At 35.7% G+C, this 144179-nt stretch overlaps 1 protein-coding gene across 1 annotated transcript; it reads right to left on the reverse strand.

The window, feature by feature from the left end:
• Positions 1-3118: 3118 nt before the first annotated feature.
• On the reverse strand, positions 3119-111005 carry LOC131876233 (L-type lectin-domain containing receptor kinase VIII.1-like). Its single transcript, XM_059221112.1, has 4 exons — positions 110942-111005; positions 110057-110450; positions 108851-109091; positions 3119-3433 (listed from the first exon to the last, which is right to left on the reverse strand). Exons 1-4 carry the CDS (start codon positions 111003-111005, stop codon positions 3119-3121), a joined length of 1014 nt encoding a protein of 337 aa, XP_059077095.1.
• Positions 111006-144179: the final 33174 nt, after the last annotated feature.

Raw genomic sequence — 144179 nt, forward strand, 5'->3', positions numbered from 1 at the left:
GTAAGAATGTGCTATGCTACTTTGCTCCCTTGTACCGCTTGAGTTCTACGAACCACTTGGGGTCGATATGCCACTTCAGACCGGGAAACACATTCTGCAAAATCACCAATAGTCTAAAGACTAGAGTACAACATACTGGTTGGAACAAATACCGGTTGAGCTCTAGCTCATACATATAAAGGAGATCTCAATAAAAGTGTGTGTCCATCAATGACAATCACAACATAAACATCAAAAATGCCAACAATAGATTTTCACTTTCAGATGACAAAAACATCGTTTGCAAGTTAAGGAAAGCTTTATATGTATTGAAACAAGCTCTTAGAGCTTGGTATGCAAGATTGGATAAATATCTTTTCAAGATTGATTTCAGTAAAGGTAATGTTGATAGTAATTTATATTATAAGAACATGGATGATGACATATTGATTATTGAGGTCTTTGTTGATGATATCATTTTTGGAGGTAAAGATAAGTTGTGTATAATATTATCTAACAATATGAAGAATGAATTTGAGATGTCTATGATTCGGGAGATGAGATTTTTCTTAGGTTTGTAGACTACTCAAACTGATAAAGGTATTTTCATCTATCAAATTATGTATACTAGAGAGCTATTGAAGAAATTTGGTATGCAAAATTGTAAACTGGTTAGTACTTGTATGGTTACAAGTGAGAAATTGACGAATAAAGATGCATCTACATTGGTAAATCTTACTAGGTACAAAAATATGATTGGTGGTTTGTTATATCTGACTCAGACTAGACCAGATATAATGAATGCAATTTGTATTATATCTAGATATCATAGTGATCCTAGAGAAAATCATGAGAGTGCAGTGAAATGGATTTTCAAGTATTTGTTGGGAACAATTGAATATGGTTTGTGGTATCCTAAAAATGATGACTTTACATTATGTGCATATACAGATGTAGATTGGGATGGATATGTTGGTGACCAGAAGAGCACATCCAGTGGAGCTTTCTTTCTTGGAAAGAAACTTGTTTCATGGATCACCAAGAAGCAGTCATGCACTTCTTTATCTATTGTTGAAGTTGAGTATGTTGTTGTTGCTACTAAGTGTACACAAGTTCTATGGATGAAGCAAATGTTGAAGGATATAAAGGTAGATTGTAATGAACCCATAGTTATTCATTGTGATAACTCTGCTGCTATTGATATATCAAAGAATCTAGTATTTCATTCTAAGACAAAGCACATATCTATCAAGTATAACTTTTTGAAGGAGAAGGTGGAAGAAAATGAAGTCAGATTGGTTTATGTGAACACTAAAGAGAAGATTGCAGACATTTTCACTAATACTTTGCCTAAATAATAATTTGAGTACTTCGTAGATAGGTTGGGGGTTTCTACTCCTCTGGTAGAGACCTGAGTGATGTTGATTAACATCAATCCAGTATGCATTATTAGATTTATCTCATTCCAAATTGATGTGATGGTGCTACTACTCAAGGGGAGTAGTCAGCTATATTATTCAAAGGATTTATGATTTTTATTTGATGTTTTATTCTAGATCTTGGGCATTGATGTCAAAGGGGGAGTGATATATGTGAAAAATAGAGCTTAATAGAATATCAGTCAAAAGCGAGTTTGGTTAAGAACTTAATTGCTATATAATTTTGTGGGAAGATCTTTTGATGCACATGATAAGTGGTGTTGGTGCGGCTTCTAGATGGCTTTCAAGATGCTGTTGGTTATCTTGTTCATGTTCTAGTTCATCAATAGTGTTGGATTTGGTTTATGGCAACCTATTTTGGGTCCGATTTCTTTAACGTGTTGGAGGATGTTCCTAATGCATTATTGATGGCATTTAATGATTGGGTTACATTGTTTTTAGCCTAAGCCAACTTGGTTGATCATTGGATTATGGGTTTATGTTATGAATTTATTGTATAATCTTTTAGGTGGCGGACCTAACTATTTAGGTCTCGATTTGGTATAAATATGATGTAAGATCTCTTTGTAGATCATGGGTTGATAGGTCAAGGTTATGGGATGATCCGTGTGCGAATAATGTTGTAATCATATGCAAAAGGTTTGGCCAACCATAGGTGATTGAATTGGGTTTGTAAGAGAGGTTTAAGGCCTCTGGTATTGAGCTTAAGCAGAATGGTACTCAGGCATACGAGATGTTATACTTGCAGTTCACTCTTCTTTCCAGATTGTAGTCCGATGTTTATGTAGTCAGTGAGGATCCTTTTTGTGATGAGAAGTGTGCTCTAGGATGTTGGCCTTCCTACATGTGGAAGCACCTCATATTGTAGTCACATACTTACTACATAAGTATTATATGACTGTGGGTAGGCTTCCCACTATGGGTTTTCCCTTTACCTAGTTTTCCATGTACAAATCTTGGTGTCATGCGTTATGGATGGATGCTAACTGTTTTGTGATTTATGTTTATGTTTAAATGCTTTATTAGTTATTCTGGTATTTGGTTTATGCATTCCGGTATTAATTTTATGTGTTACGGTAATAAGGATTTAAATGCTTAAAGTTCTATAATCTGGTGACAACTGATTCACCCCCGTCACCCCTGCCCCCTCTCAGTTGTCCTCTAGTTATCTAAGTTGTCTAACAAGAGTGTCACCATACACAGTTACACACATATTCAGGGGAATGTACGACAATAGAGAGGCAAATATTGAGATCTTTAAGACCTCTCTCATGGTGGGTCTCACTTTTGGTTCCAGATGAGAACACAACAATCCCACCAACAACAACAACTTCATTTCCTCACTATTTCAATAACCTAGGCCACCACTCTGAATTATTATTCATGCAAGGTAGTCAATGGGTTGCCTTTCACAAGAAATTTCCAAAACCATAGCTCCAAAGTTATGCATGTTTGATTTTGAGTTCACCTTTCCAAAACAATATAGTTTGAGTTGGTCTAGTCGTAGAGAATTTGTAATCTTGAAATAGTGATCACAAATTTAAATTTTATTAGAGGATAAGATATATATACCTCATTTCTAGTACAATTAAGTGCACGCCAAGAACAATGGAGTAGTCCCATAAAACTAAAAGTTGTCGATAGACTCATATACCAAATACTATGGAATAGTATCATATTGCTATGAATTATCTGCAGACCTATATACAAATCTCCTGACACCATAGACTATAAAAAAATATTTCTTCCTGTTCCACATACTCTTGTGCCATATATCCACTTGTCCGCGCAACCATGGTTGTGTGGGAGGCTGTGCGATCAGGTTCTACTCTTGCTAAACGAAATCCCTCCAGCTTTGCATTGAAATTGGAGTCCAACAAGACATTACTGGCCTTCATGTCTCTATGAACAACGCGTTGATCCCACTGTCCGTCTCCTTCTTCACCTTGATTATTCAGCCTTGTTTCTTTCCGTTTAAAATGCCACCACCTAGCAAAAACAGATACAACAGTTGCCTAGGAAGCAGACCAAGACGGATATCAAGATAATTTTCATGCAAGTCTTTTGAGTTCTTGATGCCGAGGAAACTGTATCTGACAAAGCAGAAGAGATAATATTTTCTTTGAGGGAGAGAAAATATATCCCACGAGTACACACAGGAAAAATTCCAAGCCTTCACTACGAGGATTTTAATTCCCGCTAAATTTAACCCTGACCTTCTCCGGAATATAGTAACGCAAATCTATTTGATGAGTCAAAATCGGGCTTATGGGTTTAGAAATAATAGTGAGATCAGAAGAAGAGCCATTATGTAAAAGAGATACCTGTAACTTCTTTGTGTCCCATTTTAATCTACCCTCGTGTCCCAAGCTATCCAATTTTTGAGAGTATTGTTTAGGAATTCACCTTCAGAGCTGAGCAAAATGTTTGCTACGGAAACAACTGAATTGACATCTATTTCCACATGGTTATATTATAGTTTTTACACACATAAAGGACAAGTTTGAATTAAGAAGTGCCAAAATTCCCCATTGTTCTTATGGATGACGAGGAGGCTTACCAGGAAAACAAGCCAGCAGCAATCGGAGTTTTGAAATTCTTAAAAGAATATCAATTATGGAAAAAAAATGTGAACACGAAATGGATAACATTATTTATGCAACAGGAAGGTCTTGAAGAGGAAATTCAAGTTGATGAACGAGCTCAGATGACGAAGCCATGGAGGAACCACTTTGAGGTTAGGGAGTTTTGTTTGTAGGTTTAAGTCATATATTTTAGATAGTTTTTCTGTAATAGAAAATGCCTCAGGATGGTTATTATAGATATGGAGTAGTTCTTTGGTTTTTGTACTAAAAGTTATAACAAATAGTTGAACTTTTCAGTATACATAGAAGTTTATACATGTTGTATTTGAAGGGATAGGGTCTCAGGCTTTGAAGATATGGTCTTTTTTTTTACATATGTAGACAATTTTAATTATCTTTAATCAAAATGGGTACTGGTCCTCCCAGCAATTTAATTATATATATAAAAAAGTTTTCATTGATTTAAACTAGAAGGGAGGGACTAGTAGTTGTATAGGGTTTAATAGTCGTGATAGCAATTGTGCTTATAGTATCCAGTCTTACCATAAACTTATACTATCTATTATAAATAAATAGTCCACATGTAAATAAAAAAACAACGAAATGTTTGTCAAAATAAAACCTATACTTGAACACATAAGAACCTGTAAATTTTAAATAAAAAGTACATATATAGGCTCAATAACAAGTGAAACAAATAATTTTTGTTTGAAATAAAATATCATAATTATCCACTCTAAGTGTGTCATTTATAAAACAAGATGCTCATTTAATAAAATAAGATACTTATTTAAACAAGTATTCTTATCATAGTGAAAAAATAGTATTCCTATATCTACAACTATTGGGGTAGAAATTTATATTCATTGGAGTATTTTATCTAAATAATTTGTCCCATCACAAATATAAAACGTAAGCACAAAAAGTGCGTTGTATTTTTCCATGAAATGTTGAAGATTTTCAACAAGTTTTAGTGTTCAACTATCGGTTTATTTGTGTTTGATATATGTTGTATTCTATATAATAATGTGTTTTGATTAGAGGGGAAAACAGGTTTTGAGGCAACCAGAAACTCCATACAATAGGTTTTGAAGGGACTTGAAACCCTCAGATCAAACAAGGATCTGTTGCCCAAAATAAACAGTTGCTAAAAGATAAAACAATGAAAACTAGCAGCCCAAACTAAGCCTAGCAGCAAAGAAAAAATAGTGAGACCAAGTTGTTATGGAAGAAGGCCAAATCCTTACACAACAAGGGTTTTAATAGGGCACCCTTAACCTTAACATAGAGAAAACATAGGTTTTTCAGAGCTCCCATAACTTGACCATAGATCTCCAAGTAACAATCACCAGAATCTTCTGATAAGCATACAAAAATAATCTAGGACTAGAGGGTTTTGAAAGGCTCCTTAAACCTTTGAGAGTGGGTTTTATAAGACTCTCACAACCTATCTAGAAGAAGATAGCAACACTGCCATCAATAGAACCTTTGTAAGAAAGCACTTGAGAATCATCAGACCCCACTAGCATATCTAGGCAACAAATAAAGCATCCACCTCCACCTCAATAGGAGACATATCAACTCCAGCCACCTCCATCTCCCCCTCCATAGAAGATAGGACCACCTCAATAAGAACAACTAGAGTAACCCCAAGATGTAGAAAATGAATCATATCACACAACACCAAGAAACCAAGCCATGGGGGAAAGAGAAACCCTTAACGAGAAGAGACCTAGGAGTCAAATGATATGGATAAGAAAGACCAGTACCCAATAATCTAGTAAAAAAAAGGGTTTTACAAAGGCTCCCTTAACCTTCCTCAGAAAACCAGGAATAGGGGTAATCATGAAGATCCCAAAAGAAATACTAACAACTCCAAGGGGTTTGGCCAGGATTCCCAAATCAAATACACTAGATTTTAGCATGGCTCCTAGAACCATACCAAGAAAGAAATAGTGCATCCTCCAAAGCAACACAAGAGGGCATAGGATGAGAAAAAACTGGTAGATCACAACAACACCCCAAGCAACATGGGAAGAGAACTCCAACACCAAAGGAAAACAACCACACTTAGGAACTCCCTGAAACAAATCAAAGGTAAATACGCCAAACAACACTCCACCTCTATAGGAGATGTAGTCACCTCAAGAGACATAGCCATGAAAAACCCCTGAAATGTAAATTAGGGAGGGAACCCAGAAAAATAGAAGAAGAAAAAGGATAGGTGTTGAAACCCTCTGAAAATGCTGACCACAAAAAATAGAGCCACCCTCAACCATCTACCCCCACAACTGCACACACCAGCCGTAGGAAAAATATGAGGCCACAACAAAGAGGGTGACCATTGCATAGATAGGCCACCTACAGGCTACCCACCATTCTGGTCGCCAAAAACACCAACCCCAATGAAAGCTCCCACAACCCAGACCAAAAGAGACATAACAACAATCTTCAATCCCAAAATGCCACCAAAAAAGAACACCTAGGAGTCAAGGATGTCAGTCTACAACCAATCATAGACAATAGGGAAATAGGAACGAGTGACTAGTAGAGAATAGTCAGCCCTCGCCAACCACCAATCACTGTGCATAAAGACAACAGAACTCCTGTGCAGAACACACCAACAGGGGATCAAAATATTCACCAAAGACCCAAAGGAAGAAGCAATGTAGACTCCCCATCATCTTCTCCATATTCATTCGCCTCTAGAGATTTGCCTCAAACCCTAGCACCACCCTTCCTCCCACTCCCGCTCCCACCCCTAGTTCCGCTCCTGCTTAATTTTATATAATAATATGTTTTTCTATAACAATAAATATTTTTTTGCGTTTAACCATTGATTCATTTATGTCAGATTTAAAAGTTAGAGATAACAAAATTTATGGTTACCAATATGTTATGTTGCATATAAGTTATATTTTAAATAAAAATGTGATATTTTACTAACAACAAATGATATTTTTTTGTTTAGATACTAGCCATTTTTAGATTAAGTTTTGGTCGAATCTTTAAAAAGTCATTTTTTAGGACACTTTGCACTAGACTTCCTATTTCAATGAGTTTCACAAAGAGTCACACCTCCAAACCTTAGTTGTACCTAGATAAGTGTCCAATTTACATTTCTAAATTTTTGTTGAGGTCTTACGATATTTCATTTAATGGATACTTGTTGACAAAGTTACCCCTCACAACTATTGGTCCCTCTCCCCTACATCCCATCTATATTATAGCATGCTTTTGTTACCAATTATGTAGTTGAGCTAATAAAATCACTAGAATGTTTATGTGCCATGTTTTCTAGAATGTAAGCAATTTTACAAAAAGAAATATAAATATTTTCACTTTTTAGATCCCCATACTTGTGCATAGTTTAATCATTGGTTAATAATTCTTTTTTTTTTTTTGATCGGTAATTGGCCGAAGCCTGAATAGCTTTTGACTGGAGCTATGAACTAGTGGGGACATAGTAGGGGGCCCCATCCCCATTACATATCTTTGAATTATTATTATTATTATTATTATTATTATTATTATTATTATTATTTTTATTATTATTATTATGTTTGATTAGATTGACCCCAAGACCTTCCCCATCCTATGGAAGGCCAAGAGTCACAGCTTAGAATTCCACTTCAGATGTCCCTATTGGAAATTGAACTTGGGTCTCCACAGTGAGAACCCAAAGTTTTAACCAGTTAGGCTCAACCCTTTGGACATTGGTTAATAATTCTTAACCATTGGGTTATATTTGGTTTATAATAAAAAGAGGATTGTTATCTTAAGTTACATATTCCTTAAATGTGATATAATTAATGATACTATCGGTCACAAACATATTGATATAAGAATCTATCATATTCGATCTGAACTATATTTTTTAATTAGTGATTCATATTATTAATTAATTTTTATTCTACTATTAAAATAATCTATTATATTTATTTTAATAAAAATATGTTTGTACATTCTTTTTGATTCATAACAAGAGAGTTTGTAGTCTACACCAAATTAAGTGAAGCCACAAATGAAGGTCCTCATTCTTGGTTTGTGTGCATTGCATCAATACAAGTAGTTAAAACCCATCAGATCAATAGTCTAGTCAAGGCGCAACACATGCAAGTTCACTAGCCCAATTAAGGTTTACAACATGAAATTACTAACACAAAATCCAATAGCTTGAATGTAAAGATTAAAATTTGCTAGTACAATAAATCAACAAGCACATAATGATCATCACCATAATGATGTAATAAGGGTTTGAACATTAATTACTACAAGAACAATACTATTATTTAACACTCGCAATATAAGTTCTTGAATAACATATTCCTTCACAAGATCACTAGAACCTCTTTGTCAGGTTAGGTAGAGGATCACTAGCACCTTTTTGTCTCCCTAAGTCTATCTGCAATGTCGTAAGATGGCCTCTAGTGGTAAGAATTTATCCATATGACATGGAGCTAATGAAAATAATGTAATAATAGAATTTTCAAGGATCAAAAGTCTCATTGGTTGGTCCTAATCAATATGATCATTTATAAGTTTAAGAAGAACATAAAGTTCTTAAGTAAGAATAGGCATTCACATCCCAACTTGCATCTAGATTGGTGTGTCACCAAAAATATGGAGTTGTCAAATGTCATATTTAATTTTAATAATGCTCTTGTTAGGATTAGAAATAGCATTAAATAGTCCACCCCCCCCCTCCTGATTCTAGTTGCTTGAGGTTGAACTTCAATGGGTCCTCTAAAGGGAATGCGGGCCTAGTAGGAGGGGTGACATAATTAAAATAATGAAAGAAAAAGTGGTGTCACCTACATGAAAAATATTTGTATCCAAACCTCCAACATGGCTAACATCCTATTAGCATTTCATGGTATTTGAATCACCAAAAATAATGGACAAAAATTGATCATCGAAGGTGATTCCAATAATGTTATATAATGATGTTTCAAGGCATAGCTAAACCAGGTTGGCAGGTGGCTCATATAATTTATAGGTGCCATGGTGTCAATTTTGCATTGGACCATGTGATATATAAATTTATCCTCAAAGAAGGCAACACGACTTTGGATAGGTTAGCCAACTTGGGTCCTTTCTCTAAGGGGATTAAGATTTGGATGGATCAATACTGATTTCCTACAAATATATGTACCATGATTAATGGGGATATAAACATCAATGAGTTTTGAATATATAGAAATTGCATTTTTTCTTTGTATGTTGTCCATGACATACATCAATCATTTCATAAAGTAGACTTGCCTTTTTAAAGGAAGCAAAATTGACATTTCTAATATTTCCCTTAATTGTGTTTTCCCTAATCCTAGTTTCTATAATCTAGTTTCAACCCTTAGCTTTGGTTTTGTTGTGTTGACTATATGAGGTGATTTAATTCAAATGGAGCTTGATAGTTGTAATAAATTCAAAGAGAACGAGGCTCTCTAGGAGAAAGTGGTAGAGGGTAATCTAGATAACTATGTACAAGACATAAAGGTCTTTGATCCCTTGTTATCAAAATATTTTTCCCAATCTTAGGAGGAAAAAGAAGTCCAAGTGGGGAGGTACAGTTCATAGTGTCAATGGAGGCTATAGTGGCCACCACCTAGTTGGTTGTGGAAGGAATTTCATTCCAAAAAAAGCCTAAGGGTAAGTATAAGGAGGACTTCAAATGATTTCTAGGCCCATGTAACAATGTTGTTTGTCTCTACAGAGGGTTTGAAAGGGATAATATATTGGGAATCTAAAAAGAGGCAACATTGTTCTTGATGCAATTTGACACCCCAGACAAGTGGTTTAAGCGCTTCCACTCCCAACTGTTTCCCATTTTTAATCATTTAATGTATGACATAAAAATTAACTTTTTCTTTTGTATTTTCTCATCCATTTCCCAATCTATTGTGGAGGCAAAATCTAAAGGTAGGTACCTTCCCTTGAACCAACGTGTCATTATATGCCTTTATAATTTTCACCTGGGTTTAACCCCTACTTGTTGCCCTACCATTAATCCTTCTAGCTCAGACCTATGTGTTGAGTTATCAATCAACCTAATTGATAGTAAAGCTATCCCAAATGACTAGAAGAATCCTATTTGAATTAACCCTTCTAGGACTACTAAATTAAAAAAGTTGCTCGACCCCTTGTTGGTGAATGGTTTGTTTAAAAGATGGAAACTATTGAACAAGATTAAGAGGAAATGACTCCTTCTTGGTCCACTGGGTTTGAATGGACTCTTGCTAACTCTTTGAGCTATGTTTCTACCCTTCCCATCCTCTCACCCTCCTACCCTATATCTCCCTTCATTCTTCACCTGTGAATTTTTTATTAAGGAGGAATTTCTTCTCTTCGCAACCAACGTGAATGAACTCTATGAGGGGTTCAATAAGAATTAACCTACCATTTGATTGGCTTATATGAGAGTTTGAGGTGACAAAGAAGGAAATTAACAAACTTGAATCCCTCATTGAAGTGGATGCTAGATCCTTGAGTTGGGATATGAACGATAATGATTAGGGTGCTTGAATGGTAGTGGGTAAATTCATTGAAATGGTTGAAAAGTGGGAATTTTTGAAGGACATAATGAAGGAGCTTATGTTGGTCATGGTTGGTCATTGCTGCTGCTAGGATATGTTGTTTTCATTGATGTCAACATATTCCTGTGATTTATTCTAGTGTGATTGTGAAGATTTTCTGATTTGGTTTGTAGTATTGTTTTGTGGATCACTATTTTATAGAGGTTGATATTTCCTCTGGTATATTAAGGTGTGATCAGATCTGGTGCTAAAATTTTGGGATATCTTTTTAGGATGGTCTTTTATATCTTCATTCCAAATGGATTGTGATTTGGTGCTTTGCAAGCTATCTTTCTTCATCACAGTTGTTGACTGGTTGTGTTCTTGAGCTTTCAGATGTTGATCAATGAAGATTTGATAAGTGGTGTTTGTGTAGCTATTTCAGATGGTTCTAACATGATTTCTGGTATTTTCTAATCATGTCCTATTTTTTTTGGTGATCGACATTAATTGTTGTGCGAGTTTTTGGTTGTTTCTATGAACTAGTGATCATTTGTGTGTTATGCGGTATTTTTTGTGGTGTAGCGTGTTGCAATTGATCTTGGCATGATTTTCGATGCATGTAATCATTTGGGAATTTGATTTAGGACCATGCTATGCTATGTAAAGTATTATATTGGTCCAATGGTCGATCTTTGTATCGTGTGTTTTAATATTGTAATTGAGGGTTGAGGATTTATCTGACCTTATTATCAAGGTTGATGAATTGTATATATAGGTGATACAGTCATGTAGTTTTCAAGTTGATGTTGTTTCTGTTGTGATAAATGGTAAACAACTAAGAGGAGGGTGGTTGAATCATTTTTTAACATATTATATCAATTAATCTATTTTACAACCTTAAATCGGAGCATATAAACATTAAGTACCAAAATAGCAGAAATATATATTGATAAGCAATAAAAGTTAACAATGAAACAAATAATCAACACAATGAAACCATACCACATAACACCATGATTTGTACATGGAAAACCCCAAAAGGAAAAAACCATGGTGGGAAGCCTACCCACAGTCAGATTATACTTTTGTAGAAAGTATGTGATACAATGAGGGACCTGCACATGTAGAAAGGCACACTACCTAGACCGTACTTTTCATTACAAAAGAGTCTCACTGATTATAGAGAGGTAATAACCATCTCAAGATAAATGGACAACAATCCAGTAGAGTGAACTGCTAGAGATAGCATCTACCATGCCTGATTACAGTCCTGGTTAAGCTCAATATCGGAGGCCTTTAACCTCTTCCTTAATCCCAATTTGATCACCTATTGTTGACCAAATCTCCATCGCATATCATATTGCATTTCAAGACCATGACACATATTCCCTATGATCTACAATGAGATCTTACATCATTTATACCAACCCTAAGTCCTAAACCAATTAGGTCGACCACCTAAAAGATATTACAATAAGATCATTACATAAATTCATATAACATTGATATGCCATGTCGGCTTCAGACCAAAAAAACAATAACCAATCCATAGAACATCCCGAAACATCTTGGTAATGTTTAGAGTTCACGTTAACATGATACCGGTCCATAACTCCTAACCTATCTCTCAAATAAATCAATTGAAATTCCTTTCCTTCTACCTTGTCCTTCAGAAAGTTATACTTTCTTGATATATGATTACTCTTAGAGTGAAATCCCAGATTCTTAGACATGTCAATAGATGCAGAGTTAGCATACTAGATAATGTCAATTCACTATAATTTACCTTGATATCCTTCAATCATTTCTTCATCCACAAGACTTGAGTGCAATTAGTTGTTGCTGCTGCAACATATTCAGCTTCAGTAGTAGATAAAGAAATGTATGACTATTTTTTTCTGATCCATGAAACTGGTTTCTTTTCATGAAAGAAATCTCCACTAGAAGTGCTCTTCCTATCATCATTATCTCATGCCCAATCTGAACTAGTATATGCACATAAAATGAAATCATCATCTCTGGAATACCATAAGCCATATTCTCTTGTTCCCTACAAGTACCAAAATATCCTCTTTACTACACATTCATGATTTTCTTTAGGATTACTTTGATATCTTGAAATAATACTTACTGCATTCATAATATCTGGTCTAGTCCAAGTTAAATATAATAGACCACCTATCAAAGACTTATACCTTGCCGGATTTACCATTGTATAAGTATCCTTGATAGATAATTTCTCACTTCTCACCATAGGAGTACTTACTGTTATGACTCGGAGGCAAATTAGAGGGGCGGGGGGGGGGAGGAGGGGGGGTGAATCAGTTGTCTATTAATTTCAACCCAATTATAACTTAATCAAACTTGATACTTAATACCAGTAAACCAAACTTAATGTCCGTTAAGAGATTAACAGTTAATATTAATACCCGTGAAACATAATGCATGAAACGGAAAGAGAAACAACATCCACAACACATAGCACATAGATTTGTATATGGAAACCCTATAAGGGGAAAAACCACATTGGGAAACCTTACCCACAATCAAATGATACTACTGCAGATAGTATGTGTGTACAAATGGGGTCTGCACATGTAGAAAGGCCAATTGCCTAAATCTCACTGCTTAATCACAAGATAGGAGTCTCACTAATTACAATTGGATGATTAAATCTAATGATAATGTACTGCTAAAAGTAGCATCTCCAATGTTGGATTCAGTATCAGTTAAGCTCTGATAATGTTCTTCAAACCTTCCTTGAACCTTCAAATGATGTCTGCATGAGTAGATCTGCTTATATTCTAGTATACTGAATATCACAACCTTACCATACCATATTCCATACCATATCTTAATCTCAAAATTGAGATCTTACATATATAACAAAACCTAAGACTAAATGTGTAGGTCGGCTCACTAAGAATATTACAATTAAATCAATTACAAATAACTCAAGATGTGATGCATCATGTCGGCTCAATGTAATTATAACAATAACCAATCAATTAATCCTCTCCATAATGTGTTGTGTTGTTCTGGAATAGATAATGCATGCCAGTCCATAACCTAGACCAATTTGCCAGTAACAACAAATATGTCAGGTCGATTAGACCAATAACCAAAATACCAAAACCAAGTGTCCAAACCATATCTTTGACATAACCAAGTGATCTTCAGATGATAACAAGTCATCCTCAGTGCCGGTGAACAATATAACCTTCCGTTGAACCAAATACAGTGACTATGCATAAGTCACTGAACTTGCCAGTGAACATAACCAAAGATCTTCATAAGAATAAGTGCTGATAAGTGTTGACATCAATGACAAAACCAATGCAACACATCCATAATACCAATAATCTCCCCCTTTGGCATTGAAGGCAACACAAGATGGAAAAACCATCTAAGTGCCAAAGTAGAAATGCCAAAAACCAAAAACCAACAATCTCCAAAATAGATCAATACCAGAAATCAAAATACAAATGTAGAGAGTAAAAATTTCTCCCCCAATGAATAATCTCTCCCCAAAAGATAATGTGTTTTTCCATAGATATCTCTCCCCCTTTGACATAAAATTCCAAAGAAATACAAATACCAGATACAACCAATCACAGTAACCAATTGTTCTAACCAACTACTCCCCCTAAGAAGTAGCTCTCCTCCATCAAAGCCAGAAAAAGGTTTCTCTGTTATTTTTGCCAGTTTGATGCCAAACATCAACTGTCTAAGTCTCTACCGGTGAGGGTATAACCCCAAGCTACTCTCTGAGATATTCAAAAGTTTTCTTAAGCAAAGGCTTAGTAAAGATATTTGCAATCTGCTCTTTAGTATTCATATAAACCAATCTCACTTCTTTTGCTTCAACATTCTCTTTCAGAAAATTATATTTGATGGAAACATGTTTAGTTTTAGAGTGAAATACTGGATTCTTAGATATATCAATTGCTATTGAATTGTTACAATAAATAATTATAGGTTCTTTGCATTTTACCTTTATGTCCTTCAAAATTTGCTTAATCTATAATACCTAAGTACAATTAGTTGCTATTGCAACATATTCTGATTCTACCATTGATAATGATGTACAACTTTGTTTCTTGCTCAACCATGAAATCAATTTGCTACCAAGAAAGAATGCCCTGCTAGTGGTGCTCTCTCTATCATCTACATCTCCTACCCAATTAGCATCAATGTATGCACATAAATTTAAATTTTCATCTTTAGGATACCATAAACCAAGATTTGTTGTGCCTTGTAAATACTGGAAAATCCTTTTCACTGTTGATTCATGATTTTCTCTACGATTACTCTAAAATCTTGAAACAATACACACTGCATTCATTATAACAGGTCTTGTTTGTGTCAAATACAGTAAACCTCCAATCATAGATTTGTATCTTGTTGAATTAGCATGAGTTGAATCATACTTCAATGATAGTTTATTAGTTGTAGTCAAAGGAGTACTTACCGGTTTAGAGTTTTCCATAGCAAATTTCTTCAATAGTTCCTTCAAGTACTTTCTCTGACATATGAATATACCTTTATCAGTCTGTGAAATCTGCAATCCTAAAAACAATTTTATCTCCCCAATCATAGACATTTCAAATTCTTCCCGCATCTTATTAAAAAAGTCTTTACACAATCCATCTTCTCCTCCAAAAATGATGTCATCAACAAAAACTTCAATAAGCAAGATGTCTTCATTAGTCACTTTGAAATATAAGTTGTTGTCAACCTTACCTTTAGTGTAACCAATCTTCAAAAGATATTTGTCCAATCTAGCATACCAAGCTCTAGGAGCTTGCTTCAATCCATATAAGGCTTTCCTTAATCTAGAAACCATATCTTTATTTTTTGTCAATGAAAATCCATTAGGCTATTCAATGTAAACTTCTTCTTCAAGATCACCACTGAGAAATGCACATTTAACATCCATTTGATATACTTTATAGTTTTTGTGTGCTACAATTGCAAGAAATAATATGTCTGCCTAAATTATTGCTACCAGTACAAAGGTTTCATTGTAATCAATTCCCTCTTTCTGTGAATATCCTTTACACACTAATCTTGCTTTGTTTCTGATTGCCTTACCATCTTCATTAAGTTTATTTCTGAATACCCATTTAGTTCCAATTACACTTTTATCTTTAGGCCAGGGAACCAATGTCCATGTATTGTTCTTTTCAATTTGGTCTAATTCATCTTCCAAAGCTTTAATCCATTGTTTAGCTTCACATGCCTCAGTAATAGATGATGGTTCAATTTGAGAAAATAAATATACCTCTTCATTTGCCAATCTTCCTCTTTTCATAACTCCTTGATACTTATTCCCAATTATCTAACTTTCAGAGTGATTCAGTCTTACATACCTAAGTTTGTTCACTTGCTTCTATTCTTAAGTCACTGTGGAGTTTTTTGATGATGCCGGTGTGACTGGATCTATATTTTGTGTCGTTGTATTCTGTATAGGTTCATTTATGATCATCTCAACGTCTAGTTCAGAATCCATAGACCTTGAATTTCCTCTAAAGTGTTCATCTATCTTCACATTTGCACTCTCAATGATTTTCTACAATCTTTTATTAAAACATCTATATGCTTTGCTCTTAGATGAATAACCAAGAAATATACCTTCATCACTTCTAGGATCAAATTTTCCAACATACTCATCTCTCCTAATGTAACATTTTCTTCCAAATATTTTGAAGTACTTAAGAGTACGAATATTACCAAACCATAATTCATAAGGTGTCTTACTAGTTTCTCCTTTGATATGAACTCTGTTAACAGTGTAAACCTCGGTATTCACTGCTTCTCTCCAATAAACATGAGGTAGATTTTCTTCTAGTATCATGGTTTTAGCTCAATCCAGAATAGTTATGTTCCTCCTTTCCACAACTCCATTTTGTTGAGGTGTCTGGGATGCTAATAGTTGTCTTCTAATCCCATTCACTTCACAAAATGTATTGAACTCCTTAGATGTAAATTCTACTCCTCGATCTGATCTTAAACATTTGATTCTCTTACTAGTTTCATTCTCTACAAGTACTTTGAAAAATTTATATTTTCCAAAAGCTTTTGATTTCTCCTGAAGAAAATTAACCCAACACATTCTATAATAATCATCAATAATTAGCATGAAATATCTATCTCCCTGTAGACTTCTTGTTCTTTCCGAACCACACAAGTTAGTATGAATTAAATCAAAAACATTATTGGATTTATCACCAATAGTCTTAAGAGTTCTAATTTTCTTTCCCAATTGACATTCCTTACATACCAGATTCGAAGGTTTTACAATCTTAGGTAAATCCCCTACTACCTTAGAGGAACTAATCTTTGTAATGCAATCAAATTTCACATGACAGAGTCTTTTATGCCATAACCAACTTGAATCAATATGTGCAATTAAGCATGTCTTTTCATTGTTATTCAAATGAAAGATATTACCTCTAGTTTGATTACTAGTTGCAATTTCCAAACCAATTCTATTCATGATTTTTCATTTACCATTCTTGAATTGTAACTGAAATCCCTTTTCAACTAGTTGACCAACACTCAAAAGATTATGTTTTGAACCTTCAACATAATAAACATTCTCAGTATTGTGCCTACCATAAAAATATATAGTTGCTTTTCCTCTGATCAAACAAGCTTTGTCATCTCCAAATCTTACTAGACCTCCATTGTATTCCTAAAAAGATAAGAATTTACTTTTATCACCAGTCATATGATGTGAACATCCAGAATCTATAATCCATTCATCCTTTTCTTCAATTTTAGTTGCCAAGGCCTGCTCTGCTGGTGGACCAATAGGTGTTGGTTGATCTTCTATTATTGAAACAAAAGCCCATCCATTGTCTATCATATCTATTACTACTTATCAACTTGCCATTAGTTTCATGTCAAATTTATTCTATATACTCTAGTCGGTTACTACTACCAAATTATTCAGTCGGTATGAACAATCCAGTCAGTTATTGTAGAAAGTAGTCTCATAGCGTAATATACACCGAACTGTCTACCGAGTATCATTTCATGTCTACTGACCAGCAAAGATGACACACCGAGTTGTTATACACCGAGTGAAACGTGTTACCAAATTCATTGAACCTGGACATACATATGAAAATGTGTTACAAGATCGAGGAACATCTAACCGTTATCACATTGGAAATTGCACTTAAAGATTGTGTATGATTTTGAGGTCATCTAACCAAGGAAATATTTTGCATGGTTATTCATTCGATAAAACATGTTTGTAAGATCAAAGCAATGAAAGAATCACTATCATAAGAGATCTATTTATACAACATGGATTAAGATCAGAAATATACATGTAGCATGACAGAAAGGAAGATATAGAGATATATGAAGCAAGACATGTAAAAGCACTAAGTGTTATGACTGTTATAGAGACACAGAGGTCACTGAGAAGGATTTCAGAGAACAATCAAAGAATAGAGTAAACAAAAGGGTTTACTGAGTTACTATATGGGTTACTGAGGTATGCTATAAGAAAGGTAATCTTATTTGAGCATATAGAATCTGCTATAACATTCCAGATGTAAAGTTGCAGATATTTGTAATGATTTTATTGTAATATTTTGAAGTTGTAAGAGAAACCTTTAACAGGGTAAAAGACTCTAGTCAAGTCTATAAATTGTAAAGCCTCTAATCAGGTGCAACATTTAGTTTAAGTGTTGTAAAATCCTTTAGCAAGGTAGATCTAATAGATCTTGTTACTTCTAATAGGGTAAGCTATCAGAAATAGCTAAACATGTAGCTCTAACAGAGCACTCTTTATTATTGCAGTAGTGAAGTTGTGGGTGCCATCCCCACCATAGTTTTTCTCTCTAACCAAGAGTTTCTATGTAACCAAAATATATGTGTTATGGAGTGAATCGTGTATGATTGTTATCTATTTGTTTTAGCTTTATATTATGTTACTGCACTATTCAGTTTATGCATAACAGTAAAGTTATTATTGAAGAAAATTTTTGGAGTACTGATTCACCCCTGCCCTCTCAATACATTAGCTTTCCATATTGGGCCTAACAATTGGTATCAGAGCTTCAATCTTGGAAAAGGGTTTAATTGCCTAAAGAGAAATATCTTATCAATAGAAGTCTATAAACAATCTTGGAGGATTGTGTATCTACAAGAAGAGCTGGATTATGCTAATCAAGTGATTGCAGACATGCAAAAGCAAATGCAAAAATCTCTGAAAGTAAGAAGAAGATTATCTGATGATTTGCAGGACTCTCAAGAGTTATTGGAACAAATTGAGACATCATCTGAGAATAATATATCTGAAGAAACTAAAGAAATGATTAGAGTATTGAGAGAAAAGAACAAAGCACTAGCTGATCAACTAAAAGCAATGAAAAGAGAACATGAACATTTTAGCACACAGATGACTGAAAATCTTGATGCATTAAGGACAGTCGAGGATAAAGTAAGAGATCTACAAAGAGAGAAACAACAACTTGAAGTCTTAGTATCTTATAATAATGATGAAATCACAAGGTTGACTGGAATTCAACAAAATTTGTTAGATCAACTAGGTTATGCACATCATGGAGCAATTCTGAAGGATGATGAGAATCAAGCATTGAAACTTGAAGTATCAAGGTTGACTGATGAACTTGAAATAGAGAACAAATCCAAAGAAACACTGAAAAAGAGTTATGAAGCATCAAAGATGTTGGATGAGCAACTGAATACAAGAAGACCCAACAAAGATGCAGGACTCGGTTACAAAGAAAAAAAATCTACCGAAAAGGGAATTCATACTACCAAGAGAGGAGAATCATCAAAGTAAGCTGGAAACAAGAACAACATCAAAAGAAAGAAGCTTATTTACAACTACTATGGAAATCAAGGTCACACTACCAACTTGTGCCAAATCAGAAAAGGTAAGCAACCGAATATCACTAAGTCCAATGGTTATTGTTGCAATTGCAATAAATATGGTCACACATCTAATCAATGTAGGACAAAATCTGTAAACAATTATCAAAAGGCAAAATTCAAAGGGTTTTGTAAAAACTGCAATAGATATGGACATAGTATCGAGAAGTGTTGGTTTAAGGAAAAGAACTATATGTGGTATGCACACCAAGCAAATGCTAGAGGATACCGAACTCACACAAATCCTTACCGACAATATTCTACAGTACCATGGGATTACAATACAAGGATATGGTGTGAATGTTGTGGAAGATATGGACATATAAGTGCCAACTATTTTATAAGGTTTGGAATGTACAACCGAAGATCATGGAGAAATCCTGGTATGGCATGTTTTCATTGTCACAAAGTTGGACACTTAGTTGGAGATTGCAGAGATCAACCTAGAAAAGACACTGAGGAATTAAAAGACAAATTAAAGATGATTTGGAAAAAGAAGGAAATTGTGTCAAACGAAGAAAGCACCTTACCTATCGAGTTAGGTGCACCTATTCCAAATTAATCGGTATAGGTCTGAAGGGACTGCATTCTATCAAGGTTAAATCTTAACAGTTCCTATTTTATTATGTACTTAATTCAAATCTGCATAATTAAGATGTAATAGTAAGTTTGAAATTCCATCAAAGTCTTTTGAAGCACTTTACAGGAAACCTGTCAAGTCGGTAAATACAGGAAGCCTGTCAAGTCAGTGAATGAAGGAAGTTTGGTTACTTGGTTAAAGAGAAAAAAGGAAAGAAGGTTTAGTGGAACTGAGTGCATTTAATGTTTTTGACCTAACCTGTACGGAGCCCGATAAGGCATATTGTGTACTTAAAAGCATTTTCACGGTCATTTTTACTCACCAAGTTTTCGAGAGAGCAAAGCAAAGCAAATCTAAGGTGATCAAACCTCCTACAAAGAAAATTCAAGGTATTTACATCAATCTCAACGCATTGTTAATCTGGTTTACCGATCTTATCAAGTTTCTATTATTTTCTAAGTGTGAAGCGTTTGTCGTTTGAAATCCTGAAACCCTAAGGATTCTTTGTTAGCTTTTATCTGAAATCTAAAATGGTGCCTAAAATCCAAGTTCCCATTGTTATCAAGAATGTAGAGAAGCCCTCACTAAAATACTCTTTGACTCCCAAAGTTGCATTTGAATCGGATGACAAAACCGCTTTTTCACTCATCCCAAATAGAGTGTTGTTAGTCGAGGATGTGAGATTCTTCACCAAATGTCGTGTTGAAGAACTCGGTCATGTTGAAATTAAAGACACCTATGATGAATTATGCACAGATGGTAAATTCAATAGCAAGTATGAGCACATTAAGATCAAGGGATTAATTGAAGCCCTAACCTATCCCCGTGTGTTCAAACCCCAGTGGGTCAAGTTTGTTCTGAGTAGAGTTCACGATGATTTCATGTGGCTATTAGAGAAACCATTTAAGATTACTAAGGAAATCATTCATCTGATTACTGATTACCCTATTTATGATCATGCCCGAGCCCAAAAGATGATATCACAGAAGAAATTGATCAGTTTAACTGGAGTGGAATCAGATTGCAGAGGATTGAAATTGAACAATGTCATAGATGAAGAACTAAAATTTGCCATAAGAGTAATAGGTTACTGTTTCTTCCAATTAGCAAGAGAAAACAATGTACCCTATGCAACAATAGACCTAGCATACAAAATTGTGAAAAAGGGAATGATAATTGATCTATGTGAGGTGTTGCTGAAGAACCTATTTTGAGAATCTGAACACCATTAGGAAGCCAAAGAAAAACAACTCGGCTAATATACTAAAGTTTGGATCATTACTTGTATGCATGTTTTTCTATTTTGAAATTTTTTTCCATCAGTCTGTAATGTTGTTTGGGAACTACACCGACCAATCACCCATTAGATCAATGACTTCATTAAGAAGTTAGGTGATAATTTCAATGATATTATGGATGATTACTTTAGTAAGTTCCAAGAAAAAATGCATGACAGGTACCAGATTCCACCCCAGATAGTGGAGAAATACAAAAATGACATATGTTTTGAAGTTGACACTGATTACTATTATGTGAATGTTGTGGAACCAAGAACTCAAACTTTGTCAGCAATTGGTTATGAGATTGATTTTGACATCACACAATAGCAAATTGATGTATTTCTTACATTGCCAAGACATGCTACCGAGCTGAGGTATGGAACCTATGAGGAAGTAAAGGAAAAGTAAAGATGAGCATTGTAGTACCCAAAGCTACAAGAAAGGCAACAAAGATGATAAAGGTATTATCAGAGAAGTTCGGAGAAGATTCTTCCTCCACACCTGTCAAAGGCACCATTGCCATTACCGAAGAGGAATCTGAAGCCCAAGAGCCAGCTATAACATTGAGCACCAAATTGCCTAAGGGAAAAGTGTTGAAGAGAAAGAAACGGGACACATCAAAGGCCTCACCCACTCCACCTCCAAAGTGACCTAACACTAGAGCATCTGCGGCTTCACTGAGTAAGAAAACAAAAAGTGTTACTATTCCCAAGGTAACAAAGACCTACAAGAAATCTACTCGGAGACTCATTTTGGAAAAAGAGTCTAGTGATACCGAATCAGAGGATGCAAGCAAATTATAGATTGTCAAAAGCAAGAAGGTAAATGTACATAGTGTTGAAAACTCCTGTGCTAATCTGAAAGAATATGGAGGATTTGGATCATTCGGATATGTCAAGTATGAAACCATAAATAATGATGAGAAGAGACAAATTGAAGAAGCTGTCATCTACACACTTCTAAAATTTTGGTTGGCTACATTGGAACTAGCTAAGTCACTTCCGAATGAAATTTATTTGCATATTGATAATAGGTGGAAGTATGCAATGGAGTCGAAGAAATAGATCAGAGAAAGAAGTTTAGGTCATCTCTTTCCTGATGTGTCAGTAGCTGAAATAAAAGAACATCTGACAACCTACAACTCAAAGTTTCTTGTCAAATAGAGAGCCTTAAAACTAATGAATGGGCTGTATATTGAAGTTGAAAATGAGACAAAAGCAAAGTGGTAGGAAATCTTTAAAATCAAGGATGCTGGTGAGCAAGGTACAGTTGAAATTGTTGATGTCACCGAGCAAGATCCTGATGTTACCAAGCAAGACCCTACTAACACCAATCAAAAAGATGAAGATGTCATGGATACAGAGGCACCAGAACAGGAAATGATAGAAGGCAATGCATATGCAAAACTTGTATCTAGTGAATCAGTCTTGGAACAAGTTCAGCCTTATCCACCGGTCAAACAACCTGTCTCAATCGAAACCCCTCAGGATATGGGTCAAGGCACTAAGGCCACAAGTCTATAACAGAAGAAGGTACTACTCAAGAACAGACATCTCAAGCACCTTCTAGCATTGAGAATGTTGCAACTGAGACACCAAGTACCGAGACACCAAAGGACTCTACAGAGGCTAAAGAAACTGATCAAAGTGTTGTGTCTACTGAGCAACCTACCAAGGGTCATCAAGCCTCACAAGCCATTGTCTTAGTTCCGTCGGTAAAAGGTAAAGAAAAGAAGATGAAATAGCATAGTTTTAAAGTTGATTTGTCAAAACCAATAGTGTTGCCCAATATAGATATATCAAAATTAAAGGGGCAAGCACTCATTGATTTCGGTGAACTATGCAAAGCAAAGGCAGAACAAGAAAAACAAATGGCCATTCAAAAGAAAAATAAGGTACTTTAGAAGGTGAAAGCACTCTTAATAGATATGCTACCTGAAGCTACAGTGTCAATAGATGTAGCCATCCACATTCAACTGGATGAAATCCTAACAGAGATAGAGACATCCGGAGTAGATGCATCAGAATATCTGAGCAAGCTAAAAGACAAAGAGATCATTGCAAAAATGATATAAGAGGTACAGAAAGCTATAGCTATTGGCAAAGATAAACTTGTCAAATTTATTGCTGAGTTGACTCCTCAACTCAAGCACATTCTTTATTTATTTCAGAAACTCTGCACATTTTCTTTATTCATTAAAGACATTAAGAATAAAACAGAGGCAATTGAGAAAGAGATCACTAATCTCTCAAATAAGTTGACCATAGAGCCAAATTCAGTTCATAATTTCTATACAAGGTTACAACAGCTCATGGCTCAACAATTGGACCTAAGAAATGAAGAACACAAGATCAGGATGGACATAATGACACTTCAGACATTATTCCTTCCTCATCTTTCATCCATCCAAGAACAATTCAACCGAGCCACCTCCTTATCTACTACACAAGAGGAAAGCACTCTAGATGGCTTAATATCATTATTGGTTGATATTCAAACACATAATTCTTTAATGGACAGTGTAAAGATTGCACTCTCTATCACTCTCACCGAAGCACAGACCAAGTACAAATCCATTTTTGACCAATTACCACCCCCGAATGGTAATTAAGTTTTGATGTTTGTCAAAAAGGGGGAGTGATATAGTATTGGGGGAGTGTAGTATTCAAAGTATCAAACAAAAGGAGTATAGTATACAGGGGGAGTATACCAAGCATAGCAAGCAGAGTGAACTGAGCAGTGAATAGGACAGTAAGCAAAGATCAAGAGCAACACACAAAACATTGATCACCAAGCATGCAAAATCAGAGTTTTGTACAAGTATATCGATAAGGGGAGTATATCTGGAATTACTATTTCATTGACTATTATATATACTATTAGTATAGTCAAATTTTGCAAGTATATAGATTATTGAGTTATAACTTTGAAAGTAGTTTTTGTCAAACATCTCAACTAATGTCAAAAGGGGAGATTGTTACTACTTATCAAGTTGCCATTAGTTTCATGTCAAATTTATTCTATATACTCTATTCGGTTACTACTACCGAAATATTCAGTCGGTATGAATAGTCCAGTCCGTTATTGTAGAAAGTAGTCTCATAGCGTAGTATACACCGAGTTGTCTACCGAGCAGCAAAGATGACACACCGAGTGAAATGTGTTACCAGATTTATTGAACCTGGACATACATATGAAAACATGTTACAAGATCGAGGAACATCTAACCATTATCACATTGGAAATTGCACTTAAAGATTGTGTATGATTTTGAGGTCATCTAACCAATGAAATATTTTGCATGGTTATTCATTCGATAAAACATGTTTATAAGATTCAAGCAATGAAAGAATCACCATCATAAGAGATCTATTTATACAACATAGATTGAGATAAAAAATATACATGTAGCATGACAGAAAGGAAGATATAGAGATATATGAAGCAAGACATGTAAAAGCACTAAGTGTTATGACTATTACAGAGACATAGAGGTCACCGAGAAGGATTTCAGAGAACAGTCAAAGAACAAAGTAAATAGAAGGGTTTACCGAGTTACTATATGGGTTACCGAGGCATGCTATAAGCAAGGTAATCTTATTATTGCAGTAGTGAAATTGTGGGTGCCATCCCTACTGCAGTTTTTCTCTCTAACCAAGAGTTTCTGCATGACCAAAATATATGTGTTATGGAGTGAATCATGCATGATTGTTATCTATTTTTTTTAGCTCTATATTATGTTACTGCACTATTCAGTTTATGCATAACAGTAAAGTTATTATTAAAGAAAAATTTTTAAGTACCGATTCACCCCTCCCCTCTCAGTACACTAGCTTTCCATATTGGGCCTAACAGGATCTTCATCTGTATCATCAATAACGTGTTATGGAGTGAATCATGCATGATTGTTATCTATTTTTTTAGCTCTATATTATGTTACTGCACTATTCAGTTTATGCATAACAGTAAAGTTATTATTAAAGAAAAATTTTTAAGTACCGATTCACCCCTCCCCTCTCAGTACACTAGCTTTCCATATTGGGCCTAACAGGATCTTCATCTGTATCATCAATAACTCCTTCATCAACATAGTAACATGATTTGTCTTTATCCTTCTTGAATCTGTATCTCTGATATTCAAGGTTAGGCTTGTATGTTCTTCTATCTTCTTCTCTTAATCTTGCATGTCTATTAGGACATCTAGATGCCATGTGACCAACTTTATTGCAATTAAAACATTTAAATGGTGCTTTACCTTCATACTTACTTCCAATAGGACCTTTAGGCATTTTCCTTGCAAATAGTGCTTCAAGCTCTGCCATTTCTTCATTTTCCCTTCTCATCTCTTCAAGTTCTCTTGCATAAAGTGATTTCCAATCAGTTTTATCAAATGATGATGATGATGTTGCTGATGATGATGCTTTGAAGGCTAAATCTGTCTTAATTGTAGCAACAAGACCAAATTCCTCAAGCTCAAATGCATTGTTTTAGCATTGTTTTCAATTCATTAATAGCAGTTACTTTCGTTTTGCATGCCAGTGGAAATGCTCTTAAAACTTTAGAAACAATTTCATCTTTACTTAAGGAACCTCCACAACATTGTATTCCCAAAACAATTTCATTAACCCTTTCCATAAAAGCAAAAATTATTTCATCTTCTTCTAGTTTCAGATTTTAATGCCTGACCTAGAAGCATTCCAGTTTTGCAATTTTTACAGTGGTATCTCCTTCAGTCAATTTCTGCAATTTATCTCAAATAGCTTTAGTAGTAGATCGGTCTGATAATCCCATGATTTGCTGATCTGACAAGGCGCTCAAAAGTGTGTCTTTTGCTTTGCAATCATTCTCTTGATCCTTACCCAATATAGATGGATTAGGTTGACCTAGTGTAGGACCAACATAGCCATTCTATGTAACATCCCATATGTCTTTTCCAATGCAATTCAAATGTGTCTCCATTTTGATCTTCCATATACCATAATTAGTTCCATCAAGTTTCAGACTATTCTTCCTGAAAAAAAGTTAGTTTCCATAGAATCTCCTCAAGTTGTTAAACTTCTACAAAAGGAGGACTTAGCTCTGATACCAATTGTTAGGACCTAGAGGCAACTGAGAGGGGGAGGGGGTGAATCCATTTTCTATTAATTTGAATCCAATTATAACTTAATAAAACTTGATACTTAATACCAGTAAACCAAACTTAATGTAAACATATTAATAGTTAATACTAATACCTTTTATACCTAATAAATGAAACAAAAATAGAAACAAAATCCACAACACATAACACATAAACTTGTATGTGGAAACCCTATAAGGGAAAAAACCATGGTGGGAAACCTTACCCACAATCAGATGATACTACTACAGATAGTATGTGTGTACAAATGGGGTCTGGACATGTAGAAAGGCCAACTGCCTAAAGGTAACTGCTTAATCACAAGGTGGGAGTCTCACTGACTACAATTGGATGATTAAATCCAATGATAATGTACTCATCAAAGTAGCATCTCCAATGATGGATTCAGTATCGGTTAAGCTCTGATAATCTTCTTCAAACCTTCCTTGAGCCTTCAAATGATGTCTACATGAGTATCTCTATTTATATTCGCATATACCGAATATCACAACCTTACCATACCATATTCCATACCATATCTTAATCTCACAAATGAGATCTTACATATACACAAAAACCTAAGACCAAATGTGTAGGTCGGCTCACTAAGAATATTACAATTAAATCAATTACAAATAAGTCAAGATGCGATGCATCATGTCGGCTCAATGTAATTACAAAAATAACCAATCAATTAATCATCTCCATAAAGTGTTGTGTTGATCTATAATAGATAATGCATGTTGGTCCATAACCTAGACCAATTTTTCGGTAACAACAAATATGTCAGGCTGATTAGATCAATAACCAAAATACCAAAACCAAGTGATCTCCAGATGATAACAAGTCATCCTCAGTGCCGGTGAACAATATAACCTGTTGGTGAACTAAATATCGGAGGCTGTGCATAAGTCACTCAACTTGTCGATGAACATAACCAAAGATCTCTAGAAGGATAAGTGTTGACATCAATGACAAAATCAATGCAACACATCCATAATACAAACACTTACCGGTTTGGAAACATCGATACCAAACTTCTTCAAAAATTCCCTCAGATACTTAATTTGACTGATAAAGATGCCTTTTCTAGTTTGAGTAATCTGCAAACCTAATAAAAATCCCATCTCACCAATGATGGACATTTCAAATTCATTTATCATATTATTAGAAAATTCCATGCACAATTTATATTCTCCTCCAAAAATAATGCCATCAACAAATACTTCAATAATCAGAATATCATCATCAGTGATATTATAATATAAATTTCTATCAGCACTACCTTTAGTAAAATCAAACTTCAAAAGATATTTATCCAACCTTGCATACCAAGCTCTAGGAGCTTGTTTCAATCCATATAAATCTTTCTTCAATCTACGAACCATATCTTTATCATCTATTAGTGAAAATCCATCAGGTTGCTAATGTAAACTTCTTCCTCAAGTTCACCATTCAAAAATGCACATTTAACATCCATTTGATAAACCTTATAGTTCTTATAAGCTATATAGGCAAGAAATAGTCTAACAACTTCAATTCTAGCTACAGGTGCAAATGTTTCACCATAATCAATTCCTTTCATTTGAGAATATCCTTCACAAATCAATCTAGCCTTGTTTCTTACAATTTGACCATCCTCATTCAGTTTAATCCTAAAAACCCATTTAGTTCCAATAACATTCTTATTTTTAGGCTAGGGAACTAAAGTCCAAGTTTCATATTTCTCTATCTAATCTAATTCATCTTCCATAGCCTTTACCCAATGTTCATCTTTACAAGCTTCAATAACAAATGTCGGTTCAATTTGAGAAATAAGACACACCTCTTCATTTGCTAGTCTTCTTCTTGTCATAACTTGCTTATTCCTATCTCCAATGATTTGATATTCAAAATGATTTAATCTTACATACCTTGGTGTCTTTTGAACTTCAAGTTCACTCCTCTGATCATTAGTCATAGTTGGATTTTCTGATTGTACTAGTGTAACTATCTCAGTTTCTTGTACTATTTGAGGCATTGTTGGTTCAGTTATGATCATTTCCACTGTCATCTCCTTTTCATATGATATAGACCGACTTATGTATTTCTCATCCACTTTCACATTATCACTCTCCACAATTTTTTGGAATCTTTTGTTATAACATCTATATGGTTTGCTTTGAATTGAATAACTAAGAAATATTCCTTCATCACATCTAGGATCAAACTTCCCAATTGAATCATCTCTTTTGATATAGCATTTACTTCCAAAAATTATGAAATATTTAACAGTAGGTGTATGTCCAGACCATAATTCATAAGGGGTCTTACTGGTTTCACCTTTGATGTAAACTTTGTTGAATGTGTAGATTGTTGTACTCACTGCTTCTCTCTCGTAGATGTGAGGCAATTTGGATTCCATCATCATAGATCTTGCTACATCCAAAATGGTTCTATTCTTTCTTTCGACTACTTTATTCTGCTCAGGAGTCCATGGTGCAGATAATTGTCTCCTAAATCCATTTGTCTCAATAAATATTAAATTCATGAGAAGTGAACTCACCGCCTTGATATGATCTTAGACATTTAATTTTCAATCCATTTTTTGTTTCAACCTTTGCTTTAAAGATCTTGAATTTCTCAAAGGCTTCAGACTTCTCCCTAAGAAAAGTCACCCACATCATCCTAGAATAGTCATAAATAATCAGCATGAAATACCTATCACCTTTAAAGCTTCTAGTCCTTGCAGTATCACATAATTTAGTGTGAACCAAATCAAGTACATCATTATATTTATCATGTATGATCTTAAAAGAATTTCTAACTTTCTTTCCCAATTGACATTCTTTACATACCAGATTATGAGGCTTCATAATCTTAGGTATATCTCTAATTGCCTTAGTTGAACTGATCTTAACAATACAATCAAAATTAACATGACACAACCTCTTATGCTATAACGTGTTCAAGTGAAAGATATTAACTCCAGTTTGAATATCGGTTGCAATCTCCAAACTAATTTTGTTAATGATTTTGCAATTTCTATCTTTAAATTGAAGTTGGAAACTCTTGTCCACCAATTGACCAACACTCAAAAGATTATTCTTTAAACCTTCTACATAATAGACATTATCAATATTATGCTTGCCATCCAAAGAAATAATACCTCAACCTTTGATCATACATGCTTTGTCATCTCCAAATCTAACTCGACCACCATTTGTATTATTGCAGAGACATAAATTTTCTTTTATTTCTAGGCATATTATGTGAGCATCAACTATCAATTACCCATTCACCCTTATCTTCAACTTTTGTTGCCAGGGCCTTTTCTTCATTCATGATAGCTAGTTTTGGTTCATCTCCCTTTCAAGCATAGAACACCCATTTCTTTCCATTGTCGGATCCACTAGCAGAGTCTTTTGCCAGCTCATCTCCACAGTTATCACTTACTCCTTCCTCATCCTCTATGTACCACTATTTACTTTTCTTGAATCTATATCTGTTTCAGTTAGGCTTAAATGATTTCTTAACTCTTTCCTCAAATCTTGCATTCCTTCTAGGACAACTAGAAGCAAAATGACCAATCTTATTATATGAAAAACATTTAAAAGGTTCTTTTCCTTCATACTTACTTCATGTCGATCCTATAGGTACTCTTATAGAAAATATGGCTTCAAGTTGCTCAAATTATTCATCTTCTTTCCTCATATCTTCCAATTCTTTTGCATATAAGGCTTTCCAATCACTTTTACCGGTAGATGATGATGAATGAAAAGCAAGTTCAGATTTTGTAGCTCCAGAAGATCCAAATTCTTCAAGCTCAAAAGCAGATAATTTCCCAATCAGAATGTCTCTATTAATTGAAGTGTTTGCCATTGTTCTCAACTCATTAATTGCAGTTGCCTTCATCTTGTAAGACAGTGGAAGGGCTCTTAAGACTTTGGAAAGTATTTCATCTTAACCCATAGATCCTCCACAACATTGAATTCCCATGACAATTTCATTTACTCTTTCCATTGTCCATCTTCAAGTTTTCATATCTTGCCTGATAACCATCAAGTTTAGAAATTTTGATAGTAGGATCACCTCCATTCAGAGTTTGGAATTTATCCCACATATTCTTTGCCGATGATTTATCAGTCAAATCCATGATTTGCTGATTAGTAAGTGCACACAAGAGGGCTTCTCTAGCTCTGCAACCATTTTCAATATTCTTGTCTAGGTCTATAGGAGTAGGATTATAGGATGCAGGATCATAAGGTGTGTATTCTTTCTAAGTGATCTCCCAAATATCCTTGAAAGGACATCTAAGATGAGTCTCCATTTGAATTTTCCATATCCCATAATTTGTTTCATCAATATTAGGGATTTCTCTTCTGAAAATAGTTGCCGATGGATTTGAAGTGTTAGTTGCCATAGGATCTACCTCAAGTGATTAAGCTTCTGCAAAAGAGGACCAATTATTTGATACCAATTGTTAGGATAACCGGTGAACAACTAAGAGGGGGGATGAATCAGTTGTTAATAGATTATATCAATTAATCCACTTTACAACCTTAAACTAGAGCATATAAACATTAAGTACCAAAATAGAAGAAATAGGTACTGGTAAGAAATATAACTTAACAATGAAACACATAATCAACACAATGCAGCCATACCATATAACACCATTATTTGTACGTGGGAAACCCAAAAAGGGAAAAACCATAGTGGGAAGCCTACCCATAGTTGGATGATACTTCTGCAGAAAGTATGTTATACAATGAGGGGACTGCACATGCAAGAAGGAACACTGCCTAGACTGTACTGCTCATTACAAAAGAGTCTCACTGACTACAAAGAGGTAATAACCATCTCAAGATAAATGGACAACAATCCAATAGAGTGAACTACCAAAGATAGCATCTACCATGCTTGATTATAGTCCCAGTTAAGCTCAATACAAGAGGCCTATAACCTCTTCCTTAATCCCAATTTGATCAACTATGATTGACCAAAACTCCTTCGCATATTATATTGTATTTCAAGACCATGAAACATATTTACCATGATCTACAATCAGATCTTACATCTTTTATACCAACCCTAAGGCCTAAACCAATTAGGTCAGCCACCTAAAAGATATTACAATAAGATCATTACATAAATTCATATTACAATGATATGCCATGTTGTCTTAAGACAAAAACAACAATAACCAATCCACAGAAGATCCTGAAACATCCCGATAACATGTAGAGAACATGTTAACATGATATTGGTCCATAACCTAGATAGGTACCAGACCTACTTTGGGTCCACCATGCCAAAGAAATGTCTTCAAGCAGTTGAAGCATGATCAAAGAACATCCTCAATATCTTGAAATCCATCTAGAAGCCACACCAACACCACTTATGCATCCTACCAAGATTCCTCAGTGAAAGCTCTTTCGGTTAAACCTTAAACCAATTCCGATATGGGTTTACAAGAGTGTATGATAGAATTCGATTACCAAGTCAATACCAACTAACCAAAACATGCTCCAGGAACATGTAACACATAAAATCAAACATACTCCATAGATCCAAATATGTCGAAAGTGTCTAATAGATAGTCTCTTCTATCGGTAACACTAGATCTTCTACTGGTAACCAAAACCTGTATGTCGGTAAACAACCATAATAGCTAGTGTTGACATCAATGACAAAACATGAATGCAACACATAATCAATTCATCCATAATGCTAATAGTTTCTGCATTATCAAATAGAGGTTTATGTGTGACCAAGTGATTTATCCTTTGGTGTTGAGTTTGTGGTGAGATTTGTGTTGTGGAGGAGACATCTATGCTTCATCAAAACAATAATCAGCCATTTGGAGATGTTATTATTTCAGTTAATATCTTCAAGATTGTCATCTGAATCTTATTATAAGTCAGTGAGACTTCCTTGAGGGTTGTAGCCTTCCGCACAAATATTATTTCAGCAATGAGCTCTTTGCAATGTGCCTGAATGCATGCTCATTCCCCATTGTAATATTTTCACATACTACTACAGAGTATCATCTTACTATGGGTAGGATCCCACTGGGGTTTTTCCCTTAATCAGGTTTTCCACATCAAAATCTTGGTGTTGTGTGTTGTGTTATTAATTTGATTATTTATCTATTTTTGTAATTTGGTAGATCTATTATTGTGCTTAAATTTTTATATTCTGGTGAAGACTGATTCAGCCCCCCCCCTCTTAGTCTTCCTTCTTGGATGCTGCTAACAATTGGTATCAGATCCAGATCCTTCAGTAGAAGCTTAACCGCTTGAGGAGATCTGGGATGGCAGCTTAAGGTATTCTTTTCAAGAAGGATAGTTTGAGGTTTAATGAAAGCAACTATACTATATGTAAGAACCAAATGGAGGTGCACTTGAAATGTCTCAGAGAACATTACTGGAAGATCACAAATAATTCCTATGTTGCTCCTTAGAATGAACCATCTACTTCGAATGAGGTTAAGGAATTAGAATATAACATCAGATAGAAGGAAGCATTGGTTAGTGCCCTGACTAATTTAGAAATGACAAATATTATGGGACTTCAGCCCACACATGAGATTTGGAAGAATCTTGAGATTTCATATGAAGGTGACAAACAAGTGAAAGTTACCAAGTTGCAGAGTTTGAAAGGAAAATATGAGACATTGAAGATGGGAGATGATGAGAAAATACATTCTTTTATGGCTAAGGTGAATGACCTTATCCTAGGTATCAAATGTGTCGAAGAAAGAATTGAGGAAGATGAAATTATTTCCAAGGTGCTGATATCTTTTCCTTCTTTTTATAAACACAAGGTTGCTACTATTGATAAGATCTAAAGTGTGAGTACAGTGACAAGAGATGTGTCAGTTGGAAAGCTTTATGTATTTCAGCTGACTAATTTTAGAGAATCACATGGAATTTCTGAGACAACATTTATGACATTTGCATCTATATCCGGTAAGCATAAATATGATCCTGATGAGTGTAGAATATCTAGATATGAAAGAGAGAGAAGAGAGATGGAAGATCAAGAAAGAGAGCTTCATGAGCTTGAAGCACTGATTGCCCGAAGATTTCCTAAAGGTGTCAGTAAGTATGATGGAAATTTTCCCTTGAAATGTTTCTCTTGTAATAAGATAGGACATTTTGCTTCTAGATGCTCAGAGAGAATGGCTAAGTATGATAGGCATGATAAGTTTGATAAGCATGATAGGAATGATACATATGAGAAGTATGAGAAGTATGAGAAACCTTATAAGTCTAACTGGAAGTTTAGGAACAAGAAGAACTATTATTATGCTGCAAATGAAGGTGTTATAGATGATGAATCAAAAGGAGATGAAGTTGTGTTTATTGCCATTAAAGAAGATAGACTTGTACCTATTGATTCCACTACTTGTTCCGTTGAGGAGAAAGATTTGGCTGCTAAGGTAGAAGAAACGAATGAAGGGGTGATTGACAGTGGTTATTCACATCATATGACTTGCGATAAAAGAAAATTTGTAATCATGAAAAGTTATGATGGTGGAATAGTTAAATTTGGAGATGACAAAGCCTGTGGAATCCGTGGGAGAGGTTCTATTTCTTTTGATGGTAGGCATAACACTGATGACGTCTTGTATGTTGAATGTTTGAAGCATAATGTTTTGAGTGTTGGACAAATTGTTGATAAGGGTTATGATCTACAATTAAAGGATGTTAAATGCAAGATCTTTAATGCCTCCGATATAAAGATTGCATCTGGGACTAAGACTAAAGGTAACATTTTTCATTTCAATACCGGTGAGAAAAGTTGTTTGATTCTAATATATATGAGAGTTGGTTGTGGCATAAGAGGATGTGTCATGTGAACTTTCATTCAGTGATTAAGATATTTCCTACACATGATGTTAGAGATCTGCCTAAGATTGTTAAGCCAATTAATCCGATATGTAAGGAAGGTTAGCTGGGTAAGCAAACAAGAATTTATTTCAAGAGAAAATAGTATATATCTGATGGACTGCTAAATCTTGTGCATATTGACCTATGTGGACCTACAAATGTTAGAAGTGTGCAGGTTAATAGATATTTTATGCTGCTAATTGATGATTATTCCAGGATGATGTGGGTTGTCTTTTTGAAGGAGAAATCAAAAGCATTGGATAAATTCAAAATATTCAAAGCTAAGGTGAAAAGTGAATCTGGATTGAAGGTGAGATGTGTAAGATCTGATAGAGGTGGAGAATTATGTTCTAGTGAGTTCAATTCATTCTGTGAGATGCATGGAATTAGAAGACAATTATCTACTCCTAGAACCCCTCAGCAAAATAGAGTTGTTGAGAGGAAGAACATAAGTGTTTTGGATGTTTCTAGAACTATGTTGATTGAAGGAAATGTTTCAAAGATTTACTAGAGAGAATCCATTAGCACTGTTGTTTATACATTCAACAAAGTTCACATCAAAGGTGATATTGGTAAGACTCCTTATGAGATTTGGTTTGGTCATGTTCGTACTATGAGATATTTTAGAGTATTTGGTAGAAACTTTTATATTAAGAGAGATGAGGACATAGGTAAGTTTGATGCTAGAAGTGACGAAGGTATTTTCTTGGGATATTTAACAAAGAGAAAGGCTTATTGATGCTATAAAAAGAGACTGTGAAAGATAGTTGAGAGTACAAATGTGAAAGTGGATGAGAACCTTGGGAAGAATATCAGAGCATGTGGTTATGATGGCGGTCATCATGTTGTTCTAGCCCCTGTTTAGCCTAAAGAACCAAAGTAGAATGATCTAGTAGAGACTGTTAATCTAGATGTTATTGTTGACCTTGAAGATGTTTAGGAACCTGAGAATCAGAACAATCAGAAGACTCCAAGGTATGTAACTCTGAATCATTCTAAAAATCATATTATTGGTGATAAGAGTAAAGGTGTGATGACAAGAAGAAGGTTAGTTGTTGAAGAAGTATGTTTTATTTTAAAGTTGAACCTAAAGATGTTGTTGAAGCCCTTTATGAAAGTTGGATGAGAGCTATGGAAGAAGAACTAGATCAAATTGAAAAGAATAACACTGGGAACTTGTGCCTAGACCTAAGGATAAGAATATTATTGGTACTAAATGGGTATTCAGAAACAAACTGAATGAAGTCGGTGAAGTTGTCAAAAATAAAGCTAGACTAGTTTACAAAGGTTACTCACAACAAGAAGGAATTGATTATGAGGAGAATTTTTCTTCAGTTCCTAGACTTGAAGTTGTTAGATTTCTACTTGCTTATGTTGTTTATAAAGATTTAAAGGTTTATCAGATGGATGTCAAATCAGCCTTTTTGAATGGTGATCTAGAAGAAGAGGCTTACATTGATTAACTTGATGGATTTTTACTATCAGATAATGGAGACATGGTATGTAAGTTGAAGAAAGCCCTTTATGGATTAAAACAAGCTCGTAGATCTTGGTATGCTAGATTAGACAAATACTTGTTGAAATTGGGATTTACTAAAGGTGATGCTAACAATAATCTGTATTTCAAGATTGAAAATGATAACATTCTGATTGATGAACTCTTTGTTGATGATATTATCTTTGGTGGTGATGATGACTTGAGCATGAAGTTTTCTAGTGATATGGAGACAAAATTTGAAATGTCTATGATTGGTGACATGAAATTCTTCTTAGGTTTGCAAATTGTATAGATAGAAAAAGGTATATTCATATCTCAAACTAAGTATGGGAAGGAATTGCTAAAGAATTTTGGATTAGATGACTCCAAACAAGTTGAAACTCCTATGGTGACTGGTTGTAAATTATCTAAGAATGATGAATCTCCGAAAGATAATCAAAGTTTGTGGAGATCTATGGTTGGTGGATTTATATATCTTACTCAGCCTAGACCTGACATTATCATTGATGTGTGTATGACTGCTAGATATCAAGCAGATCTGAAGGAGAGTACTGTCACTTATGGTAAGAGGATATTTAGATATCTGAAGTAAAATGTGGATTATGGTTTATGGTACCCAAGGAATGATGATTTCATGTTGTTCTCCTAAATGGATGCTGATTAGGCTAGTGATGTAGCTGACCGGAAGAGAACAACTAGTGGGACATTATTATTAGGTAAGAAGTTATTTTCATGGGCTAGCAAGAAACAAGATCTAGTGTCCTTATCTACTGCTGAAGCTGAGTATGTTGTCATTGCTAGTAATAGCACTAAGGTTGTTTGGATGAAGCAAATATTGAAAGATATCAGAGTTATTCATGATGAGCCTACTATTATATACTTTGATTATTCCAGTGCTATCAACATGTCAAAGAATTTGGTACAACATTCGAAGACTAAGAATATATCAATCAAATATCATTACTTGAGAGAGCAAGTCAATGAGGAGAAGGTGAAGATGGAGTATGTATCTGTATACACCCAAATCTGTCTACTTAATTAAATAAATATTTAGTATTTATTTGATTATTTAACCATCGATTAGCAATTAATTAAATTAATATTTAGTTAATTCATCTTAAACTGTTCTCCAATTAATTAAATAAATTACTCAATTTATTTAATTTAATTCATTAAACCATATTCTCACAATTAATTAAATGAATAAAGCATATTTGTTTAAATAACCCCTCCCAACATTTAATTAAATCAACATTTATATAAAATCCCTAAAACCCTCCCACTTGCATTCTCCTACAAATGCAAGTTGCATGATTTTAGTTGAAATAAATGAATTTTATTTTAATTGAAACCCCCTTTTATCGTCACCCATTTTCTCACTAAACCCCTTCTAGATTCTTCTAAACCCCTTCTAGATTCTTCTAACCCCTTCTAATTAGCCTAATCCCCCTCTCTAATCATTTGTGCATCCCTTAAGAAAGGTCACTTCTCAAAAGAACCTCCAAAGTCTTCAATAACCATTAAAAGCTTTGTGTCTCCAACAAGCTAACATCAGAAGTCTTCGTTAACCATTAAAGGCTCTTACATGACCATAAATGGTTAACTCAAACTTAACCTTTGGTTAGAGACTTTCTCTCTAACTCAACCATGTTTTAACTCATGGGTCTCTTCAAGAATTCATTGTTGTGACCATGGTTATCCCTTCTACTCTTAAACAAGAGTTTATCCCTTGGATAATAGATTTATCAAATAATCCAACCCACATGAGGTTACCCTCATGTCTCCTTAGACATTAAATGCTCCTTCTCTCTCCTCTCAAGCCATCACATGTTGACACTTGTCATCATGGAATTGGGTTGAAAGCCATCACATGGATCCTAAACCTATCAATCTTGACCCTTCACAAGCCCACTCAATCTTAGCCATTCAATCAACATTTTCCCTATAAAAGGACCTCATTCCCCAAGCAAAAAAAGAAAAATTAGAGAGCATTTTAGACTATTTTTATTATAGTAAAATTCACATAGACATTAGGAGATTTCGCATAGAAAATATTTTAAACTTTCATAAGAATTTGTTTTTCATTTACAACCATGTTGAATCTTCACATGGCATCTATGGATAGTGCTTAAATACGAGAGCTACGCTCATTTGGGAATTGGAGAGGAGAGGAACAAGGAAGAGCCAACATCATCCATCATAGGGGGGAGTATTAGAGTTGTCTAGTTCTTTATTTTCCTATTTTATTTTTTACTAATCTTTCTTGATATATTTTTGAAATGGACTCATTTTCATGTTATGATTATGGTTGAAAGTTTGCTAACATGATTTCTTTGTTGTCCACTAATCCAGTTTTTATAGCATCAATATCTATAAAGGAACATATAAATGATATTTTCACAAATCCTTTGCATGCAGATACATTTGTCTATTTGAGAGACAAGTTAGGGGTATCCACCTCTCTTGATTAAAACTAGATGCATTGAGTGGCATCGATCCAGTGGATTTCAGAGCCTTATTATTTTATCCAGATTGATGATTTGGTGTTGCTCCTCTACTGGAGTAGTCTGTGTTTTGGGGAGAGAAATGTGTGTTTCATATTCAAAGGGGGAGAATAAGTTTGGCTATCTAATTTGAGATCTTTGGCATTGTTGTCAAAGGGGAAGAAGATCATGTGAAAAACTGCTTTATCTATCTAGATCTTAGTGGGCGTTTTCTAGTGATATCTTATTTCTTTGTATTGACTTTTTTCACATTCATATGTTTCCATCAATGCCAAAGAGGGAGATTGTTGGTCATGGTTAGTCATTTTTGTGTCTAGGATATGTTGTTGTCATTGATGTCAACATGTTCCCGTGATTTTTTCTGGTGTGATTGGGAAGATTTTTTATTTGGTTTGTAGTATTGGTTTGTTGATCACTGTTTCATAGAGGTTGATATATCCTCTAGTATATTATGGTATGTTCTGGTGCTGGGTGTTTAGGATATTGTTTTGGATGGTCTTGTGTATCTTCATTTCTGATGGATCATGACTTAGTTCTCTGCAAGATATCTTTCTTCGTGATAGTTGTTGATTGGTTGTGTTCTTGAGCTTTCAGATGTTGATCGATGAAGATTTGATAAGTGCTCTTTATGAAGCTATTCTCGATGGTTATAATGTTCTTGTTGGTGTTTTCTAATCATGTCTTATTTATTTTGGTGATGCGCATTTAATGTCGTGCTATTTTTTGGTGGTTTCTATCAATCGATGATGATTTACGTGTTATGCATTATTTCTGGTGTAGCGTGTTGCGGTTGATCTTGGAGTGATTTTAGGGTGATGTAATCATTTGGGAATTTTATTCAGGACCATACTATGCTATGTAAATATTTATATTGGGATAGTAGTCGATCTTTTTATCGTGTGATGTAATATTTTAATCGATGGTTGAGGGTTTAGCCGACCTTGTTATCAAGGTTGATGAAATATATACATAGGTGATATAGTCATGTAGTTTTGGTGTCGATGTTATGTCTGCATTATTGGAGAGAGGTTTATATGAGGTGATTTATCCTTTGGTGTTGAGTTTGTGGTGAGATTGGTGTTGCAGAGTAGACATATGTGCTTAATCGGAACTATAATCTAGCGTTTGGATATATGTTATTCTTTCAATTCATTTCTTCCAGATTGTAGTCTGAATCTTATTGTAAGTTAGTGAGACTTCCCTGAGGGTTGTAGCATTCTAGGAAAATATTATTTGAGCAAGAGCTCTAGGCAATGTTCCTGAATGCATGTGCATTCCCCATTGTCATATATTCACATACTACTTTAGAGTATCATCTTACTGTGCGTAGGATCCCACCATGATTTTTCCCTTAACTAGGTTTTCTGCATCAAAATCTTGGTGTTGTGTGTTGTGATATTAATCTGATTATCTATCTATTTTTGTAATTTTGTAGATATATTATTGTGCTTAAAGTTTTATATTCCAATGATTACTAATTCATCCCCCCCCCCCCTTTTAGTCTTCCTTCTTGGTTGTTGCAATAAAAACAACCTCACATCTACCTCTTTGCTAAAAAGGATACACGATTTTATTTGTGTTGACTAGGTTTTTGCTTTCAAATTTTTTTTCAAGTGTCAAAATAGTTTGTATCTTGGTTTAAAATAATACCATATCTATTGGAGGAATATCTCCAAGTAGAAAATAGATCGCATAGTGATATTGGTTAAAAAGAACAAGTGTCTTTTGTGTTTGGCATGCTTGTGAAAATTTGTAGAGTAGTCCTAGTTATAACACACACTATCCTCTCCTTTGGCTCTCCTAGTCCTAGGTGCAAGAGAAAAGTGTTAGTAATGCTCTAAATTTTATAATTTTAAAAGAGAGGCCTACCAAGAGACACATCACTCTTTGGACGACCTTGCGCTACTATAGAAATCTGGTGAGAGCAAAAGTTGTAGCCTTGGATGTAGTTGTTCCTACAATGTAACTTGCGGAAAGGATATATGGGCCCCACCATGAGTTACAAGGCTCTTAAGTGAGTCACCGCAAAATGAACTTATGTCCAAAGACATCGAACATTACTAGACTCCTCTTATTTTAGATGCCTACCCATTCTATTGATTGAGGATATTTCTAAAAAATTTAGTGCAAGAGCATAGATGGTTTTTCTCCCAAGATACTCACCATACATATTTCCTTGAGTATAAGCAGGGATTTTTGAAAGGCTACTTGTATCTTGATGAAAGTGGTGACTCCCCCATCATAGGGACCACCTATGTGTTATTCACATGCAAGACTTAGTATATCACATCCTTACCCGCTACAACGGGATACATAATGTATGTAGTACCGAAGTCAAAGAAATATCAAGTTGTGGCATGAAAATATCATAACTGGCCATTACCTTAGGGATAAAAAGTGTTTGAATTGTCTTCATCTTGTTTCATACCAATGAAAATTTGGGCCGAATTTAGGCCTATGAACATACATACATTTATGATGGTCAAAATATTTATGATTGGGTTGATTTAGACGCACACCTTTTGTGCCATTATTGAAAAGGGCAAGAATATGTGCTTGCGAACTTGACGTATTTCTTGTCAAAGGATTCAAACAATTGAAACAAGTTACACCCCAACAACAAATATCAACAAAAACAACTTCGCACATTCTTGCAAAAAGCTACCCATGCTTCGTGTTTGGAAATCTCTCAAATACGTCAAAAAGTCAATTTATAGAAAAACCAAAAAAGAAGCAAAGTGAAAAGAAAACCCCAAAAAGGATAATTTTCTTATACCAAAATCGTAAGTTGTTGTTGAGACATCACACTTTCATCCATCGATATCACAATTTAAGTCATGGTTTTACTGACGACTTTGAATTAGAACCACTTACACCACAAGATTTCTTTCAAAGAAGGGCTCTATCATATCATCACATTCATAGTCAATGCATTCCTCCATCATACATTCCACAACCCGCAATCACTTACTAGAGAATCCGAAGTTCACATAATCCTCCTACATTTTCATCCATATTTCTCACTTCAAAATCATTTCCAAAATAAATTCAGAGTCCCTTAGTAAAAAATTCCAAATTTCATACTCATTCCAAAACACATCACAAATTCACTCAACTCTCAACACAAAGAGGTCTTGTCCTTAGTCCTTTTAGATATTGCTTATCATACAAATAAAATTACTTTCTAGTTTGTCTCTGCATCTAGGATCAAACATCCTAAAAGGGCATTACTAAACATCTAGATAGGTTAAAACTAGTCCATGAGTGCATCCTCTCATTACTAGGTAGCTTATGTTTGTAATAACGCAAACCTTTCTACACCTCATCTCACAATTATTAAGACATCAAAACAAGCAATTTTAAAGAGGGCTTTGTTGATACCCAACCTTTAGTGTAGGAGATCAAACATCCACAAACACTTCAACTCATTATCATCATCATAAAAATCTTGGAACTATAAGAGGGGATCACCCATACACTTTTCCATTCATCTCATTCTCAGCCACACACTTTTTCACCCACAAAGATGTACTTGAAATATAGCTAGGACTCGGTCTTAGACTAATCAAAAAAATCAAAATAAAATTTGGGAATAAGAAGAAGTTACCATTAACCCCTTTTCCACAAGAGGAGACCCAAAGACCCCTACACAAGCACAAATATAAGATGCACTTAGCAATCCCAAATTTTATAGTCTTTTTGAAGAAATTATCAAAGGAAGTGTTGATGCCCATTTTATGAAACTTGCTCAAGAAGGATCCAAACTTCCCACTGAGTTTGACGTATCACAACTTAAAGATATACCAAAATAAGCTCAACATAGCCATTGGCAAAAACCAAATCATGGTGAAAGGGAGGCAAGGAATCCACATAACTATGATGATAACTATCAACATGGAAACATCCCCCCTCCTCTTACAGAAATGGATATGTTAAGACAATAGATGCAAGATCTCGCCCAACAAATGCACTTAGGAAAGACACACAAGCAATATGCTCTTGAAGATATTTTCCCATATTCGTTTGATATAATTATATACATGCCTCTTTTCCCACTCACCTTCGAAACTCCAAAGTTTGATAAATACAAAGGAAAGGGAGACCCTAGAGATCATGTGCAATAATTTTTCTCTGTTTTCTTATAGGTTTCATACGAGGACACACATTTAATGTACCTCTTTCCCCAAAGTTTGGGAGGCTCAAGTATGCAATGGTTCTTATGCCTACCTAGTGGGATCAGGACCTTTGAGGACTTTGTTCAAAAATTTATCACTCATCATGTGCATAACATAGAACAAGATGTCTCCATGGTTGATCTATGCAATACCCAAAAAAAGAATGGTGAGTTATTCTCAACATTCTTACAAAGATGGAGGCACATTTCTAGTAAAAGTTGTTTTCCCATTCCCAAAAAGCAATTAGTTGAAATTTTTATTTCAAACTTAAATGAGGAAACGGAATTTTACTTAGACATAAAATGTGCTGAAAATTTCAAAGACGTCATAGCTCAAGGACTTAAAATAGAGAAAGCCCTTATCAAACCAAAGTTTTGGGCTAAAAACAAAAACATTGTTAATGATGGTGTTGTGGACACATGAACTGTCAAAATCACCCAACCGATAGTCAAAATAATAAGGGTTGTAGATAATCACAACAACCCCACTACCAATCAAGGTAATCCTCAAACCAATCCAAGAAATCAACCTTTAAACATATAGGAAGAGGAACGTAAAAATAGATACCTGACTTACAAGTCCAGTCTCACCTACACACCCTTGGTAAAATCTCAGGAAAATATTTTACGCCATCTCATCTCTTTTGATCTTATCACATTACCTAAAACCTCACACTATGAATCACAAGTCAAACCTGCCTGGTGGAGAGAAAATGATTATTGTGAATTTCATAAAGGAAGAGGGCACAAAACAAACAACTGTTGCTGATTAAAGGATACTGGTCAAGACCTCATTGATCAAGGTCACTTAGAAGTGGATGGTCACAATGCAAAAACTTCCAATATTGATCATAATATGTTAAAAAATCCACTCCCATCATATGAAAAAGGAGCTCCCTCTTATCAAGGTAAGAATCAAGATAAAATGACAGATTATACACACATGGCCTATACACATGTAGCGTATACCTATATTGTCAATAATATTTATGATGCCAATGAACAAGTTTCTACCCTTACCATCCAAGGCAAGGATCCTGCATGCAATGTTGTTACCCGTCGTAGCAAGATTGTCTTACCAGGTGCTCAATAAAAAGCAGCATATGTGCCCAAACATTATAACCTTATGAACCAATTAGATAAGGCGTCAACACTTATCTACATACTAGAGCTTTTTCATATATCCCCCTCATATAAAACCATCTTAGATCAATCTCTCCAAGAAGCATTAGTTCCACTCAACCTTAATAAAGATCGATTTCAAGCCATGGTTGGGAGTCACAAATCATCACCATGTCTCAATCTTGTAGAGAATGGTGATATGGTTGTCTTGATGATGATTGTAATGTATTAATCACTTTTTGTCATTGATGAAACACTCTCACACACACATATGATTACATTGACTACCGATGTAACTTCAATTGGTTTACACTATCAATCGGTATGTTTAAGGTTTATCTCTAACCGGTACTTTGTGTCAACTGGTATGTGCATAAGAGACAACCTGTGGCTACACTAAGTAGGCATAAAAATGAAGATGAAGACGAAGATGGAGATCTACTTGAAGATTCCAGGACAACGGTTCACATGTTTTGTTCCAACTAGTATTGACTGTTCTAACCGGTATGTGATTTTGTGATGAGTTACCAGCACCGACTTCTTGGCAGTCATTTTTGTGATGAGTTTTGATCACTTGTCTAGATGCACTACACCTAGGAAATTGTGTTTTGATTTCCTTAGACCGACATAATATTTGAATGTCTATTTTAAGAGATCTCAGTGAATCATTTGAAATATATAGAGAATGAGTATGGTTATGATGTTATGCAAATACTGATATGCATCAAGAGTGAAATCTTTTGTTGAAGAGTGATAAGTGTTAAGATGAAGAGTAGTGTTGAATGTACGTAGAAGGATCTAATCAAGAAACTATTGTGCTACTCAGAATAGATCAAACCATTCTTGTTGTTTTCTAATCATTACAACAGAATCAAATCCCTAACCGGGTAAGCTCTAATAAGCTTCATTGTACAAATCCTCTAACATGGTGATCCATTAGTTTGGATTCTCAAATCCTCTAAGAAGGTTACTCCTAACAGGGTAGTACTCTTAACAAGGTATAAGCTTCTAATCAAGATTTGGGATCTCTAACAAGATTTGCTCCTAGCACAACACTTTATAGACCTTAACTGGTTAGTTATCTATTACTACAGATAGTTAACTTGTGAGTTCCATCTCACCGTGGTTTTTACCTATTTGGGTTTTCCACATATAAACACTTGTGTTATGGTGGATGCTTTACTTTTTGTGGACATTGTTATATCATTTTGGATAGCATGTATTTTGTTTAAATGCTTGGTTAAGTTCATCTATCGGTTAGTGTTTGAAGTAGTGTTTTATTTGGTGTCACTGATTCACCCCCCCCTCTCAGTGCTTTTCAAGTCCATCAGATACATCCTTTCAACAACCACAAAAAGGCCCTCTCCAAATTGAGGGATTCATATATAAACACAAAATCAAGCGAGTATTGATTGACAATAGAGCTGGCCTTAACACTTGACAATTATAGTTAATTATAGCATTGGGATATGCAAAAGATGTAGTAGATGCCAGAAAGAGGATCACCATCAAGGCCTATGATGAGGTGGAATGTACCTCTAAAGGTTCTGTCAATCTACTAGTCAAGGTAGGACCCATTGTGAAGAATGTGGTTTGTCAAGTCCTAGATATCCCTCTTCCATACAATCTCCTATTAGGTAGACCATGTATTCACACCATGCAAGAAGTACCCTCTCCTTACCATCAATGCATCAAGTTCCCATATAACAAAGTAGAGATGACTATCCTTGGTGATGCCAACCCATTCACTTTTTCCAATCATATAAGGCATCAACTTGATATCAACATTCCCAGCAATAGATAAACCACTGCCTTATCATCTTGCATTCACATAGAAAACCTCACCAATCCACTGATCTCTACACCCAAACAAGAAAATCTGAAAATGAAAGTACAAGATGAAGGTCAAGAAGAGTATAATATTAGTCAGCTTTTCTATGTAGGCCAACTACCCCTCTCACCTACGACTTATAAAAAACTAGAACAATCACTCGAACCAGTTGTTGTAGCCCATACTACTACACTTGATGGCTTCATCCCAAGTAGATCACAAGAAAAAGAAACTCTTGATGAAGATTTGGAAGAGTGGATCTATAAAGACCCTTTCGACATAGGTAGACAAGAAGTTAGGATCACAACAGAAAGGTATGGTGAAGGTTTTACCCTAATGTAAAATATGGGCTATGATGGCCATAGTGCATTGGGATTCCACAAGAAAGGTGTACAAGATCCATTGCAACCATTGTTACAACCATGGGATATAACTGGTCTTGGATGCAACCCTAGTTTAGGTAGCTCTTCTAAGCTCAAGATTCCAAGGAAACATAAGAATACCACTTAAAAGATCACCCCTTATAGAAGAAGGACAATATCTATTGCCAATCAACCTCCCAGGTCTAAATTTTCAAGTTATGAAGATACTCCTCAATTTACTGCAAGTAAGAAAAGGAGTTATATTGCCCGCCAAAATTTTAGTCTTAGGATAGGAATCTTGTCTACCTTAGACACCCAAGCAACATCAACAACCCTATCCGATAAAACTCCTACAACAACTAGTGACAAACCTTTCACATCAGCATACATCCCTATAACACATAGTGACAAAATTCTATAAAGTGATTTCAAGATGGATTCGCATGAATATGAGTGGGATTCTTCATTTTTACAATCATTTGATGGGGACACTTTTGAGGTTAAGAATGTTAGAATCAATGACAGTCCCAAAGACACTGAGAGGGGGGTGAATCAACATCTAGCTAGTTAACAAAATATTGAAACTTATTAAGAACTTTGTAGCCGAAAATACTGTACCAGTAAATAAGAATTAATGCAGCAAATAAGAATAACAGAGACAACGTAGAGAACACAACATAACATAAGATATTTAACGAGGAAACCTTGTGTGAGAAAAGCATCGGTGGGATTTGTGACCCACAATATTCACTCACTGGCCAATGAGTAATAATTACTTACAATAAGGGGCCTGCACATGCAGGGAGGCCAACTGCCTAAAGCTCACTTCTTAATCACAAGATAGAAGTTTCACTGACTTACAAAATGGATTATCAAAATCCAATACATTGTACTGCTTCAAATTATGATCAACTTGTTAGGATTCTGAAAGATACAAAGAGGGGGGGGGTGAATCAATATCTAACTAGTTAATGGATTTTATAAACTTATTAAATGAATTGCATTCCAAAACAGTGTACTAGGAAACCAAAAATAATGCAGTAAATAAGATTAGTAAACACAACATAGAAAGCACACCATAACACAATATTTTTAATGAGGAAACCCAGTGTGGGAAAAACCTTGGTGGGATTTTTGACCCACAATATTCACTCACTGGCCAATAAGTGAATATTACTAATACAATAGGGGACTACACATGCAGGAAGGCCAGCTACCTAAAGCTCACTGCTTAAATACAAAAAGGAAGTCTCACTGACTTACAAAAGTGGATTATATAAATCCAATGTCATGTACTGCTTCAGATCAGCATCTGTTATGCCAGGTTTAGTATTGGTTTAAGCTCTTGCAATAATCATAAACCTTATTCTACAATCTGTCTTAATATTCGCACATAATATCTAGCTCTACATATTCCTTATTACAAATGTTCTACAAGATCTCATACTTATATGTGAGCCTTATTACAATTCTCTTTGTCGGCTTACAAAAAGATTTTACAAATAAATACAAAATACAATAAACAAAATCTTGTTGGCCAAGGTGTCGGTGAACATCTTTGCCGATGTCAGTGCCATAGGATTGTAAGGTTGCCATCAGTGACAATACCTTCAATCACCTAAAATGTCTCATAGGAGTGTGAATTTGCCAACAATCTCCCCCTTTGGCATTAATGGCAACACTCATGAGAAAAAGCCAAAAGTGTATCCAAAAATGTTGTCCAAAACTGTCTTACCAAAACTGTCAAAACTGTGTGCTCCCCCTGAGCAGATGATCTCTTGTGTCATACATTTTTTCTCATCCTCTACTACTCCCCCTTTGGCATCAATGACAAAGGTTGTCATTCAATGTCAATTGAGTGTAGTTCTTGTCTTGATCCTTGTAACTAGTTGGGTAGAATCTGATATAAATCTGCTAAAGCAACATTCAGACTATTGTAGACTCTTTCACTATCTTTCAGTGCTCCTTTAGTTCTCAGGATTGTACCAGTGAGAAAGTGCATTTTCTCTTCTAGTGACTTAAGTCCTGGAACAAGAGCCTCAAAGATCTCTTTTCTCAAATAGATGAGGATATCCAATTTAGGACCTAGTCTACACTTTAGTTCCTTTTCCTTAAATTTTAACCTTTCCTTATCTTTTTCAAATTTTTCTAATTTCTCTTCAAATCCTGCAATTTCTTGTTCTACTACCGATATTGAATCTGATGAACCTTTTAAATTGTCAACAATATCATTGATTTACTTTTGAGCTATGTCGATCTCTTTGTCTATATCTTCTATCAAAATGTTTGTTTTACATGTATCTTTGTACAGTTTATTGAAGTCCAAAATTGTCTTGCCTAATACTGGTAATAATGTATCCATATGTTCTTTATTCTTTTTTACTGTCTCCTCAAATAATTTTTCCTTCTCTTTTTTCATTTTCTCTCTGAAATTCTCCTCTTTGATTTGATCAATTGTTAGAAGATTGTTGGTTATGTGTTTAAACAATGTGTCTAATTGGCCTAAAGAATCTTTATTCTCTATGTTACACTTAGGTGAAATCATATTCAAAATTGGTATGGTGTCATCAATAGCCTTATATGCTAGTGCATTGCAATCTGTTATTTTCTTAATTGAATTAGCAATACCTCTGTCACATTAGTAGGTCAAAATTTAGTCATGGAGTCTTTGGATGACTGTCCAACTATATTCACAATTTGTAATCTGGTGGTGGTAGTAATAGCATTTCTTTCCTCTTTCTTTGGAGGGTTAGCTTGTGTCTACATTTCAACTACCAAAGGTTTAGGTTTTTCAGTTGTAGCTAGTGGCACTGTCTGTGAATGTACCTGTGAGTGATCTTGTTGCTCTGCCTATTTCTCTGTATGTGTCTCTACCTATTTGCCTGTGCTCTCTACTGATGGTTTCTCTGATGGTGCCTCTGATGATTTTTCAGTGGTATCCACTGCCGGTTTTTTTTTTTGTGATTTTGTGTTTTCTATCAGTTTCTCTATGTTAACTTCTAAAATGTCTACAGTCGGTATCTCAATAGATTTTTCATTGCTATCAATTGTCAGTTTCTTAGTAGATACATCATTATGTACACCAGTGCTATCTGCTTTTCCTGTATCCGTAGTCTGATTAGTTTCTTGCTCACTCTCAATTTCAATGTCTCCAACTATATCTTCAACATTTGTCTCAACTATTGTGTCTTCTACTGGTGGCTCAGTTGCCACATCTCTTTTCTCACTTGATTCCTTATCAACCACAATTTTGACTTCTTGTGTGTCGATATTAATTGTGTACAACACCTCAGAATCAGGATTTGTGTCCTCATGTGTTGTCTCCATACTCTTTGTTGCTGGTGGAGTATCTAAAGGAGGTGGGGGTAAGTTGTCTATTATCTTTATGCTCAAAGGTCTACCTACCTTACCTTTACCCTTAGCCTTTTCCTTTTGATAGAATTTAAAAGTCTTTGGTCTCTTAAGCTCTTCTTGTTTCTCCTTTTCAACAAAGAATATATCCCACTTGTTTGCAGTTTTCTATACTTTCTTTTTCATCATCTAAAAGTGTATTATACAACTTGTTGATATTTGACAATTTGCCATGTTCAATTATCTCATTCAAAATCTTGTCCAAAGGAGGGAAAACTTGGTTTTCTTTCCTTTTCTTTGGTGTCAACTTCTTTGTCGGAGGCCTAACTACCTGTTGTTTGTATCTTGTTCTCTTAGGTGTAGGAGCGGGTACCGGTGAGGTTCTCCTTTTCCTTACTACCCTTTTAAATTCTCTTGGTATTTCACTGTCAGAGGAGGTAGCAACTAGTGAAAGATGTGTTTATGGTTGTAGTCCTTCCAAGTCACTCTCCCTAATACCAGTTTTATTCAATACATCTTCCTTGATTTCTTTTGCCTACCTTGTTCCTTTTCTTACTATCTATTCAGTTTTGTTAATTCTTTTTTGAGATTGAATTTTGCTTTCAATTATTTCACTACCAAATATTTCTTCAGTTGGTTCTTTAGGGGCTTCTAGAAACTTGCTTTTGCATAAGTTTCAATTATGTTCTCATCAGCTTCATATCCCATTTTTGTAACCCAAATAGTCCTCGGAACCACTGCCTCCATCCAAATTTCATCTTTCTTTATCACAAAGCATATCTCCTTTTGATATTTATCTACTATAGATTGAGATAACATTTCTCTAATTTTTATTCTAGCCTTCAGTATTTGAAAATGCTCATTTATGTTCTTTTCTCTGTCATCTCCCATGTTGTTTAGAATGTCCAGTAGTTGTTTTCTTACCGGTATGTCAAAACCAAAATCCTTTCTACCAATATCGGGTACTTCTTTGGTTATATACAACATTAAACATACAATGAAATTGCCAAATCTGAAAGTCCCTTTCTTATCCCCTTTGATTTTCTTTAGGTTGTCTATTAGTTCATCCTTCAACCATTCACATATGTCAATTTTTGCATTGTTGTTTACCAAGTCATAAGCACTTTTGATACATATTCTAGAAATAGAGTTTAATCTGTTGGCATGTGTAACTTTGTATCCAAGAATCATGCTAATGAACCTTACATTGATATCCTTTACATCATTTACTCTCAAGGATCTCTTGTCAAAGGTTGCACTGGTTAGGGTCATTGCAGTGTCATTTGGAACCTTTTTAGTCTTGTCAGACTTGCTACCAGTGGAAGGTAAGCCTATCATTGCCCTAACTGCCTCTTTGGTTATCTTATGAATTGAATCCAACCAAAAGAACTCTCCATGAACTCTTCTTAACACTATCCTTATAACATCCTTAGGAAAATCAGGGATTCTAAGAATCTCCACAAAATCTATCGTTTTGACTATCTTATGTTTTGGTTTAACATTTCCATTTTCATCACATATAACAGTCCTATACATGTTCTTAATTTCATCATCTCCTAGTTCTTCTATATGAAAATGTATGTAGATTCTAGGATCCTCAGCATAAGCAACTCCTTTAGGTATTTTGGACAATGCTCCTAGGGTATCATCTGTGTTTACAATTTTGGAAATAATCTTAAATACGGGTCTAGGGTGCTTAAAAACTTCAATTACTGTAGGGTTTGCAATGAATTAAGGTGCAGAGGAGGAATCCATTGTTATAAATACCTTAATCTTTCTTTAGGTACGAGTTCTTGAATTATTTGCTTCACTTCTCGCTATGGATGCCTTCGCTCAGAATTTTTGTGCTCTAAGGAAGTTTGAATGCTCGGTGAATGAAAAGAGAGATTTTCTGGTACTTGCAAGGCACTATAAATATTGGATTATGGTACCCCAGAGATGAAAACTTTGAATTATGTGCATACACATATGCAAATTGGGCAGGAGACGTGGATGATAGAAAAAGCACCACCGACAGAGTATTCTTTCTTGGAAACAGATTAGTTTCTTGGTTGAGTAAGAAACAAAGTTGTACATCTTTATCAACAGCAGAATCAGAATATGTTGCAGCAACAACTAACTGTACATAGGTACTATGGCTTAAGCAAATGTTGAAAGACATAAAGGTAAAATGCAAGGAACCTATTACTATCTATTGTGATAACACTATAGCAATTGATATATCTAAGAATCCGATATTACATTCTAAAACCAAACATGTTTCTATCAAACTAAATTTTCTAAGGGAAAATGTTGAAGCAAAGGAGATAAAATTGATTTATGTGAATACTAAAGAGCAGATTGTAGATATTTTCACTAAACCTTTGCCTAAGGAGACTTTTGAATATCTCAGAGATCAGCTTGGAGTCATACCACCACCGGTAGAGACTTAGACAGTTGATGATTGTCATCAACTAGCAGAATTAACAGAGAAATCTTTTTTTTGGCTTTGATGGGAAGCTACTTCTTAGGGGGAGTAGTTGGTATATTGAATTGATTGGTATTTTGTATATGAACTTGGTTTTTATTGTAACTTTGGCATTTGATGTCAAAGGGGGAGAGATTGGTATGGAAAAACTTTGAAAAACACAAGGAAAACAGATGTTGCTCCCAGGGGGAAAGATTGTTGTTTGGAAGAGATTATTACTCTTTGTATCTGTATTTTGAATTATTTTGGTTTTTGGTATTTGACATTTCTATTTTGGCACTTTGATGGTTTTTCCATCTTGTGTTGCCATCAATGCCAAAAGGGGAGATTGTTGGTATTTTGGTATGGTTTTATCATTGATGTCAACACCTACTAAAACTCTAGCACATTGGAGAATCAACAGCATTCACTGGCAAGCAAGTGACTCATGCATAGTCACCAATATCTGGTACACCGATAAGATATAATGATCACCGACACTTGGAATGATATGGAAAACACTTGGTAATGTCGAAGACATCATTTGGACATCTTGTCCTGTAGTTTTTTTTATTGGTATATTCATATTTGCATATTTGCTGTTACCAGCAAATAGGTCCAGGGTTACACCGGTAGGTTTATCTTTTCCAAATCAGCATGGCATGCTATGGAGATGATAAATTATTGTTGTAAATGCATTAAGCCAACATGTTCAATCGGTTATTGCATCGGATATTGTATTGTTTGTAAAATGTTTTTATTGTAATATCTTGTAGAGCCGACCTACTAAAATTGGTCTTAGGTTATGGTATAAATGTAAGATCTTATTTGTAAGATCAGATGTGTAATGCAAAAAAGGACTGTGTGAAGGTATATGCGAGAATAAGAAGAGCTATACACGCAGACATCATTTGAAGATTGAAGGAGGGTTTTTGTGAAGATAATCAGAACTACACCGGTACTGAATCCAACATATGAAGATGCTATTTTTTGCAATACATTCTTATTGGATTTAACCATCCAACTATAGTCAGTGTGACTCCCATTTTATGATTGAGTAGTGAGCTCTAGGCGCTTGGCCTTTCTGCATGTGCAGACCCAATTTATGTACACTTACCATCTGAAGTAGTATCATCTGATTGTGTGTAAGGTTTCCCACTATGGTTTTTCCCCTTACAGGGTTTCCATGTACAAATATTGGTGTTATATGTTGTGGATGACTTTCTCTTTATGTTTCATGCACTAATCCTAACCGGTATAGCAATTAACTATTAAAACTGATTAGCGACATATTAAACTAGTTTACCGGTATTAAGCATTAAGTTGGTTAAAAAAATTTTGGTTTGAATTTATTAGACAACTGATTCACCCCCCTCCCCCCCCTCAGTTGTCTTTGGGACCTAACATTATAATGTCATTTCCTTCAACTACCACATTTAATGCCTATCGGTTAAGTCAAACTTAACACATTTGCTAGTAAAGAAGTATTTCAACTTCTCACCATCAACCGAGGGTAAATTAGCATGTTTTTCAATTTGTTGCCATACCCCCAAAAGGATTCTTTTCAGTTAGATGAAGAATCTCCTATCGGTGGAGTGATACTCTGTTCTACTGGTGAAGGAATAGCTTCATTAACATTCATATCTGACTTTCTGATCCATTGTTTTGAAAATTCTTGATTTACTTCTTCAACCTTTTCTTTACCTTTCAAACTGAGTCCTTTGTTATATTTCGGTGATGCCTTACTTCTACAAAATTTTACAATATATCCAGTCTTGTTACAAGAATAACAAGTCACATTGTTTTTCTGAATAGCTTTTCCATATCCTATGCCAGTATGTGTTCTGCATTGATTAGATAAGTGTCCAAATCTTCCACAAACATAACACCTTACATTCATTCTGCAATTTTCTGAGTTGTGACCAACTTTGTTGGATTTAGAACATTGACCGGTGGGTGCATTAGTGTTCTGATAGTTTCTAGATCTACACTGATTTACTCTATGACCATACTTGTTACAATTAAAGCATTTTCCATGAAATTTGTAGGCATTAGGTTGTCTTATCGACTTACTGTGATCATGATTGTTTGCAATATCGGAGCTTTCACCAACTTCAATGCCCATACCATTAGTATCTCTATAAGGTTTCTGATTTTTCAGCATGTCATCAAGTTCTTCTGAACATTTCTTGAATTTCTCCTTGTGTTGATTTGCAGTAGCCAGCTCATTTTCCAAGAAATCTTTCTATCTCATGAGTTCAGTTTTATCATGTTCCAAGTGAATTATATATGTCTTCAACATATCATTTTCATGATGGATCCTTTGATTTTCATTTCCAGCATCATTGATTCTCCTAGCCAAGTCATCTTCATTCTTCTTTCGGTCTTCAATGTCTTTACAAAACCTCATAGTCATATCTTGCATTTAATTCTTCAAGGCCATGCTATCTCGCTTCAACTTGCTTACAAGATCATTAAGAGTTTCTTTTTCATCATCATCACTTTGTATCTTCTCATGAAGTTCTCTTCTTTTATTCCTATCAATAGTGAGATTTTCCTGAATTCCTTGAATGATTTTCTGTGTAGCCTTTAGATCATCTTCAAGTTTCATATTCTTCAACTTTTATGCATCATAGTCTAAAAGAGGTGTTTCCAATTGCTTTCTCAAATTTTCCATCTCTACCAATGTCAGAATATTCCTCAAGTTGTTAGGCTTTTGAAAATAGAGGACTAGGCTCTAATACCAATTGTTAGGATTCCCAAAGATACTGAGAGGGGGGGGGGGGGTGAATCAGTATCTAACTGGTTAATGGATTTTCTGAACTTATTAAATGAAATGCATTCCAAAATAGTGTACCGGTAAATCAAAAATAATGCAGTAAATAAGATTGGTAAACACAACATAGAAATCACACTATAACACAATATTTTTAATGAGGAAACCCGGTGTGGGAAAAACCTCGGTGGGATTTGTGACCCACAATATTCGCTCACTGGCCAATAAGTGAATATTACTGATACAATAGAGGCCTACACATGCAGGAAAGCCAACTACCTAAAGCTCGCTGCTTAAATACAAAAAGGAAGTCTCACTGACTTAAAAAAGTGAATTATATAAATCCAATGTCATGTACTGCTTCGAATCAGCATCTACTATGCTAGGTCCAGTACCGGTTTAAGCTCTTGCAATAATCGAAAACCTTATTCCACAATCTTCCTTAATATTCGCACATAATATCTATCTCTTCATATTCCTTATTACATATGTTCTACAAGATCTCATACTTATATATATATTCCTTGTTACAATTCACCTTGTCGGCTTACAAAAAGATTTTACAAATAAATACAAAATACAATAAACAAAATCTTGTCAGGTAGGGTGCTAGTGAACATCTTGGTTGTTGTCAATGCCATAGGATTGTAAGGTTGTCATCAATAACAATACCTTAAATCACCTACAATTTGTCATTGGAGTGTGCATTTTCCAACACAACTATGGTAGGTTAAGTACCGGTTTAAGCTCATTCTATAACCAAAACCTTCGCTGTCAACTATATCACCTTATACAAAATATCATCTATATTCCTCTCTCACTCATTCTCTCTCTTAAAAATGGCCTATAAGATCTTATACATATATGAGTGTTTTAAGATATGCCATGTCGGCTTTTACAAGAGATAATTACATTATAGAATAAAAATTTATTCCATGTTGGCTTGAGTGTTGGTATGCTTTGTTGCCGCTATCGGTGAAGTGTTTGCCAGTGAATGTAGAAGTCTATTGTCAGCCCTGGTAACTACCAGTTGGTTGGCCGATGATTTCTAGTTGGTTTCCATCAATTACAACATCAACTATTCTCATAAAATTGTATAATGCCAACAATCTCCCCCTTTGGCATTGATGAAAACACTCATGAGAAAAATCCAAAATCTGTTCAAAAAATGGAAGTCCAAAAAGTTTCCAAAAAGATGTGTTCCCCCTGAGCAAATGATCTCCTCTAAATAAGCATTTTTCTCTCCACTACTCCCCCTTTGACATCAATGACAAAAGTTGTCAAAAATAGTCAAATGAGTGCAAAAATTTCACCTCAAAGACTGTAACCGGTTGATTAAAATATTAAAAATATTTGCCAAAACTAGATTTAGACTCTGCATAAACCTTTTGCTTTCATTCAAGGTTGCCTCAATCTATTGGATCATGCCAGTGAGATAGTGCATGTTTTCTTTTGGTGATCATTGTCCTTGAAGTAATGCCTTAGATATTTTAATTCTCAGAGAAATAAGATTGTCCAACTTGGGACCAAGTTTATTTTTAAGTTCTCAGGCATTAGGCCTTATCCTTGCCTTTTCTTTCTCAAGCTTCTCTAATTTCTCTTCAAAACTTGCCATTTCCTACTCAATAACTGATATGGGTTCAGATGAACCAATTATGTTATAAGCTATGTCATCAATTTCTTTCTATGTTCTATTGATCTCCTTATCTATATCCTCTATCAAAAGGTGAGGTTTGCATGCTTCCTTATACAGCTCTTTGTACTCCAAAATTGTATTGTTAAGTGTTGGTAATAATGTATTCAAGTGGTTTGTACACTTCTTTATGGTGTCTTCTATTAGGATTCTTAAAGATACTGAGAGGGGGGTAAATCGGTATCTTTCCAGTTAATGGATTTTCTTAACTTATTAAATGAATTGCATCTCAAAGCACTGTATTGATAAACCAGAATCAATGCAGTAAATAAGGACAATAAACACAACATAGAAAGCACACCATAGCAAAATATTTTAACGAGGACACCTGGTGTGGGAAAAAACTTGGTGGGATTTGTGACCCAAAATATTCTCTCACTCGCCAATAAGTGAATATTAGTGATACAATAGGGGCCTACACATGCAGGAAGGCCAGCTGCCTAAAGTTCAATACTTGAGTACAAAAAGGGAAGTCTCACTAACTTACAAAAGTGGATTATGAAAATCCAATGTCATGCATTGCTTCAAATCAGCATATGCTATGCTAGGTTCAATATCGGTTTAAGCTCATACAACTTCCAAACCTTATTCGAAACTCTTCCATAATATTTGCATCTTAGTTCTGCAATAATATAACCATATCTGCATATCCTAAATGATTTACAAGAACTCATTCTTATATGAGTCATATTACAACTCTCCTTGTCGTCTTACAAAAATATTTTACAATTAATTACAAAATAGAATAAATAAAAATCTTGTCGGCCAAGGTGATGGTGAACATCTTTGCCGGTGCCGATGCTGATGTTTGTGCCTGTGTCGATATCTTTTGGTTCCAGTGCCGTAGGATTGTAAGGTTTCCATCAATGACAATACCTTCAATCACCTACAATTTCTCATTGGAGTGTGCATTTTCTAAAAATCTCCTCCTTTGGCATTGATGGCAACACTCATGAGAAAAAAAACCAAAAGTGTATCCAAATCTGTTGTCCAAAATTGTCTTACCAAAGCTCTCAAAATTGTGTGCTCCCCCTGAGAAGATGATCTCTTCTCATCCTTATTCCTTTTTCACATTCTTTACTACTCCCCCTTTGGCATCAATGACAAAGGTTGTCATTCAATGTCAATTGAGTGTAGTTCTTGTCTCGATCCCTATAACCGTTTGGTTACAATCTAATAAATTTCTGCTAAGGCAACATTCAAACTATTGTAGAATCTTTTGCTGTCCTTCAGTGTTGCTTCAGTTCTCTGAATTGAACCGGTGATAAAGTGCATTTTCTATTCCGGTGTCTTAAGTCCTGGAACAAGAGCGTCAGAAATCTCTTTTCTCAAAGAGATGAGGATATCTACTTTAGGACATAGTCTACACTTTAGTTCTTTTGCCTTAAACTTTATCCTTTCCTTGTCTTTCTCAAGTTTTTCTATTTTCTCTTCAAATCTTACAATTTCTTGTTCTACTACCGATATTGAATCCTATGAACCTATCAGGTTATCAGCAATATCTTTTATTTCCTTTTGGGCTATGTCAATTTCTTTATCTATATCTTTTGTCAAAATGTTCATTTTGCATGTATCTCTGTATAGTTTCTTGAAGTCCAAAATTGTTTTGCCTAGTACCTCTAATAAGGTATCCATATGTTCCTTTTTCTTCTTGACTGTCTCCTCCAATAATTTTTCCTTCTCTTTATTCATTTTCTCTTTGAATGTTTCCTCATTGATTTGATCAATTGTCAGAAGCTTACCGGTTATGTATTCTGCATAAATTAGATAAGTGTCTGAATCTTCCACAAACATAGCATCTTACATTCATTCTACAATTTTTCTGAATTATGTCCAACTTTGTTGCATTTAGAACATTGATCGGTGGGTGCATTGTTGTTCTGATAGTTTCTAGATCTACACTGATTTTCTCTATGACCATACTTGTTACACTTAAAGCATTTTCCATTAAATTTATAGGCATTAGGTTGTCTTACCGGTTTTCTATGATCATGTTTGTTTACAGTGTGGGAGCTTTCACCAACTACAAAGCCAAGGCCATTAGTATCTCCATTAGGTTTTTGATTTTTCAACATGTCATCAAGTTCTTCTAAACTTTTCTTGAATTTCTCCTTGTGTTGATTTGTAGTAGCCAACTCATTTTCCAAGAAATCTTTCTATCTCATGAGTTCATTTTTGTCATGCTCCAAGTGAATTATATATGTCTTCAACATATCATTTTCATGACTGATTCTTAGATTTTTATTTTTAGAATCATTGATTCTCCTAGCCAGGCCATCTTCATTCTTCTTTCGGTCTTCAATGTCTTTACAAAACCTCATAGTCATATCTTGCATCTCATTCTTCAAGGCCATGTTATCCTGCTTCAACTTGCTTACAAGATCATTAAGAGTTTCTTTCTCATCATCATAACTCTCTATCTTCTCATGAAGTTCTCTTCTTTTGTTCCTAGCAATAGTGAGATTTTCCTGAAGTCCTTGAATGATTTCCTGTGCAGCCTTTAGATCATCTTCAAGTTTTATATTCTTTAATTTTTCTGCATCATAATCTGCAAGAGGTGTTTCCAATTTCTTTCTCAGATTATCCATCTATACCGGTGTCAGAATCTTCCTCAAGTTGTTAGGCATTCAAAAATAGAGGATGAGGCTCTGATACCAATTGTTAGGATTCCCAAAGATACTGAGAGGGGGGGTGGATCAGTATCTTATCGGTTAATAGATTTTCTTAACTTATTAAATGAATTGCATCTCAAAACAATGTACCAATAAACCAAAATTAATGCAGTAAATAAGGACAATAAACACAACATAGAAAGTGCACCATAACACAATATTTTAATGAGGAAACCTGGTGTAGGAAAAACCTCGGTGGGATTTGTGACCCACTATATTCACTCACTGGCCAATAAGTGAATATCATTGACACAATAGGGGCCTGTGCATACAGGAAGGCCAACTTCCTAAAGCTCACTGCTTAAGTACAAAAAGGGAAGTCTCACTGACTTACAAAAATGGATTATGAAAATCCAATGTTATGTACTACTTCGGATTAGCATCTGCTATGCCAGGTTCAGGACCGGTTTAAGCTCATACAACTTCCAAACCTTATTCCAAACTCTACCTTAATGTTCGCATCTTAGTTCTGCAATAATGTAACCATATCCGCATATCCTAAATGATTTACAAGAACTCATACTTATATGAGTCATATTACAACTTGCCTTGTCGGCTTACAAAAAGATTTTATAATTAATTACAAAATATAATAAATAAAAATCTTGTTGGCTAGGGTGCCAATGAACATCTTTGGTGTTACCGGTGCCGGTGCCATAGGATTGTAAGCTTTCCATCAATGAAAATACCTTCAATCACCTACAATTTCACTTAGAATGTGAATTTGCCAACATCTTGAAAGAATGTATCCTTCTCTTTTTCAACTTTCTCCTTTATTGTGTCCTCATTCACTTTATCAATAGTTATTACATTGTTAGCAATAAATTTGGACATTGTATCCAATTTACCTAGATAATCCTTAATATGATCTCTATTACAATTCGGTGCAATCAATTTGAGAACTGGTAAAGTGTTATCAATTGCCTTGTAGGCCAATGCATTCCAATCCATTATCTTTTTTATTGAATCCAAAAGTACCATTGTAACATTGGTAGGTCTGAATTCACCTGAAGATGTGTTTGATATCTAACCAATTACCTTTATTACCTCTGTGCTTCCATCAGTTGTAACCATTTTACTTCCAATTTGCTTTGGTGGATCAGTCTAGGTTTGCATCTCAACCTGCAAGGGTTTCTTAGACTATTTTGATGTCACTGTGATTGTCGGTTTCTCTATCTCAGTGTGTACCTCTGTCTCAGTTTGTTATCCTGAAAGATGAACTGTCGGTATCTCTGTCTCCAGTGGCCCTATGCTAGCATCTTTACCTTCAGTAGGTTTCTCATTTTCTGATGGTTGCTCTATTTAGGTTGGGATCTTAACTTCAATAGTTTCTAGCGGTTTCTCTGTCGTGTTGCCACTTTCAATATTGTCTGTCTTTACCTCTGAATTTTCCTTATCCACAAAAATATTTACTTCTCGAGTATCCACATTCATAGTAAAGAGTATCTTATATTTGGGATTTGTACCATCATGTGTAATACCTTTAGTATCAGTAACTGGTGGATCTTGTGTGTGTACCGATGCATTATCCAAAGGTGACAGTGGATTTCCAGTAATTTTGATGTTTGGAATTCCACCAATTTTACCTTTTCCCTTGTCCTTGTCCTTCTAATACACTTTAAATGTCTTTTTATGTCAGTTAATTTCCTCTTGTTTTTCTTTTTCCACAAAAATTATGTCCCAATTATCAGCAATGTCTTTCACTCTTCCTATCATTAAGCTTACTTTCCAGTGTCCACTAGCAAAACTAGATTGGTTAGCCTCGGAGATTAATTCATCAATTTCTTCTTTAGAGTTAACAGGATGTACAACTAGAAGTTTTTCAACTTTTAGTTTCTTGTCTAATTCCATCACTGCTATCCTTTTTGCATCCAATCTTCTATAGAGTTCATTAGGTAAGTCATCTGCAACTTCAATTAGAACCTTTTTATATATGTCCAAGTGTAGAATACTATTGTTCTTAATGCCTTCCCTATTAGAATCATTAAATGTACCATACAGTTTGTGCACACTATCCAAATTTCCATAATCAGTTATCTTATTCAATAAGTCATTCAAAGAAGGGGTAACCGGTTGTTGTTTCTTCTTTGTTGTCAGTTTCTTGGGTAGTTTATGACTGCTTGTTGTTTCTTCCTCAAAGTCCTTGTTTTCTTAGGTGAAGAAGAGGGTACCGGTGAAGGTTTTCTCTTGCTCCTTTCAACTCTTTCAAATTTTGTTGCCTTCTCATTGTCAGTTCCAGAAGGTGTGTCAACCGGTGAAATGTGTGCCTCCTGTTGAAGTTCTTCAAGCTCACTAGCCGATATGCCACTGATGTTCATGACATTTTTCTTAACTTCCTTTACATTCTTAGAAGCATCTCTAATGAATTTTTCTCTTTTCTTCCTTTTCTTCAATAGATTTACATCACCTTCAATAGTCTTAGCACTACCAAAGACCTTTTATGATTGTTCTCTGGGTGCTTCCAGTAAAGCTTTAGCATATATTTCCAGAATGTTAAGGTCTACATCATATCCCATCTTGTTGACCCAAATAGTCCTAGGGAGTACTGCCTCCATCCATGTCTCATCTCTTTCAATAACAAAACAAATCTCTTTATCATATTTATCCACAACACTTTGTGGTATCCTTTTTCTAGCTCTCATCTTAGCCTAGAAGGTTGTGAAGTAATATATTATGTTGTTGTTTTTAGTAGTTCCCATGCCAGTGAAAGCTTTCTGAAGTTATTTTCCTACCGGTGAATCAGAATCAAAGTCTTTAGGTCCTGTACCAGGGATCTCTTTAGCAAAGTACAACATTAAGCATACCAAAAGGTTTCCAAAGCGGAATGTACCTTTCTTATTTCCTTTAATCTTTTTCAAATTGTCAATAAGCTCATCTTTTAGCCATTCACATACATCTATCATTGCACTGTTATTTACCATCTCATAAGCACTATATACAGAGCCTAGAAAATGAATTTAGCCTGTTAGCATGTGTGGTCTTGTATCCTAGCACCATACTTATAAATCTTGCATTGATGTCCTTGATGTCATTTACTCTTAGTGAACTATTGTAAGATGTTGCTCTGGTTAGGCTTATCACTTTGTTGTTAGGAATCTTCTTTGTTTTGTCAGGTTTGCTGTCGATTGAGGGTAAACCAATCACTACCCTAATTGTTTGTCATGTTATCTTGCAGACAAAATATAACCATAAGAATTCTCCATGTGCTCTATTTAGTACAATCCTTACTACTTCCCTGGAAATTGAGGGATATTCAGTTTTTCCACAAAACCGAGAGTTTCCACAATTTTATGTTCGGGTTTAACAACACCAAGTTTATCACAAATGACCTTAGTAAACATTTTCATCAATTCTTTAGAACCTAGTTCTTCAATATTGCAATGTATATACATCCTAGGGTATTCTGCAAATGCTACACCTTTAGGAGTTTTCGAGAATGCCCCTACAAAGTTATCTTGCTTTGTAATTTCTAGAATTATCTTAAACATGGACTTAGGGCGTTTCACATTTTCCACAATGGTAGGGTTCGAAATAAATTTGGGAGCAGAAGAAGAGTCCATTGAAAAATACCTTTAACTGCTTGAATATATTTTGAATTTATGAAGAAATCACTTCGCACCTTCGCCTTGAATGTCTTCGCTCAGTTTTTGTGCTCTATGATAAATTAAATGCTTGGTGAGTCAAAAAAGAGGGAAATCAACTGATTTATAATGATATTCTCTCACCAACTACCTTAAATGCTCATTGGTTAAGTGAAAACTTAACACATCTGCTAATAAGGAAGAAATCTAATTTCTCACCATCAACCAAGGGTAATCTGCAAGATTTTCAACTTGCTGCAATACCCCCAAAGGGTTACTTCTTAGCTGGATGAAGAATCTCCTGCCGGTGGAGGGTTACTCTGTTCTACCGGTATAGAGATAGTTTCATCATTTTTCTAATCTCTCTTTTTAATCCATTATTTTGAAAATTCTTGTTTTTCCTCATCTAACTTTTCTTTGCCTTTCAAACTGGGTCCTTTATTGTTTGTTAGTGAAGTCCTGCTTCTACAAAATTTAGCAATATGTCCAATCTTGTTACAAGCATAACAAGTCACATTATTCCTCTGAATAGCCTTTCCATATCCTACTCTGGTTTGTGTTTTGCATTGATTAGATAATGTCCATATCTTCCACAAACATAACATTTCACATTCATTTTGCAATTTTTTGAATTATGACCAACTTTGTTGCATTTTGAACATTGACCGGTAGGTGCATTAATATTCTGATTGTTTCTGAATCTACACTAATTTTCTCTATGACCATATTTATTACAACTGAAACATTTGCCATTAAATGTATAAGTATTAGGTTGTTGTACCGATTTGCTCTGGTCTAGATGTTTTGCAGTGCCAGAACTTTCTCCAACTTCAAGTCCAAGTCCATTAGTCTCTGCATTAGGTTTCTGACTTTTTAGCATATCATCAAGCTCCTCTAAACTTTTCTTGAATTTGCCTTTGTGTTTATTTGTATTAGACAATTCATTTTTCAGAATTCCTTTTTATCTCATAAGCTCAATTTTATCATGTTTCATGTGAATCTGATCTATCTTCAACATATCATTTTCATGACTAAGTCTTAGATTTTCATTTCCAACATCATTGAGTCTCCTAGACAAGTCTTATTCATTCTTCTTCCCGTCTTCAATATCATTACAAAACCTCATAGTCATATCTTGCATTTCATTCTTCATAGTGTTGTTTTCTTGTCTCAACTTATTTGCAAGTTCTCTAAGAGTTTCTTTTTCATCATCCTTATTCTATATCTGCATGTGAAGTTCTTTTATCTTATTCTTTGCAATAACCAGGTTATATTAAAGTTCCAGAATGAATTCTTGAGTTGTTTTAAGTTCATCCTCCAATTTGATGTTCTTCACTTTTTCTGCATCATAGTCTACAAGAGCTCCTTCCAATTGTTTTCTTAAGCTCTCCATCTGTACTAGATTCAGAATCTTCCTCAAGTTGGTACTTTTGAAAATAGAGGACTACACTTTGATACCAATTGTTAGAGTCAATGATAGTCCCAAAGACACTGAGAAGGGGGGTGAATTGGTGTCTACACACAAAATGGTGTACTTGTAAATACGAATGAATGCAACAAATAAGAATAATAGAGACAACATAGAGAACACATCATAACACAAGATATTTAATGAGGAAACCCGATGTGGGAAAAACCTCGATGGGATTTGTGACCCACAATATTCACTCACTGGCCAATGAATAAATATTACTTACAATGAGGGGCCTGCACATGTAGGGAGGCCAACTACCTAAATATCACAACTTAATCACAAGATAGAAGTCTCACTAACTTACAAAATTGATTATCAAAATCCAATACAATGTATTGCTTCAAATCAGCATCAACTATACCAGGTTTAGTACCGGTTTAAGCTCAGTCTATAACCAAAACATTCACTGTCAACTATATCACCTTATACAAAATATCATCTATATTCCTCTCTCACTCATTATCTCACATCAAAATGACCTATAAGATCTCATACATATATATGAGTCTTTTACAATATGCCATGTCGGCTTTTATAAGAGATAATTATATTATAAAACAAAAGTGTATTCCATGTGGGCTTGACTATCGGTATGCATTCTTTTCACTGTCGGTGAAGTGCCTGTCAGTGAATGTAGAAGTCTATTGCCAGTGCCGGTAACTATTGGTTGGTTGCCAGATGATATCCAGTTGGTTGCAATATGTGATGACATCAACTATTCTCATAAGAGTGTAGAATGCCAACAAAGAAAGCTGAAGGAGATGCATTTATTAAGGCCTTTTGGGACCCAGTTAATGAGGAAACTTCAAATAGGTCACCTCCCAAGCCTGGTTACGAAGAGGATAGTACTATCGATGACCTTGGCTCCTTCATACTAACCATAACCAGCACATCCTATGAACTTAACCTGGTCGATGAAGTAATGCCAATTATTTACCCTGAACTCATTGAGTGGAACCCACAAGACCCTCTAGACCTTGACACCTTCTAAAACGATGATGCGATCATAGACTTTCTAGAATTATAGGATGACATACTAAGTGGGGATCATTAAGTTGGGTATGCTATCAAAATTAATAGTGAGGCTTACTTTGGAGAGAATGCCACACCTTTTCTTCACAAAAATATTACAATCAAAATAGGATCGTCAAGTGAAAACCACACTATGGCACTTGTGGAAACAAAAAGAGTAAAAACAAAGGATGTATCCAATGGTGAAAACCTCTCTGAGATGCCTAAGGATGGAAGGTGTGACATTATCTCCTTTAGCACTAGTCATGAGAGATCATCTATTCTCATAGAAGAAATAAAGGAGGTCAATCTACGGACACCTAAAAAATTCACACATACTACATCTAGCAGAATCACTGACTCTAGCAGAGATCATGATTTCATAGAGTTCTTTCACAAGAAACAAATCAATTTTGTGTGGTCCTATGCAGACATGCCAGGACTCAATCGAGAGCTAGTGATGCATCACTTAACAATAGCAGAAGGAGCAAGACTAGTAAAATAGAGGCTTGGAAAGATGCATCCTCAGATTGCACTATTAGTAAAAGATGAACTCAAAAAGCTATTTGATGTGTTTCATAAGACCCATTGACTATGTAGAATGGATCTCCAACCTGGTACCAGTGGCAAAACTGACTGGGGACATTCGTAGCTATATAAATTTTAGAGATCTAAACAAAGCATATCCTAAGGATGACTTCTCCCTTCCAAACATTGATATGATCGCAGACCTCACAACAGGACACGCAATGCTCTCACTCATGGATGGATTTTTAGGGTACAACCAGATAAATATTGCTCTAGAGGATCAACACAAAACAACTTTTACATGCCCATGGGGTACATACTATTGGAATGTAATGCTATTCAGTCTCAAGAATGCTAGTGCCACATATCAAAGGGCAATGACTACCATCTTCCATGATATGATGCATACACTAATGGAAGACTATGTGGATGATTTACTAGCTAAATCATTAACTAGAGAGGGTCACCTCATTGTACTTGACAAAATCTTCAACAGATGAGAAATATAATGTACACTTAAATTCAAAGAAGTATGTCTTTGGGGTAACCTCTAGGAAGCTCCTGGGATATATTGTTTCAAACAAAGGAATTGAGGTTGATCCTGCAAAGGTCAAAGAAATTATGGAAATGCCACCTCCTAGAAATATCAGTCAACTAAGAACATTACAAGGAAGTCTTCAATCAATTCAACAGTTCATTGCACAATTGGCAAACAAATATCATCCCTTCACACATTTTCTTCACAAGAATGTTCATTTCAAATGGGAAGAGAATTGCCACCACTTAAAGGACTACCTAATGACACCACCATTAATGATGCCACCATCTCTAGGCAAGCCCTTATTGTTATACATATAAGCTACACCTATGGTCTTAGGCATCTTTCTTGCACAACATAATGCAGAAGGCAAACAATGTGCAATATACTACATTTCCAGAATATTGGTAGGGTATGAACTCAATTATACCCCTATCGAAGGAGCTTGTCTAGCAGTAATTTTGGCAGCCACCAAATTGAGGCACTACATGTTGACACACAAGATACAACTCATTTCCAAGATAGATCCACTCAAGTGTCTACTCAGTAAAGTAGCACTCACTACCCATTTGACAAAGTGGGTTATGCTCCTCCATGAATTTGACATAGAATATGTGGAACACTGGGCGATCAAAGGACAAGTCATTGCAGATCAACTAGCTAATGCATCACTCATAGGCGACCATCTTCTCATTTCCAATTTTCCAGATGATATTTTCAAAGTTATTCTAGCATGACAATGGAATTTATATTTTGATGGCTCATATACCAGACATGGTTCTAGAGCGGGCATTCTCTCCATCACACCTCAAGGTGATAGCATTCCAAAATCATATTAGCTTACATTCCCATGCACCAACAACATAGAAGAATATGAAGCCTTGATCATAGCACCACACATGGTCATGCAATTTAACTTAAAAGAGCTACAGGTCTATGGTGATTTACAACTAGTAATCCGACATGTCACTGATGAATACCAAACTAAGGATGATAAGCACATGTTGTACAAGAAAATGGTTGATAGCTTTAAAGAATTATTCATAGCTATCACTTTTGAGCAGATTCCTCGAGACCAAAACAAAGTTGCAGATGCAATGTCTATAATAGCCTCTCTCCTTGATCTTCCACAGAACTCCACATGCTATGAGTTCTTAGTTGAATAACTTTGGATCCCCACTTATGATATCTCAGAATCTGATATTTTTTTAACTCATTGGTCTTGATTCCCCATGGTATGATAACTTTTATGCCTATTTAAGTGATCGAATCCTTCCCCCTAACCAATCAAACAATCAACAAAAAACCTTCATATGCCAATCCTCTCAATACACCATCATTGTTGAAATCCTATACCAACAAGGTCTCAATGGTAGACTCCTCTGATGTCTAGAAAAAGGTGTGGTGACCACATTATTAGAAGAAGTACATGAAGGTATCTATGGAACTCATTCAAGTGGGCCTTCATTGGCTAAAAGGATCGTGCAGGCAGGATACTATTGGTCGTCCATGGAAAAGGACTCCTAGTACTTTGTCACAAAGTGCAAGAAGTTCCAAGTTTACGGATATCTAATACATGCCCCAGTGCCATAATTACAACTTATCACAACACCATGGCCCTTTTGTCAGTGGGGACTTGACCTTGTGGGTAAAATCTATCCATCTTCATCTAGTGGTCATAAATTTATCATTACCACCATAGAGTACTTCACCAAGTGGATCGAATTCGTTTCGCTCACCCAAGTCACTAGCAAGTAGATTACCTCATTCATCCTTAATTACATCATCTTCCAGTATGGTGTACCCATGTCCATCATCATAGATAACGGGATCCCTTTCAAAAATCAAGATGTCTATGAACTCTAAGAGAAGTTTCATATCAAACATCATTTTTCCACCCCATATTACCTAGAAGGAAATGGTCAAGTAGAAGCATCAAATAAGAATATATTGAAAAATCCTCAAAAAGATAGCCAATAATGTTGTCCACTATTGGCACATTCGTTTGAATCTAACACTATGGGCATATCAAACTAGAATTCGAACCCCTACAAGAACAACCCCTACTCACTATTTTATGGAGCAAAAACCATCTTTCCTATTGATGTTGAATTAACATCTCTATGAGTCTCCTTGTGAAATATAATAAATGATGAAGAATATCGAGTTTCATGTCTTCAGGACTTGGAACTTCTTAATGAAAAGAAAAGAGCTACCTACAATCACGTAAAAGCCTATCAACAATGCATGAGCAGAAGCTACAATCATAGGGTCAAACATCACACATTTGAAGTAGGAGATCTTGTTCTCATGGAGAATCCTCGCAATCAACCGAACAGAGAACACCGGAGAAAATTTGAATCCAATTCGCTGGATCCATATGTCATCACTATCATCTTTGGGTCTAGGGCATATCAGTTAGAAACTTCAAAGGAGAACCACTAGAAGATCCTATCAATAGAATGCATCTCAAAAAGTTTCATACATAAGTTGTGCAGAGCATCGGGCTCATCCAATATCACCCAATACAAATAAATTAAAATTAAAAAAAAAATCAAGAAAATAGTAAAGAAAAATCATTCATCCAAATTTTGAAAACCACTACGGTGGTGCCTTGGATAAGTACGGTGGTGAAAACGTAGCAAATAGGCATCATTCGTAAAGGCTATAGCTCCATTTCCTCTCAGACTTGTTTTGATCACATCCATTGCATCCACTCATACATTATTTATACCATGGCTTGTTATTGATATGAAATCAGGGTTATTACTTCATGTGTCTTGCATCCCAATTTCATATCAACACTTAACTAAGGGCAATGTGCTTAACCTAGTGAAGGGAGTGGATTCTCCATGCATATGATTCATTGAGTTTCATATTCAAAAATGTCCTGAAATAATAGCAAAAACATTCATAAAATCTCAAATAATGCCAAAAACATTTCAAAATGACCTGACGAAAACATAAAAAAATAAAATTTACAGCATTAAAAAAAATCCAAAAAAATGACAAAAACATTAAAATCAATCAAAAACATTGCAAACTATATTGTTCCTTGTACATACACATCGCAACAGATGCAAAAACAACATTTTGAAACTCCTTAAACAATGACCACTTATCAAATCAACCAACAAATCACAAATCTATGCATAACCATCTTCACAAGGATGCATCCTTCCTTACAAACAAGACATGGTTCCATTTTTTTCTTTGACGAGAAAATTTTGTTTGGCTAATAAGCACTTGGTCGAAATTTTTGTATTTTTATCAGGTTCCTATGCTACTCCAAGGTATCCATAAATGATTAGAGTATCCAAGATGGTTCCCAATATCTTTTTATTTGTTTGTTGTCTGCGGATTGTTCCAATGAGTTTTTGGGGCATATACTAATGGTCTCTACATGGGAAGCTCACTAAGATATGCGATCCTATGAAAAAATATAGTCCTGGATCACTATAGATTACTGACTACAACATATACCTTGACCATTTGTATATGAGCCCAAATGGAGGGGAACTTTCCTTGTCTATGATGCTTTCTTCCAGGTGAAACGCTCAACCTTGGTTTTTGATGCCTTGGCCAAGATATGTACTACTATTCTCGATGAGGAAATAAAGCATTATAAATAATTCATGGATCATCATTTCATCTCATTTTTTTATATTCGATTTTGTTGTATATCACCCATTCATTTGTTCACTCATTGTTCATCTCTATTGTCCACATGCAATTAATTTCGGTTTCTATGAGATAGATAAGAATATAATCCCATTCTTGGGTCCAATCATGATGGGGTTATCTTCTCAACATTCACCCTAATTCATTCCAAAAACCCCCATTCCCATGCCTAATTTTTTTTTAAATTTTGAGAGATCACCCAAATTTTTGAAATCGTGTCCCATTTCTTGAGGGGACATACCTAACCACCAACTCAGTACATACTAGGGCACGTACTATTATTACTTGTTTTTCTTCGAAACAATGTGATAAACCACATTGTCTCAAAGAGGGGCAAATGTAGACACCCAAATCTGTCTACTTAATTAAATGAATATTTAGTATTTATTTGATTATTTAACCATCGATCATAAATTAATTAAATTAATATTTAATTAATTCATCTTAAACCTCTTCTCCTATTAATTAAATAAGTTATTTAAGTTATTTAATTTAATTCATTAAACCATATTCTGACAATTAATTAAATGAATAAAGCATATTTGTTTAAAGTACCTCTCTCCACATTTAAATAAATCAACATTTATTTTATATCCCTAAAACCCTCCCACTTGCACTCACCTGCAAATGCAAGTTGTATGATTTTAATTAAAATAAATGAATTTTATTTTAATTAAAATCCCTTTTTATCATCAACCATTTTCTCACTAACCCCCTTCTAGAATCTTCTAAACCCTTTCTAGACTCTTCTAACCCCTTGTAATTAGCCTAATCCCCCTCTCTAATCATTTGCACATCCCTTAACAAACGTCACTTCTCAAAACAACCTCCAAAGTCTTCAATAATTATTAAAGGTTTTGTGTCTCAAACAAGCTAACATCAAAAGTCTTCAATAACCATTAAAGGCTCTTACATGACCACAAATGGTTAACTAGGACTTAACCTTTGGTTAGAGACTTTTTCTTTAACTCAACCATATTTTAACTCATGGGTCATTTCTTTGACCATGGTTAGCCCTTTTACTCTTGCACAAGATTTTATCCATTGGATAGTAGATTTATCCAATAACCCAACCCACATGAGGTTACCCTCATGTCTCTTTAGGCATTAAATGCTCCTTCTCTCTCCTCTCAAGCCATCACATGGATCCTAAACCCATAAATCTTGACCCTTCACAAGCCTACTCAATCTTACCCACTCAATCAACATTTTTCCCTATAAAAGGACCACATTCCCAGAGCAAAAGAAAAATTAGAGAGCATTTTAGAGTATTGTTATTATAATAAAATTCACATAGACATCAGGAGATTTCTCATAGAAAACCTTTTACACTTGCATAAGCATTTATTTTTTTATTTACAACCATCTTGAATCTTCATATGACATCCATGGATAGTGCTAAAAGCTGAGAGCTACACTCATTTGGGACTTGGAGATGAGAGGAACAAGGAAGAGCCAACATCATCGAGCATAGGGGGGAGTATTAGAGTTATCTAGATCTTTATTTTCCTATTTTCTTTGTTACTAATATTTCTTGATATGATTTTGATATGGACTCATTTTCATGGTATTCTTATGGTTGAAAGTTTACCAACATGATTTCTTTATTGTCCATTAATCCTGTTTTTAGAGCATCAGTATCTACAAAAGAACTAATAGCTGGTACTTTCAACAAGCCTTTTCCTATAGATACATTTGTCTATTTCAGAGACAAGTTAGGGGTATCCACCTCTCCTAATGAGAACTAGATGCATTGAGTGGCATCGATCTGGTGGATTTCAGAGGCTTAGTCTTTTATCCAGATTGATGATTTGGTGTTGCTCCTCTACTGGAGTAGTCTGTGTTTTGGGAGGAGAAATTTTTGTTTCATATTCAAAGGGGGAGAATAAGTTTGGTTATCTAATTTGAGATCTTTGGTATCATTGTCAAAGGAGTAGAAGATCATGTGAAAAATTACTTTATCTGTCTTGATCTTAGCAGGAGTTTGCTAGTGATATCTTCTTTCTTTGTGTTGATTGTTTTTCGCATTCATATGCTGCCATCAATGCCAAATGGGGAGATTGTTCATCATGGTTAGCCATTGTTGTTTCTAGGATATGTTGTTGTCATTCATGTCAACATATTCCTATGATTTATTTTGGTGTGATTGGGAAGATTTTTTTATTCAGTTTGTAGTATTGGTTTGCTAATCACTGTTTCGTAGAGGTTGATATTACCTCTGATATATTTTGGTGTGATCTCGTGCTGAGCATTTAGGATATTTTTTTGGATGGTCTTGTGTATCTTTATTTTAGATGGATCATGATTTGGTGTTGTGCAAGATATCTTTCTTCATGATAGTTGTTGATTGGTTGTGTTCTTGAGTTTTCAGATGTTGATCAATGAAGATTTGATATGTGCTATTTGTGCAGCTATTTCAGATGGTTTTAACATGGTTTTTGGTGTTTTCTAGTCATGTCTTTGTTTTTTTGGTGATCTGCATTGATTGTTGTGTGATTTTTTGGTGGTTTCTATCAATTGGTGATGATTTGCATGTTATGTGGTATTTCTGGTGTAGTGTATTATGGTTGATCTTGGCATGATTTTCGTTGGATGTAATCATTTGGGAATTTTATTTAGGACCATTTTATGCTATGTAAATCATTATATTAGTCTAGTGGTTGATATTTGTATTATGTGATGTAATATTGTAAGTGAGGGTTGAGGGTTTAGTCGACCTTGTTATCAAGGTTGATGAATTGTATATATAGGTGATATAGTCATGTAGTTTTGTGTTGATGTTGTGTTTGCATTATCAGAGAGAGGTTTATGTTTGAACAAGTGATTTATCCTATGGTGTTGAGTTTGTGGTGAGATTGGTGTTGTAGAACAGACATTTGTTCTTAACCAGAATTGTAACCAGGTGGTATTCTTTCAGTTCATTTCTTTTGGATTGTAGTCTGAATATTATTGTAAGTTAGTCAGACTTCCTTGAGAGTTGTATCCTTCTAGGAATATATTATTTGAGGAGTGAGCTCTAGGCAGTGTGCCTGAATGCATGTGCATTCCCCATTGTCATATCTTTACATACTACTATAGAGTATCATCTTAATGTGGGTAGGATCCCACCATGGTTTTTCCCTTAATCGAGTTTTCCATGTCAAAATCTTGGTGTTGTGTGTTGTGATATTAATTTGATTATCTATCTATTGATTTAATTTGGTAGATCTATTATTGTGCTTAATTTTTTTATATTCTAGTGAAGACTGATTCACCCCCCCTCTTAGTATTCCTTCTTGGTTGTTGCTAATAGCTTAATGAGAAAGTAAACTGAGGTAATGACATGAAGGATATGGCCAAAGTGGTTGAGGCACTACATGATAAGTAGGGCTCCATAAAAATAAAAATGGAGAATATGTTTTCCCAAAACATGGAGATGACCGAGGAGAAATTCATTGCTCTCTGAGCCATACAAGATGAAATTATGAGGTGAGAAAAAAAAAGTTCCATTTGGAGTCTTCCACTACCATTGGGTTGGAGGAATTTGTTTCAAACATGAACAAAACCCTATATTCCCCGAATATGTCCTGTAGGAAAGGTTCTTATAGGAAGCTCTCCTTTTCATAAAGAAGAAAAAAAACTTAGTTAGGATATGAAGTTGGTGTTTTCCCCAACCAGGTAGGCCATCAGTTCATGCCTTTGGTGGGGGGGTGTCTTGTTTTAAAATTTGGCTTTTTTTAGTTCTATTGGATGCCTGCTTGATTTTGTTCCTTTTTGGTAGTAGGAATTCTAGTCTTAGGCCCTCACCCTTCCTAAGCCCTTGGTTTTTGTCACTTACTAGTTTTGTGGTTATGTAAAGGTTTGGTCCTCTCCTGGTTTAATATATTCAGAACATTTCTGTACACTATTTTAAATAATATAAATAATAAGTTAATAAATGGCTATTAAATGATGAATTATACATCAAACTTAATTCTAAATTTTTTTGAACCCAAGGCAGGATTGAGAAGATCTTCCCACAAAATATATCCAGTATGTATATCAAATTACAATGAAAAGAGCTCACTACTCTGGACTTGGAAACCAGCTCTAATTACTCTTGGGGTAAGATAAAAAAGGGGACTTGCAAAACCTAAAGCTAATTGCAATAGGGAAAGATACAAAAATGATTTGAAAAGAAGGATCTCTTGATAATGAAGTTGTCCTGGAACTCTACAACAAGTGACCAACATCAACACACATAAGTCAGACCTTAGTTGTCAACACTCTGTCTCATACATTTGTCACAAGGGTATGTGCACAAAGATGGTGGTCAAAAAAGTGGACACCACCCAAAAAAACATGAAAAAATAAGCAGCATTTAGGTTCATTGTTCCCGAGACTAAAAAAGATAGTGCATACATGCTTCTTTTAGGAAAGTGAGCGCATACGTGCTCATAAGCCCTAAAAAATTGCATACGCAGTACCTGTCAAAAAATGTTTAAAAAAAAAAACTAGGTCTTATTTTGTCATGACCACGACGGTTTTTCCTCCATTTTCTCCACGAAATTGTGAATGGGTTGCCTCGTTTCTCCTCTAGACACTCTTGATCAAGGTTATTGTTTCCTAATTTTTGCCTTTCTTTCCCATTTATTCAATGTTTTTATGTTTTGAATTTAATTTTGTTAATTTTGATTAGGTTTTTTTATTTTTTGTTTCAAAAACTAGATTTTGATAATCCACAACAAGAAAAACAAAATGCACCTCTTGAAAACTCTAAAGAAAACCCACACAATACACCTCCAATTCCTCCTTTTGATCGTACACCTCAAACACAGGAGCAATTGATTAATCAGTTAGGGAAAAACACATCTAAAATAAATAGATTGATTAATAAATTGAAAACATCTAAGCTTAAAAATCATAAATCCATCACCACTAGCTTAAAAACATTAGCTAGTCATTCCATAGACGTTTCCACATAAATTACAAAATGAGGAGACTTTAAGGATATGTTTCATCAATACTATGCTGATGGATTATCATACAAGGGAGTGGAAAACAAAAATATATTAGTAAACAATAAATATGTGCCCTTTTTATTGATCCTAAAACTGATGAGTCATTACCTCTTAATGCAAAGAGCTTTCCCATGCATTGGTGTACCAATGTGCAGATGAAAAATCTTTTTTGGGAGAGGTAAAAATGGTCTTTGATGATCCAACTTGTAATAATTATGAGGTGCCATTGTATTTTTTGAGAAAAGTATACTATAAGTTTGTCCTTAATGTGCGACCAAACTATTTTGACATGAGAGAGTTCCATGGTAGAGGTGGCGGCTCTATCCAAGATAGACCTAGAGAGTCATCACCCCCTAGCACCCAAACCCAAGGTGCATCAGGTTGTCCCAGTAGAGTTGAAAGAATCGGTGGAGCTATAGACTCTTTGAGTGGCCACAACATTAAATAATTCCATCATCCAGCATGGGACCTTGTTAGCACACCCTCTTGTACAGGATGATGAGCCATTAGTTTCCCATGTGGCAATAGAGAGCCCATTCATCATATGTGTATTAGTTTCTCAGGGATATGCTCAGGGATGGATGATGAGGCCGCTGCAGATGGATCCACATCTCATTCGTGCATGATGTATGGGAGTAGATGTCAGGCCCACATGGTTAAGGATTTGGCACTAACAAAGGAGTTGATGGACATGGTGTTTTCCCATCAGCAACACACATAGGTGTGTTGATTTGAATTCATAGCATTCTATTTATCAGTCACTTTAAATTTTTAATTACATAACTGAAATTTTATTTATACATCGATTTAAATTAAGATAAATAATATGCATTTTAGGATGCCACAGTGGTATCCCATACTCCTCCTGTAGTTACTACAACTGCAAATTCAATGCCTGAGGTATAAAATTTGTAACATGTTAAAATATAATAGTAAACTTTGAATTCAAAAAAAATACAAGATATTCTAACTATCTTTAATACTTGGTCCAATTTTTGGTTTGTAGGTGTTGATAGGGGACCAAATATCCCAGATTGATGACATCATGCTCTCAAGGATCAATTTTGGCATACAAGGCTATACTGTATCATATTTTGTGCAACTTTTTTTATTTATTGTTTTGATGGAATATGCAAGTCATTTCATTTTAGATTTTTTAAATTATGTTTAATATATTATCTATACTAATATCTCATGTTAATTTTGTTTTTTAAGGGTACTCCCTTTGTATCTAGGCCTCATCCTAAGAAAAAGAATTCCTTGAAGATGCCAAAACATGGGAAGAAGGTAATTGAACATATTTTTAGTTGTACAATTATTTGAAAATGTTGAAATCAAGTCTTAGTTGGGGTTTGTAGATTGATTAGTGTTTTTTGTCTATTTTACATGTACAATGGCCATTGAGCTATGTGGATTTGTTGAGTGCACTTGATTCGCCCATGGAGGTATGTATCTCTATTTAATTTTCTTGATTTAATGATTATATGCACATGTACATGTGAACTAATGATAAATTATAATCTTATAATTTTTTCATATAGGAAATATCCATAGCTACTTCACCAATGGTGAGCCCTCCTCTGTGCACTAGAGAAGCATCTCAGGATCCGGTACCCTTTTGTTTGATATATTGCATTAATTGTTTTTAACCTACAATATTTATCATTATATTAATTATATTTAATCTTTGATCATTTTTTGTATAGGTAATAATGATAGTTTCTCCATTGATGGTGAGCCATCCTCAGTCCATTGGAGAAGCATCTTAGGAACCGGTACATCATTGTTCTCTATATTATAGCTTTTAAGTGTTTTTGATGTATTTATGTTAGTACATTGTATTAATTGTACATTTAATCTACAATAGCCCCCTTCGTTGTTCAGCCATAACATGGATCCTTTTAAGTTTGTCTTCAAGAAAATTCCTAAGAGTGACAAGGAGAGGAGAGCGAAGACATTAGCTCTAAGATTAGTCGATGAGGTAATATACATTTCAATTGTAAATGAATTATAGTTAAATGCATAGTTATGATGTTAATTGTGACCTATTTTCTACAAAGTAATTCTAACTTGGCTTTTGAATTGTGGTTTTGCAGCCATCTATAGAGTCGTGTACTGCATTGAGGAGGCTTGATTTTGATGATCTATCACAAATTTTAGGATCATATAGTGTTAGTTGTGGTCATAAAATGACCAATACATGTAGATATATTCTACATTTTTATTGTATATCGATTTGGACATGGCATATGCCACATTTTTGTAATACTTGTATTGACTTGGCAAACATGCCTTTTTTATATATATATAAATGTTGATTTCAATCCAATAAATGTGTACTAAGTTCATTATTGTGTATTTGTTGTATTTCATGTCTGTCCTTTTTTAAAGTTAATTGATAATTTGCCTATGTAATCAACAATATGAATATAAACAACAAAAATCTATGATGTAAAACATTGCAATCGTGGAATATGATTTGATAAAATTTATAAAATGTCGAATTAACCCTATAAAAATCCTTGTACTCAATTCATTATTGTGTATTCATTGTATTTGGTGGCTGCCCTTTTATAAATTTAGATGATTATTTGCCCATGTAATCAATAATATGTATATAAGCAACAAAAATCGACAATATGAATATAAATAACAATATGTGTGTGGTGTGAGAGAACCCTCACGCTCGCAATGGTCAAATTTTTGTTCTTGTGTGAACAAACCAACCTCATGAGCATGTCTAGGTGGGTAGGTTTACACTAGGCATGCTCCTCTCGTGCATCCCAAAGCATCAAAATGTCGAGTCATACCCTATCGACACAATCTCTCAAGTGCCTTGAGTCCAAAAAATTGTCAAACTTTGATGGACTCTTTCTTCCAATCCGAGACACATATGACCGATCCATTTTAACCTATGGGGTTGTGTGAGGCTCCTCTGTAATAGCCTATCTCAGTTTTTGATGACTCAGAGCCATTTCCAATTGCTAGCATTTTTTCGCCTGTTGTAAAAAAATTTAGTTGAACACAATGCAAAGTTGCAAGAGAGGCTAGAGTTGATTCGGTTTGTTGTGTGCACAAACCGACGTCACAAGCGGGCCTGAGTGGGTAGGTTTACACTAGGCATGCTCCTTTTGTGCATTCAAAAGAACAGGAATGTTGATAGTCATACCCTACTGACGTGATCTCTCAAGTGCCCTAAGTCCAAAAAATTGTCAAACTTTCATGGACTATTTCTTCCAATGCAGGACACATATGATTGATTTGTTTGAACCTATGGGGTTGCATGAGGCTCCTCTACAATGGCCTATCTCATTTTTTTATGAATCCAAGCGATTTTGAAATGGTAGCATTTTTTTGCCTACTACAAAAATAGTTAGTTGCATGCAATGCAAAGTTGCAAGATAGGTTAGAATAATGAAGCAGAGTATGAAGGACTGATTCAAGGTTTGAACATGGCGGAAAGGATGGGCATTAAAAATTTGAATGTCCTTGGTGATTCTAAGCTGCAAGTTCATCAAGTTTGAGGGATATCCAGTACCAAACATGTCCCCATGAGGTCTTACCGCGCTAGATTGTGGGCTCTAATAGAGAGTTTTGATGCTTTCAACATCATAAGCATTTCTCGGAAACTAAATACCACAGCGGACCAAATGGCCACCATCAGAGCACAATTTGATCCTGCTATGGACTTCCTAACCAGCTCCCAAGCAGTCAGCATGGTTGTCTACTCGACTATCCCTAATAATGATACTTACTGGCAAGTTTTTGAGAGCGATGAATAGATCACTTTGTTCACCCAAATCTCCGAAGAATTTACTAATTAGCTGCAACCTAGGATAAAAGAAGCCTACAGGAACTAGGTCATACATCTAAGGTCCAACAAGCTCCCTAATGGTTTGATCACTTTACAGAACCCATTTGACCATGAGGATGCCAAAAAGGATAAGCAGGAGCTCATAACAAACATAGAGGATTACGTAAAAATGTCAGTTGGTAGTCAAAGAGCTCTCAAGGTAGGAAAGGGTGTTTCCTTTGAAGACAGAAAGAATTTGGCCCAATACTGTGATGAATATGAAGGTGTCATGGCTTGGTCTTATGAGGATTTAAGGGGATACAATCCTAATATCATCCTACATACCATCAATCTTGAAAATGAGGCCAAGCCGGTCCAGTACAAGAAAAGACTAGTTAACCCAAAAATTGAATCTCTCATGGCCCAGGAGTTGAAAAATTTGATCGAATCAAGGATCATTTACCCCATAAAACACAATACATGGGTATCAAATTTGGTTCTTGTTAGGAAAAAGAATGGAGATATTTGGCTCTGTGTGGATTTCCGAGATCTAAATCAAGCATCTCTCAAAGACCACTATCCTCTACCATCAGTGGAATAATTACTGAGCATGGTGGTAGGATAAAAAATATTCTCAATGCTCGATAGTTTCTCAGGATATAACCAGGTAAGTGTGAAATTGGAGGACCAGCACAAGACAATGTTCACCACTAAGTGGGGGACGTTTGCGTACCAAAAGATGCCCTTCAGATTGTCAAATGTTGGAGCAACCTTTCAAAGGGACATGGATTTAGCTTTCAAAGACCTAATTAATAAGATCATCTTAATATACTTAGAGGACTTGACTATGTTTTCCAAACACTGCGAGGTTCATTTTGACCATCTCGAATTAGTCCTCCAAAAATGTCTTGAATTTGGGATTTCCTTAAACCCAAAAAAGTGTATCTTTGGGGTTCCTCAAGGAAACTTACTTGGGCATATAGTTTCAAAAGAGGGTGTTTCCATTGACCCAAACTGGGTCAAAGCTATTAAAGACCTTCCCCTCCCTGTCAATAAAAAGGGAGTCCAATCTTTTTTAGGAAGGGTCAATTTTGTTAGCCATTTTATTTCTGACTTTGCCAGAATAATAAGACCCATCACTCTCATGTTAAAAAAAGATACATTTCAAATGGACTACTAAGGCCAAAAAATCTTTTAATGAAATAAAAAATTCTATATGCTCTGCTCCCGTATTGTCTAACCTAGACATGTCAAAGGACTTCATAATGTACGTTTTCTTCTAGTCAGCATAGCATCGCCATGGTCCTAACCCAAAAAGATGCCCAAAAAGGAGGAGATTATCTCATAGCTTTCCATTCAAAAACTCTTAAGGATTATGAGGCTTGATTCAACTTTGTCAAAAAGCAGGCTTTAGCCGTTGTAAAAGGACTAAAGAAATTCATGCCTTTCATTGCTTGTAATAAAACCACGGTGTGCGTGGCCCATCCCGCAATAAGGGAATACATTATGGAGGGTGACATCACTGAAAAAGGGTAAATTGGATCACCAAGATCTTGGAATATGATGTCCATATCAAGCCAACAAAGGTCGTTCACGGGAAAGGCCTGTGTGAATATATAGTGCAAGAATGCGAGCCTCACAATGATAAAGTGGCCACAAAGGAAACGGTTGTGTTTTTGCCTGATGTTCCAAATGACAGCTAGATTGACAAAAGAAATCACTTTACAAAGACTGGGATTTTTCCTGAAAATCTCCTCCCGGCTAAGAGGAGATTTTACAGACTCAAAAATAGCGGTTTCCGCTTAATAAATGGAACTCTTTTCAAAAGAAATTTTGATGGAGTCTTGCTCCACTGTGTTGACAAGAGCCAAGCTAATAAAATCCTATGTGAGTTCCACTATGGCTCCTCAGGAGGCCATTTCTTTGCACCCACAACTGCTATCAAGATTACTCAAGCTGGGTATTTTTGGCCATCCATGTTCAAAGATACACACAATTTAGTGAGGGGATGTAAAGAGTGGTAGTATTACATGGGAAGGAGTAAGAAATTTGTAATGCCACTCAGGTCCGTGTTAGTGGAAGAGCCTTTTTCTCAATGGGGCCTTGATTTTATCAGAATGATCAACCCCCCAAGTTCAACTGAACATAAGTGAATCCTGACTGCTACTGATTATTTCACCAGATGGTCTAAAGTTGTTCCTTTACGGAATTCATCAGAAAGCAAGGTGTTGGCTTTCCTACAGGATCTGATGTGCCGATATGGTCCCTCAAAAACCCTTCTATTAGATAATGCACGCACATTCACAGGCTCGTGAATTACCCAATTCTCCCTCAGCAAAGGTATTTATCTCAAAACCTCTTCTAACTACTGTCCTCAAGGAAATAAACTTGCTGAGTCCACTAACAAAAACTTTATCAGACTTATTAAAAGGCAAGATTATGAATACAAGAGAGAATGGCATCACCACCTAAGAAGAGCACTATGGGCGGACCACATAACTCCCAAGAAGATTCTAAAGAACTCCCCGTACAAGCTGGTATACGGAAAAGATGCACTTTTCCCCATGTTACTAAAGATCCTAGTGTTGCAATTGCTAAAATCAATGGAAGTGGCCAAAACCAGCCCTATGGCCATAAGATTGACAAAGATTATGGAGCTAGAAGAAGGGAGGGAGGCAGCCTTCGTGGCCCTCCAAGACAGACAAGAAGTTTTCAAAAGATGGTTTGACAGTAAAAAGAGCTCTGATCTGGTCTTCACCCTCGGGGACCTTGTATTGAAATATAATGAGAAGGCAGCGAAGCCTAGTCAGCATGCCAAGTTTGACTTCCTGTGGGAGGGACCTTTCCGCATTATACATTGCAAAGGTTTCAATACTTTCAAGCTAGAAGACATGAATGAGGACCCCCTCCCAATCTCTGTTAACGGTTTCCACCTCAAACCTTTTCATTAAGTGCTCCATTCCCTTTTAATGTATATAATGTATATATTTTTCTTTTATCTTATTTATTCCTAGCTAGAATCAGAAAAGCAAATATAGAAAGATGAGCAAATAGAGAGAGAAGAGAAAACAAATAAAGGAGAAAAGTGAAAATCGATTATATTAAAAGTATTTTTGTATTTTCATTACAAAATGAGTAGGCTTTTGGCCTCTCCTTTTTCTACAATCATTTTGTTCAAATCCAAGATGATGGTTCATCACCTCTTCAGTAGCTCTCTTCAGTCTCATCCTCATCAGTGTTAGTGGTTTCCTCTTCTCCGAGCCACTCAGAGTCAGAAGCGCTCTTGAGCTCCTCGGGCATGAAAATAACAACCAGGTTTGGTTCCTAATCTAGCATCAAAATTCTTGGGAAGATATAGTCCTTGAATCTAGTATACAATTCCCTACCTTTTGGGACTAGGACTATCAAATGGACACGCAGAAGAAATTCTACGGCAAGCTCAGGGCAATACCGATGAGAGGACAATGTCATTGTTTTCAACCCGCTGATGACGGGTGCCAAGCTACCTCCTTGTTGTGTGTTACTAACCTCTCCAGGTCAGATGCCAGAGGAAACCATTAGAAGGGGACGTAGTATGCAACTACATTCTCTAGTCCATCCAAGTAATCCTTGGGAAAGAGAGCCTGAGTCAGCTACATCGCTAGCAACCCAGTCTAATTGCAATCCAGCAGAGAGGCTATGAATTGCAAACAGATGTTCGTATTCATTCGGTATCAGTCTGGGTTACCAGTAAAATCCTCTCCAAGTATCCATTTGATGGTGGCTATTATGAAAGGATTCTTCCTACGCTCATCCCCTGCAACCTCTGGTCGGAGATATTTCCCAAGAAAGTGACCTGCGCTTTGTTTTTGACGAGCCTAACTGGAGTATCCATTACTGCAGAACCTCTACCATTAAAGCTTTCACTATGGTAAAAGAATGTCTGAAAAGATATATTTCTAGCAGAATTTCAGTAGAAAGATGTCAAATGCTCAAAGTGCATGCCTTCCCAAATCCCAATGTTTCTATCATATCTTCAATAATTTGTGTCATGCAAATGGGATTGTTCTTAGAATACCAATGTCCGGACAGATACCTCAAGAGGGAGGTTGATATGAGCAAAGAGCCACATGTATGTACAGGTACATCACGTTTTAAATACCAAGTTCTGCCAGACTGTTTCAACCCGTGTGAACTTTATTACTGGTCAATCCTCTCGATTGAAGAAAAGATTTGCCTAAGGGAATTTTCCTTGAGTAATGGCAGGCTAGCCAAAGGCATTCTTAGGAGGCGCAAATAGTGGCGCCCTTCATCCGTGGGAGTTTATTGCAGCAACAATTTGAGTTGGTGCACGTGTAAGAAAGTACTTCCCATTAAGCATTTCGCTTTTGCAAAAATCTAGGCGCACTTTACATTTAAGGCTTGAAGCTCTTCCCTCTTATCTATCCATTTTTTAAAAGTGAAAGAAAAAAAGACGAGTAGTTTTTATCTCCCAATTTTAAAAATTTTCCAGCAAGGAAAGGAAGCTTTCTACCCATAATGGATTCCAAGTCTATGTTCGCAAGTGTTGTTTCTAGAGGTTTCTAGGTTAATATTTTCGGGGAGCTATCATATTTTGCGCATGTCGTCTCTCAACTGAAGGAGAACCCAAAAACAAAGGCCGAGGCTAAAGTAACAACCTGGAATGCGTCTACTATTCTGGACTCTTTCGAAAATATTTATGAACTTGGTGTTCGTAAGCAGCCCAAGAACATTAGAGAGGTTTCTTGCTCGAGGATTCTTTTGTTGGAAGTGGGCCAGTGTCCCTCACGGGGATTTGTGACATGGTTTAACAACCTCCTGTGGATTCTATAAGGCTAGTGGTTGTATCGAGCATTGACAAGTCGATCTTTTGGTGCAACGACAACCCTAGCTTGTAACAAGTGGTATCAGAGCTTGGTCATAGGTTCAAATCACACAGGCCATGGTGAGTGACTCTAGGAGGGGCATTGTTGGCAATGGGCCAACGTCCCTCACAAGGATTTGTGACATGGTTTAACAACCTCCTATGGATTCTATAAGTCTAGTGGTTGTATCAGGCATTGACAAGTCAATCTTTTGGTGCAACAACAACCCTAGCTTGTAACAGCTTCACCATAGAGCTAACTCCCAATCCGTGGCAATACGTTTCTGGAATAGTGGTGCTCCCCAATGCTTGGTTCCCGTAGTCCCATACTACCCTGAGCTCATAGCAGCTTGCATGGAGATTTTTAATCCCACCTCATGCTCTATCAATGGATCCCTCCTGAGATTGGTCATATCTCCAGAAGCCATTAGGGAGATGACGTGCTGCCTGATTTTCAAAGCAATAGAGATTTTCTCAAAAATCTCAATGGATGAGTTCTAGAGCACCAGGAGAGACGCTTTGACTTTCTGTCAAAGCACTCTCAATCAAAGTTTGTCTGTTGGACTTCTATAGTTCCCTTTGTCCTACATTGATCTAAGAAAAGACAACCTCAAGGATATCTCTTCTATCCTGACATGGTTTTGTTGTCATGACAGTGACCGGGATATCATAGCCTCCATGATGGGTTTTCTCTTCAAATGTAGGAAGCAAAGGGATCTATTTCACTTTGACTTCTTTGTGACTATTGCCAAGGCCATTATTAAGAAATTATCTGAGTTCCAGTAGTTGCGGTGCTTTAGATTCTCTTCAGTATTGTTGCAGCTTCTTTTGCACCAAAATGAGGCTTTCTTCAAGTAGTTCATGCACTTGGCCACTTACGATGAATCTAGAAATGTAATGTCGGTGTCCTGCTAGACACCTCTGCTGTTGGCCTCCTATGATTCATATCAGTTTTTGGATCTATTCATGACTCCTGTGCTCAAAGACCTTGAAGCGATCACCAATGAGCCATTAGCTCGTTTCTCCCAGATCCAAATAAACTGGATGCAAAATGAGTGCCCTCTTTGCAACTAGTTCATGGACCCTAATTTTTCTTTCATCCAAGTGCATGGGTTTTTCGAAGAACCCATGCACTTCCCACTTACGTAACTAATCCAACCCTGGCTCTTGAAATGGCAAGGTAGCTGGTAAGGATCGAAGGAGCCATTGAGATAGGAAAACATGATACCTCTATCACCGAAGATAACAAGGCCATTGGCCCAATCAGTCTAATGAGAAGGAAAATTGCAGAAGAGATCCTGACGTAAAAAATGGCGTAGCTTGGTTTTGTAGTGATTGATGACTCTTGGAGCTATGACCCTGATGGTTGCTTAAGAAAAAGAAAGAATGCTATCAGGCATGAGCCTCAGAATTTATGGGTAGAGTGTTGGTATTTTGGTATGGTTTTGTCATTGATGTCAACACCTATCAACACTTATCAACTCTGGCACTTTGGAGAATTGACAATGTTCACCGGCAAGCAACTGACTTATGCACAGTCACCGATATCTAGTACACCAGTTGGATATATTGTCCACCGACACTTAGAATGACATGGAAAACATCTGGTTATGTCGAAGACATTGTTTGGACACTTTGTCTTAGAGAATTGCTCATTGGTATATTTGTATTTGCATATTTGCTGTTACCAGCAAATAGGTCCAGGTTATGCACCGACAAGCTTATCTATTCCAGATTAGCATAAAACGCTTTGGAGATGATTTTGTTGTTATTGTAAATGCATTAAACCGACATGTTGAATCAGATATTGCATCAGTTATTGATTTACTTGTAATTATTGTATTGTAATATCTTGTAGAGCCAACCTACTAAAATTGGTCTTAGGCTATGGTATATATGTAAGATCTTACTTGTAAGATTGATATGCGATTGGGAAAAAGAACTATACGAAGCTATATGCGAGAATAAGTAGAGCTATACATGCAGACATTATTTGAACATGAAACAAGGTTTTTGTGAAGGCAATCAGAACTACACCGGTACTGAATCTAGCATATGAAGATGCTATTTTGAGTAGTACATCATTATTGGATTTAACCATCCAATTGTAGTCAGTGTGACTCCTATTTGTGTTTGAATGGTGAGCTCTAGGCGCTTGGCCTTTCTGCATGTGCAGACCCCATTTGTATACATATACTATCTGCAGTAGTATCATCTGATTATGGGTAGGTTTTCCCGCCATGGTTTTTCACCTTACAGGGTTTCCATGTATAAATATTGGTGTTATGTGTTGTGGATGTTATTGTCTTTCTGTTTCATGCATTAATCTTTATCGGTACTATAATTAACTGATAAACTGTCTACCAGTATAAAGTCTGATTTATTGGTATTAAGCATTAAGGTTGGTTAAGTTGTTTTTGGTTTGAATTTATTAGACAACTGATTCACCCCCCCCCCCCTCAAATTTGTCTCCAAGACCTAACAATTGGTATCAGAGCTTAGTCCTTTTTTTGCAAAAGTTTAACAGCTTGAGGAGATCCAATGTCTACTAACTATTTTAGGAAGGATAGTCCTAAACTTGATGGAACCAACTATGGCATATGGAAGATCAGAATGAAGACACATTTGGATTGCATTGGAAATGACATATGTGATGTTACAAAGAATGGCTATATTGCTCCTACATCCGGTCAGCCTAATCCACCTACCTTAGGAAAAGATGAAGAAAATGATTGCAAAGCAAGAGAAACACTTTTGAGTGCATTATTAGATTAGGAAATCATGCAATTATCAGATAGGCGCATTGCTAAAGCTATTTGGGATCATTTGGAAATACTAAATGAAAGAAATTCCACAGTCAAAATGGCAAAACTTGAAAGCTTTTGGGTCAGGTATGAAAATCTGAAAATGGAAGAAGATGAAAGGATTCCTGCTTTTATGGAAAGAGTAAATGAAATTGTTTTGGGTATTAAATGTTGTGGAGGAACCTAAAGTGAAGATGAAATTGTTTTAAAAGTTTTAAGAGGATTTCCATTGGCATATAAAATGAAAGTTACTGCTATAAATGAGTTGAGAACAATGCTTAATACATCAGTAACTAGGGATACATTGATTAAAAAAAATTCAACTTTTGAAATTGAGGAATTTGGTCCTGTTGCTACTATAAAGATAGATTTAGTTTTTAAGGAATCAACATCATCTGCACCATCATTTGACAAATCTAATTGGAAAGCCTTTTATGCAAGAGAACTTGAGGAAAGCAGGAGAGAAAATGAAGAACTTGAAGAACTTGAAGCACTATTTGCAAGGAAAATGCCTAAAGGTCCAGTTGGAAGTAAGTATGAAGGTAAAGCACGCTTTAAATGTTTTAACTATAATAAGATTGGTCATATGGCTTCAAGATGCCCTGATAGACATGCTAGACTAAGAGAAGAAGCTAGAAGAACATACAAGCCTAACCCTGAATATTAGAGATACAAATTTAAGAAGAATAAAGATAAATCTTGCTATCTTGTTGATGGAGTCAATGATGATTCTGATGAAGATCCAACAGACAATGGTTGGGTTTTTGTTGCTATAATAGAAGATCAACTGACACCTACTATTCAACTAGTAGAGTAGGCCCTGGTAGCTAAAGTTGAAGTTTAGGATGAATGGATCATTGATTCAGGATGTTCACATCACATGACTAGCGATAAAGGTAAATTCTTGAACTTTTAGGAATATAATGGAGGTCTGGTAAGATTTGGAGATGATAAATATTGTTTGATAAAATGAAAAGGTATTATATCTCTTGATGGTAACCATAATACTGACAATGCAATGTCTACTATGTAGAAGGTTAAAGCATAATCTTTTGAGTGTTGGTTAATTAGTTGAAAAAGGATTTCAGTTACAATTCAAGAATGGAAAATGCAAAATTATGAATAGAACTGGTTTGGAAATTACAACCGATAATCAAACTAGAGGTAACATCTTTCATTTGAATAATAGTGAAAAGGCATGCTTTATTGCACATATTGATGAAATTTGGCTATGACATAAGAGACTCTGTCATGTAAATTTTGATTGCATGGTAAAAATCAGTACTACTAAGGCAGTTAGAGATTTACCTAAGATTGGTAAGCCTCACAATCCGGTATGTAAGGAACAACAATTTGGAAAACAAGTTAGAGCTTCTCTTAAAAGTATTCCAAAAAAATCCAATAATAGTCTTGACCTAATTCACACTGATTTATGTGGTCCACCTAGAACTAAAAGTTTACAAGGTGATAGATACTTCATGCTAATCATTGATGACTATTCTAGAATGTTTTGGGTTACTTTTCTCAGAGAAAAATCCGAAGCACTTGGGAAATTCAAACTATTCAAGGCAATGGTATAAAATGAAACCAGTTAAAAAATGAAATGTCTAAGATCAGATCAAGGAGGTCAATTCACATCTAAGGAATTTAATGCATTCTGTGAAGTGAATGGAATCAGAAGACAGTTATCAACACCCCAGATGCCACAACAAAATGTAGTTGTAGAAAGAAAGACCAAAACTATCTTGGATGTAGCTAGAAGTATGTTATCAGAAGCAAATCTACCACATGTATATTGGAGAGAGGCAACAAGCATAGTAGTCTATGCATTCAACAAAGTTCACATCAAAGGAGAAACCGGTAAGACCCCTCATGAACTATGGTTTGGTATTACTCCTACTCTTAAATATTTCAGAATATTTGGAAGTAAATGCTATATTAGAAGAGATGAGTATATTAGCAAATTTGATCCTAGAAGTGATGAAGGAATATTTATTGGTTATTCATCTAAGAGCAAGGCATATAGATGTTTTAACAAAAGATTGTAGAAAATTGTTGAGAGTACAAATGTGAAGATTGATGAACAGTTTAGAGGTACTTCAAGGTATATAGACTTTGAACCGGCACCAAAGATACTGAAAAATGAACCTACATTGAATCCATTGGTACAGAATGAAGATCCAGTTACACTGGTATCATCTGAAAATTCCACTGTAACTGAGGAACAACAACAAATGAAGACACCCCAGTATGTAACACTGAATCAATCTAAAAATCAGATAATTGGGAACAAGTATCAAGGAGTTATGACAAGAGGAAGACTGGAAAATGAAGAGGTATGTCTTATTTCTCAAATTGAACCATCAATTAATGAGGCATGTGAAGATGAGCACTGGATTAAAGCTATGGAAGAGGAACTAGAACAAATTGAAAAAAAGAGCAACACATGGACATTAGTTCCCTAGCCTAAAGACAAAAATGTGATTGGAACAAAATGGGTATTCAGAAACAAACTTAATGAAGATGGGAAGGTAATAAAAAATAAAGCAAGACTATTGTGTAAGGGATATTATCAGAAAGAAGGAATTGATTATAACAAAACCTTTGCACCGGTAGCTAGAATTGAGGTAGTCAGATTATGCTTGGCTTTTGCAGCACATAAGAACTGCAAAGTATATCAAATGGATATATAATGTGCATTTTGGAATGGAGTTCTTGAAGAAAAATTTTACATTGAGAAACGTGATGGATTTTCTTTAATAGATAACAAACATATGGTTTGCAGGTTAAGGAAAGCTTTGTATGGGTTGAAGCAAGCTCCAAGAGCTTGGTATGCTAGATTGGATAAATATCTTCTGAAGACTAGATTTTCTAAAGGTAATGCTGACAACAACTTATACTATAAAGTGACTAATGATGACATCTTGGTTATAGAAGTTTTTATTGATGATATAATCTTTGGAGGAGAAGATGGATTATGCAAAGACTTTTCTATTGAAATGCAACATGAATTTCAAATGTCTATGATTTAAGAGGTAAAATTCTTTTTAGTACTAAAGATTTCATAGACTGATAAAGGTATATTCTTAAGTCAATCCAAGTACTTCAAGGAGTTACTTAAAAAATTTGGGATGGATAACTCTAAACCGGTAAGCACCCCTATGAGTACAAATGACAAATTATCACTAAGGGATGAATCTATACTTGTTAATCTGACTAGATACAAATCTATGATAGGAGGCCTACTATATTTGACACAAACAAGACCTAATATTATGAATGTAGTATGCATTGTTTCTATATTTCAGATAATCCTAGAGAAAATCATGAATCAACAGTAAAAAATACTTTCTGGTACTTGCAAGGCACTACAAATCTTGGTTTATGGTATCCTAGAGATGAATACTTTGAATTATGTGCATATACCGATGCAAATTGGGTAGGAGATGTGGATGACAGAAAAAACACCACCGGTGGAGCATTTTTTCTTGGAAGTAGATTAGTTTCTTGGTTGAGTAAGAAACAAAGTTGTACATCTTTATCAACAGCAAAATCAGAATGTGTTGCAACAACAACTAATTGTACACATGTATTATGGCTTAAGAAAATGTTGAAGGACATAAAGGTAAAATTGAAGGAACCTATAACTATCTATTGTGATAACACTGCAACAATTGATATATCTAAGAATCTAGTATGACATTCTAAAACTAAAAATGTTTCTATCAAACTGAATTTTCTAAAAGAGAATGTTGAAGCAAGAGAAGTAAAATTGGTTTATGTGAATACTAAAGAGCAGATTGTAGAGTTTTTCACTAAGCCTTTGCCTAAGGAGACTTTTGAATATCTCAAGGACCAGCTTGGGGTCATACCCCCACCGATAGAGACTTAGACAATTGATGTTTGTCATCAACCGACAAATTTAATAGAGAAATATTTTACTCCAACTTTGATGAGGAGACCTACTTCTCAGGGGGAGTAGTTGGCATACTAAATTGGTTGGTATTTTGTATTTGAACTTTTCTTCTGTATTAACTTTGGCATTTGATGTCAAAGGGGGAGAGATTAACATAGAAAGAAACAAGGAAATCACATGTTACTCTCAGGGGGAGAGATTGTTACCTTGGGAGAGATTGATTACTCTCTGTATCTGAAATTTTGATCTCTTTTGGGAGATTGTTGGTTTTTGGGATTTGGCATTTCTCTTTTGGCACTTTGATGGTTTTTCCATCTTGTGTTGCCATCAATGCCAAAGGGATAGATTGTTGGTATTTTGGTATGGTTTTGTCATTGATGTCAACACGTATCAACACTAATCAACTCTGGCACTTTGGAGAATTGACAATGTTCACTGGCAAGCAAGTGACTTATGCATAGTCACCGGTATCTGGTACACCGGCTGGATATATTGTCCACTAGCACTTGGAATGACATGGAAAACATCTGGTTATCTCAAAGATATTGTTTGGAAAATTTGTCTTTGAGAATTTCTCATTGGTATATTCATATTTGCATATTTGTTGTTACCGGCAAATAGGTCCAGGTTATGCACCGGTAGGCTTATCTATTCCAAATCAGCACAACATGCTTTGGAGATGATTTCATTGTTATTGTAAATGCATTAAGCTGACATGTTGAATCGGATATTGAATCGGTTATTTATTTACTTGTAATTATTTTATTGTAATATCTTCTAGAGCCGACCTACTAAAATTGGTCTTAGGTTATGGTATATATGTAAGATCTTACTTGTAAGATCGATATGCGATTGGGAAAAAGAACTATAAGAAGATATATGTGAGAATAAGCATAGCTATACATGCAGATGTCATTTGAAGATGAAACAAGGTTTTTGTGAAGGCAATAAGAACTACATCGATACTGAATCCAACATATGAAGATGCTATTTTGAGTAGTACATCATTATTGGATTTAACCATCCAATTGTAGTCAGTGTGACTCCTATTTTTGTTTGAGCAGTGAGATCTAGGCACTTGGCCTTTCTGCATGTCCAGACCCCATTTTTATACATATACTATCTACAGTAGTATCATCTGATTGTGGGTAAGGTTTCCCACCATGGTGTTTCCCCTTACAGGGTTTCCATGTACAAATATTGGTGTTATGTGTTGTGGATGTTATTTTCTTTTTGTTTCATGCATTAATCTTTATTGGTACTATAATTAACCGATAAGTTGTCTACCGGCATAAAGTTTGATTTACTGGTATTAAGCATTAAGGTAGGTTAAGTTGTTTTTGGTTTGCATTTATTAGACAACTAATTCACCCCCCCCCTCTCAGTTGTCTCTGAGACCTAACATAGAGTGCACGAACCCCCGGGTTGATGACCCTAACTTGTATGTGGGCCCTGATAATTTTCTTGTCTTAAGACGCCCCCCATGGCTAAAGTTATATTCCCCCTTGTAGAAATTCAACCCTACAAGTCCTATCCCTTGGGAGTTGTTGGAAAATATGAAGACTTTAGTTTGGTCCAGAAGAAAAATGGAAGATTTTTGGGTCTATCCGCAAGAGGTAAATCAACCTAGAGCTAGCATTGGAAATGCCCCCCTGGATGAGTGTTTTGAATAGGAATGGTGTAAGGTAAATAAATCTGATGATGAGACAGGTGACAGTTCCTCACGTGGGAACCCATCTCCAGAGGTTACCGTGCGGAAGGAGGTAGATGTTATAAATATTGAAAGGCAAGATCCGGAACCCCAAATTATCCCTTTTTTGGATAGCATAGCTCACAAACCTCATTCATAGACTAGTAAAAGGCGGTCTAAGAAGCAGTCTCATGAAAACCCTCCGAAGAAGAGGCAACGTCCTAGCACATCAAGAGGGAGCCTACCCTTTCAAATTCCAAAAAAATCCTCAGATCTTTAGCAGTCGGTGCCTTCCACTGTTCAGGTACGCCCCCTTTTTCCCTCATCTCTAGCTCAGGATATTTCTTCAACTATCCCCATGACCACAATGTAGGCCTCAGTCCCTACCACTCTCACTTTACCCCCAGTGGGTACGCCAGTTGATCCCCAAAATATTCTCCTGCGGGCCTCTGTCCCTTTCCTGGCCACAACTTTTATATCCACAACGTTTCCCTTGCCAACATCAGAAACAACCCCCGTGTCATGTAGGCTAGGTTTTGGAGAATCCTCTCCTCAGGTTATAAGACTAGCGTCCTCAAGCCCTTTCTCATTCCGAGCTCCCCCCTTTGTCCCATTATTTTCCCCGTCGGCTCTGGCCCATCCCACCCAGACTCCTTTCGCTGGATCCATTTGCAATTCCCCTTTGTCATTCCACCCGGTGCAGCTTTTGCAGGTCAAGCTATTGATAATCCAAATGAGTTCTAGCAGGAGGTTGCTTATGATAGAACTGGTCGCATTGGTAAGACAGGCAAGTGAAAAGAAAAGGAAGGTGCTCATCCAACCCACCCTCATTTGCAAACACATCTTAGTGAGTAAAAGGATTTCCTATACTTTGCAAATTTTTTTCCCAAGGTTGGCAAGCCAAAATCTCATATGAGACCAAATAATTACATGCTATAGGCCATCGACGTTAGTCTTCAAAGTGCTATGACATCTGACAAAGTAGAGATGATGGAGGAGACTTTAAAACCCATATCCACAGATTTTATCAAGAAGAGTCGATGTCTGGAAAAGCTCCAAGAAGAAAATGCTAGTCTCTAAGATTCCCTCACTGAGAAAAGGAAGGAAGATAAAGCCCGAAGCTTAGAAATCAATCATCTACAAAGCCTACTGGCTCAAGATAATTCGAGAAAAGGGAAGTTGCAATTGGCCTTCAATAATGCGAGCTCTCAGCTAAAAGGCCACGAGGCGACAAGGAACATGGCTCTGAAGGAATTGCAAGAGAAGGATGCAGAGATGCAACAATTAAAGGAAGCCTCTAGGGATGTTACTCAAGTCCAAATGTAGTTACATGAAGAAATCCTTCTAAAATAAGATTATGCCCGTCAACTAAGTGAGGCTCAAGTTTCATTGTTTGAAGAAAAGACAAATTTTGAAGCAGAGCTAAAAGTGAGAGAGGCTAGTCTTGGACAATCCGGTGAGGGCATTTTAGAGTTGGAGAATCTTTTGTGGCATGAACAAGATCATACATCACAGTTGCAGCAAGATGTCTGAAATGGACAAGCAAAGATCCTTACTTTGGAGGATCAAGTGGCCATTGAACAAAGCAAATGCACTTGGCTCCACCAAGAGATGGTTGCGAAGGATGATGAAATTTCATGGTTGCTGAGCATTCCACCTCTGGAGAAGATTTCTCAAGATTTTTCTACCATGCTGATAGAGCTATATGTTTCTCATTGGGAAAAGGTAAAATGGTACTTTCCTTCCTTGCAGCCTGTGCTAAGATTCCTTAGTGAAGCGCAATCCCTTTGTGTTGAAGCCAATGCCCTCATTAGCAGTTCCATGCTTGTCATCAGTCCTAAGTTCCTGATAGCCCAGGGTCCTATTCAGTTATTGTATTTTGCTCAGGATGAAGGATTAAGGGAAAAAGAGATTGCTAACCATAGACAATTGATTAGAAAGATGAATGTTTTCATCAATAGGCACAATATAATCATGCAGGCTTCAACAACCCTTGCACCCTTATAGTTTTCAGTTCCAGACATCAAGTGGCATTTAGAGAGGTTTGTTTCATTGGGTCTTCCTTCTCTGTTTCCCATAGATGATACTGTGTTAGGTATTGAGCAAATATTAAGCTAGGTTGAGCATTTGCAACAAGATAGAGCTTTCCTGCAGTGCCTAGGCAATCCTATTTTGGCAACCAAGGTGGAGTGTCTTTTACACCCTCTGGCCCAACTCTATGCTCTCTTGAAGTAGGTCCAAGATGAGCCTGCACCCTTACCTTTTGATGAAGTGATTTTTCTAGATTAGTATTTCCATAATTTAGAGGCACAGGTTACACTCTCTGAGGATGAATGGTTGCCTTTGCAGCAGGCCTTTGATATGCTCTATCTCGTTTTGGCATAAAGTCTGGTCTGTGAGCCAGTAGTTTTGGGTTCTCATATTCCATAGGAAAAATTTCCCCTATTAGTCACCAATAAATATTCACATTAAAAACCCCGTGACTAAGGTTTTAGGCTGGGTTACCTTTTTTCACCTTTTTAGTTTTCTAGTAGCCTAGGGCATACAAGATAATTGTCAGCTCGGTGTTACTCCCTCGGTCTATATTTTGCGTTCCATTTTTGGAGTAGCATGATGGTGACAAATAGAAATATGTGCTGACTTGATTGGTTTTCGGGGCCCACCTTTTAACAAAGTAAGCAAACGGTTACCTAACACCATCATGTTTTGGCAGGTGCATTTCTGTTTGAAAGGATTTTCTAGCTTGTCTGTCCGCGGTTAGCGAAATATTTTTGGTTTATGATAGTATGAAGATCGTTACAGGTAGGGAGTGAAGTCTCGGGACCATTTTTTGGGGTGTGATCTTCAGGGCGACACGGCATGATTTTATGTTTGGGGGTGGTTATGCTTTTTCGGCATGTTTGGGAGCTGTTTTCTAGAGCCACGGGCTCTATTTATGCTTGTTTTTTCCCTGTTAGAAGGGGTTCATAACTTTTCAAGAACAATTAAGTTTTCTTAGTAGGAATTTTAGCCTTTTAAAACTATTATTGTTTTCTAGAGAAGGTTATTCAAATTGTGCCTGCGACCTTTGTGATACTTCTTTCAGTATGCTTTGATGGTCTTTTCTGTGTTGTTCTATTAGAATTTCAATAACTTTAGGAATACATTTATCTAAGATTTTATCGATTAAACTATGTTTTTCACTTGTTATCTAGTAAATGCATGATGAGTATTTCCTTATGTTGCAAAGAAATTTAATTGTATCTTGGTTATGTTCCTAATTCAGACTTGTAGATTGTTGAATGGGCTTAAAAAAATCATATGTACTTGGGTTTTGTATGCTCATGTCTTTTAAAAATGCTCTGGCGTATCACCTCAATAGTCTAGATTTACTTTTCTTAAAGTTTCCTTCTTTTCCCTTTCCTCCAAACCCATAAGGAAGAGTCGACTTCTCAATCCTGGAGGTTATTCAGTGAAACTCGTGTAACTGGTCCCCCATCACTAAATTTCCCATAAGGTTGTTTGTTTCCAAGGTAAAATTTAGAGTCAATAGTTTCTTCCAACCCAGGACACATATGACTGATCCATTTGAACTTATGGGGTCATGTGAGGCTCCTTTAAAATTTCCTATCTTAGTTTTTGATGACTCAGAGCCATTTTCAATTGGTAGCATTTTTTCGCCTACTATGAAAATGATTAGTTGCATGCAATGCAATGTTGCAAGATAGGCTAGAATTGATTTGGTTCTTCATGTCAAAATTACGAGCATATTTGGGTGAGCAATTTTATGCTAGGCATTCTCCTCTCATGTAACCCAAAGCACCGAGACATCAAGAGTCACACCCTACCGGTGCAATCTCTCAAGTGCCCTAAGTCCAAAAAATTATCAAACTTTGACGGACTTTTTGTTCCAATCCAGGAGACACATGATCTATTCATTTGAACCTATAGGGTCGCGTGAGGCTCCTCTACAATGGCTTATCTTATTTTCTTACATTCGAAGTCATTTTCAATTGGTTGCATTTTTTCGCCTGCTACAAAAATTGTCAGTTGCATGCAATGCAAAGTTGAAGGATAGGCTATAATTGATTTGGTTCATTGTGTGCACAAATCGACATCACAAGCACATTTGGTTGGGCAGGTTTATGTTAGGCATTCTTCTCTCATGCATCCCAAAGCACCAGAACGTCGAGAGTCATACCCTACCGACGCGATGTACAATTTGCTTGACAACTTTTTTGACTTTTTTTTACAATAATGATCATTTTTGCTCTAATTGTATCTAGACTCAATCGATGACTCCTATAAGCCAATAATGACTCAAATAATTCTCCATGATTATACAAGAATCAATTATGCTCATGATTGACCTTATCAATAATGGTCATCATTGACCTTATCACATCACATAAACTCAAAACATAGTCACAAAACATAGACACAAAAATAGTCACAAAACATTGTCACATATTATTCAAATATTTACCTCTAAATATGGTCAAATCTACTCTTGGCTATTTGAATATACAAAAAAACATCTTACAAATCTTCTCATGGGATTTTATACAAAATTTGGCATTACAATATGTGTGATTCAACTCATCGCCATTCTAATATACAAAATTTAGCATCTAAATATGTACAAATCAGCTCATTTCCATTTAAATATACAAAAGTATGCCCCTAAACATGTAAAAATCAGCTCATGGGAATTATATATATAAAAAATGAATATAGAACAATTTGTCGATGATATATACAAAATTCTCAAAATCATTCTACTCTGAACCATAGAATCAATCAAGTGAGCCTTCAAGATCGACTCTAACCCATATTGTGTCAATTATTGCCTCGTTTTCAGATTCATGAACTTTCCATAAAATCTTGTTATGAGCTCTACCATGATACTTCATCAAATGAATATTTGTTGCAACAACAAGGTTAGAGAAATGAGGAATATGTCTTTGTGTTTCAAAGTCCTCGAACAAAAAAACATCTGAATTCTTGATAAGGTATCTCCTAATCCATGTTCATGTCATGACAATAGACTTTATTGGGTACTCAATACCCTCTCCATCAATGATTGTGGTTGTAAACTTTCTTTTAGGCTCAACACATCGACACAAATAGTAATCCATTCTTTCTTCATTGTTCTCTTCTGCAACAACTACATACACATGACCTGCATTTTATAAAGTGATAATTAATATAAAAAATAAAGTGTGATGTACAACAAAATGAACCAAAAAGAATAATTGGAAAAAAATTAACTCAAAACATCACCTTAATCCAGTTGGTCAGATACATAGTCAAAATCCATTGATGTCTCCATCTGGCTCAATTGTAATGCTTTGGGAATTTGATATGTATGAATGGAAACTAATGGTCTACAAGACCATTTTTCAACCCAATCTTGTGGTTCACATTCATCCCACAAAAAATATATGCGTGAAGAGAAAAAACATACAATTTGTCTCATATAAATTACTAGTGAACTTGCATTTGAACTCATAAATGAGTACATGTCACTCGATCCTGCAACTGTACAACAATCTAGATAGTTTTCAATGTCAGATTGAGTGATCAACAAAAAATATCTACAAACCATTAACATACATGGATTACCTTCACCCATCGTAGACTTACACCATCACACAATTGTCAAATAAATTCAAACCAAAAATAGTTTAACCAACTTAATGCTTAATACCGGTAAACCAATCTATTATACCGATAGACAGTTTTATCAGTTAATTGCAATACCAGTAAGGATTAATGCATGAAAAAAAAGGACAAAGTCATCCACAACACATAACACCAATATTTGTACTTGAAAACCCTGTAAGGGGAAAAACCACAGTGGGAAACCTTACCCACAATCAGATGATACTAATGCAGATAGTAAGTGTTTACAAATGGGATCTGCACATGCAGAAAGGCCAAGCGCCTAGAGCTCATTGCTCAAACACGAAATAGGAGTCACACTGACTACAATTGGATGGTTAAATCCAATAAGGATGTACTACTCAAAATAGCATCTTCATATGCTAGATTCAGTACCGATGTAGTTCTGATATGCTTTCACAAAAAACCTTGATTCACCTTCAAATGATGTCTGCATGTATAGCTCTTCTTATTTTCACATATACCTTCACACAATTCTTTTTCACATTCCACATTCGATCTTACAAATAAGATCTTACATTTATACCATAGCCTAAGACCAATTTTAGTAGGTCGGCTCTAAAGCATATTACAATAACATCAATTTACAATTAAAACAATATCCAATGCAATAACCGATACAACATGTTGGCTTGATGCATTTACAACAAAAACATCTCCATAGCATGCCATGCTGATCTAGAAAAGATAAACCTACCGGTGTATAACCTAGACCTATTTGTCGGTAACAACAAATATGCAATCACAAATATGCCAACGAACAAGTCTTCAAGACAAAGTGTCCAAACAATGTTTTCAGCATGATGAGGTGGTATCCATGCCATTCCAAGTGTCGGTGAACATTATATCCTACTGGTATACCAGATACTGGTGACTATGCATGAGTCATTTTCTTGCTGGTGAATGTTGTTGATTCTCCAAAGTTCCAGAGTTGATAAGGTTTAGTAGGTGTTGACATCAATGACAAAACCATACCAAAAATACCAACACTTCGTACTTCAATTCTTCTCTAGCTAGACCTCTTTTTAAACATGCTCTTGCACCATCGTTCCCTCCCTTACCATGTCTAGCCTCAATGAAATTCCAAAAATGTTGTACACCACTTGTCATATGCATCCTTGTCAACCAATAAAACATCCTTGCACTCTTGAATTGTGCGGTGCAATTATCTAACCATATCAAGTGTGGGTCATATTATATATTTCTTTCCTTTAAATTATCATAGAAAACTTTAAAGCATCCTTGTACAAACTCTGATGAATGAGTATGATCATCACTTATGTAGATGTGATACTCTCTTACAAATTTTCTATCCTCCTTTATGCTATCATCTGCATGCATGAATGTTATGTGTAAAAAAATAGAAACTTGTGTAGAATGATAATACATAGATTGCACTTTATTTTGAGGTTGTAGTGTATAATTTTCAGCAAAATCAATGATAGACACAATGGTGCCAAGAGGAAATGTGTCCTTACATAACTTGAATTTCTCATTTAACCATCGATCTCTATGTGTATATGCATTATGTACTCATAAACTAGTATCTCTTGAAACATCTTTATAAATTCAACTACACATATATCATTTTTCACTAGCTCACATCTCTTCAAATCTTTTCCATCTTTAACTCCATATGTGACATTCTTGTATTTTCCAAAAGAAACTTGTTTCCTACCAATCTCATGTGTGCTCTCCAAATGTACACATCTTGGTAAATATTGCAAACCACCACATATAACACAAGAACCTTCCAAACAAGACATCTTATAATAAATGCAACCATCATATCTATTACATAGCACACTTGAAATAAATTCTCTTACCGACTTTGGAGGTGCTTGTATATTTTGTTCCTGCAAAACATCGTTAGTGTGCAAAGTAGAACAAATATGACGAAAAATATCATAGTGCATCGAAAATTCAGTATGCATTCTACAACAATACATGGTGCGTACATGATTAATCTTAATATAAAAAGGTTTTGCCATTTCAAAACATCTTTGATAAATTCTTATTTGAGGAAACTTTGGAACGAATCTCTCATAAAATTATATCCAAATAGTGTTTGGCATGTGGCTCACTATTTGTATACCCGATTCGCTTTCTAACAACATCTCTTTGGTTGGGCAAAACTCTTGTCTTGTCATGCCAAAAAATTCCAATTAATGTTCTTAGTGCATCAACAACCTTGTCTTTGCATGGTAGTCTACCCGAGAATGCCCAAAGAGAATTATTATTAGGTTCCTCTATTTTTTCTCGCCTTTGTAATGCTTTAGTTAATGTTGTTCTACTAACGTTTAATGACTTTTTTTTTTTTCTACCAAATGATCATTTTTTAATTTTCTTTCTCATTATGGTTGATGTAATGACACATCAAGTAGCATTAGAATCTTTAGTATGTGATTTTTAACAAATAGCTTGATATGCATCAAATAGGTTTCTCACAACATTTCTATCACTATTACTTTCAGATAATCTTAGGCCTAGAATTTTCATTGTCTCTCTAAAATTCAAATTTTTAATCATTTGAACAATTAATTGACATCTTGCAGTTTAATTTAAGTTTTCAAAATAGTTATGCCATATTGTTTTAACCATTCTCCTACAAGTTTGTTCATTCATTTTATTGGCCATTGGATTCGATATATTCTCATCAATGTCAATTAGATACTTTGGTTTCCTATGAATGATTCTAGGAGGTGTTAACATCGGTGTATTGAGTATATTCAATTCATCAAATACAACAGGTGTATGTTCATCATTTAATTGATTATTGAATCTGGTGTCTTCTTCAATTGCATTAGGTTCATACGGTAAATAAAATGTCTCTTCTTCAATTGCATTAGATGCATTATGTTCATCTGGTAAAGAGAATTGAGATGTTGAGGATGACATACCTTCTTCTCCCATTGTTCTTATGTCGCATAATTTCTTCATACGCTACCTTTGCCTTTCCTTTTCAACCTCTCATTGTTCCATCGTTCCTTGATTGTTCTTTCCCATGGTTGATATCGGTTGTCCTAAATAGAATCATATTACATATATATGTAAACAAAATTTCATAAACAAACAAATAACCATAAATATTCATCTTATCATTATTATTTTGAATCAAAACTATTAAAGGAATACAATCATATTGACAGAACTAATAAGAAGAACAATTCAATCATTTGAAATCATGAAAAAACAAAAAATTCACTTACTTCTATGAAAAAATAGTGATAGAAGTGTAGACATAGTTGCAGTGGGGCCTTCAACAACCTCAAAAACTTCTTTTGATGCCATTGAGGCTCTAAGGCAAATAAAACTATGTCTAAGTACCTCGTATGCGGTATATGAATAATTGTGTGCGCACTGTTAGTCCCTAAAATGTTGGCAAGACCAAAGATTTTTTTTTTTCACCATGTAGGTGCTTAGAACTCGTAATTAGCAAGTACATGCTTCTACACCTTAAAAATGTTATGGTAGGGCAACAAACTAATAGGTTTAGTACCTTGTACGCACTATTTGTAGTAAAGAAAATACGAAGGATAAGGGAGGGAGAGAGAGAGAGAGAGAGATGGGGTATGGAGGAAGGGAGAAGAGGAGAGAGAGAGAGATAGAGAGAGAGGGGGAGAAGAATAAGATAGAGGGATAGGGTATGGATGAAGGGATAAGGGGGGAGAGAGAGAGAGAGAGAGAGAGAGAGAGAGAGAGAGAGAGAGAGAGATGGTGTATGGAGGAAGGGAGAAGGGGAGAGAGGGAGAGGGAGGGAGAGATTGAGGGAGAGGGAGAGAGAGGGGGAGAGAGGAAGAGAGAGGGGAGAGAGGGAGAGAGAGAGAGAGAGAGAGAGAGAGAGAGAGAGAGATGATGTATGGAGGAAGGGAGAACGGGAAAGAGGGAGAGGAGAGAGAGAGAGAGAGAGAGAGAGAGAGAGAGAGAGAGAGAGAGAGAGAGAGAGAGAGAGAGAGAGAGAGAGAGAGAGAGAGAGAGATGATGTATGGAGGAAGGGAGAACGGGAAAGAGGGAGAGGGAGAGAGAGAGAGAGAGAGAGAGAGAGAGAGAGAGAGAGAGAGAGAGAGAGAGAGAGAGAGAGAGAGGCACATTATACGCGCTTGAGAGGGGGAGAGAGGGAGACACCACATAGATACAAACATATGTGTGTATATATACTTAATTTATTATAAAAAATATATTATATATACATATATATATTATATATGATATATTTATATCTTATATATAAATTATATATTATATGTATATACACATATTATATATACAATATCATATTATACACACTCCCAAAATTTAAACAAAAGTAGCGCGTATGCGGTGTTTAAAGTAAAAACAACACGTACGTGTTGTTTATAGTTAAGATAGAGTGCATGTGCTTCTTACACCATAAGTACCCTGTACGCGCTTTTTTACCATACATACCCCATATGCGCTTTTTATACCATACGTACCCCGTACACGCTTCTTATACCATAGGTACATCATATGCACTTTTGACTGTTTATGCTTGGAAATAGGCTTGGATGACAAAGCTATGGTTTGGAAGTATGATTTCCCTCCATTTCCCTCCTTTATGATGTGTTTTATTTTATCAACTTGGTTTCTCGACTTTGTCAAGATCAGGTTTACACTTCATCAAGTGTGTATTTCTAAAATTGCCACCATATGTTCACCCATCTTGTGAGCTTTCTAACCATATAATTTTTTAAAAATTTGAACAACAATAACATATTATTATTTAATTTATTTTACCAGTGTCTTCATAGTTCTCACAGACATACGTGAACCATTTTTTTTAATAACTTTTGATATACTTATCCAAATTTTAAAAACTTTATATATTATTGTACTGAACTTTATTATTTACAATTTTTTTAAAAAAAATCTATTTTCGATTTTTTTAGTGCAACTTATGCTTCATGCACAAATAGGTACCTAATTTTTAGGATGTGCTCGATTGGAAAAATCATAAAAAAAAAGACTGAACAAAAAATTAAAAAAAAATACACATCTTCTATTACTCACTCTTATCAAAATACTAAATCTAACTATGAATTTTTTGATGCACACGTCAGACACTAGGGTCTATTTTTTCATGCACAAAGGATTTGACCCCCTTAATCTTTTCCAATTTCGAAAATTTTTAGTAGTTTGGAAACTAGATTCAGAGTAATAAAATATTTGTTATTTTTTTTTCATATCTCAAGTGGATGACTTTCAAATTTTGCCTCCAAGTTCAAGTTCACTTGATTTCAAAAAAAAAGTGTCCACTTATACCCCCCATTTTGACCACCAGCTTCGTGCACTTACCCACAATCTCAAAACAACTTTCATATCATTCAAAAACTCTTCTTTTGTGCTCTTCACTAAATTTTGGATATTTCTTTTCACATTCTCTACACTATTCTTCCCATTCTCTCTACACTCAACAACTCATTGTATAATTAACCACATTCATTCCTTATATACAAGATAGATAATCAAAACTTGAACCAAGTTGGCCTAAACCAAAATATACCTTTCATACCAAAAAAAAACACACTGATCCACTCCAAGAGAAAGAGGGGACTAAAACACATCCTCCAAAGATCTATTTTACAATTCACAATCATTGGAACATAACTAATAGCATACCCAAACATTATGCATCCATATAAGAAATTAATAATCAAAAAATATCCTCCAATACAAATAACTATAATCTAGATCTCCACATGTTGTGGTGAGACCCATAACACATCAAATTGCCTTCCAGAAATCATATTCAATCCCAAAGATAGATCTAACATACAATATCACAACTTGCTCTGAAATATACCACAACTTTTAGAGAATACAATGATGCTTAAAACTAGCATATCTATGATACCAAAAATCTATCCAAGAAAGATAACACTATCAAACAATCATTAGTAGTACCTTCCAGACCTAAACACTTTCGAAACAACCAATAGAATAACTCCAACATCAACACGATAAGATATATATGCACCACAGAGTTTCCAGACTAACACCTATCTAGAACAATAAGTTTGACATCAACGACAACCACAACAACACATTCTTCCAATAAAAATAAATCGATCTTTGTGGAAAATGCCTTTGGTTACACCTTAACATTGAGAACCTATCCATATATATTATTACTCTACATAATCACTAGTCGAGATTATTACAATTTCATATCTATATATGTATAGAAAGGAATACAAGATGATGGCTCAACCTTTTTATCTTAATAAAAAAATTATACATTAATGGTTCCATTTGACTGTAGGTCTTAACAAAGGATTATTTGGTTTACTGTATTGTAATTGATCTAGTTTTAGTTTTTAGGGTGTCCTTTATTAAGACGTTGAATATTTTTCTACAATATTATTAATTTTTATTAAGTTGTTAAGATAACTCTATATTTTATTGACTTTATTGTAATAATTTCTTCATATAATTCAAAGAACCATACAAAAAGGGATACAAGATGATCTGTTATGTCCATGAAAGAATACACATACAAATGTATTATATAAAAATGTCAAAGAACCTCAAAATACAACATAGTTTACACACTCACAAATTACAATATAAAGAGTAAATTATAGTCTAAGACTACAATGGAATATATAATATAGTAAAATTTCTATAGGAAATATTAAAAGTTCAAAAGTTACAAACATAATGACAATGATTTTGAAGAAGCAATGCTATGACCTACAAATTTCATCTCAAAACACAAAAACAAATAGTGAAAGTCAGTGCCAGCCTTAAGAACTTAATATGACACTAGAAAATATTACACACAAAAGGTTAATAACAACTGTTTTGGCCTTGTTACATGATAATGCTAACAACTACTTTATCTATGTATCCCAAAAGTTTAAACACAATGATTCTCCTATGGCAACCGCTAAACCTTTGAACTAAAGTTAAATCTAGTATATATATTGGATAATGTGAACAACGAGAGAAAATGAACATAACAATCAACAAAATAATAAACCTTACAACATCAAAATCATAAGCATGAAACAAAAACTCCCTTAGAAATCTCCATACTCCTCAAATCTTCTTTAAAATTTGTTATAATTGCCCTAAAAAAATTCCAAGAACAAAGAGTCAGCTAAAAGAAGAGCTTAAGTAAGTGATAATGGTTAAAGAGAAAAGGAGGCTCATATTCAAATTTGTATAGATTTTGGATGGAGATAGATTGACGACATTGTTAAAATTCATCCAAGAAGAAATGGATCATTAGGATTATTTGAGAGAAATTTTGCCAGAAATAGGAGATGAGAGGAAATATGCTGGAAGGAATTAGAAGGCAAGTGATGGTGGCTATAAGAGAGTGGAGAGGTGAGTGAAATAATAAAAAAATTTAATTTCATAAGTAAGATAATAGTAAATATATATTTCATCCATTTACTAGGTTGAAGAGGGAAGAGGTAAATAGTGAGATTAATTAGATAACTTATTTAACTATAGAAGAAAAGTTAGATAATTAAATAATCAAAATTTTTCAATTATAAAATTGACAAAGAAATGGAAAATAATATTAATCAATTAATTAAAAAGAAAACGGATAACTAACTAAATAGTAAAAAATATTTAATTAGCATTAGAGAAAAGTGGAAAATTAGTATGGTGATTGAATAATTATAATTATTTCATAACTAAAGAGAATTGATGAATAGAGGAGGGATTAATTTTTGGTGTCTACATTTTGCCCCTCTTTGAGATGATGTGATTTTGATCTTTGTTTCAAAGATGAATAAAAAAAATGGAAGGTAAGATGTCTTAGAGGACCAACATAAGGAGGTATAATTGTCCCTTGAGAAATTGAATGAACAAATTTAATGAAGGAGGTTGATTTCTTGTCAAGATAATTATGCTAGGAGACAAGATTGGGCAATGTCAAGAGATTAAAGAAGCTAGATTAGGAAAAACAAGGGGATTATCAGAAGCTTAAGGAGATCCATAAGAAAAGGTAGGTCAATAAGAGGGGTACAAAGGTAAGGGATGGGATCCACAAGTGTTATTTTCACATTTTACTTTACACCTAAAAGTGATGCTAGTGGGTTTGGAAAGTGATGGTGGGCATTATATTGGCAAATCATTGGGCAGAATAAGTGAGGACTTTTGAGCATCAAGTAGCATATCAACCATTGCCAATGATTTTAATATCTCAACTCTATGAATTTGAAGCATCTTAGGTCAAATTTTATACATTTTTCAAGGTTTAGAGGGTTAAACTAGTGATTTAGGCTTGGGTAATGTGTAAATGAGGGTTTAACCTACTCATTTGACTATAAATTGTGCTATTGATAAGAACATGTACACATTTGAAGCATTTCTATGCTTTTGTAAGTTGTATGTTGGGTTAAAACTATGTAGTTTATTAGATACTATTCTATTGATAATAAATTGTTCCTTTGGAAGGATTTGAAGCATTTAACAAGAACTTGCACAAATGTTAAAGCTAGGGTTTAACTAGGTTTGACTTAGAGTTTGGGTTGACCTATGGTTAAGTTTACTAGAGTTTGATTGGATTGTGTGTTAGATTGTAGGAGGACCTAGATGCACTTTTATTGAGGGAGAAAATTCCTCCGAATAGTGAGTTTATATCAAAGCTGACAAAGGATAAGCACAAGGTTCTCCATGCATTTAGCTTGTAGCATGTAGCATAGATCTTAACATTCAATCTAATTTGAGTATGATGAAAACATTGGTGGAGAAATGAAATAGTGAGGTGAGTAATTTCTATTTCTTGATTGGTGAGATGACTATGACACTAGAGGATGTTTATAGGATTTTGCATGTAAGGATACATAGTCAGAGGGTTGTATATGACATAGATACAAGATTTGCAACTATGGAGTGTGTGTTTGAGGATGGGATTGGTATGGTTAGGACCAAGTTTGATCTACACTTACTTGGTGCATAATATGAGGCATGTCCTCTAGTTGATCTACACTTACTTGGTGCATAATATGAGGCATGTCCTCTAGTTGTTGTTGGTATCATCAATGTGATCTTATTTCTAGATAAGACATCTCAAGGTTTTTGCATTGGATGGGGTTGCGTGTTAGAGGAGATTGTCCTAAATAAGCCAATGCATTCATAGGGCTTGTGTATTTTGGGTCTTTTAGAAGGATATGCATGACATAGTGTATCATAGATTCACCACCTTGGTAGAAGAGACAAGAATACTCCACATATGGGCATGAAAGAATATTGCAATGACTCGATCGATAGAACATAAAGTAAGAGCTTGAGGGCGACCTTATGTATACATGCATAGCGATGTGGTTTCTTAGTATGATATAAGAGACATATGGTATTGAAGGAGAGAATTTGTTGTCATTGATTCAATGATATGGAAACCATGGTTGGATTGTGAGAAGTAGCAAGAAGAGAGAGGGAATCTACCCTATTGTTGGTCTCCCTAATTTTTGATAAGGTGCACTATATACATTATTGAATGATTTTTGTTAGGATGAGTAGAAAGTTAGTTAGGTAGAGTGTAGAGGATATCACAAGGGACAACTATTTTTTCTTGCACACAGAGAGAGTGCACATATTGGGGTCCCTCCATTCATGAAGAGTTAGCAAATGTATATTTTTTGAGAGTGTGAAACTAGTATGGTAGGATATGTAGAGGGATGGTAGATCCAAGAGTCATTACAGAGTATAGGGTATGGTTCAAGGTTCATCTGCCATAGAGGCTAGTAGGGGATATCATATCAACAGGAGATGGATATAGAGGTCATCGACGTAGGGGCAGAGGGGGTATGGTTAGACATGGTTGTAGTTGAGTATGCCCTGTAGTCAATGCGGACTACATTGTAGAGGATGCCCATGATAAGTATAGATATTTCTTGGAGAACCATATTGTGGGCCACCTAGTGGAGAGGAGAGCCTAAGATTAGGTGTAGACATCAAGAGGAAAAGAACCCAAAGAGTAGGCTAGGATTGAGGTAGATGGTGAGGAAGCATTGCAAGTCTGGTTAGATATTGCACTCTCAGAGAGAGTGAGATGTAGTAATACGAGAGAGGGATCAAGCTAACAAGGAGAGGGATATGGCATTAGCATGAGAATCTAGTTTGTAGGATAAGAGAGATGTCGTGATGAGTAGGGGACAAAGATCGGAGGAGATGTTACTAAAGGTGACTGAGACAATAAATGGCCCATCTTAGCCTATAGTGATGAGTAGAGGATCAAGATTAGAGGAGATGTTATAAGGGTGACTGAGATAGTACACGGCCTATAAGGGGATCTATAGAGATCGATAGATCATACTTAAATACTAATTACCACCAAGCCAATATTTACTATCGTATCTCCCCTCAACGAATGCATTCAATTATTCATGTGTACTCCCTTGTAACACTTGTTTAATTGATTGGCTGATTTAAGCTAATGACATTATAAGTGAACCCAAAAATTTATATACTGTGAGCTTACCTATTAACTGTTTTAAATTGCAACCACAAGATTCTCAATTTTTTTAAATTTTAAAACAATATAAGTTATAGGATCATGTATTAATGAAACTGATGCAATTATATTGGAATTTCTAGAATAGGCTTGTCTGAATAGATTGAACTATACTAGTAACAAAATATTGATTAAATAAGTAAAATGAGTTCACAGATTATCATTCAGATGTTGATTGAGCTCATTCCATGGCTAATGGGCAAATTCAAGCCAAGTAATATCTAATTGACTATGTAAATGCAAATCTTCAATACCAAAACTTTTATGCCCAGTGCCCACACCCTTCTATCGTAGCATTAAACAACAGAGGCATATTGTCAAACACTTTCATTGCGTTCTCCATATCAAAACATTTAGAATACACATCGACAAAGTCACAGTTCACAATTTTTTCACACTCAAATCTTTATTTGTTAATTTATTCATGAATTAAGTCGCTGAATGCCAAATCCCTTAACATCGAACAAACTCTGGACACACTTCCAAAGGTGAACTCATCCATTTTTATGCTCAGCCTCTCCAACTGTGTAAAAAGAGTCAGAGCTTCCTCAAACAGATTCTGGGATGAGATAGAGAACTGACGAATTTTTATCCAAAGAAGAGTGAATTAAAGCAACAAGTTGTTGCAAGAGAATGGTGGAGCTCTTACACATCTCCTGGGAAAAACCAAAGGACAACGGTCGTTAATTCCTTGTTGTGGCTAAGAATAAGACAGAACTTTTACCAAATCTTAGGTTCAGCCTGCGAAGTTTCAAACACCAGTGAGGATGTTACGAAAAAGTAAGCAGTGATGCCAATATATCTGCACCTTTTTGATGTCATAGGGTCACCAAATTATGGGAGGTGGACAAATAAATATAATGTTAAGAATCCGATCAAATCAGATATGCCAGTTGCTATGTATTTGTTCAAACATTTTTTTAAACTACTCTCCAATCGAGTAATTAAAAGAAATATCAATAGATATAAGATATTTTAGATATGCTACAATTATAATACATTCATCCCACAACTCGTGAACGTAAAGCAGTGCAGAGGCAATGTCAGAGGTAATTTTGTACCTGCACCTCCAATCTAGCTCTCATCTTCTTTGTGCGAAAAGGAAATTATCCAGACCTCCATTAGGCATGTATTCGTAGACCGACATAAGTCGGGGGATTTTTCATGGCACCAACCCAATAACTGAACCAAATTCTGATGCCGCAGACGAGTGATTGTGCTTATTTCTGCAAGATATTCCTTTTTCCCTTGCCTTGATCCCGCGGATATACGATTTACTGCTACAGTTCCAACTGATTGCACTAAAATGGATTTATAAACATCGTCGAAGCCTCCATGTTCCAGCTTGAAGGATTCGCTGAAATTATTAGTACCTGCACTAAGCTAGAGATCTATGGATTAGAAAGACACGGAAAACAGAATTGAAAAGAAGAAGACACAAATTATTTCAGAGAACTAATAATATTGATATTCAAAACTTAGCTATTATAGTACCATATAATGGTTTTATAGAGTGTTGATAATCTAGAGAGATCACAATAAAACAAAAAACAAACCTAAAAACAAATAAAACAAACTAAAGCAATAGAACCGGTTGCTTGTCTTACTGCGTAGTTAGCTGTTTAAAAAGCATAAAACTAATACTAAAACTAAGTTTATGCGTGGATTTTCTAAACTACTGCTTTATTAAAAATCAAAAAACCAATCTTTTTTATGGAGATCTCCAGCACAACCTTCAATCTTGATCTGTACGATACCATTGTATCATTAAATTTTATTTTCAATCTCCTCCTAAATGATCAATGGAGGTGAGTCCAACTGATTTATGAGAGCGATAAAATTTGTGATTGGATGAGCTTTAGTAAAAATATTTGCAACTTGTTCAGAAGAAGGACAAAATTGCAACTCCACTTGTTCATCTTGAACTAAGTCATGAATTTAATGATGTCAGATCTCTATGTGCCTCGCTTTGGCATGAAACACATGATTCTTTGTCATGGAAATAGTTTTGTTGTTATCCCAATAAATAGTGGTTGGATTCTCTGGAATCAAATATAGATCTATCAATATTCTTCTAAAACATACTATTTGAGACTTGTCGATGATGTTGCCATGTATTCCGCTTCTACTAAAGAAAGAACCATTGTTGCTTGTTTCTTACTACTCCAAGATACAACTCCAAAGCCAAATGAAAAAACATAACCAAATGTTGACTTTCTACCATCCACTGAACCAATCCAATAAGAATATGTGTAATCGACTAGTTCAAAATTGTCAATGAGAGAATATTGAATGCCAAATTTTTTTGTACCACTCACATACCTCATGGTTCTTTTAGTGGCCCGCCAATGCGACTCATGTGGATCCTGCATGAACTGAGAGATGAGGCTCACAAAACACATAATATCAGGCCTATTTGTTGTCAGGTACATGAGGCTACCAACCAAACTTCTATGTCGAGTAGCATCAACCTTGAAAGTAGAATCTTCCTTGGTTAACTTTTCACCAAGTGCTATGTAGGTTGGAAGTTCTTTGCATGCCACCATTATAAACTTCTGTAATAAATCATCTACATACTTGGTTTGGGAAATAAATATACCTTTTGATGTTTGTTGTACTTTCACACCAAGAAAATAGTGCATGAGTCCCAAATTTGACATTTCAAACTCTTGTTTCATTTCTACTTGAAACTTCTCCATGAGAGCTTTTCTATTACCTGTATAAATAAGATCATCAACATAAAGACAAACTATGAGAATATCATTATCAATACGTTCGACATACAAGGTGGGCTTTGAGTGGCTTGTGTTGAATCCTTTCTTCATCAAATAACTATCAATCCTAACATACTAGGTACGAGGAGCTTGCTTCAACCCATAAAGGGCTTTCTTTAACTTGTAGACTAAATTTTATATTCTAGAACTTCATAACCCATAGGTTGTTCCACATATACTTCCTCATCTATGTAACGATTAAGGAATGTTGATTTCACATCTATCTAAAATATTGGCCACTTGTATTGTACTACAACAACCAATATAATCTTGATTGTATCAAGTCTAGCCACAAGAGAAAATTTATCTACATAATACACTCTAGGAATTTGTTCAAACCCCTTGGCAAAGAGTCTTGCCTTATGTCATTCTACTGAACCATCTATATGATATTTGCCTTTGCAAATTCATTTCAAACTGATCACCTACTTACCTTTGGGAGGTGGGACTAATTCCCAAGTATTATTCTTATGAATGGAACTCATCTCATCATTCATAGAATTAACCCATGCATGTTCTTTCACTACTTCATACACAGAAGGTTCAACTTTAATTGTACTAAACAAAGAAAAATTAACAACTATATTTATATTGGCACTCCTTTGATAAATATCAACCAAACTTCATACCTTTCTTGGAAAGTATTAGAATCATAGATCACTGAGAGGGGAGGTGAATTTGTGATCTATCAAAAGTTAAAAGGGTAAGTGCACAAAGATGGGGGACCAAAAAGGGGTCTTAAGATGCCACTTTTTTCCTAAAATCAGCAAAGTTTGAACTTTGATGAGAAATTGAAGATAGGTACACTCAAAATTTTGTAAGGAAAGCAAGTGCAGAAATTTGCTTCCCTAATGTCAATTTGCAAGGGAAAATAGATAGTGTTTACAAATTTTGGAACTTTTACAGAATACAACACAAGAATGAGCATACACAAATAAACAACACACAGAGAGAACACACAAAATTAACGTGAGAGAACCCTTCTGGGAGAAAAACACACTACCAACAGATAATGACTTTATTAACAATATGTCAAAAGACACAAAAGTCCAGTTTGCAGACTTCCTTCACTTTGTCATACAATCATTCTAGATTGAAACATACAACACTCGGGTCAAACTACTTCACAAATCGCTCAGTAGTTATTCTGGTTTGTGACTATACATTCGGTTCACATTTGGCTTCAAATACCAGACTGGTCGACCATTACATCTACCTGAGATGGTTGGGAAATCAAACTATCTTTGTCGGTCTACAATCATGGAAAATCAATTATTTCACATGCATCAGGGAGTCGGGATAGTTCGCGTTCATATACACTGACAGTATCATCCTTAGTGTCTGAGTGTTCACCTTTTTGGATCTTAGTTCAATCTCACATCTATAGTTAGTCTTTGCTCCATTGCCCATCTGTATAGCTTTCAAATAGTAGAGCCGATCGCCCGATGATACCCGATCACCAAAGGAGACTTTATCAAGTCATCAACATAGCATTCAACCAGTAGAGCCAATCACCCGATGATACCCGATCACCGAAGGCGACTCCATTGGGTCATCGACAAGACACATGGAAAGTTACCTAGACCTCCGACAACCAAGAGTGGACCTTATCAGGTCATCGACACATGCCCGAAATTGCTATCCTGATAAGCGAAGCACTTGAGGGAAAAATAGAGTAGACTCGTCGGGACTTCGGCATAGCCTTCATCATGTTGACCCAATTTTCGATATCAACCTGGAGCACCTAAGGTAGGTTCATCGGATATCGGCATAACTTCTGATAGGAACACCCGATAGCCGATGACAACCCAGACCACCTAAGATAGCTCCATCGGGTCATTGGCACAACTCTAATGCAGTCTTCCACTCTATTATTCCATTGGTGTAGGCTACCCCAATCAACTCGTATATGTCAAGTGAATTAGAGGCATATTTCCAAGAAATTTGAAGATGAAACAAAAACAAAAGTTGAAGTGCTCTAAGTCTACTTTCTATAATACTAGTTTTTTTTAAAATGGAGGAGATTAAGGGTTTCAAAAAGGGGCACAACATTTTTTGGTCCTGTTTTTTGAGAAAAAAATAACACAACATGAAATGTCGTGCCCCAACAATGCCAATTTTTTTAGAATTTTGCAAATCGCTCTGATGAGAATGTAGCTAACACATTGAAGTTTATGCAAGATTTTTCGGCTAATTTTTTTATGAATATTTGATTTTTTATGAATTTTAGAAGTGGAAAAATCCTAAAACACAAAAATTAGAGTGTGCTCCCCCCCAAAATTTGTGAAAACTAATCAAATATTAGATTTTTTTTTTAAATTATCTAGGATGGAGTCTAGTTTATAAAAATGTAATGTTTTTTAAAATTCGATAAATGAGTAAAAATGTATGGCCAAAATACGACATGTTGGTTTTTGAGAAAAATCGGACACACTAACAAAAGAAATTATGGATGAAGACCTTAACATTATCAAAAATTGAAAAGAATTATATGGTTGGATAGCTAAGAGAGAGCTTGATGATTGTATGGCATTTTTTTTAATTTCATTGAAACACATGCAAACCTGATGGAGAGCATGAAGAAAAAAGTTAGAAAATTTTCAATATTTACTAGAAAACACATCTTTTTCCTTTCTTATACTTTAAGTTATATTTTATGTATATATTGTCAAGATGTTTGAGAGTGGTTCCAGATCTCTAGGAGCTATAATGCAGATTCTAGTTTTTAGAGTATTCATATAAATTTCAGTAATCAACATGCTCATATTAGTATTATCTCTTTAGTCTCTTCCTTGCATTCCCCCTCTCTCTTAGGTATCTCCCTCTCTACTTCCTTCCCTCTTACGTATCTCTCCCTCTCTTTCCCATTTCCCTCATCCACTCTCTCTTTGGTCTATCTCTCTCTTTCTCCCCCTCTCTCAAGTATCTCTATCTCTCACTCTCTCCCCCTCTCTTGGGTCTTTCTCTCTCCCATTATCTCCCTCTCCCTCACCCCTCCCCTTCTCTTCCTCTCTCAAGTCTCTCTTTCATTCCCTCTATTTCTCTTTCTCTCTCCCTCCCGCTCCCTCTCTTTTTCTCAAGTCTCTCTCCCCCAACCTTTATTTTTCTATCTCTCTATCCTCTCTCAAGTGTCTCTCTCTTCAATTATTTCTCTTTCCCTCTAACTCTAAATTCCCTCTATGCTTCTCATTCCTTCTCTCCCTCTATTTCTCTCTCTAACTCTCTTTCCCTCTCTCTTTCTTTCCCATTATCTCTCTTTTAAGTCTCCCTCCCTCTCAACATCTATCTCTCTATCTCAGTCTCCTCTATCATGTGTACCTCTCTCCCATTCTCTCCCTCCCCCTAACTTTCTCTTCTTCTCTAAGTCTCTCTCTTTCCCTCTATCCTTCTCATTCTCTCTCTCTCTCTCTAACTCTGTTTCCATCTCTTTCTCTCCCATCTTTATCTCTTGTATATCTCCCTCTTAGCCTCTATCTCTCTATCTCACTCTTCTTCTATCTCATGTGTATCTCTCTACCATTCTCTCGCTCTCCTCCCCCTCCCCCTCTCCTTTTCTCATCATCATCTCTCTTTCGCTGATGCAAAGTACACATCAAGAACTATACACTAATGGGCCTAGTTCTTGGTTTATACACCCAAAGATTGATTTCTCACTCCTCGGTGGTCCAATGGCTTTCTGGATGGAAGGACTGATCTCCTAAGTGTGTTTTGCACCCCACACTTCTTCCATAGGTTCTAGGGACCTTACACAACTCCAACCAAGATTGGACATTAGGGACACTTTCCCTAAATTTGACCAAAATATGGAAATCTAGCCTCTGCTATACAAATTCTCAATCTAATGATTGGGATAGTTTATTTATGGCTAATATAAGGACAATCAACCATAATTGGGTTTTGGGACCTTCACAAGGCGAAGAACCCTTATAGGGCTAGAGGATCCTAGTAGGTCTCTTTAGCTGGTTTATGGGTAACAACTTGAAAAACTTCCAAAGGACTAGACAAACAAATCACTATTTTAGACACCCTTTTTGGACTTACAAAATATCCCAAAGTTGCAAGAATTGAATGTACTCCAGCATACCCCAACCCTTACTATGTTCATAGACCTAATAGGCCTAATTAGGCTTGGTTAACAAAGAAATTATTAAGGAATATGTGCATAGAACCAATGCATAACTTTGGTTAGGTTCTCCTACCTCCAAATGAACAGGATCAGCTATCAAACAAGTCACCTTGATTTTTTGGCTGACTATCCACACAATGGTCTCATTGCTTAGGCTAAATACATAGAGATATTTAGCCTAGGACTTGGTGGTTGAGGCAACACACAAAATCCTCTAGTCCTGAGCCTTTAGGGTCTTACTATAAATTCCCCTAACTTGAATTTTCCAAGTGGCCTTGATATTCCACTACAGAAAAGACAAGTTAGGGCTCCATCTCTGCGCAAACCCTAAAATTAAGGGTTTCTAGACCAGTTTGAACATAATGAAAATAAAACCTCTACTCTGATCACCAAATGAACTCCAAACACAATAAAATAAGAGGTGATTCAATTTAATAATATTCCATGCCTAGTAGTTTGGTCTGGCAATCCGTACTAGACAGTACTGTCTCAGAAAAAAGAAAATTGCTCAAGCAATTCAGTGCTTTTCAATCAATTTTCCACAAAAAGTATCATCCAATCGCTCTAACCTTCACATGATTACATAGAACCTTTCCAACAAATCTAACCACATTTTTGAATTGTTATGACCGTTGGAACAAAAATGCAACTTCTCGGAGCAATATTGCAAAAGTTGTTGACAACATTTTTGAAAATTTTACAACTTTTGGCAATTTGCATCCTCCAAGATTCAAACATTTTAAGGATCTATTCTAAATTAGTGTATTTAATAAATAACATAAAAATACCTATGAAATCCTATTCTAATTTCCTATTAGTTTAATGAGATCCAAGGTTGTCTTAAGGTACCTTTGGGACTCTTAGCCTTAGAAATTGGACCAAAAACATTATTAGGTGGATCCAAAGGATCAACACCATGATTACATCCTTTTACCCTCCTACTAAAACCTAGTGATCTTCAAGGGTCTAAGATATGTCTTGGGTGCCTTGCACCATTCTCCCTCTCCCTCTCTTCACCTCTCTCTCTCTAGTCTCTTACTATCCTTCCATCCCTTCCTCTCACTCAAGATCTCTCTATCTCTCACTCTCACCATCCCTCCCTTTGCCTCTTAGGTATATCTCTCTCACCATCCTACAAATCTTAGGTCTCTCTCTCTCTCTCTCTCTCTCTCACACACACACACACACAATCACTTCATCCACCTCTCAAGTCTCTCTATGTCTCCCCAACTCCATCCCTCTCCCCCTCTCTGAGGTGTTTCTATGATATTCTTTCCCTCTCTTCCTCCCCATCTCTCTCTCTCTCAGGAGTCTCTATCCCATATTGTCCATTTTCTTCTTTCCCTCTCTCCCTCATATTCCCCCTCCCTTTTCTTCTCTTTCTCTATCTCTCTCCCTCTCTCTCCCTCTCCCTCTCACAATCCCTCCATCCACCTCTCAAATCTCTCTATATCTCCCCCACTCCCTCTCTCAAGTGTCTCTTGTTATACAATTCAAATAACCGGAATACAACTGAGATGAGGGTGAACTAGTTGTCACAGATTACAAGAAGATTTAGCAATTAAAAATTTAATATCGAAACCCAAAACATTAATTCTGGAATGATTAAACAAAATACCAGAATAGCAGTTAAACCAATTAAGCATAAGCAATAATCAAAGAATAAATACCATCCACATGAAACCAAGATTATACATGGAAAACCCGGTAAAGGGAAAAACCACGGTGGGAAGCCTACCAACAGTCAGATAATACTTTTGTAGTAAATATGTGAATTACAATTGAGGGGTGTGCACTTGTAGGAAGGCCAACAACATAGAGCTCACTGCTCATCACAAAAGGAGTCTCATTGACTACATAGAAATCCAGACTACAATCTAGAAGAAGAAATCAACTACAAAGATAGCATCTCCTATGCTTGAGTACAGTTTTCATTAAGCTCAATATTGAAGGACTAAATCCTCTTATATAAACCCAATTTGATCTCTAATGATTGACCAAATCCTCTACCTAAATGATATTACATTATTCACATATTACATATCCATATCCCATTGCTTGACCATATACCATGATGATCTACAATGATATCTTACATCATATATATACAAACCCTCGACCATAAACAATCAGGATGGCCACCAGACAACTAACCAATTACATAATTACCAAACATGTCAGCCTTAGACCAAACAAACAATATCCTACTCCTAAGACATCGTGGATACACATCGAGAGGTCCAATCCACATGTTACATTAAGTCGGTCCATAACCTAGATCAACTGAGACCCAATATAGGTCCACACGCTAAAGAAATGATCTCTATATACCAATTCTCGAACATGATCACCATCAACATCGTGAAGCTCCACCAGAAGATGCACCAACACTACTTATGCAATTCGTCAAAGATCTTCATCAAAAATATCTACCGGTGAAACCCTCATCGGAACAACAAACCAAGCTTCCAAACAAATAGGATAGCATCCAATCATCAGACCAAAACCAACTTACTGAACATTAGCATGAGTATCATGAATATGGCAATTTCATAACTAAACCATATCAGAGCATACCAAATCATGCCAAATTGAAACCAACCAGAAACCACTCAACCTACTAGGAGCAGAAGGGTGTCAGTAAAGTATCCAAAATAGCTAGTGTTGACATCAATGAAAAAAAATCAATGCAACACATAATCAATTCCTCCAAATGGCCAACATCTATATCCCATTCATTCCCTCCCCATCCCTTTCTCCCTCTCTCCCATCTCTTTATCCAAGTCTCTCTCTCTTTCCCTTTTTCCCTCTCTACTACTCACCATCTCTCTTTCCCTCTTTCCCTCTCAAGTCTCTCTCTATCTCTCTCTTTCACTCTTTCTCTCTTTCCCTCCCCTTCCCCCTCTATTTTCCCCTTTATCCCTCTCTCTTTCCCTCTCAAGTCTTTCCCTATGTCTCTCTTTCTCTCTTTCCTCTCTCCCTCCCCTTCCCCCTCCATTTTCCTCTCTCTCTCTCTCTCTCTCTCTCTCTCTCTCTCTCTCTCTACGTGTCTCTATCTCATTTTGTCCATTCTCTGCCTCCCCCTCCCTTTCTCTTTCTCTCTCATATCTCTCTCTTTGCCTCTAACTCTCTTTCTCTCTAAATTCTCTCTCTCTCCTACCCTCTCTGCCTCTCTCTTTCCCTCTATCATTCTCATGTCTCTCCCTATGTCTCTCTTTCTCTCTTTCCTTGTTTCCCTCCCCTTCCCCCTCCCTTTGCCTCTCGCTCTATCTCACAATTCCTCCATCCACCTTTTAGGTCTCTCCATATCTCCCCCACTCCCTCTTTCTCTCTCCCCCTCTCTCAAGTGTCTCTATCTCATTCTTTCCCTCTCTCCCTCCCAATCCCTTTCTCTCTCCATCCCCATCTCTCTCTCTCCCCCCCTCTCTCTCTCCCATTCTATCCATTCTCTCCCTTTCTCTTTCTCTCTCAACTCTCTCTATCCCATTCTCTATATTCTCTCCTTCCCTCTTTGTTTATCTTTCTCTCTCAATTCTCTCTCTTTTCATTTAACTCTCTTTTTCCCTCAAGTCTCTATCTCTTTCCTTCTAAATATTTTTCCCTCTCTCCATCCCAACCCCCTTCTCCCACTCTCTCTCTTTGCCATTCTTTCCATCCCATCCATTATTTCCCTTTCCCTCTCTCTCTCTCTCTCTCTCCCATTCTTTCCATTCTCTCCATTCTTTCCCTCTCTCTCCGTCTCTCTCAGGTGTCTCTCTACCATTTGTTTCTCTCTCTCTCTCTCTCTCTCTCTCTCTCTCTCTCTCTCTCTCTCTCTCTCTCTCTCTCTCTCTCTCTCTCTCTCTTCCATTCTCTCCCTTCCCCTCCCTTTATCATTTTCTTAGCTATCTCTCTCTCTTTCCCTCTCTTCCTCCCACTCACTTTCTCTTTCTCTATAATTTAATCTCTCCCTCTCTCCCTTCCCCCTCTCTCTCTCAAGTTTCTCTCTTTCCTATTCTCTCCATTTTTTCCTCCCTCCCCAATCTTCTCTCATTTCTCTCCCTCTCTCCTTCCCATTATTTCCCTCCCCCCTCCCTCTCTATCTCTCTCATATTCTTTCCCTCTCTCTTCTCCCTTTCTCTTTCTCTCTCAATTCTCTCTCTCTTTCCCTCTAATACACTTTCTTTCTCTTCCTATTCCCTTTCTCTTTCTCTCTTGAGTATCTTTCCCTCTCTTTCCCTCTCTCCCTCCCAAACCTAACCTAAGAGAGAGAGATAGATCCTAAGTGAGAGGGATGGAAAATGAGTAAGAGACTAGAGAGAGAATGCCCAAGTGAGAGAGATGTGGGAGGAAGAGAAGGGTGATAAACTTATAGGACACAAAGAGGGGGGGTGAATTAGTGCAAGAAAAACAAAAAGAAAATCTAATCACCACTTTTATCATTTAAAAATAAACAAGCATGCAAGAAAAATAACCATATAACCTAACACCCAATGAAACATACAACTGAAAACACAATGTTTTTCACATGGAAACTCAAATGGGAAAAACCACAGTGGGGATTAGTACCTACAAGATCAAATATCTGCAGAATAAGGATTTAACCAGTTAAGGTCTTAGAACTGCTCTATTAGGAGCACATCCGATTAGGAGTGTCTTAGCCTGATTAATAGCTATTACAATAAGGCATGTTAGGACCATCCCTATTATGAGCTACCCAGCTATGGGATTTAAACAAAACAAGTTAATGTGTGATCTTGTTAAGGGATTTAAACCTTCAGACCTATGAGGAACCTACTGCACCTTGTTAGGAGTGACCTTGTTAGAGGATTTTATCTTGTTGCTACTATTAGGGAACACCAAGTGACTCATTTGTTGTTAGCACCTATGTGCCTAGTTAGATATACTTCATATTCTATTCTAACACCAACTAAACATCAATACAGAGCTTCCTCTTTCACCGCACAATCAAATTCACTCTATGAATTTCATATCTGATACATCATAACACAATTTACTCTTTTTTATAAACAACTCTGCTAAGTCAGCTAAGAACCCTTGGAACAATTTCCTATGTATACTGTATCTAGTTAATCTTGCACATTACACTTTCCTCATGTCAACCACAAACAACTTAACTCAAAATAAAAACATTAAGTCTATTGGTTTAACGATCTAGGTAACTCTTGCTCTACCGGTTATCTATTCTTCAAGATTGACTGCTCTGCTCATCACAACTTGCTCATCCTATTGAAATTGCCAATGCAGTTCAATTCACAGACTCCTGCCAATGTCATGAACATGTGTATCAAACCACAACACTTAACTCTTCACCAATATTTCATACTAGTCGATTGAACATAGATTTTTCATTGTTTCCCGGTTCACTCTTTAACTATTTCCACTACTAGTTAGGCTTTACCTATTGGACTAAAAGACTTAGATGATTGAGAAAAAATGGTTTCCATAAATGACAACACAACACAAGTCATCAATCAACCCCTTACAACAAAATCATCATCATCAAGTGAGGAATCTCCCCCTTTGGCATTGATGGCAACACTTAGGAAAATTTTTGTCTAGCTGTCACATTACAAAACTTATGACTCATGACTCAAAACTCCCCCTTAGCAATTGCATGCTATTACAAAATTTTAACTGACCAATATACTAATCCCCATTTGCCAGCAATGACAAAGGTAAGAAAAAACATTTGAAACAAAATGAATACAATAGACCAAAATTTGTATTACCGATGCAAAGTCTATAAGAGTCAATAGGTTACATACTACATTTTTGAAAAATGTCATTAAAATTAATCTACAAAGCCTGCAAGTCATTATACCATGTTGCCAAAAGAGAGGATGCAATCTCATTGTGTGTCTAGATCTGGTATGCAAGTTCCTCCATGCCATCTAGAGTGCTCATCTCTGATGTCAGCAAGATTGCCTTTATTTCCTTGTGGCCTCTCTACAAAATTTGTAACTTGGGAACTATATGTGTCTATAACTCCTATATAGTTGCAATCCTCTTAACCTTTTCTTCCTCATATGACTTCAACTTATGCTGTACATTTATAATAGAATGGCCAAAAATTATAGTTGAATCATTTAGAAGATCAAATGGTTCACTCATAACCTCTATTGCCTGTTGTTCTTCCTTGATCTTATTCTCTATATCATCAAGAAATAATGAAAATTTACAAATTGTAGATAGTATTTTACCTCCGATATTTAGTGCATATTTTATTTGTTCCATATTGTCACTAAGACGTACCTTATCTCTATCAATTTCCTTGATCAAAATTTAAATCCTTCTCTTCTCATATTCCTTCTCAGCATTCTTGATTGCAGCTTCTTCCGAGCTCTTCCTCTGCTCACCTGTTGATGTAACCAAGTGTTGTAGCATATCAATAGGTGTAGGAAGATTGCCAATATTAGTCTCGAGTAATATATTGGAAAGTATTTCTATTGCACTTTGAATAGTTTGTGTTTCTTTTCTTTAAGCTTTCATAATCTTTTTTTGTGCCTTAGATTGCATAGTGGATGCAATATCGAGTAGCCCAATAGGACTCAACATATCCATGTTAATTGGTCCTTGTATGCTACCAGTGTCATCTTCCTCATCTTCATCAATTATCTTCTTTTATGTAAGGGATCAGGGAGTCACTTTTGTTCTTGTTATCCCTTCTATTTTTCTTCTTCCTTCTATTTCTCTTCAATTTTATCCTCTTCCTTCTATTAGACAGCTCAAATAACTAGAGGATAATTGAGAGGGGGAGTGAATTAGTTGTCGATGAATTCCAAAACTTTAAGCATTCAAATCCTTATTATCAGAACACATAAACCCAATACTAGAATGCATAAACCAAATATAGGAATAACTGATATAGAAATTAAGCATAAACATAAATCACAGAATAGTTACCATCCATCCAAAACACATGACACCAAGATTTGTACATGGAAAATATAGTAAAGGGGAAAACTACAGTGGGAAGCCTACTAACAGTCAGATAATACTTCTGCAGTAAGTCTGTGATTACAAAATGAGGGGCATGCACATGCAAGAAGGCCAACAGTCTAGAGCACATTGCTCATCACAAAAGGAGCCTCACTGACTACAAATTAAATCCAGACTATAATATAGAAAGAAGAGTGAACTGTAAAGTTAGCATCTCTTATGCCTGAGTACTATTCTAATTAAGCTCAGTACTGAAGGTCTTAAACCTCTCTTACAAATCCAATTTCATCACCTATGATCAGCCAAAACTCCTGCATATAATTACAACATTATTCACACATAGGTAATCGCATAACCATCCCATAACCATAATCCCATGATCTACAAAAATATATTACATATTTATACCAACCCGAGACCTAAACAATTAGGTTGGCGACCTAAAAGATACTAAAATAAATTCATAACATAAATCCACAATCCAATAATCCACCAAGTCAGCCTAAGATGAAAACAACATAATCCAATCAATGAATCCATCTAGTAACACATTGGTATCACCCATCAACACGTTATATAAGTTGGTCCATAACCTAGCAGAATAAGATAGCATTAGGTCGGTCCAAAATGCAACACCCCTGATCAATAGTAACATGAACAATATAACCAACAACATCCCAAAAGCCATCTAGAAGCCGCACCAACACCACTTATCATGTGCATCAAAATATCTTCAACAAAGCTCTACTAGTAAAACCCTTATGAGTGACCAAAAGGCTTACTAGAAAAAATGATAGTATTTGAGTGATCGAATCCCAAACCAAATGATTGTGATATGCATTTGAATATCATGAATGATATTTTGACATCAATTCCATAAACTAAAGCATACCGGAGCATACCAGATCAATATCATAATCCAAACACTCTACAAGAACCAATCAGAAACCTGTAAACAACCAAAATAGCCAGTGTTTCCATCAATGACAAAATATCAATGCAACACATAATCAATTCCTCTAAATTGTCAACAATCTCCCCCTTTGGCATTGATGGCAACACTAGATGTGAAAAACATCCAAGTACAAAGAAATTCCAAACAAGTCTCCCCCTATGGAAGACAGCCAACAATATCCCTGAAAATGATATAGAAATGAATCTATGAACCAAACAACACTAATGAATATATCTCTCCCTTATATTTTGATGGTATGATGAAAGAATAAGTATCCAATAGAATACTGAGTGGGGGGGGGAGGGGGGGGGGGGTGAATCAATATAATGAAAAAATGATGCAAAGTTCCCAAACTCAAACTCAGTCAAACAAAGTAAACATATCTTAGCCAAGATCATTATTCATAAGAATACTTGACATCAATCAGTTTAACTGTTATGAAAATTTTAATAGTAAACAACTTCAACATTTATGTAACTCAACAATGCTCAATCATAACTCAACATATTCATCTCTAAATGCTTCTGCATAACATTCCTTATCGGAAATTAAATAGATCAACAAATAAGATCATAGCCACAAAAGCATTCACCACTTGACACATATGTTAATACATGCAAAACCCAAAGAGGTAAAAACCATGGTGAGATGGGACTCAAAAGGATAGCTATCGGAACACTTTCAAAATTTTCCTTGCTAGGAGCCAAAGTATGTTAGAGATTTACAATAAGTCCTATTAAGAACTAATTCCAATTAGGAATCACTTGGTTAAGGGATTTTACAAATATGCCTTGTCAAAAGCACAACACCCTATTAGGAGTAACCTCGCTAGAGGATTTGAGAATCCAAACTAATGGACCACCTTTTTAGAGGATTTAATGAGTAACCAAGCTTGTTAGAGCTTACCCGGTTAAGGGATTTTACTTTTGCTGTACTTGGTAGAAAACAACAGGATATCTTGATCTGTCTCAGAAGCCTTATATTTGATTGATCAATTCCTTCTAAGCTTCAATCTCCCTTCACTCAAAGTGCAGATCCATTCACTGGTTTGGCAACTACACACTCAATAGGTTTTCTACCATGCTTGCCAACAACCTTTACAAACAACTTCATCGACCTTAAATATAAATCAATTACGTCAGTAACACAGCAAAAACCTAATTTTTATCATCGAGATTACAAACAAGTTGGTACAATCTTGACTGTTAGAAATCATGACAATCTTCTTCACATTCTTCAAGACAATTCAAATCACTTCATGATCACCGCTCCATTGGACTTTAAAACTCATCACGCGTTGTGCATTAAATGCAATCCACTTTTCTCCTTCCCTAGACAAGAACAAACATGCCAAACCAATTTGAATTTATCATCATACAATGATCACACGCATCTCCATCATTACTGTTCATCGAATAATAAACCAATAAACTTGATCGGTTAGGGTTTAACAGCTAATAGGGTTTACCAATTACATTACATAGAAAGGTTTAACCCTTTACACTAGTTCACTGGTGCAACTCGTAAACTTTACATACCGGTTTACAATATCTTCCACAAATATCTTCTTACCAGTTACTAGCCAATATAAAAAACAACAATATCAACAATAACATGAATACCATTTACCGGTTCAATTGACATCAATGACAACATATCATTAATGCATTTCTATACAAAATGCCAACAAACTAAAAATGCCAACAATCTCCCCCTTTGGCATTGATGGCAATACAAATATCAATGCCTCTGATTTCTACTGAGATTGGTGAATAGGAATCCTGGTTTACATTACTAAGTATTCACTTTTCTCTATGGGTCTTCATGCTACCACTGGTGAATAGGAATTCTAGTTTACATTACCAAGTATTCACCTAATCAGACACAATTCTTCTCCTTAATCACATAATTCTTCTCCCCCTTTGACAACAATGCCAAAGTGAAAGTAAAACATGTAATTCCGCTCTCACTGTGATGTTGATGCTCCCCCTATGGAATACATCCACTCCTTCATCAATCCATATAAGATTCTACAAGTAATTTAGGGACTGATGCAATCAACATTAGGCTCAATTGACTTCGTGAAGAGGGATAACACCAAATTGACTTCTAAGATACTCAAAAGTGGTCTTAGGGAGAGGTTTGGTAAAGATATCTACTAATAACTCAATGATGAACTGATAGTACCAAACTGGTATTGAGAGGGGGGGGGTCAATCAGTACAGACAAAAACACATTCCTAAAACCGGGTTGTCAATAGACACTAGGCTTTGGCAGACAAATAGTAACACCCGTCTTAAGAAGAGTACAACCGGCAAAACCCAGAATAACTGAGACAAGCATAAACTGGTTGACACTTATCTTTTCATACAATCTAATACTTCATTTCCATTTCACCCTAGTGCATGAACAAGTAATATATCATCAAAAATATATAAATAGCTAGATCAACATGATTTCCCTTCAGACACAAATCACTTAAACCATCACATGAATAACACCACACATGACACACAAATTTTTGCACATGGAAACCCAACTAGGAAAAACCACGGTGGGGATGAATACCCACAAGCTGTTTTTGAACTCTTTAGAAGTCAGCTTTGTTAGGAGCCTTGTCCAGTTAAAGATTAATACAATAGGTTCTGTTAGGAACCGATCCTGTTAGGGATCACCCGGTTAAGGGATGGCTAGAATACCTGGTTAAGGGTTAAACCCTGTTAAAGGTTACCTTATTAGAGGATTTCAAGAACTCAATGGTCTTGAGTCACCCTGTCAAAGGATTTACAGTAAGATAGTTAAAGCTACCCTGTTAAGGGATTTCCCAACTATTGAAGTGGTTAGAGATCAACAAGTATTACAATGATCTGGTAATAGCACTCAATGCCAATGCAGATCTACTTTAGCTCCTCTTCACCTTCTTCACTTCTCTTCTCTAGTTTGGCAAGAATCACGTATCTCTTCACTTGGATACACACACACACCTTTTGTCAACAACCTCAGAAAGAAACAAAACATCGACCTTATAGGAAACAAATAGGTCAGTAGCATAAACCCTAAACCCTAAACCTGTTAGGTTAAGCAATTCAAACAGTTCAATCTTGACAGTTGAGCACATTGCATTAAATACAATAGTCTTGAACCGATCTCAATGTGTTCTCCATTGTTCATTTTCCACCGCTTTTGTGGTGGCTGATAACCCTTCGCGTGTTTTTACCATTTATAGACTTCGCACATTCCTGAGGTAGAAAGGAACAATCTCCTTCATGCAAGATCCTGCGCACAAGGCTGACGTGGCAACACGATCTGTTCTTCGTTACAATGCTAACTCATCGCACAAAATCACTGGTTGAGTCACACAAGCTTGAAGCACTTCAACCGGAAACCCTGAAGTTGAGACTACCAACCAGTAGTCATACAAATCTTTCATGTATCGGTTTCCATATCAACATGTCATTTCATCTTCAACAAACACACCGCTTCACTTTGGCACATATACCGGTTCACAATGTTATACCGGTTCTCACATATACCGGTTCTTGGTAACATACCAGTTCTCTCTTCTTCAGCATATTGACATCAATGACAACATAAAATGTCATCATGTCCTCATACCGGTTCACATAATGCCAACAATATCCCCCTTTGGCATTGATGGCAATATACAAAGATATCTCTCCGCTTCACATCGTCTCCCCCAATTTCTGCAGATATTTTCTCTGCTTCACTTCTTCTCCCCCTTTGACAACAATGCCAAAGTGGAGGCACAAGCTTCCCTATTCTATTATGGTGCCCCCCTTGAGGAGTAGCATCCTTCAACACATTAATCCTAAAAAAAAATTCTGACTATGCAATACCTAACTGATGTGGAGCATATACCTTTAGTTCACCTCCTGAAGGGGCAACACTCCTAATTCACCTCTTAAGTACATAAATGTAGCCTTTGGGAGAGGCTTGGTGAATATGTCTACTAACTGCTCCTTACTGGAAACATGTTCTAGTGCAATCTCTTTGTTCTGAACCTTTTCCCTCAAGAAATGATACTTAAGCTCAAAGTGCTTGGTTCTAGAATGCAAACCGGATTCTTTGAGATGTTAATTGCACTAGTATTGTCACAAAATATACTTACTAGTTCAGACACAGGAACTTGGAAGCCATTTAATTCATGCTTCATCCAAATTTTCTGAGTGCAGTTCATGAAAGCTACAACATACGCTGCTTCCATTGTAGACTGAGAGATACAACTCTGCTTCTTACTCATCCATGAGACTAGTCTACCACTGAGAAAGAATGCACCACTGGTTGTGCTCTTTTGATCATCCACATTACCTGCCCAATCAACATCTGTGAATACTTTCAAGTTGAAATCCTTGCTATATGGATACCACAATCCATAATCAATAGTTCCCTTCAGATACCTAAGAATCCACTTGACTGCAACCAAGTGGGATTCTCTTGGACTTTTCTGGAACCTTGCAATAATGCCAACTCCATGTGCAATATCCGGTTTGCTATGCACTACATAATGCAACTTACCAATCATTGATCGGTATTCCTTCTCATTAACCAATGCTGAGTCATCCTCTTTGGATAGTTTACAACCGGTTTGGTATCTTCCATGCCAAAGGTCTTCAACACCTCTTTGACATACTTGGACTAAATGATAAAGATTCCATCTTTCATCTGCTGAATTTGTAGTCCAATGAAGAACTTAATCTCCCTTATGAGTGACATCTCAAACTCTTTCTTCATCTCATTTGCAAATTCATGACTCATCTTGTCATCTCCACCAAAGATAATGTCATCAACAAATACCTCATAGATCAGGATCTGATCTCCTTCATATTTCACGTAGATATTGCTATCTTCACCTATTCTCTCAAATCCAGTCTTCACAAGATGGGAGTGCAGGCATTCATACCATGCTCTAGGTGTCTTCTTTAGACCATATAAGGCTTTATGTAGCCTACACACCATCTCACTATCTTCAGATAGAGAAAACCCATCTGGTTGCTATATATACACCTCCTCTTCAAGTACACCATTTAGGAATGTAGATTTTACATCCATTTGATATACTTTGAATCCTTTAAAAGTTGCATATGCAAGAAGCATACGAACTCCTTCCAATTTGGCTACAGGAGAAAAGGTTTCTCCATAGTCTTCTCCTTCTTCTTGGACATATCCTTTACACACCAATCTGGCTTTGTTTCTAATCACTGTGCCATCCTCATTAAGCTTATTTCTGAAAACCCATTTGGTATCAATGACATTTTTATGCTCTGATTTGGGTACCAAGGACCATGTACCATTTCTCTCTATTTGATCAAGTTCCTCTTCCATTGCCTTGATCCAGTCTTCCTCTTTATGTGCCTCTTTGAATGATTTAGGCTCAAATTCAAAGATCATATATGAGTTTTCTCTAACCTTTGTTCTTGTAAGGATTACTGCATCCTTATCTCCTATGATCTGCTTAGGATCATGATTCAGCTTGACATATTGAGGAATGGTCTTAATGGATTCCTCTTGCTTTTCTTCTTCATCCTCATCTCCATCAGTATCAACATCTACATCTATCGGTGTAGGAACACTATTACTGCTAATTGGTTGACTGGCAACCGGTTCCCATAAGGTTATAACTGGTTCATTTACCGCTTGCTCACTGCTGGTTTCCTCAGTTTTCTCAGAGGTTTCGTCAACTCTCACATTGAAACTTTCCATAATTATCTGAGTCCTATTATTGAAACACTTGAGAGCTTTTCTCTTGGTGGAATACCCTAGGAATATTCCCTCATCACATTTCGCATCAAATTTGCTCTAGTGTTCACTCCTCTTGATGTAACATTTGCTACCAAACACTCTAAATTAGCTAACCACAGGTGTCTTACCAGTCCTATACTCATAAGGATTTTAATCCTTACCTTTCTTGATGAGTACCCGATTCATTGTGTAGACTGCAGTGCTCATTGCTTCTCTCCAAAAGGTGTGAGCAACCTTTCCTTGAATCAACATTGTTCTTGCTGCTTCAACCACAATCTGGTTATTCCTCTCTACTAGGCCATTATGTTGTGGAGTCTGAGGAGTAGACAGTTGCCTCTTGATGCCATGTTCTTCATAGTAATTGTTGAATTCACCGGAAGTGAATTCCCCTCCTTAATCAGTTCTAAGGCACTTGATCCTTTTACCACTTTCCTTCTCCACTAATGCTTTGAAAGCTTTGAACTTTCTGAAAGCTTCAGACTTATCGTTCAAGAATGTGACCACATCATCCTTGAGCAGTCATCACTGAGAATCATGAAGTACTTATCACCCTGCACACTCCTAGTTTTTATAGAACCACACAAATCAGTATGCATTAGATCAAGTAAATTGTCAGTAGTGAAAGGTTTACCTTTAAAGGTTAAGGAAGACATTTTCTCCAGTTGACACTCTCTGCACAAGGTATTTTCCAGTTTTCTCAGCATCGGCAACCCTCTAATTGCCTTGATCTTACTGGCCTTCACAATGTTATAAAAGTTTACATGGCAGAGTCCCCTATGCCATATACAGTTGTCATCAAACTTGGCCATAAGACATGTACTGATATTTGCATTCAGCTGAAATAGGTTACCTTTGGTCTGCATGCTGGTGGCCACCAATTCACCATTATTTCCTTTGATTCTGCACACTCCATTCTTGAATTCCAGAGTGAGACCACTATCATTCAGCTGGGCAACACTCAGAAGGTTGTGTCTCAGACCATCAACCCAATTCACATTGTCATCACTACTCTTTCCATTCAGAGATATGGACCCTCTGCCTTTGACCATACATGGTGCATCATTACCAAAGTGAACCACACCACCATCATACTCTTCCAAGAATAGAAACTTGCTCCGGTCACCAGTCATATGGTGAGAAAAGCCACTGTCAATAATCTACTCATTGGAATTATCAAAGCAAGAGACAAGAGCCTTCTTGTCTGTCACATCTCCCTTGACAACAACAAACACAATATCTTCATTTTCTTCATCTTCTAATTCCTCATTTGTGACACCTTCATCAACTACCACAAAACAATTTCTCCGGATTCCTCCTTTGAATTTATTGAACCTTTCCAGTGTGTCCTTGTTTTCACCATTAGGACAGTTTACAACAATATGTCCTATCCGGTTACAAGAAAAGCATTTCAAAGGGAGCTTACCTCTATATTTACAAGTTCCTTTAGGAATTTTGTTGGCAAGAAGAGCTTCAAATTCCATCAGAATCTCCTCATCATCCATTTCTCTACTTTGTCTTGGTTCACCACTGGTGCTTGCTTCTTTTCCTTTTCTGGATGGTACAGCAGAAGCTTTAAAAGCTAATTTAGTCTTTTGAACACTGCCATCAAAATTATCTAGCTCATAGGCTGTCAACTTTGCAATGATGGAGTCTAGGGATACCTTAGTCTTGTTTACTAATCTCAACTCTTGAATAGAAGCAACCCTTATTGCATAGACCGGTAATAAGGATCTCAGAACTTTGCTTACCATAGTGGAATCTTCTATTTTACCACCTGCACTCTTGATATCTCTAACAATAATTTTGATTCTTATCCCATACTATTGAATGGTCTCACCTTCAAACATCCACATGTCTTCAAACTTCCCTCTAAGACTTTCTTCCTTAGCTTGTTTTACATGCTCATCACCGCCTTAGATATTTTTAAGAGTATCCCATACTTCTTTGGGATTTACTTTATCTTGGACATCAATAAACTCAATGTCAGATAAACTACTAATTAGGTCTTCCATGACTTGCCCATTCTCCTACATCTCTCATTTTTGGTCATCGGTGAGAGTACTGACAAGGGCACCATGAGTGTTCTCAACATAGCTCCAGTGTTGAGCACCCATGCTTCTGATGTATATCTTCATTTTGTCTTTCCATGTATTGAAATTATCTCTGTTGAACTTTGGACCTTCCCTCTTCATCATTAGACTGGGATCTTTTCCTCAAGCGGTTAAGCTTATAACATAGAGGAGTTGGAGGATGCTTTGATACCAATTGATAACTCAATAATGAACAGATAGTACCAAACCGGTCCTTAGAGAGGGGGTGAATCAGTACAGACAAAAACACATTCCTAAAACCGGTTTGTCAACAGACACTGTCCTTTGGCAGACAAACAGTAACACCGGTCTTAAATAGAGTACAACTAGCAAAACCCAAAATAACTTAGACAAGCATAAACCAGTTGACACTTATCTTTTCATACAATCTTATACTTCATTTCTATTTCACCCTAGTGCATGAATAGGTAATCTATCATCAAAAATATATAAACAACTAGATCAACATGATTTACCTTTAGACACAAATCACTTAAACCATCAAATGAATAACACCACACATGACACACACATTTTTTCACGTGGAAACCCAACTGGGAAAAACAACGGTGGGGATGAATACCCACAAGTTGTTTTTGAACTCTTCAGAAGTCTACTCTATTAGGAGCCTTGTCCGGTTAAAGACTGATACAATAGGTTCTGTTAGGAACCGATCCTGTTAGGGATCACCTGGTTAAGGGTTAAACCCTTTTAAAGGTTACCTTGTTAGAGGATTTCAAGAACTCAATGGTTTTGAGTCACCCTATCTAAAGATTTATAGTAAGCCGGTTAAAGCTACCCTATTAAGGGATTTCCCAACTATTGAAGTGGTTAGAGATCAATAGGTATTACAATGATCTGGTAACAACATTCAATGCCAATGCAGATCCGCTTTAGCTCCTCTTCACCTTCTACACTTACACTCTGTAGGTATCACATATTTCATCAATTGGATACACACACACACCTTTTCCCAACAACGTCAGAAAGAAACACAACATCGACCTTATAGGAAACAAATAGGTCGGTAGCATAAACCCTAAACCCTAAACTTGTTAGGTTAAGCAATTCAAATAGGTCAATTCTGACTGTTGAGCACATTGCATTAAATGCAAAAGTCTTGAACCGATCTCAAGATGTTCTCCATCATTCATTTTCCACTGCTTTCATGGCGGCTGATAACTCATCACGTGTTTTCACCATTTATAAACTTTGCACATTCCTGAGTTAGAAAGGAACAATCTCCTTCATGCAAGATCCTTCACGCGCATAAGGCTGACATGGCAACATGATCTATTCTTTGTTACAATGCTAACTCATCACACAAAGTCACCGGTTGAGTCACACAGGCTTGAAGCACTTCAACCGGAAACCTTGAAGTTGAGGCTACCAACCAGTAGTCATACAAAGCTTCCATGTACTGGTTCCCATATCAACATGTCGGTTCACCTTGAACCAACACACCACTTCACTTTGGCACATATACCGGTTCACAATGTTATACAAGTTCTCACATATACCTGCTCTTGGTAACATACTGGTTCTCCCTTCTTCAGCATATTGACATCAATAACAACATACAATGTCATCATGTCCTCATACTGGTTCACATAATGCCAACAATCTACAAGTTTCTCCTTGGTAAAAACATACTCCAAGATAACATCTTTAATTTGAAATTTTTTCCTCAAGAAGTGATATTTCAATTCAATGTGCTTAGTCCTTGCATGCCGAATGGGATTTTTAGAAATGTTTATTGCATTGGTATTATCACACAAAATATTTATTGGTTCTGATATTTTCATCTTCAAACCTTCTGAAATGTGCCTCATCCACATAGCTTGTGTGCAATTCATGTAAGCTGCTACATATTCAGCTTCAGCAGTAGATTGTGAAGTGCAACTCTGTTTTTTACTACTCCATGAGGCTAGCCTTCCTCCTAGAATGAATGCTCCACTGATAGTAATCTTCCGGTCAGCAATATTTGCTGCCCAATCAACATCTATGTATGCCTTCAAGTCAAAATATCCACCATATAGATACCATAATCCATAGTCAATAGTACCTTTCAGATATCTAAAGATTCTCTTAGTTGCCATCAGATGTGCCTCCTTTGGATTCTTCTGAAATCTAGCAACAATACCAACTGCATGGGCAATATCTATTTGACTATGAACAACATAGTTTAATTTTCCAATCATTGACCTGTATTCCTTTTCATCTACAGACTTAGATGCATCTTCCTTGGACAATTTACAACCTGTAACCATTGGGGTTCCAACTGGTTTACGGTCACTCATACCAAAAGTCTTCAAAACCTCTTTCACATACTTGGATTGAGTAATGAAAATACCATTCCTCATCTATTGTATTTGTAAGCCTATGCAATGTTTTATTTCCCCTACTAATGACATCTCAAATTCATTCTTCATTTCATCTACAAAACAATTACTCATGTCATCATTACCTCCAAATATAATGTCATCTACAAATACTTCACTGACCAGTATATCATCTCCTTCAGACTTGAGATAAATGTTGTTGTCATCACTAGTTCTAGAAAAGCCTATCTTCATCAAATGAGTATGAAGACATTCATACCATGCTTTGGGTGCATGCTTTAATTGATACAAGGATTTATGCAATTTGCCTACCATATCTTCCTTATCTGTCAATGCATAACCATCAGGCTACTCTATATAAACCTATTCTTCTAGTATCCCATTCATCAATGCAGACTTAACATCCATCTAGTATACCTTGAACTTCTTATGAGTTGCAAATGCAAGTAGTGTTCTAACACCTTCCAGTTTTGCTAATGGTGCAAAAGGTTCTCCATATTATTCTCCTTTTTCTTGCGCATAACCATTGCATACTAATCTTGCCTTATTGCGAACTACAACACCATCTTCATTTAACTTGTTTCTGAACACCCACTTAGTACCCATAACATTCTTGTTTACCGGTCAGGATAATAGGGTCCAAGTGTTGTTCTTCTCAATTTGTTTCAACTCCTCCTCCATAGCTTTCACCCAATGATCATCACCAGATGCCTCTTTATCATTTCTAGGTTTAAAGGTGGATATCATGGAAGATTTCTCTCTTATTCTATTTCTAGTTACTACTCCAGCATCCTTATCCCTAATTATCAGTTTAGGACTATGATTCAGTCTCACATACATAGGAATAACATGATCATTCTCTTCCAGTTCAACTTCTTAATTGTCATCTTCCTCTGAATTTATTTGTTTTGATTGAACAAGTACATCAAAATTTGCTTTACTGATTTATGATTTAATAGTTTCAGGTTCCAAAAGCAAAATACAAGGATCTTTATCCTTCTTCTCCTTAGAATTGGTTCCTTCTAAAATTTTAAGACATTCATCTACACGAACATCAGCACTCTCAACAATTTTCTGTGTCTGGTTGTTGAAGCATTTATAGGCCTTACTCTTGGTGGAATAGCCAAGGAATATGCCTTCATCACTCTTAGCTTCAAAATTGCTTATGTAATCACCTCTTTTAATAAAACATTTGCTACCAAATATTTTAAAATAGCTAACATCAGGTGATCTCCCATACCAGTACTCAAATGGGGTCTTGTCCTTACCTCTTTTCACCAGAAATCGGTTCGTTGTATACACAGTTGTACTTACAGCTTCTTTCCAAAATGTTTTTGATACACCTCTTTCTATCAACATAGTTCTAGTAGCTTCAACCACTAACCGATTGTTTCTCTCTGTTATACCATTCTGTTGTGGTGTCCTTGGTGCAAAAAGTTGCCACTTGATACCATTATCGTCACAATATTTAGTGAACTCTGCAGAAGTGAATTCACCACCATGATATGTTCTTAGACATTTCATCTTTTTTCCACTCTCTTTCTCAACTAAGGCTCTAAATGCCTTGTATTTACCAAAAGCTTCATTCTTATCCTTCAAGAATGTGACCCACATCATCCTTGAACAATCATCAGTGAAGATCATGAAATATTTGTCACCTTGAATGCTTCTTGTTCTTATTGGTCCACATTGATCTATATGAACCAAATCTAACAAGTCCTTTGCTGAGAAGGACTTGCTTAAAGTTGAAGAAGTCATCTTTCCTAACTAACACTCTTTACAAAGAGCATTAACCGGTTTGTCTAGCTGAGGCAAACCTCTTACTGTCTTAGACTTGCTTACTTTAACAATATTGTCAAAATTTATATGACAAAATATACTATACTAAAGATAGATATTATCTATTTTTGCAATCAAAAAGTTGCTAACTTTACGATTGAGATGAAATAGATTACCTCTAGTTTGTTTCCCAGTTGCAATCAATTCACCTTTGTTGTCAACGATTTTTCATATACCATTTCTGAATTCCAGTGGGTATCCTCTATCATTAAATTGTGCCACACTTAACATATTGTGCTTTAGGCCTTCAACCCAATATACATCATCAGCACTGCTCTTCCCATTAAGAGAAATAACTCCCTTACCTTTTACCATACATGGTGAGTAATTGCCAAATCTCACAACACTGCCATCAAATTCCTTCAGGGAAAGAAATTTTCTTTGATCAATGGTCATGTGATGTGAACAAACACTATCAATGATCCAATCATTAGAGTTATCCATTCTAGATACTAGTGCCTTCTGATCTGATATTCTTCCTTAATTTCTACAAACACAATATCTTCACTAGCATCATCATCAGATTCATCATCAGTAATACCATAGTCAATAGTTATAAGACAATCTCTCTTTCCTTTACCCTTGTACTTCTTAAATTTGTCTCTCTTGTAATAATTTTCACCATTAGAGAAGTTTGCTGCTATATGACCAATCTTGTTGCATGCAAAGCATTTTAAAGGTAGCCTACTTGTATATTTACCAGTGCCTCTAGGAAGTCATTTTGCCAACAATGCTTCAAGTTCCACTAAGTTGTCTTCATCATCAGCATCTCTATTGGATCTAGATTCATAACTACGGCCAGTATCTCTACTTCTTCTCACAGATGGGTTAGAGATAGAAGCTCTGAATGCAAATTCTGATTTCTGTACACTACCATCATTAGCCATTTAGTTCAAAAGCAGTAACTTTGCCAATAATAGAGTCAAGAGTTACCTTTGTCTTGTCAATGGATTTCAGCTCCTGAATAGCTGCAACTCGGATAGCATAGACCAGTAGCAGGGTTCTTAGTACCTTACCGATTACTATGGCATCTTCCACTTTTCCTCCTACACTCCTTATCTCACCAACTATCTCTTTAATCCTTTGACCATACTGGTAGATGTTCTCACCTTCAAACATTCTCATGTTGTCAAACTTGCCTCTTAAACTCTCCTCTTTGGCAATCTTAACATGTTCATCACCGCTATAAATCTCTTCCAGTTTCTTCTATACTTCAAATGCAGTTTCTAGACCATGAACATCTACATATTTAACATCAGATAGGGAACTGACAATAGCTTCTACTATCTAGTGATTTTCTTGTTGTTCTTCTGATCATCAGTCAGGGGTCTAGTAGGTGTAGTATACTTATTTTCTATATGCTCCCAATACTAACTACCAAGACTCTTAATGTAAATATTCACTCTATCACTCCATTTTCTATAGTTATCTTTGTTGAACTTCATACTTTTCTTCATCATGATCTACAAGATCTTTTCCTCAAGTTGTTAGGCTTTTAGATTAAGAGGACCTGAGATCCTCTGATACCAATTGATGGTATCATGAAAGAATAAGTATCTAGTAGAATACTGAGGGGGGGGAGTGAATCAGTATAATGAAAAATTGATACAAAGTTCCCAAACTCAAACTCAGTCAAACAAAGTAAACATATCTCAATCAAGATCAATACTCATAGGAATACTTGACATCAATTGGTTTAACTGTTATGACAACTTTAATAGTAAACAACTTCAACATTTATGTAAATCAACAATGCTCACTCCTAACAGGCCTTATCAGAAATTAACCAAATCAACAAATAAGATCACAACCACAAAAGCATTCACCACTTCACATAAATGTTTATACGTGGAAAACCCAAATAGGTAAGAACAACGGTGAGATGGGACTCACAAAGATATCTATCTGAACTCTTTCGAAGTTTGCCCTGTTAGGAGCCAAATCTATTTAGATCTTGACAATAAGTCCTGTTAAGAACTAATTCCAGTTAGGAATGTTGTGATTCCCAAAGATACTGAGAGGGGGGGAGTGAATCAATATCTTACCAGTTTGATAATTTTCTTAACGTAAAACATGAAAAGCATATCAATACTATCTACCAATAAATAGAAATAGTGCAGTAAACAAGAATAGCAACAACCACAAGAAATTACACCTTAACATAGTAGTTTAATGGGGAAACCTAGTGTGGGAAAAACCTTGGTGGGATTTGTGACCCACAATATTTGCTTACTAGCCAATAAGTGAATATTACTCTTACAATGGGGGCCTGCACATGTAGGAAGGCCAAGTGCCTAGAGCTCACTTCTCAATTACAAAATGGAAGTCTCATTGACTTACAAAATGGATTATGTAAATCTAATGTCTTGTACTACTTCAAAATAGCATCTACTATGCTAGATCAAGTACCGGTTTTAGCTCTACTTCATACATAAACCCTTAACCTATAATTCGCATAATAGGTCTGCCTTATTTCACCTATCTACTTCCTTACAAAACGTTATATAATGATCTCATACATATATGAGTCATTTTACAACATGCCAAGTGAGCTTACAATGATTTTACAATAATTTACAAAATATATTATAAACAAAATTCCTATCGGCCTGGGTGCCGGTATACTTCCTTTCACTACCAGTGTTCTATGTGTCAGTGTAGAGTCTGTCATTGTTGGTGCTGGTAAATTGTCTTGCTGGTGTCATAGGATTGCAAGGTTGCCATCAATGACAAAACCTTCAATCACCTACAATATCTCATTGGAGTGTGCATTTGCCAACAAGGAATCACTTGGTTAAGGGATTTTACAAATATGCCTTGTCAAAAGAACAATACCCTATTAGGAGTAACGTCGCTGGAGGATTTGAGAATCCAAGATAATAGACCACCTTGTTAGAGGATTTAATGAGTAACCAAGCTTGTTAGAACTTAGCTAGTTAAGGGATTTTACTTCTGCTATAATTGTTAGAAAACAACAGGTTTTCTTGATCTGTTTGAGTAGCACTATATTTTCTTGATCAGATCCTTCTAAGCTTAAATATACCTTCACTCAAAGTGTAGATCCATTTAACGGTTTGGAAACTACACACTCAACATGTTTTCTACCAACCTTGCCAACAAGCTTTACAAACAACTTCATCGACCTTAAATACAAATCAATTAGGTCGGTAACACTGTAAAAACCTAATTCTCATCATCGAGATTATAAACACGTTAGTACAATCTTGACCATTAGAAATCATGAGAATCTTCTTCACATTCTTCAAGACAATTCCAACCACTCCATGATCACTGCTCCATTTGACTTTGTAACTCATCACGTGCTATGCATTAAATGCAATCCACTTTGCTCCTTCCCTAGACAAGAACAAATGCTCCAAACCAATTTGAATTTATCCTCATACAATGATCACATGTGTCTCCATCATTACCATTCATTAGATAATAAACCAAAAAACTTGGTCAGTTAGGGTTTAACAGTTGATAGGGTTTACCAGCTACATTACATAGAAAGGTTTAACCCTTTACACCAGTTCATAGTTTCAACTCACAAACTTTACATACCATTTTATAATATCTTCCACAAATCTCTTCTTACTGGTTACTAGCCAATATCAAAAACAACAATATCAGCAATAAAATGAATACCATTTACCAGTTCAATTAACGTTAATGACAACATGTCATTAATAAAATCTCTATGCAAAATGCCAACAAACTCAAAATGGCAACATGTTTTTCACAAGAATAACTCTCCCACTTTGACATCAATGCCAAAGATCTGACATAAATGTCAAACAAAAATCATAAATCCTCTGATTCTTATAGCTAGTATTCCTACTGAGTAGTACCGCCACCACATCAATCTGGAATGAGTAATAACTCTGATAATGCATACTAGACTCATGCCAATCAACATCATGCAGGTCTCTACTAGAGGGGCAAAACCCCCAATCTATCTCTAAAGTACATAAACGATTTTTTGGCAAAGTTTTAGTGAAGATGTTTGCAATCGACACTTTAGTGTTCACATAAACCAGTCTGACTTCATTTGCTTCCACCTTCTACTTCAAAAAGTTATACTTGATAGATATGTGCTTTGTCTTAGAATGAAATACCAGATTCTTTGATATATCAATAGCAGCAACGTTATCACAGTGAATAACTACTGGTTCATTAAAATCCACCTTTATATCCTTCAACATTTTCTTCATGCATAGAACTTGTGTACAATTAGTAGCAGTAGCAACATACTCAACTTCAACAATATATAAAGATGTAAATGACTTCTTTTTGCTGATCCATGAAACAAGTTTTTTTCCAAGAAAGAAAGCTCCATCGAATGTGCTCTTCTAGTCATCAACATCTCCAGCCCAATCTGCATCTGTATATGCATATAATGTAAAGTCATTATTTTTAGGATACCACAAACTATATTTAGTTGTTCCCTGCAAATACCTGAAAAATTCTTTTCATCACACTCATGATTTTCTCTAGGATCACTCTGATATCTTGATACAATACAAAGTGCATTCATTATATCTAATCTAGCCTGAGTCAGATATAACAAACCTCCAATCATAGACTTGTACCTTGTAGGATTTACCAGTACAGATGCATCTTTCTTTGTCAATTTCTCACTTGTAACCATCGGAGTACCAACCAGTTTAGAATTTTCCAACCCAAATTTCTTCAGCAACTCTCTAGCATACTTAGTTTGACAGATGAAAATACCTTTATCAATCTGTGTAATCTACAAACCTAAGAAAACTTTCATCTCCCCGATCATAGACATCTCAAATTAATTCTTCATATTGTTAGAGAATTCCATACACAACTTATCTTCACCTCCAAAAATGATATCATCAACAAAGACTTCAATAATCAATATGTCATCATCAATGATCTTATAATATAAATTATTGTCAATATTACCTTTAGTGAAACCAAGCTTCAAAAGATATTTATCCAGTCTTGCATACCAAGGTTTAGGGGCTTGTTTCAATCCATATAAAGCTTTCTTTAACCCGCAAACCATTTTTTTGTCATCTGAAAGTGAAAATCCATCAGGTTTCTCAATATAAACTTCCTCTTCAAGATCTCCATTAAAAAATGCACACTTAACATCCATCTAATAGACCTTGTAGTTCTTATGTGAAGCATAAGCAAGAAATAGTCTCATATCTTTAATCCTAGCTACTGGTGCAAAGGTTTGATCATAATCAATTCCTTCCTTCTAAGAATATCTTTTGCAAACCAATCTAGCCTTATTCTTCACAACTTGTCTATATTCATTCAATTTATTCCTAGAAACCCATTTGGTTCCAATAACATTCTTATTTTTAGGCTGGGGAACTAAAGTCCATGTGTTATTCTTTTCTATTTGATCTAATTCTTCTATAATAGCATTCATCCAACATTCATCTTTACAAGCTTCAATTATTATTGTCAGTTCAATTTGAGAAATTAAACATACCTCATTAGCTGCTAACCTTCTTCTTATCATCACTCCTTTGTTTTTGTCTTCAGTTACCTAATCTTCTAAATGATTCAACCTTAATACATACCTAGGAGTCTTCTAACTTTCTGTAACTCTGCCCTGATCTTTAGCTACTGTTGAATTTTCTAATACTGTCAAAGTAACTAGCTCAACATTTTGTTCCAGTGTAGGTGCTACTAGTTCAGTTATGATCATTTCCACTATTGGTTCTCTCTCATAAATTCTGATTTGACTTCTGTTATGCTCATCCACCTTGACATTTGTGCTCTCCACAATTCTCTACAATATTTTTTTGTAACATCTATATGATTTTCTTCCATTGTAATAACCAATAAATATTCCTTCATCACATCTAGGATCAAACTTTTCAATGCAATCATCTCTTTTGATATAACATTTACTACCAAAGATTTTGAAATACTTTACTATCGGTGTATGACCAAATCATAACTCATAAGGTGTCTTACCGGTATCTCCTTTGTTATGAACTTTATTGAATGTGTATACCACTATGCTTATAGATTCTCTCCAGTAGACATAAGGCATATTAGCTTCCATCATCATAGTTCTAGCAGCATCCAAGATAGTTTTGTTCTTCCTTTCCACAACTCCATTATGCTAAGGTGTTTGGGGTGCAAACAATTGTCTTCTTATCCCATTCTTCTCACAATAGCTATTAGATTCGCCGGGTGTGAATTATCCACCATGATCTGACCTTAAGCATTTAATCTTCAATATTGTCTCTATCTCAACATTAGCTTTAAAGATTTTAAAATGTTCAAATGCTTCAAACTTCTCCCTTAGAAAAGTAACCCACATCATTCTTGAATAGTCATCAATGATTAGCACAAAATATCGATCACCCTAAAAACTTTTGATTCTAATAGGACCACACAAATCAATATGAATAAGATCAAGAAGATCATTAGATTTGTCTTGTATACTCTTAAAATAAGTTCTGATTTGTTTTCCCATTTGACATTCCTTACATATCGGATTATAGGGCTTTACAATCTTAGGTATATCTCTAACTACCTTAGTAGAATATATCTTCACAATGCAATCAAAATTCACATGACACAACCTATTATGCCATAGCCAGCTCTCATCAATTTGTGTAATCAAACATGTCTTCTCACTAGAGTTGAAATGAAAGATTTTACCTTTAGTCTATGTACTGGTTGCAATCTCAAATCCCGATTTGTTGATAATCTTGAATTTTCCATCCTTGAACTATAAGTGAAATCCCTTATCAACCAACTTTCCTACACTCAAAATTTGATGCCTTAAACCTTCAACATAATAGACATTATTAGTGTTATTCTTACCATCCAATGATATTGTTCCTCTTCCATTAATCATGCATGCTTTGTCATCTCCAAATATAACTAGACCACCATCAAATTCTTACAAAGATAAGAACTTCCTTTTATCTCTAGTCATATGGTGTGAACATCCACTTTCAATCACCCATTAATCCTTGTCTTCAATTTTAGCAGCAAGGGCCTTCTCTTCAGTTACCAGATCATCTTCCTTGATAGCCAAAAATACCCATTCCTTTCCATTGTCGGATCCACTAGCTGAATATTGTGTTGTCTCATCATCAGAATCAGTCACACCTTCCTCATCGATAAAGTAGCATGATTTGTCTTTGTTCCTCCTGTAATTATGCTCGTTCTAATAATCATGGTTAGGCCTAAAAGATCTTCTAGCTCTTTCTTAAAATGTTGAATTCCTTTATGAACATCTAGATGCAAAATGACCTATCTTACTACTTGGAAAGCATGTAAAAGGTGATTTCTCTTCATACTTACTTCCTGACGGTCCTTTAGGTACTATTCTAGCAAATAAGGCTTCAGTTTTCTCAAACTCTTCATCTTATTTCTTCATATCCTATAGTTCCTTTGCATATAAATATTTCCAATCACTCTTATTGGTAGATGATGTAGATACATGAAAATAAGGTTCAAATTTTACAGCTCCAAAAGGTCCAAATTCCTCAAGTTCAAAAGCAGATAACTTCCCAACCAAGGTATCCCTATTTACAAAGGTGTTTGCCATAGTTCTGAGCTCATTAATTGCAATAGACTTCACCTTATAAGCCAGTGGAAAAGCTCAAAGTAGTTTAGAAACTATTCCATCTTCGCTCATAGATCCACGACAACATTGAATTCCCAAAAAAATCTCATTAACTCTCTCGATAAAAGCAATAATCCTTTCATCTTCTTCCATCTTTAGGTTCTCATACCTCATCTAGTAACCATAAAGTTTAGCAATTTTAACAGTAGGGTCACCTTCATTTAGAGTCTTCAATTTGTCCCATATAACCTTTGCAATTGATTTTTCAGTTAGTCCCATTATTTGCTAATCAGAAAGTGCACACAAAAGGACTTCTCTAGTAGTACAATCATTCTCAAGCTCCTTATCCAGGCTTCCTGAAGGAGGATTGCTAGATGCTAGATTAAAAGGGGTAACACCTTTCTCAGTGATCTCCCAAATTTACTTTCCAAGACATCTCAGATGAGTCTCCATCTAAATCTTCCATACCCTATAATTTGTTTCATCAAGCCTAGGAATTTCTCCCCAGAAAATAGTTGTAGATGTATTTGATGAACTTGAAATTTTTAGTTTCCATAGGATCTTCCTCAAGAGGTTAAGCTTCTGTAGAGAGGACCATGCTTTGATACCAATTGTTCGACAACTCAAATACAAGAGGATAACTGAGAGGGGGCTGAATCAGTTGTCAACATATTACAAAACTTTAAGCATTCAAATCCTTATTACCAGAACAATATCGGAATGCATAAACCAAATACTGAATTAACTGATATAGCAATTAAACATAAACATAAATCACATAACAGTTACTATCCATCCAAAACAAATGACACCAAGATTTGTACGTGAAAAACCCGATAAATGGAAAAACCATGGTGGGAAGCCTACCCACAGTCAGATAATACTTTTGTAATAACTATGTGATTACAAAATGAGGGGCTTGCACATGCAAGAAGGCCAACAACCTAGAGCACACTGCTCATCTCAAAAGGAGCCTCACTGAATACAAAATAAATCCAGACTAGAATCCAGAAAGAAGAGTGAACTGCAAAGATAACATCTCATATGCCTGAGTATAGTTTTAGTTAAGATCAATACTGGAGGTCTTAAACCTCTCTTACTGACCCAATTCACTAACCTATGATTGACCAAATCTCCTACATATTATTATAGCTTTATTTTCACATAGGTAATTGTATAACCATCCCATAAGCATAATCCCATAATCTACAAAGAGATCTTATATCATATTTATCCCAACCTGGGACCTAAATAGTTAGTTCGGCCACCTAAAAGATAATACAATAAACTCATTACATAAACCTGCAATCCAATGATCAACCAAGTTAGCCTAAGACTAGAACAACATAATCCAATCAATTAGTCCATCTAGTAATGCATTGGGATCACCCATCAACATGTTACATAAGACAGTCCATAACCTAGCAGAATAAGATAGCACTAGGTCTGATCCTAAATGCAACACCACCGATCAACAGGAACACAAACAAGATAGCCAACATCATCACATAATCCATCTAGAAGCTTCACCAACACCACTTATCACATGCATCAATATCATCAACGAAGATCTACTAGGAAAAGCCTTACTCGTGACCAAAAAGCTTACTAGAACAAATGATAGTATCTGAGTCATCAAACCTTGAACCAACTAATTGTGATACACATCTGAATAGAATGAATGATAGATCCAAATTAGTTCCACAAACCAAAGTATACTAGAGCATACCAAATAAATATCATAATCCAACCACTCTACCGGAACCAACCGGAAACTGGTAAACAACCAAAACAATCGATGTTGCCATCAATGACAAAACATCAATGCAACACGTAATCAATTCCTTCAAATTTCCAACACCTTCTTCTTTTCCTTCACCAGTGGTGTAGTGGTTTCCACATCATCTCTTTGTGTAACTACCATTGGGGCTTGTTCTTTTGTCTTATCTAGTTGCTCAGTGGGTTGTACATTATCATTCACTGGTGGCTCAATCATTTCTTCATCTTTTTGTTGTTCCTTCTCTAGATCTTCTTTACT

Source organism: Cryptomeria japonica, chromosome 5 (genome assembly GCF_030272615.1).
Source record: "Cryptomeria japonica chromosome 5, Sugi_1.0, whole genome shotgun sequence".
NCBI classification, from domain to species: Eukaryota; Viridiplantae; Streptophyta; class Pinopsida; order Cupressales; family Cupressaceae; genus Cryptomeria; species Cryptomeria japonica.

Excerpts from the sequence above, each read along its gene's own strand:
- LOC131876233 (XM_059221112.1), bottom strand. The coding sequence starts at position 111,005 with ATGAATGATGAGATGAGTTCCATTCATAAGAATAATACTTGGGAATTA. Across the intron at positions 110,451-110,941 it reads ATTAGTCCCACCTCCCAAAG|GTAATAGAAAAGCTCTCATG; the intron begins GTAAGTAGGTGA and ends TTATTTATACAG. Across the intron at positions 109,092-110,056 it reads GCCACTAAAAGAACCATGAG|CGAATCCTTCAAGCTGGAAC; the intron begins GTATGTGAGTGG and ends TAATAATTTCAG.